This window comes from Bactrocera neohumeralis, chromosome 6 (assembly GCF_024586455.1).
Source record: "Bactrocera neohumeralis isolate Rockhampton chromosome 6, APGP_CSIRO_Bneo_wtdbg2-racon-allhic-juicebox.fasta_v2, whole genome shotgun sequence".
In the NCBI taxonomy this organism is placed as follows: domain Eukaryota; kingdom Metazoa; phylum Arthropoda; class Insecta; order Diptera; family Tephritidae; genus Bactrocera; species Bactrocera neohumeralis.
Window position 1 is genome coordinate 40,666,749 of NC_065923.1, and position 144,179 is coordinate 40,810,927.

At 38.4% G+C, this 144,179-nt stretch overlaps 13 protein-coding genes, 8 long non-coding RNA genes and 1 pseudogene across 21 annotated transcripts; 9 read left to right on the forward strand and 13 right to left on the reverse strand.

Moving 5' to 3' along the window:
* The first annotated feature begins 4,970 nt into the window (after window positions 1–4,970).
* LOC126762860 (uncharacterized) lies at window positions 4,971–6,194 on the forward strand. The gene is made up of 2 exons (XM_050479902.1): window positions 4,971–5,072; window positions 5,145–6,194. Exons 1-2 carry the CDS (start codon window positions 5,061–5,063, stop codon window positions 5,994–5,996), a joined length of 864 nt encoding a protein of 287 aa, XP_050335859.1. The 5' UTR covers window positions 4,971–5,060; the 3' UTR covers window positions 5,997–6,194.
* Window positions 6,195–7,698: 1,504 nt separating this feature from the next.
* On the reverse strand, window positions 7,699–15,501 carry LOC126762865 (uncharacterized). Its single transcript, XM_050479905.1, has 3 exons — window positions 15,436–15,501; window positions 8,313–8,890; window positions 7,699–8,250 (listed from the first exon to the last, which is right to left on the reverse strand). Exons 2-3 carry the CDS (start codon window positions 8,313–8,315, stop codon window positions 7,699–7,701), a joined length of 555 nt encoding a protein of 184 aa, XP_050335862.1. The 5' UTR covers window positions 8,316–8,890; window positions 15,436–15,501.
* A 53-nt stretch (window positions 15,502–15,554) lies between these two features.
* LOC126762898 (uncharacterized) lies at window positions 15,555–16,515 on the forward strand. The gene is made up of 2 exons (XM_050479944.1): window positions 15,555–15,768; window positions 15,872–16,515. Exons 1-2 carry the CDS (start codon window positions 15,760–15,762, stop codon window positions 16,157–16,159), a joined length of 297 nt encoding a protein of 98 aa, XP_050335901.1. The 5' UTR covers window positions 15,555–15,759; the 3' UTR covers window positions 16,160–16,515.
* A 9,388-nt stretch (window positions 16,516–25,903) lies between these two features.
* Window positions 25,904–26,377, reverse strand: LOC126762884 (uncharacterized). The gene is made up of 2 exons (XM_050479930.1): window positions 26,366–26,377; window positions 25,904–26,290 (listed from the first exon to the last, which is right to left on the reverse strand). Exons 1-2 carry the CDS (start codon window positions 26,375–26,377, stop codon window positions 25,904–25,906), a joined length of 399 nt encoding a protein of 132 aa, XP_050335887.1.
* Window positions 26,378–27,131: 754 nt separating this feature from the next.
* Window positions 27,132–27,711, forward strand: LOC126761928 (cuticle protein LPCP-23-like). Its single transcript, XM_050478361.1, has 2 exons — window positions 27,132–27,231; window positions 27,295–27,711. The coding sequence occupies exons 1-2, from the start codon at window positions 27,220–27,222 to the stop codon at window positions 27,709–27,711; spliced, it is 429 nt and encodes a 142-aa protein (XP_050334318.1). The 5' UTR covers window positions 27,132–27,219.
* Window positions 27,712–29,689: 1,978 nt separating this feature from the next.
* Window positions 29,690–30,323, reverse strand: LOC126762876 (A-kinase anchor protein 14-like). Its single transcript, XM_050479921.1, has 2 exons — window positions 30,213–30,323; window positions 29,690–30,151 (listed from the first exon to the last, which is right to left on the reverse strand). Exons 1-2 carry the CDS (start codon window positions 30,222–30,224, stop codon window positions 29,747–29,749), a joined length of 417 nt encoding a protein of 138 aa, XP_050335878.1. The 5' UTR covers window positions 30,225–30,323; the 3' UTR covers window positions 29,690–29,746.
* Window positions 30,324–31,549: 1,226 nt separating this feature from the next.
* LOC126762875 (A-kinase anchor protein 14-like) lies at window positions 31,550–32,052 on the forward strand. The gene is made up of 2 exons (XM_050479920.1): window positions 31,550–31,561; window positions 31,621–32,052. The coding sequence occupies exons 1-2, from the start codon at window positions 31,550–31,552 to the stop codon at window positions 32,050–32,052; spliced, it is 444 nt and encodes a 147-aa protein (XP_050335877.1).
* A 3,852-nt stretch (window positions 32,053–35,904) lies between these two features.
* Window positions 35,905–36,382, forward strand: LOC126762882 (A-kinase anchor protein 14-like; annotated as a pseudogene).
* A 2,598-nt stretch (window positions 36,383–38,980) lies between these two features.
* On the forward strand, window positions 38,981–39,580 carry LOC126762869 (A-kinase anchor protein 14-like). The gene is made up of 2 exons (XM_050479910.1): window positions 38,981–39,028; window positions 39,102–39,580. The coding sequence occupies exons 1-2, from the start codon at window positions 39,017–39,019 to the stop codon at window positions 39,543–39,545; spliced, it is 456 nt and encodes a 151-aa protein (XP_050335867.1). The 5' UTR covers window positions 38,981–39,016; the 3' UTR covers window positions 39,546–39,580.
* Window positions 39,581–43,341: 3,761 nt separating this feature from the next.
* Window positions 43,342–44,089, forward strand: LOC126762877 (A-kinase anchor protein 14-like). The gene is made up of 2 exons (XM_050479922.1): window positions 43,342–43,593; window positions 43,655–44,089. Exons 1-2 carry the CDS (start codon window positions 43,582–43,584, stop codon window positions 44,057–44,059), a joined length of 417 nt encoding a protein of 138 aa, XP_050335879.1. The 5' UTR covers window positions 43,342–43,581; the 3' UTR covers window positions 44,060–44,089.
* Window positions 44,090–46,006: 1,917 nt separating this feature from the next.
* Window positions 46,007–46,571, reverse strand: LOC126762868 (A-kinase anchor protein 14-like). Its single transcript, XM_050479909.1, has 2 exons — window positions 46,560–46,571; window positions 46,007–46,486 (listed from the first exon to the last, which is right to left on the reverse strand). The coding sequence occupies exons 1-2, from the start codon at window positions 46,569–46,571 to the stop codon at window positions 46,007–46,009; spliced, it is 492 nt and encodes a 163-aa protein (XP_050335866.1).
* A 12,026-nt stretch (window positions 46,572–58,597) lies between these two features.
* LOC126762878 (A-kinase anchor protein 14-like) lies at window positions 58,598–59,099 on the reverse strand. Its single transcript, XM_050479923.1, has 2 exons — window positions 59,088–59,099; window positions 58,598–59,020 (listed from the first exon to the last, which is right to left on the reverse strand). Exons 1-2 carry the CDS (start codon window positions 59,097–59,099, stop codon window positions 58,598–58,600), a joined length of 435 nt encoding a protein of 144 aa, XP_050335880.1.
* Window positions 59,100–59,734: 635 nt separating this feature from the next.
* Window positions 59,735–60,213, forward strand: LOC126762883 (A-kinase anchor protein 14-like). The gene is made up of 2 exons (XM_050479929.1): window positions 59,735–59,746; window positions 59,812–60,213. The coding sequence occupies exons 1-2, from the start codon at window positions 59,735–59,737 to the stop codon at window positions 60,211–60,213; spliced, it is 414 nt and encodes a 137-aa protein (XP_050335886.1).
* A 4,236-nt stretch (window positions 60,214–64,449) lies between these two features.
* Window positions 64,450–65,403, reverse strand: LOC126762906 (uncharacterized). Its single transcript, XR_007667519.1, has 2 exons — window positions 65,122–65,403; window positions 64,450–65,053 (listed from the first exon to the last, which is right to left on the reverse strand). It is a non-coding gene; the product is annotated as an uncharacterized LOC126762906 (long non-coding RNA).
* A 5,527-nt stretch (window positions 65,404–70,930) lies between these two features.
* Window positions 70,931–71,213, reverse strand: LOC126762913 (uncharacterized). Its single transcript, XR_007667526.1, has 2 exons — window positions 71,116–71,213; window positions 70,931–71,046 (listed from the first exon to the last, which is right to left on the reverse strand). It is a non-coding gene; the product is annotated as an uncharacterized LOC126762913 (long non-coding RNA).
* A 2,918-nt stretch (window positions 71,214–74,131) lies between these two features.
* Window positions 74,132–81,710, reverse strand: LOC126762910 (uncharacterized). The gene is made up of 2 exons (XR_007667523.1): window positions 81,612–81,710; window positions 74,132–74,559 (listed from the first exon to the last, which is right to left on the reverse strand). It is a non-coding gene; the product is annotated as an uncharacterized LOC126762910 (long non-coding RNA).
* LOC126762911 (uncharacterized) lies at window positions 77,360–77,941 on the forward strand. Its single transcript, XR_007667524.1, has 2 exons — window positions 77,360–77,458; window positions 77,530–77,941. It is a non-coding gene; the product is annotated as an uncharacterized LOC126762911 (long non-coding RNA).
* Window positions 81,711–88,882: 7,172 nt separating the features above from the next.
* LOC126762909 (uncharacterized) lies at window positions 88,883–89,651 on the reverse strand. Its single transcript, XR_007667522.1, has 2 exons — window positions 89,394–89,651; window positions 88,883–89,323 (listed from the first exon to the last, which is right to left on the reverse strand). It is a non-coding gene; the product is annotated as an uncharacterized LOC126762909 (long non-coding RNA).
* Window positions 89,652–93,234: 3,583 nt separating this feature from the next.
* LOC126762908 (uncharacterized) lies at window positions 93,235–93,840 on the reverse strand. Its single transcript, XR_007667521.1, has 2 exons — window positions 93,750–93,840; window positions 93,235–93,676 (listed from the first exon to the last, which is right to left on the reverse strand). It is a non-coding gene; the product is annotated as an uncharacterized LOC126762908 (long non-coding RNA).
* A 3,757-nt stretch (window positions 93,841–97,597) lies between these two features.
* Window positions 97,598–98,261, reverse strand: LOC126762912 (uncharacterized). Its single transcript, XR_007667525.1, has 2 exons — window positions 98,105–98,261; window positions 97,598–98,032 (listed from the first exon to the last, which is right to left on the reverse strand). It is a non-coding gene; the product is annotated as an uncharacterized LOC126762912 (long non-coding RNA).
* A 6,011-nt stretch (window positions 98,262–104,272) lies between these two features.
* Window positions 104,273–104,924, reverse strand: LOC126762907 (uncharacterized). Its single transcript, XR_007667520.1, has 2 exons — window positions 104,737–104,924; window positions 104,273–104,665 (listed from the first exon to the last, which is right to left on the reverse strand). It is a non-coding gene; the product is annotated as an uncharacterized LOC126762907 (long non-coding RNA).
* A 23,154-nt stretch (window positions 104,925–128,078) lies between these two features.
* LOC126762886 (protein naked cuticle homolog 2-like) lies at window positions 128,079–131,572 on the reverse strand. Its single transcript, XM_050479932.1, has 2 exons — window positions 131,378–131,572; window positions 128,079–128,760 (listed from the first exon to the last, which is right to left on the reverse strand). The coding sequence occupies exons 1-2, from the start codon at window positions 131,387–131,389 to the stop codon at window positions 128,422–128,424; spliced, it is 351 nt and encodes a 116-aa protein (XP_050335889.1). The 5' UTR covers window positions 131,390–131,572; the 3' UTR covers window positions 128,079–128,421.
* Between the last annotated feature and the right edge of the window lie 12,607 nt (window positions 131,573–144,179).

Sequence of the window (144,179 nt, forward strand, 5' to 3'; positions counted from 1 at the left end):
AAATATGCACAGGCTTTTAATTTCTATTCCCACCAGTTTGGTGGGATGCCTAAAAGTATGGGCTACCGAGTGTTTAAGCCTTGATGTCGGTAACTCTGGACAATCAAGTAAGAAATATTGAGATGTTTCTAGTCCAACTTCTTCTTCCATACAGCTTCTGCAGCTGGCGTCCGGTAAGATGACAATGATGCGGCAATCGACTGATACGAGGATATCTTACGATTGATCTTAGACCAAAAGGAGCTTGCATCAGCGCATGAAGCAATGGTAGCCCAGCGCTGACCAAGCTCACGCGAAGCCCAGCTAACCACGGGATGAAGGGAGCACCGACTCGATAACATTCTACTGATTACTGCTACATTACCTTTGCTTACAAACTCATCAGCTTTACAGTTACCTGCGATTTCGGTGTGACCTGGCACCCATACTAGTCTAACCACAAAGTGACTCGTTGCCAATGATAACAAGGTTAGGCATTCCTTTAACAGCATTGAACGTAAGGTGAATGAGAGTTTGGGCCTGAGAAGCGGCCTCCAAGACCCTGTGATTTAACATCGTTAGATAATTTTTCGGGAGTTTATGTGAAGTTTAATTTATTCTAAAAAGTGCAGAAAGTAGTTTGACACAAAAGAACTATGAACACCCCGGTGTTGGACCGACCAGGGTTATTTTTTTTTGAAGAATCGTAATCGTGCCCTAGTAGCGATCTTCTGACACAAAAAATTTATATTTTAATTAAAAATGCAGATGTTTTAAGGAAATATAAGAAGGTAGGAGTGCGGCCCACATGGGCTTAATTAGCGTTCAACTTTCAATTTTGATGCAGTATCGTCGGTTCTTTTACTTTTGCTTTCCTATTTCATCATTATGTTGTTTTTGTTGTAGTGGCAGAAATCTGCCGAGTTGGCAGTCCTCGGCTGGATAAGATTCCGTTCGGGTTACGTAGACCCGACCATCGTTGGAACGGTTCCATTGTTACGCTCAAACCACAATATCTGGTACTCTCAATAAAACTACTAACGTCCGCAATGCTTTCTGTTGACAACCATTTAAGGTGTAATGCCTATTTCCCATCGTTACGCTGTGTTCTATATTTGTTGCCATATAGTGGCTTTTGATCGAAATCTGCCGAGTTTGGCAGCTAAATAGTCCTCGGCTGGATAAAATTTCGTTCGATACCTTTGCATAACACTGACACATTTTTGACTATACACAGGTAAAACGTGAAATTTAGATATGCGTTTGAGAAAATTTAAGCCTTGAAGTGGGCGTATAGACATATTTACATGAACATATTTTCAACTTCATTTTGCTTTTAGCTTTATCATCTAACATAACAAATGTTTCGTAATATTTTTGTGCAACAAAAGGTAATGAAGAAATTCGGCGTGTGCACCTATGTTTGTATGAGGATGTGTGATATTTTTGTGGCACCTAAGTATGAACATCCTAAATTATGTCTAAAAGTATATAGCTTATGAGCCTTTCTAGAAGAGACATTGTGTTGCCTGTTACTGTGGGAGAAACAAAAAACAAAGGCGCAGACGGCTGTGACTATGGTTTTGAACATGACGACAGACTCAACAATGTGGATGTCGCGACATCAATAATAAATACAATAAAAGAGGTATTAAGTTTACATACCTCATCAATAGTTAATGAATGTGTTATGCTGAATTTCTTGTGCATAATTGTATGTAAATATGTTTGCCTTAAGTTTGTGGTTCATTGAATCCTTATTGGACCAAGTTTGGCTTGTAATACTGGGTGCACTTGTTTAGCACTTCATAGGTGATTGTCTAACCCAGAGGCCGGTGTTAATACAGGGTCCGACACTCGAAGTGTAACGAATTAAAAAAGCCATAAATTCGGTTTGGAAAATTATTTTTATTTATTTTAAAGTACAAAATGTGTGAAAATAATCATAAATTTAGGACCAATTCACTTTTGCTCGATATGACCACCTTTTGCCTTAACTATGGCCTTGAGACGGTCAAAAAACGAATCGCAAGCTGCACGAATGTGACTTGCCGGTATTTTGGCCCACTCACGGACAATGGCTTTCTTCAGCATCTCGAGACTGGTGTATTTTTTACTTCGGACCTTGCTCTCCAAAATGGCCCAGAGAGAATAATCCATTGGATTCGCATCTGGTGAATTCGAAAGCCATTGTGTGGTCGTAATGAAGTTCGGAACGTTGTTTTTCAGCCATTCTTGGTTCACTTGCGCTTTGTGAGATGGTCTTGTTGAAACATCCATGGTTTGCGACCGAAATGTTTGATTGCCCACGGCTTCAAAGCAGCCTCCAAAACTTGGAACTTGTAAGGTTTGACCTTAGGCTCATTTTCCAATATGCGTCGGATGCTGCGGTCGGATATTTTCAGTTCTTTAGCCATTTGATTGGCACTTCGTCGTGGATTTCACTGAAGTCGCTTCTTCACTTTCCGAACCATCTCACGTGACGTTGCAGTCTTTTGATGACCACCTCCATGGCGTTTTGCGATGCTACCAGTATCATTGTAACGAGTGATGGTGCGATAAACAAAAACGCTTTACTAGATATATAAGCATCGTTGATAGAGGCTATTAGGTCATAGGCTATTCCAAAAATCGAGTTAGAGAAGTGATTCGACGATTGAAATACATAAGTGCTTCTGCAAAATATCGAATAGTCCCGAAAGCGAAAAAAAAAATGTACACGAACGAATAAAAAAAAACAAAAAGAAGAGAAGAGCTAAGTTCGGGTTCAAACGAACATTTCATACTCTTACAACTTGCAAGTATTAAATGTACCTTCAGTTAGATAAAGCCTGTAAGTTTTATGGCGAGTTCTCACCCGATTTTATTCTTTCTATGGACAAATATGCCCTGTTATATGAAAATCACGGTCTCTCAATTTTATTAAGATATATTATATAATATTGGCCAATATGTACAGTATAAAGTTGAAGAAGTTCGAAAATATTTACTGTAGGTATGTGTTTGGACAAAACAATGCTCGACGATTGGAAGCGAAAACTACCGTGGGATAAGTCTCCTTAGCATCGCATCTAAAGTTCTATCGAATGTATTGTGTGAAAGATTAAAGTCCATCGTCAACAAACTGATTGGACCTTATCAGTGTGGCTTTAGGCCTGTAAAATCAACAACTTACCAGATATTCGCCATACGCCAAATCTTGGAAAAGACCCGTGAAAAGAGGATTGACACACACCACTTCTTCGTCGATTTAAAATATGCTTTTGATAGCACGAAAAGAAGCTGTTTCTATGTCGCTATGTCTTTCTGAAGTCTGAATTCGGCATCCTGGCAAAACTAATACGGTGTAACTGATGTTGATCAATACCAAAAGCTCCGTCCCGATCGGGAAGGACCTCTCCAAGATGTTCGATACCAAACGAGGTTTCTGACAAGGCGACTCTCTATCAAGCATTTCTTCAATATACCCCTGGAAAAATAATTCGAGCTGCAGAACTAAACAGAGAAGGGACAATCTGCTATAAAAGTGTACAGCTGCTAGGGTACGCCGATGATGTGGATATCATTGGCCTTAACAACCGCGCCATTAGTTCTGCTTTCTCCAGGCTGGATAAGGAAGACAAAATATCTCCTGTCATTAAAATAAACAGTCGTCGCACTTGCAACTCTCATGTCACGGTTGACCGTTATAACTTCGAAGTCGTAGATAATTTCGTCTCTTTTGGAACCAAATGCAGAATAATTTTTGCCAAGTCCTACTCTGGACTGAATAGGTAATTGAGTATCATTATTTTTTACCTGCTATATGGCACGGACGATCTAATGTGTCGACGTTACGAGTTTTCGAGAAGAAGGTTTTGCGCATATTTTATGGTCCTTTGCATTGAGATAACGGTTACGCTGGCTAGGTCATGTCGTCTGAATGAATGAAAACACTCCAGATATGAGAGTATTCGACGCAGAACCCGCCGTCGGAAGCAGAGGAAGACCTTCACCCCGTTGGAAAGACAAGGTGGAGAAGGAATGTCAGCCTGGAAATCCAAAGCAGGATTGCTCTTGCCAACAGGTGCTACTTCGGACTGAGTAGGCAATTGAAAAGTAAAGTCCTCTCTCGACGAACAAAAGCCAAACTCTATAAGTCGCTCATAATTCCCGTCCTGCTATATGTTGCAGAGGCTTGGACGATGAAAGCAACCGATGAGTCGACGTTACGAGTTTTCGAGAGAAAGGTTCTGCGAAAGATTTATGGTCCTTTGCGCGTTGGCCACGGCGAATATCGCATTCGATGGAACGATGACCTGTACGAGATATACGACGACATTGACATAGTTCAGCGAATAAAAAGACAGCGACTACGCTGGCTAGGTCATGTTGTCCACTCCAGCTCTGAAAGTATTCGACGCAGTACCCGCCGGGGGAAGCAGGTGTCTACGCTAATTAAGAAGAAGAAGAATACATTATTGCAGGATTTCTCAAACTATAGAAATGAAGGAAAAGTTTAAGGAATGGAAGTTGAGTACTTTAGTCCGACATCGGCGGTTCCGACTCTTAGACCGACATGTCAAAAACTGAGGTACTAGTTCGCGTATATACAGACAGTTGGAGTTGGACTAATGAACACACTGATAATCAAAACAAAATGGATTTAGAAGTAAAAAAGGACTTAGTTTCATGGTCAAAAAATAAATAAAAACTGTACCGGAATGACAAAATTTGCGAAAGCAACCATGTATGCAATACTGTGGAAGTTATGTTGTTGTAAAAATTATATCACACTTATTGTGTCAGTGGCATAATACACAAACAGGTTATAGATACGTAATTTCACCCACTATTGAAAGCTTCAATCATTTGCCCACTGAGGCGATGAAAATGTAGCATTATTCTATTTCACTTCCAGCGCATATATAAATTTATATGAAATCCAATACCAAGACGTTCTGTGCGAACGATTGACGTGGAATCATTCAGCTGCAACGGCATTTAATGAGTATAAAAGCTTCCTGAAAACAATGCTGGAGCATCAGTAAGACACTGGTATTTTCTAAAGCAAACATTTTGAAAGATTGTGCGACATAACAATGTTCAAATTGGTGAGCCTTAATTAAATAACTTAAGAGCTCTTGCTTATACACATATTCCAACTCATAAATCTCCATCCGCAGTTGCCACTACTACTAAGCACTTGCATTGTGTGCAGTGTTGCCTCACCAGAGCCGGACGGTCTGTACAACATCATCAGCAGCGGCATCGGCAGCGGCGCAGCCATTAAGCCCTCGCAGACAATATCCTTGACAGCCAAAAGCCAATATCCACAACAGCCGCAGCAACAACAGTTACAATCGAACGCCGTCACATCGGGTGAAGACGAGGAGACAAACGACGTGACGGGCCCCGCAACAGGAGAGCAACAGGAACCACTTGCGCCCGCATCAGTCACAGCAATAGCGAACTCTGCACCAGTATCAGGTACTAAAGCGCCGGCTCCATCCTCCCTAGCACGCCTAAAAGCTGTCGCTTCTGCTGGTTCGGCTTCTGCATCGGCATCGGCATCGCGTTCCTCCTTACGTGTATCGTCTTCAGTTAAATTACCGTCGGGCAGCAGCTCCACAGCATCCATTCAACATCAAATCTTGCCCGCGGAGACCCTCTCGCTGCCTATTACCATCTCGACACGGCCAGGCTTACGTACTGTTATCGCACCGGAAACAATAACCATTCACGAGCCGACTCTTGCCAAGGTGGGTGAAGTGGTGCAGAAAATACCAACCGCCGTGTCGCATCAGAGTCAGACGGTGGTGCACAAGCATGCGCGTGTGGTCACACCCATTGTGGCACCCGCAGTGCGTACAATCACGTCACAAGTATTGCGCGCCTATCACACCCCGCTCATCTTCGCACCTGAAACCACGGTCATCCGTACAGGTAATGCAAAGACGAGTGCAAGCGCCAGCGCTAGCGTCACCTCGAATGCAAACATCGCCAACAGCAGTGCCAACTACAAATACAAACAATGAGCCAATGGATGCTCTCATCGCTGATCTAGCTATTATTTACTTTAAAATCTTTTGAAACTGCTTACTGTGTTCCAGGCTGATAATATTATAAGAAATTTATTTAAAAATTGAAAATTCAAAATTATAGTTCGCACATGCTTTTCGGCTTCAACATTTTCGTTAAGTTCATATTTTTTGGAATAACAAAATTAAACTCTATTCAAATCGTTTTATTAATAACCCCTTTTCTCATGACAGTCTACGTTACCGGAATGGATTCGGATTTATCTTCGGGCACAGATGTTTTCGAAAAATTATTATGTCTCTACAACAACAATAGGAACTGATAGCTGTCAATAATTGATGTCCATAGTTCTAACTTATCCTAAAGTTGAAAAAGAAGAGTAAGCTTGTACGATTGATTGGAGATTGACGAAATGCTCTCTCTTCTATCATAAATATTAATAAGCTCTATCTTTTCAAGCTGGTTTAGAACACCAATATCACTAATCTTAGATGAACGCAATTCTTTTTCTTATAGTCTGAAGAGTCAAACCAGGCCGTTTTCTGGTTACTCATTTGTTTGATCAAATTTTTATTAAAATGCATCTCTGGTTACGAAAGTAAGGTTAGGTAAATTGACTGATCTCGTGAGGTCACGAAAAGTCTCACTTGGACAGCTAAAGACTCTTGTTTGTTGTGATGTCTAGAACTCCTAGGTATGGATGAATAACAAATTGCTACAAATTTATTGGGGTTTCTAATATCAACTTGAGCCAATTCGCCGAGTTCCTTAAAAGTATGATAACCGAAATGTTTTAACCTTAGCCTGGCGAAAGCTGGACGGTCTTTATTGCAACATTGACAAAAAGAGTGCTCCAAAATCAGTGTCCAGTTAGGACGTCTATCATTGCGGCGAAGTGAGCCTTGCTAAGAGCTAGCAGTACAATGGACCTTTTACGTTCCATTTTCGGCCACCAGGCTTTAGCAACGCCACAAGTGCTGGGTGTTGATCAACCGCCTGTAAGCACGAAGACAGAAGAACCCTGCTTGTTTCCGTTCTGATGGAATTTGTGTATGGGTGTATTTTTTTCTTAGCTCATCAGCTTTACAATTAACAATGATTCCGCTGTAGCCACGAACCCAGACAAGTTTAATATGGAATTAGCTGCATCCTACTGTTAGTAAGGTCATGTATCCTTGACTAGCTTTGAGCTCATACTCAGCGAACTCAAGGCCAGTATAGCAGCTCTGCTATCGGAGTGTACATCTACCTTGGTGGCTGCCATTTCCGCTTGAAAGACACTACAGTGGTCTGGCAGTCTGAAACAAGAGTTGAGAGCTCCGAACCTTCCCCTCTCCAACCTTCCCCTTAAACTTCGATACATAGAAAATGGAATAGGTTCCGCGACGTATTGGCTTTGTTACGGTTTCGGAAAGCCAAAGCACAACTTTTGGTGAGAGACCTCACCGCTTCCTAATATCTCCTTTACAACAATATAAAGCAATCAATGCCTTTCTCACCTAACCTAACCTAACCTAATCTGCGGTTACGAAACTATTCTTTTCAATAGATCACAGAATTCTGCTTTCAGTTGAAACTATGCATAGAGCATATGCGCTGCTCCAAATTCTTTCCAAACTAAAATAATTTATTATAAAGTTCTCCACCTTATTTGTATACGAATTTTATTTTATTTATAGCATAATTTTAATTCAGTTCTCAATGCTTATGGGTACCGTAGTATTGCTTATTCCTTGGACTAGGCACTGATTCCTCAAAACTAATTTTTCGCACCGGCTTTATTTCCGGAAGCGTCTGATACACCACGGGCCGTGCAGAGTAGGCCAAATGTGCCGGCGTATGTGTCAATGAGTTGATGATTGGCGTTCCACCGTTGCCCGCTGCGGCTGTAGCCGCAGCACTGTCTAGCAACGGAGCTTTTGGCAATTCATGCTTTATAATTGTCGTTGGGAAGACACTCAACTGTTGCGACGTGTAGACGGGTTGGCTGGCAACGGACGGCTTCGGCTGATGCACCTCCGTCGTTTGTGTGGCAGCTGTGCTGGCGAGTTGTGGCAGCGTGGTCTGGCTGCTGTCACGATGGTTATGCACACGTGTGAATGTGGTGTGCGAGACGGCCGAGGGTGCGTTATGCACAATGGTGGCGATTTTAATGTCACCCGCTTGCTGGAAATCTTCTGGTGACAAGGCCAATAGGCCAGCCCGACATGTAGCAAAGCTGGCGATGAGAACAAGTAAAAGTTGCTGTTGCTGCAGAGTAAGCAGATATAAATACAATATTTAGAGTTTTTGGTTGTAACTTTAGACATTACCATATTGATGTGGATTTTTTCTTCAGTGTACCTTCTTATTGTCTGGAGACAATGCGTTTGACGCGCTACGCAAAATGAGATTACCAGCTTTGTTGAGCGTGAATTGAATTTATACGTTGCAGTCGCAATGACATGCGCATTTGTAGGGACTGACTGTGTTGCCTGGCGCCTTGAACTGGAGTCCCGCGTGTGCAACAGCCGCAAATGTTCATGCGGTTTAGCGTTTCGAAAATGTTGAGTCACATTTTCAACGGCTTGTGCATATGCTTATTGAAGCACTAACGGCATCTGTCTTCACGGGAAAACACATTTCTGCACTATGTTTTTGTCAATGGTTAAGGTCAGTTGCACTCACAGCATCTCACCGAAACAAATGGAATATTAGTAAATAAAGTTTTTGGTGATTAATTAGTGGCGTAGTAGAGGCCTACAATAATTTGGTTGAAAATGCTGATGTGTTTCTTCAGACGTGTTTCTTTAATGCATAGAGAACGCCTTGTAGGAAACTTAAAAGATTTTTTTTTAGAAATCTTCTTTTAAGTTTGAAGTCAGAAAGATCCAGAGTAAGATCATACTATCTTATTGAAATTAAAAAGAAAATTCGTTAGGATTACAATAAATATGTGAGTGTTTCTTCAGGCGCGTTTCTTTCGTTTACAAGACCTGAAGGGCGGTATATATGTTCAAAAAGATCGCTTGCCTCCTAATACGGCTGTGTAAACTGACGTTGAGCAATACCGAAAGCTGCGTCAGGATCGGGAAGGACCTCTCCGAGCCGTTCGATACTAAACGAGGTTTCAGACAAGGCGGCTCCCTATCGTGCGACTTCTTCAATCTACTGCTGGAGAAAATAATTGGATCAGCAGAGCTGAATAGAGAAGGTACAATCTTCTGTAGGAGGGAGTATACAGTTGCTGGCGTACGTTACGATGATATTGGCCCCAACACCTGTGCCGTTAGTTCTACTTTCTTAAGACTAAAATATCTCCTGTCATCAAACAAACAGTCGTCGCACTCGAGACTTGGCCCCCACATCAATGTTGACAGTCATAACTTCGAAGTTGTAGATAACTTCGTCTAACTTGAAACCAGTATTAACACAAACAACAATGTCAGAATGTTAATGTCGAAATCCAAAGTTGAATAACTCTTGCCAACAGGTGCTACTTCTGGCTGAGTATGCAATTGAGAAGTAAAGTCCTCTCTCGACGAACAAAAACCAAATGAAACCGCACTTACTCATTATTCCCGTCCTGCTATATGGTGCAGAGACATGGACGACGACAACATCTGAAGAATCGACGTTATGAGTTTTCGAGAGAAAGGTTCTGTGGAAGTATATGGTCTTTTGTGGAACGATTAGCTGTACAAGCTATACAACGACATTGACATAGTTCAGCGAATTAAGAGGCAGCGGCTTCGCTGGCTAGGTCGTGTTATTCGAATGGATGAAAACACTTCAGCTCTGAAAGTATTCGACGCAGTACCCACCGGGTGAAGCAGAGGAAGTCCTCCACTTCGTTGGAAGAACCAGATGGAGAAGGACCTGGCAACACTTGGAATCAACAATTGGCGCCGAACTGTGACTAGAAAGAACGACTGACGCGCTGTTGTAAACTCGGCTATAACCTCGTATGCGGTGTCTTCGCCAATAAAGAAGCTTGCCTTCATACTAAATATGCACAAAGGCCTTTGGCCTAACAATGAAATAATGTTTTTTGCAAGAAATTATGGCTTTATTTTTCAATATGATCTCCATTTAGAACGATGAATTTTTTTGTAGTTGCCCACTTGAGTAAAACTATTTCCAGCGAGTCACTTTTTGATCTTGGAAACGAAGAAATCATTTGTGAGGCTCAAATTTAACGAAAACGGTGTGGGAACTAGTTCAAAGCGTTCTTTATTTTTATTGGTACTATCACAAGTTGCTTGAGCGTGAATTCGTGAATGATTTTATCTTCGGGTTTCTTTTCTTGATTTATACCCAGTTTGGTTTGGCATTTCATAGCGAATAGACTTACTCCGGTAACACGGTTTAATAGGATGGTGTCTGATCTGGCCGATTCCGACAAATGATCAATAGAATAAAAAAAAAAAATGGAAGAACCATATTTTTAAATTTCATTGGATTGGCCAAAAACTTACGAAGAAATTTTTATAATCCCCAAAAATTTAACTTGACCTAAACAATCGCCAGCTCAAAACCAGTTTTAGACATTCTCCGAGACAAAGTTGTTCAGAATGATCCCTAGAACACTTTCCGCATACACGACTTTTTGGCTCCCTGTATAGCTACCTGCTCATCTTCACAGACGTTGTCGTATGCTCTACAGCCATGACTAATGACTTTGCCTGAATTGAAGAATGCTGATGTGGACGACCTTTGGTTGGCGCTATTAACCATACAACCAACGAAATAACCAATTTATTGAAGGAAACTGTTTGGTGAGGGTGACCTTTAGTGCGACTTTCAAGATTGACTATTTTTTGTTTTAATGCTTGTGAACGCAGTTAAGCCCCAAACAATTGACGCCTTGGAAGATAGTATTCGGCGCTGACGTACGGCCCAATTGCTTCCAAAAGTGGTCCAAAATTGAAACTCTCAGATGGTATTCACAAGAGTCAGACCTTGACTTCCTCGAAATCATTCTACACTGAACAGGGTATATTAACTCTTTTACGAAGCTTTACCAGACTATCTTCCAAAAGTGGTCGAAAATTGAAACTCTCAGATGGTATTCACAAGAGTCAGACCTTGACTTTCTCGAAATCATTCTACACTGAACAGGGTATATTAACTCTTCTACGAAGCTTTAACACCCAGAAGGATTTGCGGGATACACGAAATTTGGAATGGATTATTGTCTAAGGTAAAAATGCAATTTTGGAAGCAATTTTTCAGATCGAATCACTATAGCATATAGCTGCCACACAAACTGAACTATCGGAGTAAACTTCTTCTAATATATAGTACTTCTTGTTTTTCCATGTGCCTCACTATCCTGTGTCGTCAGCTTTTCCTGCAGGGCACATTAAGGAGTGTGTTTCTTGCATTGCTCTGCGGTTACAATTGCCAACACTTTAACTGAGCTAATTTGAACGCAATTGCTTTTTGGCGGTTTTGAATGCTTTTACACATATACGTACATATATATATGTATATATTGTACACATAACATATAAAATATGTATTGTAGTTATGTATATTCATCTGTGCGCGCTTATGTTATATCTTAACAAGATGCTTTGCTCTTTTGCTGCAGGCCATTTAAGCATTTAATGTAGTTATTTAATATTTTTCGAACTTAATACTTTTGTATGTTTGTGTTATGGCGCTGCTGCTCATGCGCACAACAAATACCGTGTTCAATCAACCTTCAATAGCTTATTGGTTGTTTTTTTCAATTTCTTATGTTTTTTATCATCAAATTAGACAGCTTATTTTATTCCGTTTACTTCTTTCACGAAAGCCTCTTACGCAACCTAAGCGCCTGAGCTAGAGAAAAAGTCAACACTACAAGCGTTTTGCTGACACCTACAACGCCAACTATTTGAATAACTTTGCTTGTTAACTTTTTTTATTTATTGCCTTTTGATCGCTATTTTGTAGTTTACACTTGCAGTTGGTATTTGTCGGGGTTCTCCTACAATTTTTCTATACCCTATAATCATAATTTGAAATGGAAATAAGGTCGGGTTGAAAACAGTGTGTGGTCAAAGTATGCATACTCAAAGAAGTATTAAGAAGAAGAAAATTACTTTTGTTGAGATTTGGCCTAAGATCGGCTAGGTGTCAATAGATTTTGAAACTATTCAAATAGAAAACTACTGAAATTTTATTTCTCAATTAAATATATTTATATATATACGTATTCCTAAAGACAATGTAAAATTACGGACATCGCTGAAGTGACTATCGAATATGTCTTTAAATTAAAAACAAGTAAGGAAGGGCTAAGTTCGGGTGTCACCGAACATTTTATACTCTCGCATGATAAAGTGATAATCGAGATTTCATTATACGTCATTTACATACTTTTATCGTATTTGTGTATATATATCATTGGTTCCTAATGTACTATATATTATACAGAGAAGGCATCAGATGGAATTCAAAATAGTGTTATATTGGAAGAAGGCGTGGTTGTGAACCGATTTCACCTATATTTCGTACATGTCATCAGGGTGTTAAGAAAATATTATATACCGAATTTCATTGAAATCGGTCTAGTAGTTCCTGAGATATTCCTTCTGCAATTTCTTCCGTAAAATTTTGTGTTTCTGGCGTTTTTTGTTAGTCCGTTAACGTACTTTTAGTGATTTTCAACATAACCTTTGTATGGGAGGTGGGCGTGGTTATTATCCGATTTCTTCCATTTTTGAACTGTATATGGAAGTGCTTGAAGGAAACGACAAAAAACTTAGTAGTACAAAAAACTTAGTAGGCGGGGCCACGCCCACTTTTCCAAAAAAATTGCGTACAAATATGCCCCTCTCTAATGCGATCCTTTGTGCCAAATTTTACTTTAATATCTTTATTTATGGCTTAGTTATGACACTTTATAGGTTTTCGGTTTCCGCCATTTTGTGGGCGTGGCAGTTGGCCGATTTTGCCCATCTTCGAACGTAACCTTCTTATGGAGCCAAGAAATACGTGTACCAAGTTTCATCAAGATATTTCAATTTTTACTCAAGTTACAGCTTGCACGGACGGACGGACGGACAGACGGACGGGCAGACGGACGGACGGACAGACAGACAGACAGACATCCGGATTTCAACTCTACTCGTCACCCTGATCACTTTGATATATATAACCCTATATCTGACTCTTTTAGTTTTAGGACTTACAAACAACCGTTATGTGAACAAAACTATAATACTCTCCTTAGCAACTTTGTTGCGAGAGTATAAAAATCACTTGTTAAGTTAGTCCAGAGAGGAGTTCGAAAGACCATCTGACCGTAAGCGGTCGCACTTAGGTGACTGTTGGGGCTATTGTCTTCTGAACTGAGTGCCAATTAAACAACATTCATAAATAAACTATGAAACTTTTTCGTCCTTGCCATCCAATTCCTCTTAAATTGACTCCGTCTCAATCGGCTGAAAACTAGGCATTCGCAGAGGTAAGTACGGGTGCTGCCACTTTGGGCTCAATTAGCGCTGGGTGTGCCATTTTAAAACATTACATCACAGAAAAAGAGGAAAAAGGGCTTGCATCTGCGGCAAATATTGTTATTGGGAAGACCCGTAGGTTCTACAATAGGTCAGTGCTACATTTTTTCTTCTTTATTTTATATTATGGTTACAGCTGAGTGCTTGCTTTTCGATGTTTGGCGCCAATTGGAGATTTCAAGTGTATCCAGGTCCTTCTCCACCTGGTCTTTCTAACGGAATGGTAGAATTTATCTGCTTCCTCCGGCGGGTACTGCGTCGAATACTCTCAGAGCTGGAGTGTTTTCATTCATTCGGACGATATGACCTAATCAGCGAAGTCGCTGTCTCTTAATTCTCTGAACTATGTCAATGTCATCGTATATTTCGTACAGCTGATCGTTTCATCGACTGCGATATTCGCCGTTACCAATGCCCAAAGGGCCAAAATCTTCCGCAGCACCTTTCTCTCGAAAACTCGTAATGCCGACTCATCGGATGTTGTCATCGTTCATGCTTCTGCGCCATATAGCAGAACGGGATGATGAGTGACTTGTAGAGCTTAGTCTTTGTTTTTCGAGAGAGGACTTTACGTCTTAATACCTACTCTGTCCAAAGAAGCAGAAGAAGCTGTTGGCCAGAGTTATTCTGCATTGGATTTCGAGACTGAAGTTGTGGTTAGTTCTAATGCTGTTTCCAAGAGAGTTGAAATTTTCTACGACTTCGAAGTAATGAAGGGGCTATTAGCCCCGCCTCGGACGCTGCTAGCCGATCTAACTCGTCTGTTTTTTCGTTGCCGAAAATGTTCCTGTGGTCGCGAACTCAAATTATGGACAAGTAGAGTTGATCTGAGCTTAAAGCCTTTCTGCGATTGTTGGAATTAGTAAGTGGCATCGAGAAGGTCAGTAATGTTATCTGGCAATCCGAGTATATAGTTATTCAAAGATCAGCAGATGCCTTCTTTACCTAGTACTACCGTTAGGAAAATAGGATCTGAGTTTCGTAATCAGATAGGGGGAGCGAGATTTTGACATTATTCGAGTATACACCTGAGCATACTTCACAGCCCATTTTGGATCCGTCGGTATAGATAGAAGGTGTGTCATCTTCCCCTACTAAACCTCTTCTCCATGCATGTCTACAGGGTGTCTTTACCCGAAAGTGGCTATTGAAATCTAACTTTCGGAGGAAATAGTTGGATTTACTTAAGTTTTCTGGTTCAGGATTGCACTATGTCTATTATTTTTCCTGTTCCAACCTACTAATTCCTTTATTCCTACACTAGAACTTGTTGCTACTTTCCGAATAAAGACATCTACGAGCAGATGATGCAGGATTATATTGAACACTTCAGTCGGACATCACTTACTATCCCAGGTAATCCCTGCACAGGCTGCTCACTGTATTCCAACTAGTAAGGCGCTATTCATCATTATCAACTCAGAATTACCTTTTTGATGGTGTTCCAAGATCGAAGGAGTTTCTCTGGCATCCACCACTCCTAGCAACCTATGTATGGTCTCAATGGTATTGAGTAGTTTTGGGGTCTACGTTCTCGGTCGCACCAGAGCCGTCACGTCTGCTTATATCTTATATGACTCGGTGAGAAAAATGTCTTCCCATTTTTAAACTCGATGGAGATCTAGTCATTTGGTTGCCAGCTGAACTAAACTGCTTATGTAAAATGTTTACTGCAGCATGCACTGTGTACTGAAAGAGTGGGTGAAGGGTATGACAATGTCTGCCACTCCTCTAATGGCGCGAAAATTACGCATAGTGTGCGCGCCATTGACGTTTCTTATTTCTTGCCTCATTTTACACGCTTCCATTGCATTGTTAATGCTATTTTTTGTACTTTTGTTATTGACTATTCCAATAAAAGGCAAAGGTAAACACAAATACCCTAGAGCACTACTTATCTAGTCACATATATCCATATATTTACTATGTTATTTTTGTATTTACTAACGTACGTATGTTTGTCGGCATATGAAATCAAGTTTTTACCGCAACCGCAGCGATACTTTGCTCAGCGCATTCACTCGAGTACTGGAGCGTGTACCAATGCTTTATGGCAGCGTCGCCCGGCTCGCTAAGTACCCACTCACCGCGCTCATGCGCTCAGCCAAGTTAGTCAGTCTGTGAGCCAAGCGGCTGGCGAACCATCAACCCAGCGATCAGTCAGCCAGTCAGTCTGTCCGCGGCATTGCGCTTTCCTAGTCAACCGTCATTTCAGCAGTGCGCGCTAAGCATCGAGCGTTTTGAAGAATTGGAATTGTTCGAGCACGTAAACATGAAGCACGTAAGTACAACTGTATAACTGTAAACGGGGTTTAGCCAATCTGTTTTGCTGTTGCAATTGCCATTCACATTTTCACACACGCACACGAACATTTTTCTTGCAGTTTTCCACATTTGTCGCGCTTTTCCTCAGCTGCGTGGTTTTCCATTACCATTGCCTGGCTCAGCCGGTGGAGCGTGTTGCGGCGGCGGGTATTGTGATCGACGCGGCGCCTTCGGTGGTCTCCTATCAGGGTTCATCGCAAACGCATGCGCATCTCGTATTGGCGCCCATGGGCCGTTCGTTGGGCTATGTGGAACCGTTGGATGTGAATCGCACGTTGGCGCGAAACGAACGTTTGGACGAGCGGCACGAGGTGCTGGATATTAGTCCCGTCTATGTGCCTGAGTGAAGGGCGCATGCGCTGTATGTGGGTTGGAATATATGACTAATGCGAACTGGTGTATATAAACTATCTATATTTAAACGTATTTAAGTGTGCGCTTGTGCAATATGCATGAGCTGAGTTGTTCGCGAGAATTCGGCGTTTAACAATAGCTTGTTGTATTTCCTATTCTTGGTAGTTAGTTGTAAATATATATATATGAATTGTATTGTTGATATTATTAACTAAGTGTACTGAGTATTAGTGAATGTGGATTGCTTTAGTAGTTAGTAGAAGGAAGTTTACGAAACGAATATTATTGAATTATTTAAGCGGTAAAAATGTGTGAATACCTGGAATAAAGATTATTTATGCCCAAACAAGTTTTATTTCGAGAGAAACGAAAATAGTAAATAATAGGCAATCAAAGTGCTTACGGAAATATCAATTTCATCTTATTTTATTATAGGTGTTGTAGGTAAAAGTTAGAATATTGAACACGTTTTACTTGACTAATAGTAGAAGTGAGCTGTAGGAACTAATGAGTATGACAAAAGTTGACTAAGGTGAAGCCAATTTGATAGCTGTCACCATCTTAAAATTTTCTTTTTAAATGTAATATTGGCATATACAGCAGGGCCGATTTTGTGGGACTAACTAGCAGCGCCTGCGCTGATGACGTTCTAGCGAAAAATATTTTCGAAACGAGTATCGATGGTAAAAGACGTAGAGATATGTAGACCGTGTCTCTGCTGGAGTAACCAAGTAAAATAAGCAATGACAAAACTTAGTGTCCGTCCCTTTCAGAGGCTACTGAAGGCCATTATTACGTCAGGACAAGACCTTTAGTATTGATTAGTCTTATTAAAGAAAAAAAAAGATAAAGCAACAGACTTGTCAATTCCAATTTCATTGGTAGGATAAAGAAGTAAGGTTTTGGCTATGTTGAAACCATCATTGATATATCTTTGGACATCGTTATTATCTATTTTCGTAACGGACCATAAGTACTTTTTTCCTGTGGCAAATTACTTCCTCTTCTTTATTGGCGTAGAAACCGGTACTACAGGTAACCATATTTCGGGCTCCGGCGAAGTCGATCAGCCTCAACCAATTTGGGGATGTTTACTTGTGGAGCCTGAATTTATCGACCGTTGTGCCAGATATACCTTTTTTGCCCACCTTGACGTTAAAGTCGCCAAGCACGATTTTGACATCGTGGCGGAAACAGCTCTCATAGGCGCCCTCCAAGCGCTCATAGAAGACATCTATGGTCACATCGTCCTTTTCTTCCGTCGGGGTGTGTGCGCAAATCAGCGACATGTTGAAGATGTCGCTTTGATTTTGTGGCTAGACGTTCATCCACCGGAGAGAGTACTAGTACTCGGCGACGGAGTCTATCTCCCATCACGAATCCCATAACGAATTTGAGCTCTTTATATAGCCATTATAGTAAATGCCACATAGGACCTACTCGTCTCAGTCCTTTTCCCGTCCATCGCACTTCTTGGGCGGCGGTGATGTCAGGGTTACTCTAACGAGGACATTAAACAGCTGGTCAGCGACACCTTTTCAATTAGGAGACCTGATATTCCACGTGCATACCCTTAAATCGTAATAATTTGTACGTTTGAAGTGGTCGTTATCAAAGGGGTCTCTCATCCGAAGCTGTTTTGTTCTTTTCATTGGGTACATTTTTTATGTGGCGGGTCCCAAACACAGCGCACAACGCTTAGGAGGGATGGTCGCCCTCTCACTTTATCTCGCCTTCAAATGGATGTTCTTTGGCTACCCAGAGTATACTTGGTCTAAGACCGGAAGTCGTGAGCTGCTTGAGCCATATGTAAAAGAACGTCTTCTGGCTTCATACTAGATTATCAATTAAATGGTGCTCGGATAACGCTTTACCTCACTTGATAATATTTAAAGTTCGTAAAGGCTTTGTCATTGCCACATTTTTCAACAAGTTTGTCGAGTTATTAAATTTACAGGGAATTGTAAGGCTGATGACCTTGCTCGAACATGAACTTCAGTCACAATAACTGTGGTGTTGGAACGGGTAAGATCTCCGTTTGCTGTTTGTGGATCACAACTGGATTGTTGGGCCTGACACTAGCTTAACAAGCGTAGGTCAACTACAACCAGGTGTGCAGTTCAAGGTCTTTCTGGCCCAGGTTAAATCGTGGGAGGTCTAAAAAACAATTCGTCCCCAGCAAGGCAGCATTATAAGATTATAGGAGTTCTAACTGGGCACTGTCCAATCGGAATTCAAGAACTCTATCTAACATCACCATGCTGAGGGATCAGCCATCTAATCACGCCTATCATGTTCACTTCAATTGGATTTTGTTATGTTTTGTATCCTCAAATATGGTTTAACAAATTTTTATTTTGGGTTATGAAACACAGGTTTGCGTCAGAGCGTAATCTGGGGAGCAATTTTTTAAAAAAAACGAAGGTAAAATGTACTAAAATTCTTTAGCACTAACTTCCAGTTGTAAAACGCTTTATTTACAAACTTGAAAAACTGAGGAATTTCTGTAAATGCTAGAGTTTTATAAAAGCATGGCTTTATCCACACCAAAACTAAAATGAAACCAAATTAAATTAATCCGTGAGAAATATTTCATTTCAGAATTCAATTACGCGGAGAGTACTGTGTGGTACACTTGTACGTCGACCGCTGTGGGCATATGTAATATACATAAATGATCGCATGAGACATGTTCGCATTGAACTTGAATATCAAATGTTGCGTGTTGTCCAGCAACATTGTTGCTGTTGCTTTACTACTTCGGTTGTGCATACAAAAACCGCAATGTGTTTTGGTTAGCTTCAAGTTTCCCAAATTTAACGAAACACCAAAATAAACGTAACGAAATTGGCTTGTGAGCGGTTGGGGAATTCAAGTAGTAAATGTACTTAGCTCACTCACATTCATGTAGACAAAATATTTCATGTCTGAGTACTGAGTTCGCTTCGCTTTTTTGGTGTTGTGGATCTCGAAAAAGCACAGCTTACTTACGAGTATGCACATACACCCTGCAGCAAAACTACACATTATTTGAATGCGTTTATTTGGATGTAAAAGTCTATCAAAGGCTTATCTTTGCCGAAACTACTAAATTCGAGGATATTATATGTATAGAATATTAGGTTGTCAAATATTTCCCTTCGGTCTTTTTGTCTTTTGAATTTCGCGGCTCTGTATAAAGCGTTACAGAGCTCGTATCTGGCAATACTATATATCTTTGAAAGGTCTTGACATAACCTACAAAACGACGCTATGCATGATTAGTTTGGATATTGCATTCAACAGTTATATGTTAATTTGTAAACATGGATTTCACTAACACCAAAATTCTCGCTATTTTAAAGTTTTCCTTCGTTAAAGGCAAATCCGCTAGAGAAACATTCCGTGAGATTAATGGTGTTTTGGGGGATGGTACTCTATCACTTCAAAATGCGGAGGAATGGTTTCGACGATTCAGAGCGGATGAAAACGACACCATGGATAAGCCGGCCGGCGTAAGACCTGTGACGACGAATACCGATCCAATCACGGAAAACATCGAGTTATACCGGCTAGTGGCATCTTGTGACATCGCCCAAAAGATGGGAGTTAGTGATCAAACTTTTTTAAACTATCTGCAGAAGGCTGGATACATAAAAATGCTTGATGTTTGGGTGCCATATAATATGACGCAAAACAACCTTCTGGACGAATCAACGCCTGCGATATGTTGCTGAAACGGAACAAACTCGACCCATTTTTGAAGCGGATGGTGACTGGCGACGAAAAATGGATCACATACGACAATATCAAGCGAAAACGGTCGTGGTCGAAGGCCGGTGAATCGTCCCAAACAGTGGCCAAGCCGGTATTGACGGCCAGGAAGGTTTTGCTGTGTGTTTAGTGGGATTGGAAGGGAGTCATGTACTATGAGCTGCTCCCACATGGCCAGACGCTTAACTCTACCATCTACCGCGAACAACTGGACCGCTTGAAGTAGGCGATCGATCAGAAGCATCCAGATTTGGCCAACACGAAGGGACCAGACCACACACTTCGTTGATGACTTGACAGATATTATATAATAGATATTATGATAGCTATTATAAGCATATATATACATATAGGATGTGGTCATGTGTAGAAGTTCTCTGATCGCCATTCACTTGGGAGTGGCCAGAAACGATTCTTTTACATATGACTCAAGCAGCTCACGACTTCCGGTCTTTGGCCAAGTATCCTCTGGGTAGCCTGAGAACATCCGTTCGAAGGTGAGCTAAAGTGAGAAGGCGAAACATCCCCTGCATAGGGTTGTGCGCTGGGTTTGGGACCCGCCACGTAAAAAGCCTATCCCAATGAAAAGCGACAAACATGGCAAACGAAATAAGGATAACGATATCAGGGCATGCACCTGGAATGTCCGGTCCCTTAATTGGGAAGGTGCCGCTGCCCAGCTGGTTGATGTCCTCGTGAAAATAAAAGCTGACATCACCGCCGTCCAAGAAATGCGATGGACGGGACAAGGACACAGACGAGTAGGTCCTTGTGGCATTTACTAGTGGCCATATAAAAAGTTTGTGTGGGATTCGTGGTGGAGACTCCGTCGTTGAGTACTATCATTCACTCCGGTGAATGAACGTCTAGCCAGAATCCGCATCAAAGCGAGGTTCTTCAACATATCGCTGATCTGCGCCCACGTTCCGACGGATGAGAAGGACGATGTGACCAAAGATGCCTTTTATGAGTGCTTATGAGAGATGCCCCCGCTACGATGTCAAAATCGTGCTTGGCGACTTGAACGCCAGGGTGGGCAAAGAAGGTATCTTTGGCACTACGGTCGGTAAATTCAGCCTCCATGAGGAAACATCCCCAAATGGGTTGAGGGTGATCGACTTCGCCGGGGCCCGAAATATGGTTATCTGTAGTACTAGATTCCAGCACAAAAAATTCATCAAGCTACCTGGCTGTCTCCGGATCGAAAAACTACCAACCAGATCGATCATGTTGTGATAGACGGAAGACACGTCTCCAGTGTTTTAGATGTGCGTGCGCTCCGAGGTCGTAACATCGACTCGGACCACTATCTTGTTGCAGCCAAGATTCGCACCCGCCTCTGTGCAGCAAAAAACGCACGCCAACAAACACAAGGAAGGTTCGACGTCGAAAAGCTGCAATCACAACAGACTGCCAAACGTTTTTCTACTCGGCTTGCACTTGCTCTCTGAGAGCACTCATCAACAATTATTAACTGTGGGACGGCATTTCAAACTCCTTACGTACAGCTGCATCCGAAACCCTTGGTTTTCGGAAAGTGCAAAAGAACAACTGGTACGACGAGGAGTGCCGCGCCGCAGCGGGGAGAAAACAGGCTGCCTACCTCGCAACGTTACGATCGACCACAACACGTGCGGGATGGGATAGATACCGAGAATTGAAGAGGGAAGCGAGACGCATCTGCAGACAGAAAAAGAAAGAGGCCGAAATGCGTGAGTATGAAGAGCTTGATAAGCTGGCCGACAGGGGTAATGCTCGAAAATTCTACGAAAAAATGCGGCGGCTTACAGAAGGTTTCAAGACCGGAGCATACTCTTGTAGAACCCCCAAAGGTGATCTAGTGACCGATGCCCAGAGCATACTTAAATTATGGAGGGAACACTTCTCCAGCCTGCTGAATGGCAAGAATGCACAACGCCAGGAGAAGGCGAACCCGATTCCCCAATCGATGATGATGGAGCAGACGTCCCATTGCCCGACCATGAAGAAGTTCGAATAGCAATTACCCGCCTGAAGAACAACAAAGCGGCGGGGGCCGACGGACTACCGGCCGAGCTATTCAAACACGGCGGCGAAGAACTAATAGGGAGCATGCATCAGCTTCTTTGTAAAATATGGTCGGACAAAAGCATGCCCAACGATTGGAATTTAAGTGTGCTATGCCCAATCCATAAAAAAGGAGACCCCACAATCTGCGCCAACTACCGTGGGATTAGCCTCCTCAACATCGCATATAAGGTTCTATCGAGCGTATTGAGTGAAAGATTAAAGCCCACCGTCAACAAACTGATTGGACCTTATCAGTGTGGCTTTAGACCTGGAAAATCAACAACCGACCAGATATTCACCATGCGCCAAATCTTGGAAAAGATCCGTGAAAGGAGAATCGACACACACCACCTCTTCGTCGATTTCAAAGCTGCTTTCGACAGCACGAAAAGGAACTGCCTCTATGCCGCGATGTCTGAATTTGGTATCCCCGCAAAACTAATACGGCTGTGTAAACTGACGTTGAGCAACACGAAGAGCTCCGTCAGAATCGGGAAGGACCTCTCCGAGCCGTTCGATACCAAACGAGGTTTCAGACAAGGTGATTCCCTATCGTGCGATTTCTTCAACCTCCTTCTGGAGAAAATAGTTCGAGCTGCAGAACTTAGTAGAGAAGGTACCATCTTTTATAAGAGTGTACAGCTGCTGGCGTATGCTGATGATATTGATATCATCGGCCTTAACACCCGCGCCGTTAGTTCTGCTTTCTCCAGACTAGACAAGGAAGCAAAACAAACGGGTCTGGCAGTGAACAAGGGCAAGACGAAATATCTCCTGTCATCAAACAAACAGTCGTCGCACTCGCTACTTGGCACTCACGTCACTGTTGACAGTCATAACTTTGAAGTTGTAGATAATTTCGTCTATTTAGGAACCAGTATTAACACCACCAACAATGTCAGCCTGGAAATCCTACGCAGGATTGCTCTTGCCAACAGGTGCTACTTCGGACTGAGTAGGCAATTGAAAAGTAAAGTCCTCTCTCGACGAACAAAAGCCCAACTCTATAAGTCGCTCATAATTCCCGTCCTGCTATATGGTGCAGAGGCTTGGACGATGTCAACAACTGATGAGTCGACGTTGCGAGTTTTCGAGAGAAAAGTTCTGCGAAAGATTTATGGGCCTTTGCGCGTTGGCCACGGCGAATATCGCATTCGATGGAACGATGAGCTGTACGAGATATACGACGACATTGACATAGTTCAGCGAATTAAAAGACAGCGGCTACGCTGGCTAGGTCATGTTGTCCGAATGGACGAAAACACTCCAGCTCTGAAGCAGAGGAAGAGGAAGACCTCCACTCCGTTGGAAGGACCAAGTGGAGAAGGACCTGGCTTTGCTTGGAATATCCAATCGGCGCAACGTAGCGAAAAGAAGAAACGACTGGCGCGCTGTTGTTAACTCGGCTATAATTGCGTAAGCGGTGTCTACGCCAATTAAGAAGAAGAAGAAGATATACATATACAACTGATCAGAAGAGGCGAGTTGAATTCCACGTGACTAGTTGTCCGTCTGTTATTTGAAGCAGGGAATCTCAGTAGCGGGACATACTGGTATGTTAATTGTTTCTTCATTTGTATACTGGAAAGAGAAAAGTTTCAAATGGAATTTAAAAGTGTGTAATATGAGAAGTAGGTAAGACATTTTCACACTGTAACATAAAAATGTCAGGGGAATGTTACGAACCAAATTTGGGTGAACTCGGTCGCGCGGGTCTCGAATTATGCGATTTCACTTAATTACGACTCCAGCTCCTTTAATGCCTTCCCATACCTGGCAGTAGTCCGATTATGCCCATCTACGAATTTGTCCTTACTTTTTTGCTAAGAAACGCGCATATAAAGTTTTATTAAGATATCTCAATTTCTACTCAAGTTACAGTTTGCACGGACGAACAGACAGACAGTGACCCTGATTTCAACTTTTCTCGTCATACAGATCATTTATATGTGCATAACCCTATATCTATCTCGCTAAGGATTGGAGCCAGATACCAAATTTTTGACCCAGGCTTAAGTTGCTACCGAACATATCAGTTAATTTGTCGGCCTGGTACTGAAATTCGGGGAGAATGTTTTAGTGTTGTGAGCATGCCCTTGTGTCAAAAACTGGCAAAATCGTGTGGATGCTTCCCTTAGTCCCCTTATATGCAGTATATACTCGTACTATCCCCTTTGCGCAAAAGTCAGAAGATGATCAGAAGATGCTATAAATTTTGCAATTGACCTCTAATGTCAGTTCTGTTTTGACAATTGTGTAGTAAACACATGCGAAATACACGTAAATAAACAGTGGTACGCTACACTGCGTGCCACAACCGATATGCTGAAGGATGCATTTGCATGGGCACCTAATCTCCCTTTTTGGCGATTTGCACTGACCAGCAAGGTCGCCTGATTTGACCGCTCCAGACTTATTTTTGTGCGGCTTTTTGAAGTCGCGGGTTTATGTCAACAAGCCTCAGACTCTTGCAGCTCTTAAAGACAATATCCGTCAAGAATGTGAGGACCTATCGCCGGAAGTTCTGGCCAAAGTGATGGAAAATGCCATAAAAAGAGCTCAAATGACAATCAACCATTTACATGATATCATATTCACGACTTGATGTAAAAATATTTAAAATACCAAATAAAAATAATCCACAAGCAGAATCAAAGTTTTTCATTTTTTAAAAAAGTTTTTCATTTTCCAAAAAACATCGGAAAGTAATTTTTGCGCCACCTGTTACATATCTAATATACTATATGTATGTAAATATTTCCGAACTTTTAGTTGACTTTATAAGAATCTTAACGCAATTCATTAGTAAACGCTTTCGAATAACAGTGTGTAATCAAGTGTTAAAAAGATAAAATCCCCTAGTCCATATTTTCTTATTAAACGGATTTTTCAACATCCGCTTGACTTTATACCACATAGATGGGTCAATCTGTGAGTCTTCTTGATAAAATTAAGGGAGCCTTTATTACTACTAATGACATGTCGTAATACCAAAAATGGAATCGGGTTGAAATATCCTTAGATCTCTTATATTTTATATAAAGTCGTTGATATGAATTAGATAAGAGTTGCAAACATCCGGTTGGCTTTATACCAATATATCTTTGAATATGTAAAATTGTGAGATATCTTTGATCATAATATTAATATTATATTCCGGTCAAGCATGATTTAGTAATGATATTAAATAAATCTAATGCCGGTATTCTGCTTGTCACGATTGTCTCATGTCTCTAATTGTCACAATCGTAATTTAGTGACTCTGTTAGTCAGGAGTCTCATTTTGCTATTCTGGCAGACACAGTATACTACTATACCATAAGACTCATACTATACATAAGTTAATAAAATATAATTTTGATTGTAATCCATTCGCAATTTCGTCGAACAATGAATTTAGAATTCTTTCGCAACAGTTTAGGAAATACCTGAAGCATTTCTATGGCTTTGATCCTTGCAAATTGCGAGAGTACAAAATGTTCGGATTCATGCCACATTAGACCTCGCTACTGTTAAAAATAGGCGATTAACTAATGTCATGATCTAAATAACGCTTACGTTTTTGCTTATAATAGCGATAACAATGCGTTTTTGTTTCATTCATGAAGTAATCTTTTAAATAAATTATACTGAAACTACTGACTCAAAGTTACTTTGTAGTATCCTGAGTGATATTTTAACATCCCTTGTTTCAGCAATCTTTGAAGGGGCTGACTGGTCCAAGGAAGCGATGAGACTAGTCGGGTTACATTAAACAACTGTACAATTTCGCAAATATCCTTAAATATTTTCCAATTATTTACTTAAAAAAGTATTTTCAGCAAGTTACCAGAAACTTAGAAATAAAATGCCCATTTGTGACGCCAAAGACACGGAAATTCAAAAATAATATTTTTCGATTCAGACTTTTTTATTTAAATTGTCAATAAAATTTTTTAATGATGAACTATGTGTGCAACTGGAGCAGCTAAAACTGATTTAACAACTGGAACGTGATGTACCAGAGGAGCGGAGTATGTCTTGATAACTGGAACCACAGGAGCCGAGTAGGTCTTCACTACTGGGACCACTGGTGCCACAGGCTTCACAACTGGAACCACAGGAGCTGAGTAGGTCTTCACAACTGGAGCAACATGAACCACAGGCGCCACGGCTTTCACAACAGGTGTAACAATATGCGCATTATTGTGCACTTGGGTGATGCTCTGGTGTGAGGTGGCAGATGGAACGGTGTGTACAACGGCACCTACTTTGGCCACAACGGGTTGAGCGATGAAACCTGGAGCGGCGGTGGCGATGGCGAAGAGTGCGACAAAAGTGATCTATTTTAAAGAGTATAATTTCAGTTTGAATGTACATTTATTGAGCATGGTGTAGCTACAATGTAATAAACTTACGTATTTGAACATGTTGCTAGGTTTGCAGTTCTGTTGATGCTGTTGTGAACTCTAAAGTCTGATTGATGCTAATTTAACAGTTTGAGCAAAATTTATAGTTTAATGCACGATTTGCCAGGAGTAACATTTGCGAAGTGCAAATAATTATGAGTGTATTTCGACCATAGAAAAAGTGGTGCGATTTTCTTATTAGAGGTATCAACAATGAGAAGTAACCCAAGTATTGTTGTAATTCTTATTGCAAGTACTTGCATGAAATAAATAATTTAGGAAACTTGTTTGCTACTAACATATCAACAGCAATATTGTGTCCTTGTCAGTAAATTCAATTGGAAGTCAAGAAAACTTGCCATGTCATTAGCGATGCCGAATTTCAAACCGACTATGCGTACTTAATTAACGGTGTTATTGCATTAAGCCATCGTGGAGTAGTGCTTGATGTCAGGCTGTTGAATGGATATTTGGTGGCGCTAATTAAATAACCTGTTGCCTTTCAGGCAAATAAAAATCACTTATATTCAATTCAAACGCATATTCAATTATAACTCCTGAAAAGATAATTCAATATAAAATTAAATTGACCTTTATATTGACTTTATATTTGACTTTGGTGCTACTGAAAAAATAGTTAATTTTTTATTTCGGGAGTGATGATATTCTTTATATGTTGTTTGGGTCTCTTGTGCAAAATCTAAGTTCAAGTGCAATGCGAATACCTAATTCTGCTACTCAACTGTGTTCGATCTTTATTATCTCGTAATATAAATTTCGCACAAATTCATTAGAAACTTATCAGTTAGCTTCCACATTTCAAACTGTAAAGCACCACAAGCATTACCCAAAACAGCAGCATCATGTTCAAATACGTAAGCCCAATAACTGGTCTTGCTAAAAAAAAGTTGTACAATAATGTTACAATTCCATTTCAGATCACATTCGCCGCTCTCTTCGCCATCGCCACCGCTGCTCCCGGTTTCATCGCTCAACCCGTTGTGGCCAAAGTAGGTGCCGTTGTACACACCGTTCCATCTGCCACCTCCCACCAGAGCATCACCCAAGTGCACAATAATGCGCACATTGTTACACCTGTTGTGAAAGCTGTGGCTCCAGTGGTTCATGTTGCTCCGGTTGTGAAGACCTACTCCGCTCCTGTCGTTCCAGTAGTGAAGACGGTTGCTCCAGTAGTCCCTGTAGTTCATGCTGCTCCCGTAGTTCCAGTTGTGAAGACCTACTCCGCCCCGGTGGTTCATCATGTTCCAGTTGTGAAGTCGGTTGTTGCTCCCGTGGTGCCAGTGGTTCATGCAGCTCCAGTTGTAAAATCAGTTGTCTCAAACCTTTGGGGTTAGATATAAGCTTGTTATATTATAATAATAAATATGACGACTCTAGGCAATATCTTGATTTAGAATTTATGTATCATATTGAACTTAGGTAAAAACGCATAGACACTGTGAGGTTAGCAAATGGTAAAATATTTATTGGTTTTATGCCCTCAATAAGGCATTGTTCAAAAATCATGAAATATTACAATCCCGCCGTCGATTCAGCTACGAAGCTCATTTTTTATAAGAGACCCTACTAACTACTACCCTGTATATTCATCAATATTTTTTTTTTGTCGCCATCAAAGTAATCCCCATCAGATAAAATTCACTAATGCCAACGATTTTTCCAGTACTCGAAGCACACGGAGCCAAATTTTGTGAATATGGAAGTTGATTGTTAGTATTCAATGCCCTTTTGGCTTTAGATTCGGTCACAATCGTGGCTCGATGCAAGGTGTATTATGATCGTGTAAAATCCATGAATTGTTTTTCCACATTTTCGTCCCTGACGGATGTTCTCGCGCAAACGCCTCAATACGTCCAAATAGAACTCTTTATTGACCGACTGTCTCTCCGGAACAAGTTCATGATGTACCAAACCACGAATATCGAAAAAAACAATGGCATCATATTGATTTTTGAGCGGCATATCAAACTCATAAACTCATGCCTCATTGGCATGTTTCCTATGAATTTGGAATTGGTATTCGCACGATGAAGGGTGTCCAAAGAGACCTGTTTACGGAACTCTTTATGAAAAAAAAAAAATCAGCTTTATCGAGTCGATGGAGCAAGAACGGACTCGCGAGCGATGTCATTTGCCTGCCTATTTTCAAGCACCATATGCTTCACTTTTTTAATATTTTAGTCAGTTGAAGAGGTCGAAGGTCGTCCAGACCGAAGCATGTCTTTTTTATAATCTTACAATTTAGCATAGAATATACTAAACGGTAGGAACTATTTGAATTCAACATATACTTATGGGAAATGTAATCATTTTCGGGTCAAACCTACAGCACGCCCAATATAATTTGTTTTCTTAATATCGTACGATATCTATATGACCGATATATACGATGGAAATCACGTTGAAGTGCGATACAAGCACTTAACAAACCAGATCAGGCGAGACTTGTTAGTATGATGGCAGTGGTTCCTGACCAAATTTTCAAAATTTTCCGAGTTTGCCCCTATTCATGGTGTTAAAGTATTAGATTTAGTTGAATTAGATGAAGTAGTATGTTTTATGTACAAATATAAAATGTAATTTTTACACCAACACACATGCAAATCTACCGTAACATCCTTACTGTGAAACTAATTTTAAAGACAATTTTGAAGTGACGTTTTTCGACTACGTTTGGTGGATACGGCTTTATGGGTTTGTGAGATATATTCATTAAACTTAACCTACGCCTACTTTTCGCCTAATATATTACCTTCCTATTATGATCCGTTATATCAAATTTCAGCTTAATTTTTGGACCGTATTTAGTGAGCATGTCAATAGTTCGATTTCGCACATTCCTCCAGTCTTCTCAGAGCCAAAGACTCGTTTACCAAGATCGAGACATTTCAAAAAGTTCATGGTATTTATAAAAAAAACAAAGTAGTAGATATTTACATTGAGGTTTGGTAAGTTTTTTAACATTTGAAAATTTATTGGAATGCCTCGTTCGAACTGTTTGGTCAAGATGTCAGTTATTTAATACTTGGCTCCTGATTGCCAATTTCAAAGATTTGGGTGCGGATCTTGCTGTGGTGCGCTAGGACCGAGAAAACGCTGGTATTAAATTTACTAAGCGTAACGGAGTTATTTGCTCAAATTATTTCCGATATATTTTTCTAATATATCAATTCCTATTTGTTATATTTGACAGTTTAATTTCTAATTGGAATTGAATGACACCCTCAGGAACTACTCATTCTTCTCTGTTAAAAGATCAGGCAGATATGAATTTTTACCATATTATAGATAAGAAATAAGTTTTCTTATGGGTTTCTAAAATTACAATAACATTTATTCAGACATTTTTTTATCGGGTATGCAGTTGTATTAATGGTGAACAATGTGGGCGACTGGAGCAGCATGAACCACTGGTACGACGGGCGCAACAACAGACTTCACAACCGGAACATGATGAACCACCGGGGCGGAGTAAGTCTTCACTACTGGAACTACGGGAGCAGCATTAACCACGGGGACGACTGGAGCAACAGTCTTGACTACTGGAACCACAGGAGCAGAGTAGGTCTTCACAACCGGAGCAACATGAACCACTGGAGCTACAGCTTTCACAACAGGTGTAACAATATGCGCATTATTGTGCACTTGAGTGATGCTCTGGTGGGAGGTGGCAGATGGAACGGTGTGTACAACGGCACCGACTTTGGCCACAACAGGTTGAGCGATGAAACCAGGAGCAGCGGTGGCGATGGCGAAGAGAGCGGCGAAGGTAATCTGGAATGATTTTGAACATAATTTTATATTTTATCCTAACTTAATCACTTCGTGGTCTTACGTATTTGAACATGTTGCTGCTGTTGTATAGTTTGAGATATGGAATCTAACTGATAATTTACCATTGAATTCGTGCGAAATTTATAGTGTGCAAATCAGTATGAAATCCAAGAGAATAATAATTGGCAATGTGACATTGATTTGACACTACAATAATTCACCAACCTGTTTAGGTCACTAACATTTCTATTGCGACTAAGGGGCACTCATGCTAAAAATGCTTGGTCAGTGCATACAAATATAAACACTTCATTAGTAATTTTTACACTTTCATATACCATATAATTAAAAGCAATAATTTGCACAGAAAATGTTGTCGGAAAATGTATCTGAATAGCTTCTCTTTAATGTTAGTTACACTGCGCTGCCAAGGGAGCTTAAAATTCCATAGCTCAACCCCGAAACGCTGAGTATCTTCATAAATAATTTTCCCTTTCTAGAGCCACATTTCGACAGTTACCTAACAACCAAACTGGAAACAGTAGCTGTTTGCGACTTGTCAAGCTTTAGAGAGCAGTGAATCCAACAAATCAGTTCTTCAAACAAACAAATTTAAGTGACCTCTTGATTTGTATTAAACTTGATGCTTTAATACAATCCATAAACGAATGAAAGAAGTGGCCAAAGACCCGAGAATTTATTTTTGGAACTGCCTGTAATTGCAATGAACTTTATTGATTTTCCTCAACTGATATATTGATGCTATTTTTATAAACCGAATACTATTTTTATTTCGATAACAACGAACTTGTTTTTAACACACAATTAACCTTGTATTTCTCAAAAAGTTTGGCATAAAAATATCTCGAATTGTGGGCGCCTAAGGTTCGTCTAGAGCATGTTCTGCTTGATAATCCATCACTGTCAATAAGTGTTTTCTTATTCTATGCTCCGATATTCACATCTCTTTTTTGTTTACTCTTTTTACATATGGGCACTGCTGAGGCCGCGACTTGCTGCTAATAGGCTTTGAAAAGGGTGTAGCGTCTGACGCGCATGCGCTGCCAATCACGTTGGATTATTGCTCAGAATAATGTTGCACAAAACAGCACAACGCAAAAACTGGTTGTTTGTGGTTGCTTAATGTTTGTCTAGTAAAAATTTTCAAGTTCAATGCCGGCCATGCAAGCATTGATATTTGCAACAAACTTAAGCAAATATACCGTTGAAAATAATCAAAAAAGAAATGAATATAATATTTAGTAAGCTGCTTACTAAATTTTTCATATTTTGTAGTTGCGAAATATTTCTTATAAATATGCTGCGAGAAACATTGAAAGATATCAGTTTCCGCAGAGTTGCCTTGCTGTAAACAGTTACAAACACCAAACGAGCAAAATGTTCAAATATGTAAGTTATAATTATTTGTGGACTAAGAAATGTGATTATAATCAATCTTTCAAACATAGATTACCTTAGCCGCTCTCTTCGCATTCGCCACCGCTGCTCCCGGTTTCATCGCTCAACCCGTTGTAGCCAAAGTAGGTGCCGTTGTACACACCGTTCCATCTGCCACTTCCCACCAGAGCATCACCCAAGTGCACAATAATGCGCATATTGTTACACCTGTTGTGAAAGCTGTGGCTCCAGTGGTGCATGTTGCTCCAGTTGTGAAGACCTACTCTGCTCCTGTGGTTCCAGTAGTCAAAACTGTTGCTCCAGTCGTCCCCGTGGTTCATGCTGCTCCCGTAGTTCCAGTAGTGAAGACTTACTCCGCCCCGGTGGTTCATCATGTTCCGGTTGTGAAGTCAGTTGTTGCCCCCGTGGTGCCAGTAGTTCATGCTGCTCCTGTTGTGAAGACAGTTCTTGCAGCCCCTGTCGCTCACTTTGTTCATCACTAATTATACTGTGATCTTAAAGTTGTTGCATAAATATATAAGATTTTAATCTATGAAATCCCTTCGTCTTTTATAATTTTTTCAGAATTATAAAATATTGACTTAACTTGGAGTAATACATATATTATTAGATATCCTGAGTTTAAAGGAAATTAAAAAACCTTCACTCGCCTATATACTGTTTGAAAACTATGAAGTACTTAATTAAACAAATGGAATCCTGCAGGTTATCATCCTGAGTGACAAACAAGGAACGTTAGACAAACAAGTGTTGGAACATAATAAGAACTAAAAATAAAAGACTTTGTTCAAAATTCTTACCCATTTGGTAGTTTTCATATCAATATAAGCCCTCTTGCATCAAACATTCAAAAATGTAATTAAATTTCGGTTAATTGTATTTCAATAAATATCTTGCTAAGTGTGATTTCTACGCCAAATATGACTGTGATCTGTCAACCAGTTTGTTTGCAGCAGCTGCTTAAGTCCGTACACCTCAGAAGTGCGTTGCGATTTTTACAAGCGACAAAAATATCGAACCAAAAATTTGTCTCAAATTTTATATTTCTAATCAATTTTTGAGTCCGAAAAAGTTGCGAATTTTGGAAAAGGCTTATGATAAGCCAGCTTTATCAAAAACACAAGCCTACGAGTGGTACAAAGTCTTTAAAAACGGTCGAGATGTTGTGGATGACATGCCTTGTTTTGGACAACTTTGGACCTCTTCAACTGATGAAAATAATTACTTTTATTAAAAAAGTGAAGGATATAGCGCTTAAAAATCGCCACGCAAGTGTTAGAGAGATGGCAAAAGAGCTCGACATCTCTCGCGAGTCCATTGGAATGGTTTTGGTCGATATTTTAGGTATGAAACGCGTTCTTGCATGACTCGTCTCGAAAAGGCTGATGTTTGTTTTAAAGATTAACGTAAAAAGGTCCCTTTGGATTGGTCGTGCGAATTCCGATCCCACATTCATGGAGAGCATGGATTTGTAAGTTTTACATGCAGACAAGTCTACAGTCATATTGAAGCGTTTGCGTGAGAACAACCGTTGAAAACGGCTGGAATTGTGGAAGAACAATTCATGGATTTTACACGATGATAATGAACCATCATATCCAGCCACGATTGTGACCGAATTTAAAACCAAAAACGCAGTGAATACGATATCGATCAACCACCGTATTCACAAGATTTGGAGCCATGTGATTTTTTCTTGTTTCCCAAACTGAAAGTGTTGCTCCGCGGAATCCGTTTTCAGTCGATCGAAGAGATAAAACAAAATTCGCTGAAGGAGCTGAAGGCTATACCAAAAAGTGCTTTTGAAAAGTGTTTCGAGGACTAGAAAAGTCGTTGGCATAAGTGTATTAGATCTGGTGAGGATTATTTTGAAGGCGTCGCAATAAATATTTATGAATATTTAAATATCTTGCTTTCTATTTACATTTCCCGGCTACTTTTTTATTACAATGTATATCGGCATTATATACCTCAACATACTGTCATAACCCCAAGCATATTTCTGATATGAAAACAACTAATATTATAATTGTTGGAACCCGCCATTTATCGAATAATATCAAGAGCGGAGAAGATCGGCAATCAACTTGCCAGGGTACAAGCTCCAAATTTAGTTACTATAGCATATCTGAATTATTATTCTTTTGTTATATCCTTCTTCTTTACTATCGTAGAAACCGCTTACGCGCTTATAGCCGAGTTAACAACAGATTTTCGCAAGGTGGCGCCAATTGGAGATTCGAACCAAATCCAGGTCCTTCTCCACCTGGTCCTTACAACGCAGTGGAGGTCTTCTTCTTCCTCTGCTTCCCCCGGCGGGTACTGCGTCGAATACTTTCAGAGCTGGAGTGTTTTCGTCTACTCGGACGACATGACCTAACCAGCGTAGCCGCTGTCAATACAATGTCAATGTCGTCGCATATCTCATAGAGCTCCATCGTTCCATCGAATGCGATATTTGCCGTGGCCAACGCGCAAAGGGCCATAATCTTTCGTAGAACTTTTCTCTCGAAAACTTGCAAAGACGACTCATCAGTTGTTGTCATTGTCCATGCCTCTGCACCATATAGCAGGACGGGAATAATGAGTGACTTTTGTTTTTCTTCGTCGAGAGAGGACTTTACTTCTCAATTGCCTACTTAGTCCGAAGTAGCTCCTGTTGGTAAGAGATATACTGGGTTGGATTTCGAGGCTGACGTTGTTGTTGGTGTTGATGCTGGTTTCAATATAGACGAAATTATCTACGACTTCGAAGTTGTGACTGTCAACAGTGACGTGGGTGCCTAGTCGCGAGTGCGACGACTGCTTGTTTGATGACAGGAGATATTTTGTCTTCCAGAAGAAGGTTGAAGAAGTCACACGAAAGAGAGTCGCCTTGTCAGAAACCTTGTTTGGTATCGAACGGCTCGGAGCGGTCCTTCCCGATCCTAACGGAGCTTTTGGTATTGCTCAACGTCAGCTTACACAGCGGTATTAGTTTTGCGGGGATACAAAATTCAGACATCGCGGCATAAAGGCAGCACCTTTTCGTGCTGTCAAAGGCAGCTTTGAAATCGACGAAGAGATGGTGTTTGTCGATTCTCTTTTCACGGGTTTTTTCCAAAATTTTGCGCATTGTGAATATCTGGTCAGTTGTTGATTTGCCAGGTCTAAAGCCACACTGATATGATCCAATCAGTTTTTTGACGGTGGGCTTTAATTTTTCACACAATACGTTCGATAGGACCTTATACGCGATATTGAGGGGGCTTATCCAGTTTGCGTTGGTGGTGAGGTCTCCCTTCTTGTGGATTGGGCAGACCACACTTAAATTTCAATAGTTGGGCTTACTCTCTTCCGGCCATATTTTACAAAGAAGCTGATGCATGCTCCTTATCAGTTCTTCGCCGCCGTGTTTGAATAGCTCGACCGGCAATCCATCGGCCCTGCCGCTTTGTTGTTCTTCAGATGGCTGATTGCTATTCGAACTTCTTCATGGTCGGGCAATGCAACGTCTGCTCCATCGTTATCATTTGGGGAACTTTCACGAAGACATCGACCAGCTGGGCAGCGGCACCTTCCCAATTAAGGGACCGGATATTTCAGGTGCATGCCGTCAAAATGTAGTCCTTAATTCGTTTGCCATGGTCGTCATCAAAAGGGAGGTCTCTCATCCGAGGCTTGTTATTCTTTTCCATTGGGTGCGTTTTTTACGTGGCGGGTCCCAAACCCAGCGCACAATCCTATGTAGGGTATATCACTAAATATTGAAGTAATACAACTCAATGTTAGAAAACTTTATTTGGACTGCAGTAAATTGTTAACGTAAAATAATTAATAGGATCTATCAAACTGGTGCTGCTATACTATAAGAGAGTAATTATGCTCAGTATTCAAATGACGTTAGAGTTTTAAAATTTGGTCAAGTCATTATTTCAAAAGGCTTTCTGCACTGTGATTATATTAAAAATCATTAACCAGAAGTTTCAATTTATAAATCTGAAACGAGTACAGCTTTGTTAATTATTGAATGAAAATTCAATATACCCGTATTCAATCAATTCAATTCAAACATAAAACTTACAAGAAGTGAACCAGTTTTGTATTTAACGCTGGTCTCTTCATTAGTCTGCATTTGCTGACATTTAAGTAATTGCATATTGTTGATTTTCAAATTTGTTTTGCAAATTTAAAGTTCAAGTTCATTGCTCCAGTCAACGCAATTGAATAATCTAAAACGCAACTCCGATTACTTTTCGGTACTATAAATAGCACAAACATTTATTGAGATATCACCAATCCGTTTTCACACTTTAAACAGTAGCAACCGGCACCACAACATTACCGACAGCAACATGTTCAAATACGTAAGACCACCAATTTATTGAATAGAAATATATTGTACAATAATACTCCCTTTTTATTTCAGATTACCTTCGCCACCTCTTCGCCATCGCCACCGCTGCTCCCGGTTTCATCGCTCAACCCGTTGTGGCCAAAGTGGGTGCCGTAGTTCACACTGTTCCATCTGCCACCTCCCACCAGAGCATCACCCAAGTGCACAATAATGCGCATATTGTTACACCTGTTGTGAAAGCTGTGGCTCCAGTGGTTCATGTTGCTCCAGTTGTGAAGACTTACTCCGCTCCTGTAGTTCCGGTAGTTAAGACCGTTGCTCCAGTCGTTCCAGTTGTGAAGACTTACTCCGCCCCCGTGGTTCATCATGTTCCAGTCGTGAAGTCTGTAGTTGCTCCCGTGGTGCCTGTGGTTCATGCTACTTCAGTTGTAAAATCGGTTTTTGCTGCTCCTGTTGCCCACTTCGTCCACCATTAATTGTATAAAAATGAAATGAGTAAAAAAGTAGCGAATAAAAGTTATTGAAATTTTTGAAGAATCAAAAGAGAATTATTTCTAAACTTTTTAATTTCTTAAGGTCCACCAGGATTTAGAATTTATTAGATGGCTAGTGAATCCTGGTTATTCAAGCATTAACTCAAGATCAAATATGAATCGTACTGGTCCATTTAAGTTGCACGAGTAAAGTGAATCGATAAATATGTATGTTTTCCTCGATTGCTAAACCCTTAAAAATTCATCTCAGTTGTCTATCCATCTCAGTTAATGACGATAACATCGAAAATGCTAAAAAAGCAGTGCTTGAAAATCATTGAGCTAGCATCAAAGAGGTTGCAAAGCATCTCAGCATATCTTATGGAGCTACTCAGCACATTTTTGTCAATATTCATATCTAAAATACCGTGTCAGTGTTAAGACTCGCCTCATATGTCCTGAATGCGTCGTCACCATTTAGCATGATTTTGACTGATTACGAAAAGAGGGCCATCGAACAGTCAGATTTAGCTTCCTGTAACGTTTTTCTGTTTGCGAAACTGACAAATCCTCTTTGAGAAACGCGCCATGGGTCCATTGGCTCAATATAAAAAAATCACAACTTAATTTATATATAATCAAAGATCAAATTTCATCTTCTTCTTTATTGGCGTAGTTTGTCCCCAATGGAAGTCTTCCTCTGCTTCCACTGCCGGGTACTGAATCAAAACCTTCAAAGGTGAAGTGTTCTTTTCTATCCGGATAAAATGTCCCAGCCAGCGCAGCTGCTGTCTCTTAATTCGCTGACTAGTATATCAAAGTCCTCGTATATAACGTATAGCTCATCCTTCCATCGGCTGCGGTATTCGCCGCTGTCAATGCGTAAAGGATCATAAATCTTCTGCAGAACTTTTCTCTAGAAAACTCGTAGCGTCGACTCATCAGATGTTGTCAGCGTCCATACCTCTGAACCATATAGCAGCACGGGAATAATGAGTGACTTGTAGAGTTTGGTCTTTGTTCGTCGAGAGAGAACTTTACTTCTCAATTGTAGCACCTGTAAGCAAGATTTATTCCGCGTTGAATTTCGAGGCTGGCATTATTGTTGCTGGTTTCAAGATAGACGAAATTATCTACGACTTCGAAGTTATGACTCTTAGCAGTGACGTGGAAACCATCATTCTTCTAGCTGCACGGTTGTTATGGCTAATATATACGTAAGCCAGTAGCTGACCACTCTTGTATGTAAAAAATGTTATTTTTCCAGGATTAGACTGAAGTAGCCGCATGATAGGGAGTTGCCTGGTTTGAAACCTCGTTTGGTATCGAACAGCTCGGAAAGGTCCTTCTTGATCCTGACGCAGGTTTTGCTATTACTCAACGTCAGTTTATACAGCCCTCTCTTTTCATGACTTGAGTTCTTATGTCATTCCTTTTGAATCTTAAGTGTCTGTATATCCAGGAATATGACTCGATTATGTGGTTTGGTTTCATCCGGGTCCTTGTCCATCTTGCTCTGTACTAAGGTCGTAAGAGAGATAATATCACCTCTCTACGCGTCGGTGACACCCTGTTATCCCCACTAGCGGGTGTTCTTTCCCAGGTCGGAAGTACAGACCTCTCAAGCATTAGGTGATAGAAGTTCGAGTACGCCTTTGGCCTGGTTATGTCTGAGTAGTCCCCAGGTATTGATGGCTTGAGCGGAGAGATGAGCAAAAGCTTGTGGAAGTTCATTCTGGAATACCTGGAGGCCATTTATAATAAGTGTCTCTGGGAGGAATACTTTCCACGCGAGTGAAAAAGAGCTAGGGCTGTTGTCTCTTGATGGACTCTCTGCTTGGGCAGCTCAAGCCACTCTGTAAGTATTGAGCATATGCGATGACCTTCTTCTTCTGGCCAAGGATCACTCGCGGTCTGAGAGAGCGGGGGGACAATTTCATTCATTTAGAAACCACTTTTTTATCTTACGAGTATAAAAAAATTAAAAATTCAGACCAAATATGAGTCGATGGTGTATTGTTGACTATCTAAGCGGGAAAATTACTACAAATACTCTGGGGATAATAATAAGGAGATTTAACTTCAAACTTCTTGTATACTCATAAAATCATTCCCCCAAAAACCCTCAAAGACTTTGCGCTTATTAAGCAGCCCTCAGGAATACCGCTGTGCATGTAGGAATTGGAGGTGATTACACTTGAAATAGCCATTCTCTCACCTAGGTTATTTGAGATAATGCAAATTGTGTTGCTTCTGAATCGGTTGAGAGCAGTAAGACACAACACATATATGACATGAACTTATAATAACGAAAGATCCAAAGCCAACATGTATAGACGTAGGTCAGTTAGATTTCCATCCGCTGTCCATTCATTCAAAGTGTGCGTATAAAAATAAAGTCCGAAATGTAGAAACCGGTTGCTCTTTAATTCACAAAAACTCCACACAATTGAATTTGCTTTTAATCGTGCACTTTTCTTCTCTCATTACCAACAACAAAAAAGCTATGATAATCAATTTGATTGATGTTGGGCTTGGTGCTAAGCGCCAAATGGTTTTGTATAAAAAGGCTAAGCGAATCCAACAAAATCATCAGTTCCCATTTAACTGTCAACCAAGCACCAATAAAAACTCAAAATGTTCAAATACGTAAGTTGACTGCAGCTCATCTAATTTATATAATCAAAATCTGTTGACTATCATAATCTCTATAAAAATTAAGGTCGCATTCTTTGCCCTCCTCGCTGTTGCTGCCGCCAAGCCCGGTCTGCTCGCTGAGACACACACAATCGTCCAACCAGCTGTTGTTGCTAAAACTGCCTATGTCGATACAAGCGCATCCTCGGCCATAACTCACCAGAGCCATGTGAACCTCGTCAGGAAGGTGCCAGTTGTACCAGTCGTCCACGCCGCACCCGTCGTACATGCAGCCCCCCTCTTGAAGACCATCTCCGCTCCAGTTGTGCATGCAGCCCCTGTGGTTCACTCCGCTCCAGTTGTGCATGCCGCCCCCGTAGTTCATTCAGCTCCAGTCGTCCATGCTGCTCCCGTTGTTCACTCCGCTCCCGTTGTTCATGCTGCTCCAGTCGTCCACTCCGTGGTCCACTCAGCTCCTCTAGTCAAAACTATTGTCTCATCTCCATTGGCCTACAGCATCCACCATTAGAAAAATATGTAAATTAAGGATGGTATGAGAAATAAAATAGCACGAAATTGTTAACAAAATATTAATATAATAAAAAGACGCTTTTATAAAGATATTTATGAAATTTCCATATTCCGAATAAACATATACAATATATTGATATAAACCTCTTACCTTTGGTAATCCACTCCTTCAGAAGGCTTGTTTTATATTGACGAATCTATAAAAAATAATACTCTAATTCCATGTCGTATGTGTGCTGATTATGCGATCATAATAATACAGGATTTGTCCGGAAAGTAATAGGATTGTACTTCGAAGCATGCGCACACCGACTGTATTCTGTAGAGGGCATTCATAGCTAACGAACGACCGGCTGGTCAGTTCTTTCCAAGCACCTGGAGAGTCAGGATAAACGTTTTCGCGTGACGTGTGAGTGGAGCAAGCCGATAATTCAGCGTTCGTTGGAACAGAGGTACATGATTAAATTCTGTGTAAAAGTTTTACGTGGAAGTCCTCAAGAGACTCAAACAAAGGGTCAATCGGGTCCGACAAGACATCACAGTCGATTGGGAGTTGCACCACGACAGCGCCCCGACTCTTACCCCGCCTTTCTGGTGAACAGCTCTCTAACAAAGGCCCGCATCCTAAGGCTTCCGCAGCAGCAGATTTTTTATTGTTTCTTTGCCTGAAAAGGCCGATGAAAGAGGATCCAAGCAGCATACACCTCGGGTCTCAAGGCTATTCCGGAGGATGTCTTCCGTGCCGCTTTCAATGCTTGGGAATTGCGCTGGCATCACTGCATTGACGCAGAAGGATACTACTTTGAAAGTTTTTAAAGTACTATTGGAACGATTGGTTTAATAAATATTTTTAAATCGACTCATTCCTATTACTTTCCGGACAAACTCTGTATGTGATGTGATCATAAATGAGTATAGATCACTTTCTGAAAACGATAATTTCCTCAATGTTTTAAAACAAAATTCTAAAATTTATTGAGTTTTGAATAAAAAAAAAAGAAATATATATTGCGAAAAAACCGATCTATGTTTTGGTCGGTTGTATTAGCCGCACGATTCCTTTCAAGTTGGCGTTTGGGAAGCATTTGCGATACTATCTATTTATCTATTTTTATATGTTTTCTGTACATAACATTGTATATATTGCAATTTGAGGGATTAAAAGATTGTCTGAAAATCTAGAGAGGCTTAGAATTCAGTTTATAAGACTAGAGCTCAGTGTATACGTAATTTTTATTTTTATTGATTATTTTTTTTAGTAGGTGATGTTAGGTAGTCTGTATTGTCTGAGGCGTCGTCTTCACGCTTTCAGTCCTACCGGTTGGAATTGCTCCGCACTCCGTTTATTATCGGATTGGATATTTCCGCCCTTACGCACCTTCGAGGCAGGGGAAGCACTGTTGCCTCTAAGCCTGTTCCTCAATCTTATTTCGGCTTCCTCAAAAGTTCCTTCTCCTGGAGGTGCCTTAAAAACCATTTTCAACTAGCACCACTCATTCCCCTTCTACCAGGGTCATCAAGACCACCCGGACGACATATTCGTGGTAGAGGAGGCAGTCTTATCCTGCGTCTCTTCTTCCTTTTGCTAGGCCCTTCATGCGGCGCAAGTCCGTTGCGACTCCCCTCAGTTCGGAATCGGTACCGCTGTTGTTGCTATTGCCGTTGTCCTTTGTCACTTGAGTTGGTCTTTGCCTGGTCATAGTTGTTGGTTTGGTTTACGTTTTGTCATTGTTCATCTTGTTCTTACGACCTTCGGCTCAACGAAGTGAGCGGCCGGGTCTACGCAAATATAGCGAACTGAAAGGTCCGCCACGACAGAGCCCATGACGCGGTAAGGCCACCGTTACTTCCCAATTCGGCATGGCGCTGGGAAGGCTTTGCTAGAATATAGCCGAATTTAACTCCTGGGTGTGAATCATCTAATGGGCACGGGAGTCACATAACACTCTGGATTAGAAGGTGGTCGCTCTTGGTTGTCGCAAGCGTGCGGCATCCGACAACATGCCTGAGCAGTGCAAAGCAACACCGCTCACACCGGTTGGGGGCTGCCAAGTATGTCTTACGACCTAAGTCTACCATGCGTGCCTACCATTCGCTGTGGCTTTCCTTATATTACTCTTAGTTATGTAAGTATTTAACATTTCTAGAAAATTATAAAAGTCGAAGTGGTTTTATAGATTAAAATCTTATATATTTATTCAACAACTTTAAGATCACAGTATAATTAGTGATGAACAAAGTGAGCGACAGGGGCTGCAAGAACTGTCTTCACAACTGGAGCGGCATGAACTACTGGCACCACGGGGGCAACAACTGACTTCACAACCGGAACATGATGAACCACCGGGGCGGAGTAAGTCTTCACTACTGGAACTACGGGTGCAGCATGAACCACGGGGACGACTGGAGCAACAGTTTTGACTACTGGAACCACAGGAGCGGAGTAGGTCTTCACAACCGGAGCAACATGAACCACTGGAGCTACAGCTTTCACAACAGGTGTAACAATATGCGCATTATTGTGCACTTGGGTGATGCTCTGGTGGGAGGTGGCAGATGGAACGGTGTGTACAACGGCACCTACTTTGGCTACAACGGGTTGAGCGATGAAACCGGGAGCAGCGGTGGCGAATGCGAAGAGAGCGGCGAAGGTAATCTGTGTTGGAAAGATTGATTATTATCACATTTCTTAGTCCACAAATAATATAACTTACATATTTGAACATTTTGCTCGTTTGGTGTTTGTGACTGTTTACAGCAAGACAACTCTGCGGAAACTGATATCTTTCAATGTTTCTCGCAGCATATTTATAAGAAACTTTTCGCATCTACAAAATATGAAAAATTTAGTAAGCAGCTTACTAAATATTATATTCATTTCTTTTTTGATTATTTTCAACGGTATATTTGCTTAAGTTTGTTGCAAATATCAATGCTTGCATGGCCGGCATTGAACTTGAAAATTTTTACTAGACAAACATTAAGCAACCACAAACAACCAGTTTTTGCGTTGTGCTGTTTTGTGCAACATTATTCTGAGCAATAATCCAACGTGATTGGCAGCGCATGCGCGTCAGACGCTACACCCTTTTCAAAGCCTATTAGCAACAAGTCGTGGCCTCAGCAGTGCCCATATGTAAAAAGAGTAAACAAACAAGAGATGTGAATATCGGAGCATAGAATAAGAAAATACTTATTGACAGTGATGGATTATCAAGCAGAACATGCTCTAGACGAACCTTAGACGCCCACAATTCGAGAAATTTTTATGCCAAACTTTTTGAGAAATACAAGGTTAATTGTGTGTTAAAAACAAGTTCGTTGTTATCGAAATAAAAATAGTATTCGGTTTATAAAAATAGCATCAATATATCAGTTGAGGAAAATCAATAAAGTTCATTGCGATTACACTTAGTTCCAAAAACATGTTTCGGGTCTTTGGCCACTTCTTTTCATTCGTTTATGGATTGTATTAAAGCATCAAGTTTAATACAAATCAAGAGGTCAATTAAATTTGTTTGTTTGAAGAACTGATTTGTTCGATTCTCTGCTCTCTAAAGTTTGACAAGTTGCAAACAGCTACTGTTTCTAGTTTGGTTGTTAGGTAACTGTCGAAATGTGGCTCGAGAAAGGGAAAATTATTTATGAAGATACTCAGCGATTCGGTGGTTGAGCTATGGAACGTTAAGCTCCCTTGGCAGCGCATTAACTAGCGCTATTATACATTTTCGACAACATTTTCGTGCACATTATTGCTTTTAATTATATGGTATATGAAAGTGTAAAAATTACTAATGAAGTGTTTATATTTGTATGCACTGACCAAGCATTTTTAGCATGAGTGCCCCTTAGTCACAATAGAAATGTTAGTGACCAAAACAGGTTGCCGAATTATTGTACTGTCAAATCAATGTCGCATTGCCAATTATTATTCTCTTGGATTTCATACTGATTTGCACACTATAAATTTCGCACGAATTCAATAGTAAATTATCAGTTAGATTCCATATCTCAAACTATACAACAGCAGCAACATGTTCAAATACGTAAAACCACGAAGTGATTAAGTTAGGATAAAATATAAAATTATATTCAAAATCATTCCAGATTACCTTCGCCGCCCTCTTCGCCATCGCCACCGCTGCTCCTGGTTTCATCGCTCAGCCTGTTGTGGCCAAAGTCGGTGCCGTAGTTCACACCGTTCCATCTGCCACCTCCCACCAGAGCATCACCCAAGTGCACAATAATGCACACATTGTTACACCTGTTGTGAAAGCCGTGGCTCCTGTGGTTCATGTTGCTCCAGTTGTGAAGACCTACTCCGCTCCTGTCGTTCCAGTAGTCAAAACTGTAGCTCCAGTCGTCCCCGTGGTTCATGCTGCTCCTGTAGTTCCAGTAGTGAAGACCTACTCCGCGCCGTTGGTTCATCATGTTTCAGTTGTGAAGTCTGTTGTTGCCCCCTTGGCGCCTGTGGTTCATGCTGCTCCTGTTGCCCACGTTGTTCACCACTAAATTTATTAACTGCATTTTATTGCGGTAAACCTTGTGATTGTTAAAATAAATATAAAATCGAATATTAAATTTTATGTCCATGGTGTTTGTATCTGCGCTGCATTCTAGTTCCTTAAGATTGATGGTCTAATGACACATTTGTATGTATGTCTGATGACAAATAAAAAACGGACTTGCTTGCCGAAGCTTGGAATTGTAAGTTTTAGGTTCTTATACTCTTTTGTTCAGAAAACTGATCTATTATTTTTTTTCTTCAGCTTCTCTTTCGATAACGGCATAAGTGTAATGTAATTTTTTGTTAATGAAATTTTCAAAAAGAAACAGAAACCTTGCTTTACGCGTCAAGATTGTTGATTAATTTTAAATTTGCGATAATAATAATAAATAAATTTTTTGTGTGTTAACCGCGGCTAAAAAACTGCATTTTGAAACTTTGAGATCGGAAAGAATACTTACTAACAAAGTCCGGTTCTCAATTTCATAAAATTCCATATTTTCTACCAAAACGGAATGTATATTTTTTGCCCATATCAATGTGTTTTACAATATTCTTCTCGTAATTGTGTTGTGCGTTAAGTAAATTTAACTTTAGACGAATTCTTCGTATTAATTCTATAAATCCTTTTGGGCAGGCTGCGAGGCGGATTCAGACGATTTTAAAACCGCTGGCACAAAAATACTGTTGAAGAGTAATTTCGTTTGCCAACGAAAATATAACCAATTTTAGTTTTGAAGCTTCGAAAACTCTCATTTTAAGAAGCGATAAATTTGAGCTTTCTTTAGCATCGGATTTCAAAACAGGCTTCCCTTGAGCCAGTGCAAGCTTGCTAACTCTGAATTCAATTTTCCATACAGTTGTCATAAACCTCGGCAGGGTCAAAGCCTTCAGCAAATGGCTTAAATGTACTCATGGCGCGTTCCGTGAAGCGGGTCTTTCAGTTTCGAAAACAGAAAAATGTCAGAGGAAGCCAAGTCTGGCAAATACGGTGACTGAACGATTGCGCTCATAAAATCAGTCACAGTCATTGTAGAATGTGACGCAGCTTTATCATGCTAAAAAATTCAAGTATTTTCTGCTCACTAATCTAGTCGGCGAATTGACCGAGTAGATAGCTAAAATCGGTCAAATAGTATTGCTTATCCACCGTTTGACCTTCTGGAATGAATTGACAGTAAATCATGCCACGGAATTCAAAAAAAGTATAGGCATCACCTTGATTTTTGACAGCCCTTGACGTGTTTTGTTCGGTGTCGTTGACGTCATATTTAAGACCTACGCCTTGTCATGAGCAATGATGTATGATGAATGTAAGGCTCTCAGTTACGTTGTCAAGCATCTCTTTTTTTAGGTCTTCTGGTACGGGTTTAGCATTGACATGTTTCATACCCTAAGAAGTAACCAAAAATCTGTTGAGTCAATCCATAAGATATGTTGAGATTCTCTACTATCTTTCTGATACTAATACCTCGATTTCCAAGTACTGTTTCTTTGACTTTTTCGATGTTATCGTAATTAAGAGAAGTACATGGACTACTCGCATTAACCCTTTGTGCCACTCAAATACTTGTATTTGTGATAAGGTGGACGATTCTATTGGAAAAAAAAATCTTGGAAAAAATAATAAGCGGCTGGAGCGTAAAAGGAAAGATCCGAGTCAAATTTGATCAGAAGGTATATGATAATTACAAGATTACATCTGTATATCCCAAATATGATAAATTCAACAGCCTGAAACATGACTCTGTAATGCGTAATGTAAGTAACTAAAGTACATATTTTGTTGAATTATCTTGATTTTTTACGATTGAAGGCAATAAGTCTTATGGAAATCCACATTTTTAGACAAATATCATTGCTATATTTCTAAATTCATATTTAAATTATTTTAACAACTTTTTAACAATTCCAAACCGTTCGATTTTTTAAATCACATTCAGGTTATTTTATTAATGGTGGATGCTGTAGGTCAAAGGAGATGAGACTACAGTTTTGACAAGAGGGGCTGTGTGGACGACGGAGTGTACAACTGGGGCAGCATGTACTATTGGAGCGGCGTGAACAACAGGAGCAGCATGGACGACTGGAGCTGAATGAACTACGGGGGCGGCATGCACAACTGGAGCTGAGTGAACTACGGGCGCAGCATGTACGACTGGAGCTGAGTGAACTACGGGCGCAGCATGCACCACTGGAGCGGAGATGGTCTTCAAGACGGGGGCTGCATGTACGACTGGTGCGGCGTGGACGACTGGTACAACTGGTACCTTCCGGACGAGGTTCACATGGCTCTGGTGAGTTATGGCCGAGGATGCGCTAGTATCGACATAGGCAGTTTTAGCAACTACAGCTGGTTGGACGATGGTGTGTGTCTCAGCGAGCAGACCGGGCTTGGCAGCAGCAACAGCGAGGAGGGCGAAGAATGCGATCTATATTTTTATAGACATAACGACAGTTAATAGATTTTGATTATATGAAATAGATGAGCTGCAGTCAACTTACGTATTTGAACATTTTGAGTTTTGATTGGTTGCTTGGTTGACAGTTAAATGGGAACTGATGATTTTGTCCGTTCTGCTCAGCCTTTTTATACACCATTTACCATTTACCGCTTAGCACCAAGCTCAACATCAATCAAATTGGTTATCACAGCTCGTTTTTTGTTGGTAATGAGAGACAAAAACTGCGTCCATAAGAAAACTAATGAATACGATGGAGTAGAAACGTTAAATCTATGCTTATCACTCAACTGTGTGTTTTGTCGGTTGGTAAAGTACAGGTGGGTTAAAAATTAACCGGTTTCCGTACTTTACACTTTATGCGTACTGATACAAATTGACCTAGGTCTATGTGTGTTGGGGCATTAGATCATTTGCTCTCACAGCTATCAATGCGATGGTAAATATGATTCAATTCAGGTGCTTGATTAATTGAATGCATTTAAGGGAAGTAAACATTTTAATGTTTGGCTTTTTTGTTTGTTTATTGGCAATCTAACTTTGTTATATGGATAATAAAAATTCGCTTATGAGTTAAACTAAATTAAAATTCATAATGGGTTGTCAAAAAAGTCTTTTTTTTATTGAAATTGAAATGAATTTGAATCTTTCGACCAATTCAGCGATTTTATCGCAATTTTCGACGACAGGCCTTCCGGAGCGTGGCGCATCTTCGACCACCTCTACACCAGAACGAAAACGTTGAAACCATCGTTGTGCGGTGGAAATGGAAACTGTATCGGGTGCATAAACTGCACAAATTTTATTGGCGGCTTGAGATGCATTTTTGCCTTTATAGTAGTAGTACTGTAAAATATGCCGTATTTTCTCTTTATTTTGCTCCATGTTTGCGACGCTATAACTCACGAACGACTTAAAAGAAACGACAATCAATCAAACACGTGTTTGCGCGTGAAATGAGCTTTCCAAAAGGTATAGCATGACCCGATGCGACGAATAAAGCTAGAACTACGCGCTTTCAGCGTCAATTAGCGAAAATACCGCAAGATTTTTTTGACAACCTATATATGATAACAAATAGTAATGAAGAAAATAATATTAATAGACTGGGTGATAATAGGAATCCATGTCATTAACGTGACAATTGTGGTATGGTCCACAAAAAGTTCACAGTAATCAAAAATTAATTATTAAAATTATTGTACACATCTTTTGTTCCTTCTATCTTGGAGTATGCTGCGTTTATCTGGATATATTGCCTATCCTCAATAAATCGAATTGAACGCGTTCAAAAGATTTTTCTTAAATTTGCCCTTCGCTCATTAGAGCTTGATAACCCCATACCATCGTATGTACAAGGTGCGTTCCAAAGGAAACAGGACAAAATACTCTTTTTCTGCTTCAATACAGCTTTTTGCACGGTCCAAAAGCATGTCAAACGAGTGTTTTAGCTCGTTGGCCGGTATGGCCGCTAGTGTGCCGGTGCAAGCCATTTGAATGGCCTCTACGTCTGCATAACGCTTTCCTTTCATGGGCAAATGCATTTTTCCGAAAAGGAAGAAGTCGCACGGTGCCATATCAGGTGAATACGGGGAGTGGTTAATGGTTAAAATGTGAGTTTTGGTCAAATACTCGTAATCGTCCTTCGAATGTTGGATTCTGAGCAATTTTTGGTCGTCAGTCAATTTGTGCGGAACAAACCGTGCACACACCTTTCGTAAGGCAAAATGTTCGGTCTAAATGCGATAACATGATGTTTTGGAGATGTTCAATTTCATTTCCATGAATTTCAATGATGATTTCAGCTGTTTTTTGATGAATTCCCGCACAGTTTCGATGGAATTTCCGGTGATCACGGCTTTTGATTGGTCCATATGTTGATCGTCATTTATGTCCTCACGACCACTTTGAAAACGTTGAAACCACTCGGCACTCTGCTACGGGATAGGCAATCATCGCCATAACCTTGTTTCATCAATTGAAACGTTTCGGTAAAAGTTTTACCAATTTTAAAACAAAATTTAATGTTGGTCTTTGTTCGAAGCTCATTTTTGCACCGATAACACAAACATACTGACACTTAAAGCGCAATAATTTCACTTCCAATAAATGAAATGTCACGAAATTCCCAATGGACAATCGATAAAGATAGCAGACAACAACGCAGCAGTCAACTTAAAGATAGCGGCAACAGGAGGCGCTAGATTCAAAAAGTTTACTTTGAAGAGCACCTTGTATCTCGTTTATTGCTATTACACCTTAAATGACTTGAAAATTGACTGTCAATTCTCTGCCTTTCATTTGTTTTCAATGCACTAAAGGGAAGTATTGATTGTCCTTATTTGATAGGGAAAATTAATTTCAATATTCCTCAGCGTTGCCTCAGATCTATTTCCCCATTTTATTGTAAAATTTAGAAAACTAAATTTGTAAATTATGCCCCTCTCAAGCGTACTGTGCGTGAGTTTAACTCGATTTCCCAGAATGTTCTACTTGATTTTTCTAACTCTAGGGCTAACTTCATTACCACCTTAATTCGGTTTTTTAGCTAAGTTACCTATTTGTTTAATTGTAATTTTTTTTATATTAATCTAATTTTAATCATAATTTTCAAGTAGTCAAGTAAGAATTAATGTTCATACACTTAAGTAACTAAATAAATAAAAATAAAATAAAATAAATAACTCTTATTCGTATAAAGTTTAAATTTTTTATTTTTACCTACTTATCTATACCCATTTATATTCTTAGTGAGCAAATAAAACTAAATAGTTACAAATCAAGCTCATCCGGGCTATAGGGCGACTGCGGATGCGTTGGGATGCCGGCCTGGGTTAGATAACTGTTCACAAGAAAGGCGATGTGAGCCGGTGCGTTGTCGTGATGAAACCTCTTATCGGCTGCGATGTCTTGTCGGACCCGATTAAACCTTCGTTTGAGTTTCTTCAGGACTTCCACGTAAAACTCGGCGTTGACGGTTTGTCCAGGAGGAACAAATTCATGGTGGACATTGTCGGAGTCTTCATCAGCATTTTGGGCTTACAACACTTACAGAAACACGTCGCGCGTAAATGTTTGTCCTGACTCTTCAGGTTCTCGAAGACAATTGACGTCCTATTACTTTCCGGACAAACTTTGTACATTTTCATGGAGCTTTTACAAATTAGAATAGGAAATTATTTTTTGGTGCCGGTCTGTTGTATCTAAAACTTCTAGAACTCAAATAATTACTTTGAGTCTATCACAAAGTTATTAAACGCGGGTAAAAACAGTTTCGTTGCGACCAGGGCATGGTTACAGGGATATTTCAACTTCAGTCTTGTAAATGCTGGACAATGGAGATGAAAATTCCTGGGTGTTTCCTACTCACTTTCTGACAATTTGTGGCAGTCAAGTCTTTTATCCTTACGGCATGAATGCCTATTGGGCAATGTCCAGTAATAATTACTACGATTGCGGGCGGAAGGAATTCGCAGTCCCACCGAAGCAGGTCGTGCGATCAACGAACTCTTACAGGTCCAGTGCTAGAACGCAAGATGACATCGGAGATACAACTTGTTCCCACTTTGATTTGAGCGGTTAACTGGGTAAGGTCTTCTTTCTTGTTGATCGATTTTACAGTTTCAAGCGATGCCGCTGTGACGAGGCACTCAAACGATTATGATAATGAAGTTGCTTGATGGTATTGCTATTGTGAGCAGACTTTTCTTGACTAAGTTTGAGCGCACAGTTAGTGAGCTAAAAGCAATTACATATTGCAACTCTGCTGGCGCAGTAATCTTTTGCTATAACTGGAACTGGCGGCATAACAAACAAATATTGATTAAAAATACCTATTCGAATTATTTAATCATTTAATTATGGGACATCATTGAGAAAATCACTTTTTTTTTTTTTTAAACATGAAGTTAATTTCATATTATTTAAATATACTGTGTACTATGGCTCCACAATAAGACTCTGTCATTTATTTCGGCTTGGTGCGAGCTTCTTAATTTGATTCCAATTATTTTTGACTGTAGGTATTTCGATATCAAAATTCCTTCTCCAAGTTAGAACGGGTCGGCCTTTCAGTTAATAGTGTTTTGTGTGATCTTAAATTAAAAGCAAGCGGCTCGACTTTCCCAAGCGACATCGCTTCGCTCTATAGGCTCTTGAAAAGTTCCAAGAACATCCAACGTTTTCGAGCCAAATTTTGTTTAGCGATGAGGACCATTTCTGGTTCAATGGGTTTGTAAACAAGTAAAATTGCCGCATTTCATACCTGAAAAAGATTCATTTCATCCATAAAAACATTATCGGTCCATACTCTTCAAAATGATGACGGTGAGAATGTAACCGTCAATCGCGAACGTTATCGCGCCACGATAACCGACTATTTGATGCAACGAATTGAAGCTCGAAATCTCGGCGACATTTGACTTCAATAATTCGGCGCCTCATCCCAAACATCGCACCAATTGATGGATTTATTGAGAGACCACTTCGGTGACCAGATAATTTCACGTTCTGTGCGGGTCGATTGGCTACCAAGATCGTGTGATATCACACAATTAAAATTTTCCCTGTGGGTATATGTAGAGTCTAAAGTCTATGCGGACAATCTTGCTTCAATTCAAGCCTTGGAGTAAAACGTCATGTATGTATTCGCCAGTTACCAGTCGAAATGCTCGAACGAGTCATCGAAAATTGGACTCAGCGGATGGACCATCCGAGGAATAGCTCCACACCCAACATTTGAATGAGATAATATTCAAAAAATAAATGCCAAAGAATGTTCTTTCGAATGTTAATAAACATACTCTATTAAATTTGTAGTTTCTGTGTTTTTTCTTTAAAAAAGTAAGGAACCTCGAAATGGATCACTCTTTATAAGTACCTGCTCTAAACTTACAATTATTGCTGCTCCGACAAATTTAGCTGTTTTTGCAAACACAACTACCATGGTCTTGGGCGGTGGAGGAAGAGTAAGACACATTCGCATATACAAATATCCATATATCATACAGTTTAAAGATGTACGAGTATATACGCATGAACGTTTTGGCAAACAAAGTTAATTGCTTACATAATCAGGTCATCGGAATTAACTTAATGCCAGCAACAACAAAAGGCCAAAACTAAAGAAAATAAAACTCCTTTAAATGCGAAATTAATGCAATAAAATTAATGCAATAAAAGAAACAGTAAAATAAACAGAGAACAGCAGCACTAAAGAGAGATTAATATCGCTTTTGTTACCGTTTGATGTTGCATGTTGCAGAGGTGATGCTGGCGTCGGTTGCAGTTGTCAAAATTATAGGTTAAGTGCTTTAGGGCAACCTTGACATAGGGACATACATATACACATACTTATAACACTAAGCCGTCAAAAACATCTCCAGTCTGTGAGTTGTGTAAACATGTCTGGGTATTTGTCTTGGATGCTGCGGTTAGTTGGTGGGCCGGTTCTACATACTTCAATTTGAAGTGAGCTCAATTGTCTTGCTTTTATTTAAATGTATTTTTCATTTGTACTTTAAATGTTGACCGTGAATCATTCAATTGGATTTGGCTGCAAGTTTTGCGGTGCAACATTTAATTGTTTATTATGATCTTTTTTCTTTCTTTTCTGCTTGTTTTTTTGCTTCTACACGCACTTAAGTGCAGTCAGATCGTGACTGAAGGGCATGGAACTTAAGCAGTTTACCAAAATGCAGCTTAAAACTGATAAAATATGCTTATGCATGTAATATGAGTTATAAATAAACCCAGTAGAAAGTTACTTCGATGCAGAACGGATACTTTTTGTATTTCACTTTCCTCTGGGAGGTCTACAGGTATGTCGTAAAAGAGCTAAGTGAAACCTACCCAAGCAATGCAGTTACTGTACCAAAGTATATATGTAGTTATTCAGACCTGGGTATGTGGACCGCGCCAAGTTCAGCAAATCTTCGTAAGTAGAGCTAGATTCTGTACACGCTAAGTACTGTAGACGATGAACTAATCGGATGCTCATATAGCATCCACTTATTCATCCACCTAAAAGATTAAGCCTTCTTATTTTTTCTCTCTTCAGGCGTGTAATAGCTATTTGAACCTCATCATCATCGGGCAATGGTACATCTATTCCATCGTGATTGATTCGGGAATCAGATACACTCTCTGCAGGTATTATGTTTTCGCTGCTCTGGGCGTAAGTCACTAGATCACCTCTGAGGGTTCCACAAGAGCATGTTCCGGTCTTGAAACCTTCTGTTGGTCGCCGCATCTTTTCGTAGAATTTTCGAGCTTTAACCCTTCTCAAGCTCTTCCTAATCACGCATTTTGGTCTCTCTCTTATGTTGTCTGCATGTGCGTCTCGCTTCCCTCTGTAATTCTATGTATCTATCCTACCGGCCAAACGAAAACGGTTTTGTATCGAATTGTGACTGGAGTTAAAAAAAGGATTCATTACGACAACTCTAAATGCGAAAAATCATATATGAAACCTGGTCAACTAACCAAATTCCCGGCAAACCCGAATGTCCATGACATGGCGTGCTGTATTAAGATCTTCTGAAAAAGTGTGAAACTATATCAAGAACTATTGTTGCAAGACCGTTTGAAAACTATCTGGAAAACAGCGGCTGGGGAGTGTTCCCCGCGCGCCTTATATCTCAGACCTTTGATTTACTGATTACTTATGTTTCCAGTCGATGCAGAATGGCCTCTTTGGAACACGATTCACATCAGATTAGAATCATAAATGGGTTGGAATTGAAATAACCCTATAATTACTCTCGACGGTGCAATCGAGTAAGCGTCAAAATGCGGCAAGTTAGAGAATACATACTTCAGGATATGGACGTCTATTTTAAGAAAAAGTGTAAACCTGCAGTGTATATTATAAAGGGTGTTCCGTTTCGAGGTTCCCTACTTAAAAAAAAATAAAACAAATTTAATAAGGATTGTCAATCGAAAGAACATTATTTCGCTTCTTTTTTTTTGAAGATCATCTACATATTTCAAATATTGGCCGCGGCTAGGTCTCTGATAGTCCATCCATATTTTCCATAGATACCATTTTTCGATAAGTCGCTGAACCATTTCGTCTGTTAACGGGCGAATGACATGCGTGATGGTTTGCTCCAAGGTCTGAATCCAAGCCGGATTGCTCACATAGACTGCAGACTTTACATATTTCCACAGGAAATAGTCTAGCGGTGTGATAACAGACAATCTTTGTGGCCAATCGACCGGCCCAAAGCGTGAAACTAACTGCTCACCGAAGTGTTCTCTCAATAAATTCATTGATTGGTGTGATATGTGGGAAGTGGCGCCGTCTTGTTGAAACCAAATATCGCCGAGATCACGAGCCTCAATTTCAGAAATCAAATAGTCGGTTATTATGGCTCAATAACGGTTGTCGTTGACGGTTACGTTGTCACCGGCATTATTTTTAATGAAATTCTTCACTGCGTGTTGGACATGGTCTATTCGGTCGAATATTATCCCATAAAGAATGCTGGGTCTCAAGATGGTTGGTGATGGTTTATGTTACCCATAAGTTGAAAAAAGCGCGCGAAACACTTTCTTTACCGAACGTAAGTTTTCGTAAAAAAGTTTTAAACGTTGTTCAAGCCAAAGTCTTTCCATGGTGAAATCCCAAACAATACTGAACAAAAAAAACATGACAGCTTGACACAACGCACGCGTGATCTGTCAAAAAAGACTGTTGAAAAAAGTACTTCTACTTGGATCACCCGTTATTTGTATACATATAGTGATCCTTTAACCAGTAGCATTCTTTGATTAAGTAAAAATGTATATTGCGGGTCAATTACTACTAGGCTAATTTGCTTTATTGAGTTCACTTCCCTGAAGAAAAAACGTTTGTTCATTTGCTTTTAAGTTTTTCTGAGGACTAGTTGGGAACTAATTACTCGGGGTAAGTTATATTTTATACATGCACAGATATATACATACATATTACATATGTACAAACTGGTAGACGAATTACGCATTACATTTATGTTGAAATGCGTAAGTTTCTTCATATTGATAATTTGTTTTAATCTCACAGAATTAATTCGCCTACAAATTGCAATAATTCAAACTTTTTTTGTTTATATTTTGTGTATGGTTGTATTGAAGGGCTAACCACTTAGGGCTTACACAAAGGTAATACGATTACAATAACAGCCGTGTGATTACTTGATGGAGCATGAAAAATTGCTGGCTCATATTAGGGTGTTACCAACAGACATACTTACATGAGTACGTAAATATACACCCACAAATATATCTGTGTGTGTATTCAAGTAAAGTACAATACCATGTACCAAGTAAATTGTTAAAAAGTTTTCAATTTTGTCCAACTAGCTCGTTGTTCTTCAATTGCGCTGAGCATTAGTCGCCCAAGGTCTAAGCGGTGTTAGACGCCAGTAAAACTTGTTAGCATTAGTTGGCGTTTTTGAGTGCTTTAGCCGTTTATTCTCTTGCTCGTTAGATTCATATTGTCATTTGTTGGAAAAATATAAAATTGATTACTTCAATAAAATAATTTCATTTTGATTTCCGTTTATTTACTTCCGCCTGATTCGTTTCGACCATTGTCTATGCTTGTGCGCTTAAAACGTTCATTTAATTGACTGTTCATAATTGAACCCTAACGCATTATACTATTTAGCAAGGTAAACTAGAAATCGATGTATGTCTACCATATAAATCCCCTATTTTGGTACTGGAGTATACGTAGGCTGCAAAATTTGTATAATTTCTTTGAGATAGTGCTACATGTGAATCTATTTGTTTTGTAATTACAACAGTCCTTTAAAAATGGTTTATAAACTATGCAATTGTTAGACAATCCGCGCTAGATTGCAAATGTTCAAAAGAATGTTGGACAGAAAAAAGTTTGGAGACAAACCCCTGATACTGGGCAAATTTTCAAATAAAATATATTTTTTCAAAATTCGTATAATAAATGTAACGGTATTAGAAAAATTATCTAAACCAAGAAATAATATTAACTTCGCTGGACCAAAGCTATAATACCATACACAAATAAAAAAGTTTCTAAACAAGAAAAGAGCGATATCTCAAAAACTGAGGGACTAGCTCGCGTACTTATATACGTACATGGCAAAATCAACTCACCTTTTCGAGCTCTTTAATTATACCGGGTCTTCCGGGATCATATGATTTCTAAGCGTCGTTTTGGCCACTTTTAATATCGGAAGACCTGTAATTTTTTTTTACCTCAATTGCCAGTTTGTTGTGGTTTTTGGTCTGGTAGAATCAACGGTCTGTACTTCTTTCGAAATGAAGCTCTTAACAGCGTTACTGTTAATGGAGACCGGTATAGATCAATAATAACTAACTTTTTATGTGCGCAATTGGGAGAAGTTGAGCTTGACAGCACCTGGTACGAACAAAACTGGGCTTCGTACCACACAGCACGTCCAGCAACTGAATTATTGCGAGAAAAGTTTGGAGATTCGATTATTTCAAGAAATTGTGATTAAACACCATTAGACTACTTATTGTGGGGTTATTTGAAGTATTAGTCTTTAACAATAAAACAGACTCCCTTCAAGTTTAAAAGTAAGTCTTTAGCAATTCAGCCAGACTCTCTTCAATCTTTAAAAGCAAATATTGAACGTGCTATTCATGACATACGACTTCATTTATTGGAAAAAATTCTTGAATACTCGGTTCATCGGATTTGTTCCTGCAAAGGAAGTCGTGGCAGCTAATTGTATAATGTTATATTCAGAACTTAATTGTATCGATTGTACTACACTTTCAATAAAGAAGATTTGAATTTCCTTAACAACGAATGTATTTTGTTTTTAAGAAATCACTTATATCACTCTTATTGGAAAACCCTGTATATGTATATATGTATTTATACTGTAGGGTCTCCGAAGTTTCTTTCTGGACAAGTCAGATTTCTTGACAAACTTGATATACCCTGTTCAGTTTATTAACATCATAACCATAGAAAGAAAGTTATCATAAAGCCTGTGGAAGGAATAGGAAAGAAAGGGCAGAATTCGGATGTAACCGAACATTTTATACTCTCGTAAAACGCAAATTAAAAAACATCGCAGGTTGACCTATGTCCGAGGGCTGCTATATATATTCTGGCCTAGGGCAACACTAAGTGTTGCCAGGTGCACTCTGACATTTCCATTGGAAAGTTTGACATTTTTTAGCATAACATCACTCAGAACGTTTTGTCATTTAATCGTGAATTGTTTTATTTACAGGGGATTAAAAAATTCATCTCGGCCAAAAAATGGAATTAACTCGTGAACATTTTCGTGCGATCATTTTTCACAACTTTCGACGCGGATTATCACGACAAGAGTGCATCGATGAACTATGCAAGACCGTCATGTAATATACCTTCAGATAGAGGCATGCCTATGCATTTCTCCCATCAGCATACATTCGATATTGCATGAACACCTGGCCGTAAAAAAGGTTTGTTCTCGTTGGGTCCCGCACAATTTGACAATCGCTCAAAAAAAGGCTCGTGTGGATTGGTGTAAAGAAATGCTGAAAAAATACGATCGCGGTGCTTTAAAAGACGTTTATAAGATCGTCACACGAATCATGGATCTATGCGTATGAGCCCGAAACAAAACAGCAATCGAAAAAAAAAAAAAAAAAAAAAAAAACATTTTCGTTGATAAATATGCCTATTTACATTATTAGGCCAGAAATATATATAGCAACCTACGTATAAGGTTAAAGTCAAACAGATATTTGAAATTTCGAATAATAGATATAAGCGGAAGTATTGCCCTGACTTCATGCAGTTTAGGTAAGAGGATTGACTGTCATAAGAAATATAGCCCCTTAAATTTCTTAAATGAAAGTCAACCAGAAGTTCGAAAAAATTTATATTAGATATACTGTATGTATGGAGCTGTGGTCATCATTAAAAGCGGTGACTTTCATCCAAGGCTGTTGTTGCTTTTTCATTGGAAGTGGTTTCTATCTGGCGGATCCCAAACCCAGCGCACAAGTCCTTAGGGTTCTCATTTGTTGATATACTATCACGATTGGTAGATATTAGTTTTATGTCATACAAACAATCGTTAGCTGAACAAAACTATTATATTTTTTGTTGCAACATGTTGCGAGAGTACAATAAAAGATAACATATAAGGCAGCCTTCATAAGTGGAATATTCCTTCAAATAATTTACATCTAGAAAGTCGCTGAGGATATCTTCATCGGACGGACTGTCTCAGGATTTCACACCATTATCAACATTGGCTGCTATGACCATAACAGAATTTTCCCCATCCAGTTGAACTAGTTTGTTTTAAATAACTTATTTAACTTTTTTGTTAAGTGGAAGGAAGAATTCCAAAATGAACTCTTATTTTGTCTTCCTTTCTTTAACTTTTTAATAATCCACAATAACTTTTTTCAAGTGAAATGCTGTTTTGGTGTGTTAATTTAACTTCAATCACTGAACACATACCCAAGAGCTGAAGTCTCAAATTTAATTTTGGGAATATTGGGATAATTTTTTTTATAATTTCTGGGAACACGCAGTTACATATAACTAAATTTAACAAAAAACATATTTCAAAAAATTCACTATACGGAGACTAAAACTTCATTATATAGAAAAATACATCGAAAGTAGATTGAAAAAGTAGAAGTTTCGAAATTAATTCATTACAAGGAGGTGTTCAATATAAGGAAGTTCTACTGCATAACATTTTTTTGGTTTTCTGGGTAAACCCGATCCTTTGTTATTGGAGGAGAATGTGCGGTTGAGTAAGCAATTGATACCATTTGAAACTTCGGACTTAAATTTACCGATCGCACAGAGAACTTCAGTATTATTTTTATATCCACATAAAACCAGATGTTTTTTTGAAGTAATTGGAAAAATGATGAATCTGTAAGATTAGCTTTTAAAATTTGTGAGCCCAAATGTTATTGACATCATCGTCTCCAAGAGTTAGTTTCGAAATGTAGTAGTAATTTTAAGTTTCAAAATAAATAAGCAAATTTAAATTTATATCACAACTTTATTTTATTTTCGTTTTCGCAAAATATTCGACAATTAGTGTACCAGTCCGAAATATTCTAATGATGGAGAGTGTAAGCAAGTGGAGCCGAAACAATGCTCTTGACGACAGGAGCAGAATGAACCACAGGCAGGGAGTGGACGACTGGAACGCTGTGTACGCTGTGTACAACAGGAGCGGCATGAACAACAGGAGCGGCATGAACTACGGGAGCGGCATGAACTACGGGTGCGGCATGTACAACTGGAACGACGGGTGCGGAGTGTACGGTTGTCTTGACAGCGTGGGCGAGTACTGGACTCACGACAGCTTTGCTATGGACCTGAGTGATGCTCTGGTGCGAAACGGCCGAAGGAGCACTGTGGACAACCGAGCCGACCTTAGCCAAGACTGGCTCATGTACTACATGGTGGGTCTCGAGCAGTCCAGCGCTAACGGATGTAGCAACGGCGAAAAGGCAGACAGCAGCGAGAATGGCGTTCTGTGCAGGAAAGTGTTATAAATTAATAAAATTTAATAAAAAAGTATAAAGAAGTATATTAACTTACGAGCTTGAACATTTTTGTTGAGTTTTGGGAGTTGTTTGTTTGTAAGTGTCCGAAATACTTCTGATGCTGATTGTGCATCACTGCCCTGCTTTTATACGATGCGTGTTACGGCAATAAGCAAAGTAGTTGAAGTATTTCACTGATGATCGCTTATAGCCAAGGGAGGCTCAGTCAACTAAAGTCCATTACTTCATTATGTTTTTCGTACTTCTTTGGTTGGAGGAATTTACGCGTCAACTAGAAGTTGGTTAATGCAAAACAAAATATTTTCAACACACACACACACGCGCATAGAAATCATCACTACAAGCGGCAGCAACAGAAAGACATTCGGCTGGTAGCTTACGCTTAGCGGCAGTAATGTTTTTAATGCTTAAATGGGTTAACGCCTTTGATGAATGAGTTTTTGAACTCAGTATCAGCTGTTGCGCCGCGTCATTGTGTTGAGAACAGATACACACACACACGCACACTGACCCAACCGAAGCAGTTATAATGATGTTTTCTCATTACTCCATTTACTTGTTCTTCTTTCTGCCCATTTCCTAACTTTTTGGTATAAAAGTTAACACCAAAACGGCATCCAACATCAGTCACACACCACTATTTCCGAGCTCAACTAATCAGCCAATCTCAAAAACTCCAAAATGTTCAAATACGTAAGCAGAATAATAAATACGAAAAATTAAAATATTTTTAAAAAACTTCTTAAACCCTTCTATAGTTCGCCCTCGTTTGCGTATTTGCTGTGGCCACCGTCAGCGCTGGACTCATCGAGACCCACCATGTAGTTCATGAGCCCGTGTTGGCTAAGGTAGGCTCAGTGGTCCACAGTGCTCCTTCAGCCGTTTCGCACCAGAGCATCACCCAGGTCCATAGCAAAGCTGTCGTGAGTCCAGTACTTGCCCACGCTGTCAAGACAACCGTACACTCCGCACCCGTCGTTCCAGTTGTACATGCCGCACCCGTAGTTCATGCCGCTCCCGTAGTCCATGCTGCTCCCGTAGTTCACGCCGCTCCTGTTGTACACAGCGTTCCATTGGTCCACTCCGTGCCTGTGGTTCATTCTGCTCCTGTCGTCAAGAGCATTGTTTCGGCTCCACTTGCTTACACTCTCCATCATTAGAACATTTCGGACTGGCACACTAATTGTCGAATATTTTACGAAAATGAAAATAAAAATAAATTGTGATATAAACTAAAACAGTTTTCATAAAATTTTAGGCTCAGTTACTATTCTCTAAGTATACATTTTTAGATCCTGTCGTGGAATAGAAACAGTTCAATTCATAACAACAGTTTCTTACTCGGACTTTTCTATATTGCTTCTACATATATATTTCATTTGAGAACTTCTTTCTTCCCTTCATTTGGACTCACGAAACCATTACTGGGAAGCTTAAGGTACATTTTCTCTCCCTTCATACTTTTTAGAAATCGATTTATTTGTTGAAAATCAAGTTATTTTAGGACTATACTGGTTTGGGTGCCTGGTCACAGCGATATAGCGGGAAACTGTAAGGATAATGGTCTTGCTACGACAGGTACCCCAGTCTTTATAACTGCAGAAAGACAACGGGTAGGAGCTCCGTTAGCTTCCAGTTGTTTGCTACTGGACCGTTGGCTCTCAGACCAGATCAGCAAATGCTGGTTAACTGCCACGAGCTGTGTGTGTAAGATCCTTCTGGCCTGGTGTAAGTCGAAAGAGGTCTAAGAAGCTCGTCGCTTTTAAAATAATTCAATGCTTATATGAGTTTTAACTGAACACTGCCCCATCGAGATTCGTGCAATGAGATTGAACATATTACCGGATGCCAGCTGCATCAGCTTCTAGGAAGAAGATGAGATAGAATCATCTCAACACTTTCGTCTCGAATGTTCCGCTGTTATCAGAAGTAGGCAGAAACACCTCGGATCTTATACACTTCGACATCCAGGGGATTTAAAAATAGTCACAAAACACCTTGACCGATTTGTAATAGGTTCAGGGCGCTTTGCCGATATCGAATATCTAGCCACGAGAGTTTTTTCATTTGGCTTCACTAAGGTCTGAATTAACAGTCTAAGTGTGATTCCTCCGCCACGCTGAGGGTTCAGCCATTTAACCTAACCTAACATAACATCGTAACTGGTTTTGACTTAAATATCTTTGCCCCAGCATAAATCAAACTGTTAAATAGCTGCTGCTACGTATATCACTTGTTAGAAATATGATCTAAGAAAAAGGGTGCGGTCGATTCAGTACAATGTTGTGTTTTCTGGTTGGTAATAACATAGAAACTGTATATTAAAGTGGTATATTTATGATTTGCATATAAGAGAAAGCCTTGACCACTTTGCATTAGAAGGTGATTGGAACAAGAATGTGTGTCGGGCTATAATATTATATAAGGTCATTTAAGGGCGCATTACAGCAATAATAGATATAAGTGGACAGACCCAAACGGCTGGTTCATGAAATGGGCTACTAAAGCCTGGTGGCTCTTGTTTGTTCAAAATCCTTGAATGAAAAAAAATAAATACGTAAGTTAAGGTGTCTTTAAGGCGACTTTTGTATAATTTTGTTATAATAACCAGATATTTTTTGGTAATATTCCCTTTTGTCCTAATATATATATTAAGCTCTTTATAGGATCAAGCCCGTGATGTCTTGTTTCAAGTTCTGAATCGAAGCATGATGCTCCGTGTAGACTTTTTAGACTTTACATATCCCCACAAAAAAAGTCTAACGGTGTGATATCACACAATCTTGGTGCTCAATCGACCGGCTCTAACCGGGAAATTATCTGCTCACCGAAGGGTTCTCTCAATATAAATCCATTGCTTGATACGCTGTGTCTGAAGTAGTGCCGTCTTGTTGAAACAAAATGTCGCCGAGATCATGAGCCTCAATTTCAGGCATGAAACAGTCGGTTATCATGGTGCGATAATGGTCGCCATTGCCGGTTACGTTCTCACCGCTATCAGTTTTAACGGAATATGGACCGATGATTGCACTGACCCACAAACCACACAAAACAGTTGATTTTCTTCGTAAATTTTGCTTGTTTACGTACCCATTGAGCCAGAAATGATCTGCATCGCTGAGCAAAATTTGGCTTGAGAGCTTTGGATATCTTTGGAACTTTTGAAGAACCCATAGGGGGAAACGATGTCGCTTAAGAAGGTCGAGCGACTGCAGTTCTTGACCAAGCTGTATTTTGTACGCCTTCGTAAAAGGCGCCAAGTCCCTCCATACGTCAGCTCTCCACGGTCTTCGTGCACTCTCTCAGTTACGGCTGCTTTATTTTCTTCACTGCGTGCTCCGCGTGATCTATTTGGTCGAATATTCTCCAATAACACAGTACAACAGCTAATCTGGGGGTGAGAAATTCCAAGACAGGGTGATGGTACCAGGTCAGTATAGTAAAACCCTTAAAGGGTTTGGCATTCGTATGTGTCAGTTTTTTTTTATGACCTTTTAAATTTTTTCTTATGTTATAGTGAACGAAAATTGGGTACCAAATATAGTGTGTAAAAGCTGCTACAACCGTCTAATGGATTGGAAAAATAGATAAAAGTGGTTCGCCGGTTATGTTAAACTACGTTTTTGCCAAAATGTTACAACTAAGCGAAAAAACATCTAGATAAGGAAAAAATTTAAAAAGTCATAAAAAAAAACTGACACGAACGCCAAACGTGGAACGTGAGTAATATTTTGCTTGAAATGTTGGCCATGAGAAAATTAGCTGAAAATTGTTTTTTTTTTTATTTATGACTCTGCACCGGCTTACGGTTTAGCCATTATCGAGGAGGAGACCTACTGGTCCTTAGTAAGGCCAGATGGAGGTTATGTAGTATTCGTCATATACGATGTCAACGCTTTTAGCGAAGTTTAGAAGCGACTTGATATCTAAAATTGATATACATATCGTCTAGTGCTTGACAGAGGCATTGGCCGTGTTCCAGCGTCTCTCTCATCTTTACTTCTCTGCACTTTCTATCTGTGCGGTCGTTACTTATGCCGACGTTACTTATGTTCTAACCTATCAGCTCTTTCGGAAATTGTTTTGCTTATCATTTTCAGTGACTTCCATATTTCCTCAGCTTGTCGGTATCTAGACAGATGGAAATTTTGGCAATAATAATAAAAGAATGTTGAGAAATAATTCGCAATTTTTTAAAAAATTCTATTTTATTTTGTGATTGATCCAAGGACAGGTATTCTTTCAATAGTCTGACAGATCACGCGTGAGTCGTGTCAAGCTGTCATGTTATCTTTGTTCACTATGGTTTCGCTTTTCGTTATGGATAGACTTATGTACTTCAAAACAACGTTTATAAATCGTTCAATTTAATTACGATAGTTCACATTCGGCAAAGAATGTGTTTCGAGCGCTTCGCTCAACTAATGGTCAACCTAATCGGCCTACTGAGCGTGTTATTTGCTTCACCATTACCCATCTGTGGACCCAGCCTTCATTATTGGATAATATCGACCGAATAGACCACGTCTAGCACGTATTGAAGAAAATATAGTAGCCATAGCTGAGAGCGCACAGGATGACCGTGAAGAGTCAATAGTGTGATATCACACCGTGTGTTCCTTCTGTGGGGATATATGAAGTCCAAAGTCTATGTGAACAATTCCATTTAAATTCAGACATTGCAGCAAAATATTAGCAAGTGTCATTCGCCAGTTACCAGTCGAAATGTTCGAACGACTCTTTGAAATATAGGTCTTTTAAATGATAATGAACATTCCAAATTAAATTTGAAGTTTCTGTATTTTCTTAAAATAAGTAGGAGACCTTGAAATAGACCCTTTACTTATCAAACCGTCATTGTTTGTTAACGGTAATATATTGTAAAATCAGTTTGCTACCCTTTTTTATTAATCACTGCCAGCATTGACAATCCAAACACAGACGGTTTTATTTTTCCTTCAGATACGTTTGTGTAATAAAATCTGATCCATTAATTCACATGATCGGTAGATCGGTGTGCATACTTTTAGGCTTTAGGAATCAAGATCGCTATAATAATATTGCTGAAAGTATGTTAAGCAGAAACTACAACTGATCACTACAAGTTGTTGAGTTTATGATCATTAATTATTTGACTATCATTATTATGATTGGTATTAAGTATAGCTGACTTTCGGTTCTGATCATAAATCATACGATCGAGCTTTAATAAATTGACGATAAAAATATGAAGAACGATTTAGCAATGTATAAAGAGGGGCCAGAAGAGTTATTCTTCTATCTATGAAGTCACAACGTTTTAATAGTCTATCCCCGCACAAGTAAAGGATGACTCTTCTAAACTCAGCTGAAAGAATCTCGAAAAACGCTAGACAAAACTAACAAAATAAAAAAACTTCTTAATATTTTTAATTGCTTTGGGTTTTATTGAAAAGGTATATAGGTCTAAATTGTAACTAAGTGTCTGTTGATTGCAATAGAACTCAAAAAAACTAAGAAAATAAAAAATGTTCACAAAGAAATGCACTGCAACGCAACGAGCGCAAGATCGAAAGAAAGCAAATCGGCGCGTTTCAAACAACAAACACACATAAATATGTATGTGTACTTAGTTCTATGAATATGACTGTACTTATGTGTGGCTAAGAAAGTGCTACTGTGGCTGTGTGTGAAAATAGGTGCTGATCACGTGTGGCATTGTGGTGCTGAGTATTCACTTTGTAGAGTAGTCCATACGCAGTCGCAAAATGGCGGTCAACGTTAACTGTTGTTTGTCATTACAACAACATTTTAACCAATAACAATATGCTCAGGATGATGGAGGATGGGAGTTACAATTGGATGCACCGCGGTGACGATTGGTGTGGCGACGAGTACCGGGTGAGTGGCATGCACCTGAGTGACACTCTGATGCGAGATGGAGGATGGCGAGACCAGGATGGGCCCCAAAATGCTTGGCCTTGCGGCAGTGAGGCTCAGCAGCGCAGCGAATACCACAAACTGTGAAAAGTATAAGACGAGAATATTTAATTAAGTCTATTGCAAATAGTTTTAAGCGTTATCCTTACCAATTTGTAGAAGTTGAACATGTTTGCGCTTAAATCGTTGCGTTGTACTTGCAGTGAACACGAAAAGTGAGACTTTGATGATACTGTTCCCAACCGATGGCACTTTTATAGCGCTACAATTGAAGCGTTGTTCTTGCCGATTCAGCGCTCTCGTTTAATCATATGAATTACAATGTTGACTTTTCGCTCGCAAATAATTATCAGCAACAACAATTGATGAGCTTGCTATTGTATCTACGATTGAGCATAGCAAATCCAGCCGATGCGGAAGATAATATTGTCGCGAGGTGCAAACAGCAGCAGCATAACTCGAGCATATTGTATTGCATTTGAAGTTCAATGCCGGTTCAGTGGTTGGTTTGGCACGGTGGGTTTCATTTCACTACAGTTTTTTTGAAATCTATGTATACATATTCATCGCGTTCCTACTAATTTTGAAGTATTTCTATTAAAAAAAAAAAAATACTTTGTAAGGTCTTCAAAAAGCAATGCTAGTCTTATCGTATCAGCATGAAATGATCCCATTGTTGGAGGTTGATACTTACATAAAGCTAAAATTTGATCTGCTATTTCATAACAGCTAAACTTTGATGATGATTAAATCTGACATATTTGATGGATTTTATTCTCAGGAAAGAAAGAATTGACTAATGTGATAAGGGTCAGCTTTACTCTTGAAATTTCACTTGATAGTACAATGGGTTCACAAGGAAATTACTGTTGACATAGTGTTCAAACGTTCTCCTCGATGTTGTATATCTATCCTCTTTATTTGGCATTTTTTTACGGTATATGTAGGTCGCCACCTTTCATTAATTTATAACTGTGTAACATAAGTAATATAGGATGCAATGATGATTCTTTGTTTCTTCTGCTAACGAAATTATTATTTTGTGGCACTGCCACAGTATCAGGGCTATTGAATTCGTGTTTATCAGCCATTTTTGACGTAAAACAGCAATCACCGCTGTGTGCGAAACACCGTAAGTGTTTTTTTTTTTATTAGAAACTATCAGCCATTCATTGAGCTGAAAGTTCGGATTCTCGAAAGAAAGTAGGAACACATTAATATTTTTTTTTTATATTTTTTTGTTTATTACATTGCAACTAGTTATAGTTCAACGAAAGACTTAAACATATAATGACAAAATCACAAAACTATTATGAGAGTATTGCCTAATTTAAAAGATCGCTGGGCTTGAGGCGATAGCTACTTCTTCGTTACAATGCCGTAGTAATTTTGCTGCTGCAATTTTTAATATCTCTGCGCTGACCGAGTTTGCGCCTAGATGACGCTCTATACCAGACATCTACAATGCCAAGGCGCTTTGACAATTAGTCTTAGTACTTTGTTATGGAAATTTCGGATGACTTTCTTATTATTTGCGTTATTACATCCCCAGAGTTGAGCACCATAGCTCCATATCGGTCGGAGTACTTCTTTGTTATCGATGTATACTACTGATTTGTTACCAATTAACAAATTAATATTTTTGAGTCGCAGATCAAGCTCCTTCCGTTTGTTTTTTTTTTCATGAACTTTCCACTGTAGCTTAGAGTCAAGCATCATTCCTAAGTATGTATTTAGCGGAGTTAAAGCATGATATTCGTGCACCGTCTATGAAAATTGGTAAGTGTTGTATCTTGTTGTATGTGAAAACAATGTGTACATACTTAGCTTCATTGAGTTTTATCTGCCATTTCTTTGCCCATTCTAGGACTTTATTTACAGATTTTTGAAGATAATTATATAATAATATGGTTTCTCGTTCAATGATTTTATTGAGACGTTCTTCTCAAAAAGCTTCGAGATTATCGGTAGAAATGATATGAGCCTGTAAGAAGATACATGATGTAACCTGGTTTTCATTTGAATCATGATAACTTCAGCAATTTTCTAATAAGTTTACACGTATTTATGACAAAAACGCGTTAATAATGTTGTTGATTTTTATTATACTCATTGGAGGAAGCTGTTTTAGAATCGCGGCAGTAATCATTTTGGAATTCCTCACTCAGCTCATTGCTTGTGCAACTTGAGGTTTCTTCGCTTTCTTGAGTGGAAATGGTATAATAATCTGCGTCTTATCTACGGGCAACATTAAAACAGTTTAATTTTTTATAACAATTTATTGCTCTTTAATATTTACTACACTTTCACTATTTTTAAAACACTGTGCGTTGCATTCTGATTATGTTAACATATCATATTAAGATCATTACCATATAATCGTATAAATCCATTTGATATTTAATTAAATATAATATCATTTTAAAACTGGTTTAGTTTGTATTAAGTTATTCTTGTTATATGTTCACAGTTTTCTATGTAATATAAATTTTGAATATGCAATAATGTATGTTTTACTTACGTATGTATATTTGCTGTTAAGGGGTCAGTAGGGTAATCTGGCCTGTTTTTTTGACATCTTTTTTTCATAGAAATTTATATTCTACAATAGAACTTTTTCACATATCATGAGGTATGTATATCGTGGAGTGTATAAACAATTTTTTTCGGAATTTTTTGATGACATCTGTCGGAGAAAAGGCTGGGTGAATGAGATGCGTTTTTTCACTGGCGGACACGATTTCTCATGTTTGGATCATCTGAAACACAAAAACCCAATTTATTTTTAAAAATTACGTGAAGGGTTATCGTCCCTACTAGAATCAGGAAAAAATTGTGATAAATAAAAAAGTAATTAACGTTTTTTTTTTTTTTTCCCCATGTTTTTTACATAAATTTTGTCATAACATTGTCAATAAATTATAAAAAATATAGGGACGATAGCCAGGCGTTTTGTGAACATTTAAAAAAAAAGTTAAGCAAATCGGTTGAGTAGTTCGACCGGAATCATGTCCGCCAGTTTAAAAAAGTGTGTTTTGAGAAAAAAGCGTTTAAAGTTTGAGGTGTGCACTCCGAGCGCCTCCGGGCCTTTTTCGTAACCTTCCAATGGTAAAGTGGGTTTCTACATTAATTCTAAGGGTATAAGGGAACAAAAAATGCAAAAAAATAATTTTTTTGAAAAAAGATTACCCCACCGACCCCTTAATAAGTACATATGTAAGTCTTCTTCTAATCAAATAAAATGTGTCTGTGGGAAAAGTGTGATACAGGGTACAGGATCAAAGCAATGATATGGATGGTATCTTCGATTAAATCCCATCACTAGATAAATTAATTGCAGTCCTTTTGATGGATTTTATCATTTTATCAAATATTCATGAATGAGCGATGAAATCCGTCTATATTTGCACGAATCACTAATTAATTTTACTTGTAATTGGAGATGTTAAAGAGATTTGTAACTAAATTTTGTGCGGCAATATTTTCAGCTAGTGGAGACATTTTTAAGACCTAATGTGCTCTGTGATCAAATTGAAAGGTAAATTTTGTCCATTTCATCACCTTCAAAGTAATCCCTCCCGCTGCAATACACTTATGCCAACGAATTTTCCAGTCATCATAGCACTTGGATAAATCCTCCGTCGTGATGGCCATCGGAGCCTTCTTCGATTCAGCTTTTATATCCTCAATTGAATCAAAACGGTGTCCTCGGAGTGGTCATGTAAAGTTGCTGAATAGCCAGAAGTTACACGGTGGTTTCAGCACGATATTAGTTGAAAATGTGGCGAAATGATCTCGAACCACCAATGCAGTATTAGATGGTGCATTCTCGCACTTCTTTGTTCAATAAATTCAGACATAGTAAAAGTCGAAGAATTCACTTTTAGAGCTCACAAAATGACGCGTATCTCAAATACTAAAGAATATTTTGACGTGAAATTTAGAATAGATGTCGCTAAAGGTACTACCAACCTACAGAAAAAAATTTACTTATTCGAAAAACACGCGATGTATAAATTAAAAATGTACCTTTGAATTTGATCACAGTATATGAATTCAACGTTTTTTATTATAGACCCTAATCATATATAAAGGGTTATTCATTTTTGTTCCCTACTTCTTTGAAGAAAAACCACAGAAACTTCAAATTTAATAGAAAATATTAATTATCATTCCAAAGAACATTCTTCGACATTTATTTTTTGAAGATTATCTCTTTAAAATTTGTCGGCGGTTACCTCTCAGATGTTCCATCCGTTTAGTTCAATTTTCGATGACTCGTTTGAGCATTTCGACTGGTAACTGGCGAATGACATGCGTGATGTTTTGCTCCAAGACCTGAATCGAAACGGGATTGTCCGCATAGACTTTAGACTTTACATATCCCTACAGGAAAAAGTCTAACGGTGTGATATCACACTATCTTGGTGGCCGAAGTGTTCTCTCAATAAATCCATTGATAGATGCAATGTGTGGTGTACACGCTCAGCTACGGCAGCTATGTTTTCTTCACTGTGTGCTGAACGTGGTCTATTCGTTGGAATATTATCAAATAATGATTGCTGGGTCTCAAGATGGGGGATGGCGTTGCGAAAACACATTCCTTGAACGATTTGTAAATGTTGTTCAAGCATAAGTTTTTCCGCGATGAAATACTGAACAAAAATAACATGGCAGCTTGACATGACAGACGCGTGATCTTTCGAAAAAGGCTATTGAAAGTACGTGTCCTTGAATCAGCCGTTTGTATCATATTCATTCACTGTGGTTTATAACTAATTTAGTTGAAAGTTTTTTTTTTTATTTTGAACGTTTATTTGTGTAAAACACGACCAGTAGTATTATTCAAAGCCCTAGCTGTTGTTTTCCAAATAGTTTTTAGTCGTTCTTTTGTAATGAGGTCGAGTCCTGTCAAATTGTGGAAAATTATTGTCTCGGGTTTAGTCACAAATTCAGGTAATTTCTGCAATCGTTCGGTTCAATTTGATAAGTTTTTGACGATACCGCTTTTACCTTAATGGTTTGATGCTTTTTCATATATACAGAGCATTTTCGTGGCGTAACACATATTCGGCTTTGCCGTTGATTTTGTGGTTGGCCAGGTTTCATATATGATTTCTGGCATTTAGGGCTGTCGTAAAAAACATTTTTCATCAACAGAACGACAGTAGTTGACATTGGTCGATATATCCATTTTCTTTCACATAATTGTCTGCGAATGCGTTCATAATCAGTTTTTATGGCTGAATTGGTTTGTGCCACGCGTGGACTACCATGTCTCTTTCTATTATTAACTATAGCCGTTTGGGAAAACAACTAATAGTGCGGTAAACAAATATTCCCGACTATTGCAATATTATTATATGTACATATGTTATTACTATTAATATTAATATTACTATGAAGTGTTCTGAGAATTTCACTGATGTATAGCAATACGACCTTCTTTAGCTCCCCACTCCATTGCTCATTAGCGAAAGCAAGCACTGAACTGATTGTAATAAATGAGTATACACTGCATACAAATTATAAAAAAATGATTAGGGAAATATTACTTCGAATTGGTCCTCGCTGTATGCACTGTAAACTTTGTAACAGAATGTATGGCAACCTTATCCCTGATATCACATGAAACATTTAACATTTTCTATTGGTTTAGTGCATATTTATTCAAATCAAATTAATATAAAAATACATTTTTACAAAAACCTATTAATAGTTGATAAAGGAGTACGCAACAATGCAACGAACGAGACACAAAGATATACTAAAGTTGCGAAATTCCTAAAATTAGTGGTTCCATAAGTGATGTGGGGTGAGAAAAACTAATGATGAGTGCAAAGTGATTTGTCAAGTGGGGACTGTTGGCAGTCCAATTCGTGTAGTTTAGAAGTAGTTATTTAACCATGTAAATGTGGGTGACCAACAACACCACCATGACCCACACCTACAATTGGGCCGACTGGTCCGACTGGTCCCACAACTACTGCTGAGCCAAGACCGTGGACGAGGCCGGGTCCCACGATGCTGGGGTTGGCAGCAGCGATGCACACCAAGGCGGCGATGACAATGAGCTGTAGAAAAATATAATTAGTAGATATCCTTTAAGTCAAATAGGTTCCTTGCAAGGCTCGCATCCTTACCACTTTGAAAAGGTTGAACATTTTTGCGTTTGAGTTTGTTGCGTTAGCGAACACTTGTAATTGAATACGAAAGTAAAGACTGTTTGATAACTTTTCCAAAGGGCGCTCGAGTTTTTATACAAAATTTTTGTCACCACAATCTTATTTGAATATCAAATCAGTGTGTGCATTTTAAATTTTTACCACTCAGCTGCAAGTTAACTGCATTAACTGGGCGTTGCCGAAAGCCACTTGCACAGGATGTGTGTGTGAATGTGTATTGGTCACACTGCTTTCTTAAGGTAAAAGGTTGTGGTCTCTAGTTGTTCGTATTCTCCAAGAATTGAAGTTCAATGTTGTCAACTCGACTGCGCGGTTGCCGCTTGTTGTTGGCATGTTATTTGCCAACATTGTCATGAGTCTACAAATCTTGTGGGCTGTCAATATTTTGCATGCTACACTGCACTCCTTTAAGTAGAGCAGACAGAGAGAATGTTGGTGGGGGAGAAATTGGAAAAACCTGAGGGGTTACTCTGTAAGTTGTTGCGCAAATAAAATGTTCCTTATCGCGAAAATGCAACTCTGTAAGGCGATAAGCGCAACTTTCCAAATAATATCAAAATTGCGGTTGACCCGAAAAATTCCGCATATAATTTATGGAAACAATTGGTATGCGACCTCCATCACGCGAAGTTAACGGCTGGAAAAAGGTAAAAAAGATAAATTTAAAAGTGATATTTCAATCAGTCATGGGTTAATTATGTAAAGGTTTGGTGGTTTTCCCTGCACTCATTGCACTCTATCACCGTTTGAGGAGCAGCTTCGTGAGTTTCTGGCAATGGAGGTGCGCGTAATTGGAATTAGTGGCACCTTAGAGTTCGGTGCAGCACGACTAACTCCACCAGAGGTGTCAGACATCACAACTTATGAAATCGGGCAGAATGACCAACAACCGGTGGAAGAAATGCTAGTCGCTAGAGAAACTGAGTTTCACTCGCTATTGAAAGTGGGCATTTGTAGTTCATGAAAGAGTAACTTGATGAGCCCATTAACCATGGTGTGTAAATCTGATTGTGCATGAAGGCCGTGGATTTAAAAAGGTCTGTAGCCAAATTTACATAAGTGAACAAGACATTAGTAAAACAGAAACTGCGAACATTACAATTTTACGCTTATAACCTTTGGTGTACGGAGCGAAGTACAAGCCTTCCAAAAGCTTAATAATGATGTTATTAGTGGTTTAAACCTCGGGTTTGTTTATCTCGATGATGTATACATAGTTGCCATTTCAGAAGAAGATCATTAAAACCCCGTACGGCGAATAATCCAACGACTTAATGAAAATTGATTATCTGGGACCACTTCTGAAGCCTCTACACATAATTTTAAACAGCAATAATCGTCAAGACATTGAAACGTGTTCTAACGATGCTTAATTTCTATCGCCGATTCATATCATATGCAGTGAAGAAACTAAACCTCTCCTCTCGGTACTATATCGCTTCCTTGGTCTGCGGAAGCAATCTACAGGTCCATGCCTATTAGTATCAACTAGCAATGAGATCTAACGCTGCATGACTCAATAAGTTTTAAGTTAAGTTTGTCATTATTGGAGCGACACCTCCCAGTAGCGTTGCACACATCCTCCGGATCAGAGCTGGCATTGAGTCTTACCCGGACCCGTAAGAATTTTTCAGCTGTGTTTTTACCAAAAGTCTCCATTCAAACTCCAGGCCTGTTTGATGCAATGCAATGAACGGATACAACTTAAGATCTGCTCGGAGCTTGAGACAAGAAATCTAAGCTAAGAAGAAAATGAACAGAAACAGAGTGGTTTCTTCTCCACGGCACTGTTTAACGTCAGTATTTCGAGACTAGAATTGATGGAATATGTACCAAAGTAAAGAGCTATCTCACCGATTTTTTCCTTATTCTCCGTAAAGAGCCTAACACCCTAATCCCACTAAAACCACATCGTAAGCCGCTGTTCACGCATTCACCTTAAGTGCCAGTGCCCAGGGATACGTTTTTGCGGTCAACTCACAATTTGTCACGCTCAGGTAGTAAAGCGACCACATGATTGGTAACACAAGGATTTGTCTAGCGAGATACCAAAAATGTTTGATCGTTGCTGTTTGCACCGTCAGCGGAGCAAAATTATTCAACACAACCGAAGCTTGTTATGTATTATATATCAGAAATGTACGATAATTCGTTGTGCTCGTACTATTCACATCGACCTAGTTGGATCATTACCACCACCTAAAAGAAATCGCTATTGCTTCACTTTCGTCGAAGAACCGTTGGGTATGTCAAATACAATAGCATCAACTGTCGACGGTTTAAAAACAGATATTCTACTATTATAACATTAGCCGCTAGACTTCGAATTTGCCATTCATTTTATTGGGTGAACGATCTGCATACACAAACGGCTCGGCGCAGCTCTAGCCGATCTAGTTTAGCGCCAGATTCTGCGCTGCGTATATGGTCAAACAACTACGCCCATGTATAAGAGACCTGCAACAGTTGACATGGTATATAGACGGGTTAAAAACCAGTGAATAAGTTTTTATTCTAAGCGATGTAATGCGACCATCGTTATCGCCTCCTTACCATATTAAACGTTTTCCTAAATACCGTTCAAAAGAAGTGAACAATAGTGCTATCAGTGTTTGAGTTGATCGTTTGAAACCTGTCTTCATCTCACCATACATATATCAAGGAATAAGACAAGATGGCGAATGGGCGGTTAACTCGTCTCATTATTCTGACCATTTCGGTATAGATACATTTAATCTACCTTAATTATTTTTAGTCGTGTCCAACGAGTTGCAAGAGAACAAAAATGAAAGAAACTTTCCCAAAGTGTCCAGTGCCGAATTAACTTTCCTTTCTTGTTACCACGGCTCTAATGAACGTGTTTTGGGGGAAGCTAAAAATGTTAGAAGGAAGGAGTCTTATAAAGTAGACAGTACATATACTCCTTCCAATCTTTTCCTCTGTTATTGGTCGATTTCGCATGAAACATTTAACATTTGCTGTCAGTTTATTATATATTTATTCAAATCAAACTAAAATAAAAATACATTTTTACAAAAAATTTGATAAAAAAGTACGCAACAATGCAACGAACGAGACACAAAGATATACTAAAGTTGCGAAATTCCTAACATTCGTGGTTCCATAAGTGATGTGGGGTGCGAAAAAAAACGATGAGTAAGTCTGCAATGGGAGTCGTCCAGTGGGGAATGTTGGCAGTCCAATTAGTGTAGTTTAGAAGTAGTAATTTTACCAAGGGTGGCCATGAACGCCACCATGACCCAGACCATGACCTACACCTACAATTGGGCCGACTGGTCCGATTGGTCCCACAGCTACAGCTCCAAGACCGTGGACGAGGCCGGGTCCCACGATGCTTGGATTGGCAGCAGCGATGCACACCAAAGCGGCGATCACGACGAGCTGCAGAAAAATATAATTATTGATATCCTTTAAGTCAAAACGGGCTGCTTGCAAGGCTCGCATCCTTACCACTTTGAAAAGGTTGAACATTTTTGCGTTTGGGTTTGTTGTACAAAAGTAGAAACTGTTTGATAACTTTTCCAAAGTGCGCTCGAGTTTTTATACAAAATCTGAGCCACCTAAATGCAAAGCCACAATCTTATTTGAATATTGAATCGGTGTATCCACTTTCAATTTTTACCTCTCAGCTGCAAGCCAACTGCATTATGCAACTTATGTGTGTGTGAATGTGTATTGTTCACACTGTTTTTTTAAGGTGAAAGGTGGTGGTCTAGAATTATTGTTGGAATTCGGTTAGAATTGAAGTTCAATGTTGTCAACTCGCCTGCCGCGTTCGCCGCTTGTTGTTGGCATTTGTTCGTAAGCGTTACCATGGGTCAACAAATGTTGTTTTTGTTGTGGACTGTTTACATACAATATTTTGCACATTAGAGAATTGCAAGAAGAGTCGACAGAGGGTAATGAGAACCGTCTTTTGGAGTGCTGGTGGGGTATGTTTTAAAATATCTGAGCGGTTAATCTTCGTTATAGCGAAAATGCAACTCTGTAAGGCAGTAAGCGCAACTCTCCAAGGGTTTAGATGTCCCTTGACCCGAAAAATACTGCATATAATTTGTGGAAACATTTAAATTTATTCTTCCAGGCGACGTTGCCTAATTCCTTCCTGGAGACAGAAGAGGTTCTTTGTTGTTGACTCGATTTGAATAGCGAAACGGTGCGTGGACTAGGAACAATTTGCACAGCCGTAGAGACTGTGTCTCAAGCCCCGGGCAGATCTTAAGGTGAATCCGTTCACTACATTACACCTAACAAAATTTTAGGTTGAATGGAAACTTTTAGTTTAAATGCAGCACAAAAATTCGGGCCCGGCTAAGACTCAATGCCAGCACCGATCAGTAGGATGTGAGCAATCCTGCTGGGGTGTTACTCCAATTCTGACAAACTTAACTTAAAACTTATCCATCCAAGCAGCGTTAGATCGAGGAATTAAGATTTTTGGACGTGTAAATTCTTGGTTAATTCCAGTATCGTAGACCTATTTGTTGTGGGAATTACTCTCACTGCTAGTTAATCCTTACAGACGTGAAGTTGATCATTGCTTCCGAAAATCTATTACCACGAACCATTTCGAGAGAGAGCCTTGTGTCTTCAGTTTAACAAACACGAATTTTATGACAAGGATAATTACATTAATGAGACTTTGGAAAGTTAGTGCAATGGGTTAACTAAAGGTTATATGTGTAAGCTCGTCGGAGTCCGAAGAGTCCGAAATTGCACTTTTACTAGTAGACATTAGTACTTATTGGCATTTGGTGGAAAGCCTTTTTAAATACATTTCTGAAAACATGTACTTTCCAGCAAGAATGTTAGAGCAAAATCGTGCAAAAATCTTTATTGTTATTGGTAATGTAGAGACGTCTGCACCGGTATCGATAAAAAAGAACTGACGTATATGCGTAGACGATATGTTTTGGCATTTTTAGAGTAGTTGCTTAATGTGAAAACTTGGCCAACCGAGCGGGCTTGTCGATATTTTCCAACTTCGGGATAACTTTATACCTCATACAAGTATATCGGCCGAGCGTGTTTTACTCATAACAGTGTATTGGTTGAAAACTTGACCTAGCCCCTATATGGCTGATATACGAGTTTTCGAACATTTAGCTGAATTTACTACATGTGATTGGTGATTGTATGTGAGGTGCCTTAATGAAGCCCAATTATTTAGTATGTGGAATGTTAATAGTTTGGACTATTGGAATAAATAGATATAATCGGGTCAATACTACCCCCAATTCCCATATTTTCCTGTAGAAATTTCTCAAACTTTGATTCTTGTAAGTAAAAAGAGTATAAATTGTTCGATTACAACCAAACTTATCCCTTCCTTACTTGTTTTTCTTCACTTTATATTAATTTATCTTAAATTTCTAAATTATCTTTAGATTTTCATTAATTTCAGACAACCCCTTTAAAGGCACTCTTCTTGATCATTCTGTCCGATTCTATCTGCTGTGATGTCTGACACTTTGGGTGAAGTTAGTTATGCTGCACCAAATTCTAAGATGCCACTTATCGACACTTCCATTGCCAGAAGCTCACTACTGCTCCTCAAACGGTAATAAAGTCCAATGACTGGAAGGACTTTTAAATAATTAACAAACAAGTGATTGAAATTTAATTTAAAAATTTATCCACAAATTATATGCAGTGTTTTTCGGGTCAACATTTTTTAGATGTCCTTTGGAAAGTTGCGCTTATCGCCAAACAGATTTGTATTTTCGCGATAACGAACATTTTCATTTGCTCAACGACTTACAGAGTAACCCCCAGGTCTATTCAATGATCTCCCGCCAGCACTCCAAAATGCGTACCACATTATTCTCTGTCCACTCTTCTTGCATTTGGCTATGTAGATCAAACAGCTCACAACACCAACAGCATTTGTAGACATATGCAAATGTTTGCAAATAATACACCAACAACAAGCGGCAACCGCGGCAGGCGAGTTGACAACATTGAACTTCAATTCTGAAAGAATACCAACAACAAATTCAGACCTTTTACCTTAAGAAAGCAGTGTGACCAATACACATTCACACACACACACACCATGTGCAATTGGCTTTCGGCGAAGCCAAGTTGTGTAATGCAGTTGACTTGCAGCTGAGTGATAAAAATTGAAAGTACACACACCGATTTAATATTCAAATAAGATTGTGGCTTGGATGATAAAGATTTTGTATAAAAACTCGAGCGCCCTTTGGAAAAAGCATCAAACAGTCTTTACTTTTGTGCAACAAACTCAACCGCAAAAATGTTCAACCTTTTCAAAGTGGTAAGGATGCGAGCCTTGCAAGCAGCCCTTTTTTGACTTAAAGGTTATTTAATAATTATATTCTTCTGCAGCTCGTCGTGATCGCCGCTTTGGTGTGCATCGCTGCTGCCAATCCAAGCATCGTGGGACCCGGCCTCGTCCACGGTCTTGGAGCTGTAGCTGTGGGACCAGTCGGCCCCATTGTAGGTGTAGGTCTGGGTCATGGTGGCGTTCATGGTCATTTACATGGTTAAATAACTACTTCTAAACTACACTAATTGGACTGCCAACATTCCCCACTGGACAACTCCCTTTGCAGACTTACTCATTATTATTTTTTCGCACCCCACATCATTTATGGAACCACGAATGTTAGGAATTTCGCAACTTTAGTATATCTTTGTGTCTCGTTCGTTGCCTTGTTGCGTACTCCTTCATCAATATTTTGTTGTAAATATGTATTTTTTATTTTAATTTGATTTGAATAAATATGCAAAAAACTAATAGATAATTTTAAATTTTCATGCGAAATCTGCCAACAATAGGGGACCAGTTTAGAAGGAGCATGGCTAAGGCTCTTTCCTTCAACCTTAGGTTCTCCAATATATGTACATACATTAGAGCCGTGGTAATAAGAATGGAAAATGAATTCGGCTAAGCCGATGAAATCGGACAGAATGACCAACGACTAACACCGGCGGAAGAATGTCCAACAGAAGAGTCCTTCCGCGAAAGCAAGAGAGCCTTTTAAATAAGCAGGTGGATAACCAAATTGGTTATCATAAAAGTTCTTTAAAGTTGTTGTCTGAAATCAATGAAAAGCTAAAGCCAGTTTCATAATTTAACAAAATTGCGACTTGCAAGAATCTAAGCCCGAGAAATTCCTTCAGTAAAATATGGAATTTTGGGTTATTATTGACACGATCTATTTTTGACAGTAATATTGAAAAAATTGTTAATATGCCACATACTAAAAGAGTATTACCAGGGTTTTGTTAAGGCACCTGACATACAATCTCCAATCATATGGAGGAAATCAAGCCAGATATTCGAAAATTCTTATATCAGTTATCACGGGATTTTCAAAAAAGAACAAAAACGGTTATTTATTCCTGTGAATGCACATTCGATGCCATTATGTATGAAACTCGATTTCTCTTGCGTAGTCACCACGGGGACGCTTGCAGAAGTCCATACGCTGAACCCAATTTTCGACGGTTTTCAAGGATCATTCAGTTTATTAATCGTCGCTGGCTTGTTGGCATAAATCATAGACTTAAAGTAGCGCCACAGGAAATATTCTAACGACGTCAAATTGCACGACCGAGGCGGCTAACGGACTGGGCCTTTCTTGAGACCCACACGTTCACCAAACTTGGTTTTCAATAAATCGACTGTTACATTTGCTGTATGGCCATTTCATCACCTTCGGCACAAAAATATTCCTTTATCATTGAGGGATAGCGATTCCCATTCACCGTAACGCGCCGGTCTTGATCATCACGGTAGAAGTACGGCCCAATGACGTCACCGGCCCGTAAACCGCACCAAAACGTAATTTTTTCGGGGTACGTACGAATGTACTTTCACAGGAATAACGAATTTTATTGATATTCCAAACCGTTTTCGTTTTATTTAAAAAAACTTTTGTAGCACCTTATTGAAAAACCCACTCTTAAAGTTGAGGCTACTGACTCTGAGTTTCGGTAGTAAATTTTAATAATTTCGACTCGTTGTTGGATTGGATCTCTTTCCATGATGAATCCTTACTGAAGAGAAATGTCAAAAAAGCGGAAAATAATGTGGCGTCGGTTGCTGGTCGGACTACTTTTGTAGCGTCCCTATTTTGAAAAATCCGTTATAGGAACTAGCTTAAGTTTTTGCCCAATTTTATCTATTTAAGCACACGATTAGTGACGGTTTGTGGGCGTGGTAGTAGTTCCATCTACGAACTCCCCCTTAGTTTCGGCCAAGGAACATGTGTACCAAGTTTCATGAAGATATGTTCATTTTTACTCAAGTTTACACTCGTGACCACGCAAACCTTACCACTCAAATTTTTCAAATGTTTTGCATATTTGACTACACTTTATAACGGTACTTTTTGCGGTATAGAAATTTTTTATTTAGAAATTAAGTTAATGACATGTTATTTATCAAAAATATTAAAAATTAAAAACAAAGCACATTCAGCTATAAACAAAATCAATTGAAAGTTAGTGAGCTTTACAAAATGAGCGCGAAATGTAAGAGACTGACTTGCGATGAAAAAATTATATTTTTTTATTATTTTAAATTAATTTCATTTACACTATATTTGAAATTAATGTTTTAAATTTTTAATGATTGATTTATTTCAACAAAATGCGAATATTTACGAAAATACCTTTGAACGCGAATACTACCTTTCAAATATTTTCGAAGAGTAGAGTAATATCACCAGAAAAGATCCGAAAAGTTAGTCGCTACATAAACTGAGTCTGACTCGCTGCTGAAAGTGGGCATTTGTAGCCCCTGAAGTAGTAACTTAGTGAGTGCCTTAGACATGGTGTGTAAATCTAATTGTAGTACATGAAGGCCATGCGGAGATTATCGAGCACTAAATGCAGTAATTGTTCATCGTCGGTACCCGTAGTCATTTTGCACGTAAGAGTTTTTCTACTGCGTCTATGCCAAAAGTATCCATTCTAACTCCACATGTGTTAGGTGTAATGCAATGAATTGACCGGCTCGTGGCTTGAGGCAATTAAAAAGTGAACCACATATTATATAGACCCTTGCTGTCAACCGCACAAGTGCGACAATAGTCTCTGGAGGAATAAATCAAAAACTACCCTGCTGGGGAAGATCAGAAGGATCAAACATTATCTGATGGAGAGGCGATCATCCGTACTACTTCGAGATTCGAACTCTAAGCTTAGAAGAAAATAAAAAAGAGTCAGTGTCCAGGGATACATCATTGCGGCTAACTCACAATTTGTTTGGTAGTAAAGGGACCACACTATTGATAACAGAGGGCAGCTGTAGCCGATGTAATTTTTCGCGAGACTCTGCGACTATATTAAGAATATTTTCTAGATTGCAAACAGACAAACAGTGCTGCGGATACGGTTAAACAACTACGTCCATGTATGAGGGGCCTGCGACTTGTTGACATGGTATACAGAAAGTATTTGTTCACTTCGGGTTAAAAAACAGTGAACTAGTTTTTATTCTGGGCGTTGTAATGCGACCATCGTTAATGCCTCCACTCCATATTCAACGATTTTCTAAATAACTTTCAGTGGCAGTGAACAACAGCGCTATGAAAGCTTCAGTTGATCGTTTGAAACCTGTGTTTTTGGTACCATGCATCAAGGAATAAGACAAGATGGTGAATGGAAGGCTAACTCGTCTCGTCATTCTGACCGTTTTGGTATAGATACATTTAATCTACCTTAATTATTTTTAGCTGTGTCCAACAAGTTGCAAGAGTATATGAATGAAAGAAACTTTTCCAAAGTATTCAGTGCCGAATTAACTTTCCTTTCTTATTACTGCAGCTCTAATGATCGTGTATTGGGAGATGCTAAAAATTTTAGAAGGAAACAGTCTTATAAAGTAGACACTACATATAATCCTGCCAAACTTTTCCTCTGTTATTGGTCGAATTCGTATGAAAACTTAACATTGTTTATTGGTTTATTGGATATTTATTCAAATCAAATTAAGATACAAAAAATATATATTTCAAAAAACTATTGATAGTTGGTAAGGAGAACGCAACAATGCAACGAACGAGACACAAAGATATACTAAAGTTACGAAATTCCTAACAATCGTGGTTCCATAAGAGATGTGGGGTGTGAAAAAATAATAATGAGTAAGTCTGCAAAGGGAGTTGTCCAGTGGGGAATGTTGGCAGTCCAATTAGTGTAGTTTAGAAGTAGTTATTTAACCATGTAAATGACCATGAACGCCACCATGACCCAGACCTACACCTACAATTGGGCCGACTGGTCCGATTGGTCCCACAGCTACAGCTCCAAGACCGTGCACGAGGCCGGGTCCCACGATGCTTGGATTGGCAGCAGCGATGCACACCAAGGCGGCAATCACGACGAGCTGCAGAAAAATATAATTAGTTGATATCCTTTAAGTCAAAGCGCGTTGCTTGCAAGGCTCGCATCCTTACCACTTTGAAAAGGTTGAACATTTTTGCGGTTGAGTTTGTTGCACAAAAGTAAAAACTGTTTGATGCTTTTTCCAAAGTGCGCTCGAGCTTTTATACAAAATCTGTTTCACCTAAATGCAAAGCCACAATCTTATTTGAATATTGAATCGGTGTGTCCACTTTCAATTTTTACCTCTCAGCTGCAAGTCAACTGCATTATGCAACTTTTGTGTGTGTGAATGTGTATTGGTCACACCGCTTTCTTAAGGTAAAAGGTAGTAGTCTAAAGTTGTTGTTCGTATTCTTTTACAATTCAAGTTCAATGTTTCAACTCGCCTGTCGCGGTTGCCGCCTGTTGTTGGTATATTATTTGCAAACATTGGCATGGGTCTACAAATGTTGTTTTTGTTGTTGGCTGTTTCAGCAATATTTTGCACAGGGTAGTAGACACTTTCAAGTAGAGCGGAGCGGGGGTAATGTGATACCCATTTTGGAGTGCTGGCGGGGGATAATTGAAACGACCTGCAGGGTTACCTTGTATGTTGTGGCGCAAATGAAAATTTTCGTTATCGTGAAAATGAAAACTGTTAACCCGAAAACTTCTGCATTTAATTTGTGGATACATTTTAAAATTATAGTTCAATCACTTGTTTGTTAATTATTTAAAATTCCTTCCGGTCATTGTACTTTATCACTTTTTAAGGAACAGGTTTGTCAACTACTGGCAATGGAGGTGCGCGTAAGTGGAATTAGTGGCACCTTAGAATTCTGTGCAGCACAACCCACACAATGAAGTGTGTCAGACATCAAAACAGATGAAATCGAACAGAATGACCACACAAGAGTGCCTCTGCGAAAGCAAGAGAGCCTTTTAAATAAGCAGGTGGATAACCAAATCGATTCTCTCTGAGTTTCTATTATAATGTATGTATATCCCATAAATTGACTGATATTTTCAGTCCAATATCAGCTATAGAATCTGGGTCCACATTTTCGGAGGATTTTTTTTTAATTTGGACAATTTTTGGTCAAGGTGGCATACTTTTAAAGAATTACTGGTGATTGATTTTATCCCGTTATATTAATTACTTCCTGGTTTGTGTACTGGAAAGTGAAAGAATGAAATGGAATTTAAAATTGTGTTATACGGGAAGTAGGCGTGGTTGCAGACTGATTTCGTTATTTTTTATACTGTGTTATAGGAATATGAGCGGAATATCAGGCACTAAATTTAGTCGAAATCGGTCGGTCTGGCCCCGAGATATGTGGCTTCACAAAGTGGGCAGTGCCAGGCCGAACGTGCAATTTTCACACCTGCTGCCATAAAGCCGTCTCATAAAATCTCGGGCGTAAAATTTTAAATCTCTGGCGTGTTTAGTTTAACAGTACCGTTATATGGGGAGTGCACGGAGTTGGTTTCCGTTTTCAACCATTTTTTCAGTGTCGATAGAAGTGCTAAAGGGATTTGTCGTGAGCGAATTTAGTTTTTGTAGTTTTAGTGATTTAGGATATCTGTACATTAAGGGGTTAGGGGTAGTCAGAATTTTCAAAAAAATATTTTTTTTTGAACTGGTGACAACTGTAACTTGAAAACCGCTCAGTAGATTTTAATGAAATTTATACAGCTTTAAGAATACATAATAAACTCGGGCCTGATCGAAGAACTTTTTTTTTCAAAAATTTCTATTTTTTAAGCCCAATGATTTTTTCCCAAAAATTTAGACAAAAATTTCCTGAGGCCGCCATTTTGTTAATTTTGAAAAAAAAAAAAATCCTTCGATCAGGCCCGAGTTTATCTATTTATAAAACTAATTTTTTTTGTCCGATTGATTTTAGATGAATCTCCAAGGACCAACACAAACAACTATATTTTTGGAAATAAATTTTTTTTTTTGAAATTTTCGTCTCTTCAAGTCAACACATTCTATAATAATGCCATATTACTACTTTTGTAAAATAACACGATTTAAGAGCAAAAAAAAAATACTGAAAATTCTAATTTTTTCATGCCTTTGACTACTCCTAACCCTTTAAACCAAATAGCGGACGGGGCCAAGCCCACTTTCCCACTTTTTCGCAATTTGTAGTCCTCAGGTGATCATTGCTACTGCAATCTATTTAAAAATTTAGTGCTTAGATCAATAGCGTTTTTGTGGGCGTCGCAGTGGTCCGATTACGCCCATCTACAAACTCCGCTTTAATTGTTTGCCAAGAAACATGTGTACCGAGTTTCATCAAGATATTTAAATTTTTGCACAAGTTACAGCTGCCACGGACGGACGGACGGACAAACAGACGGTCACTTGGATTTCATCTCGGCTCTTTATCCTGTTCATTTATATATATAATCCTATATCTATCTCGAGCCTTCAGATTTTAAGCTAAAAAGATCTTATTTTCTAGCGCCATCGGAGATCGGGTGTAGCTCGAACAAAAAATTGTTGTCTTCAAAAATTGAGCGTGCTTTTTTGAAAGCATGCACTTTATTTCTACAAGTAATGTCGCAACGAATTAGCAATAAATCTTTTCTGTTATTAGATGGCAAACAGAACGCATTATGTAGTACACACTGCTGACCCGTCAGGTTAATTAAGAACATTAATCTATAACAAATGGCCGAGGACAAGAGTTTTGTTAGTATTCTAGTCAATTCTGCGCGCACGCAATTTAATGTCCTGTAATTTTGAATCATCGAAGAAATCTCTATTGGCCCGCTCGGTCCCCAGCTTTTCGAATTATCGTTTACGCATAAAGGATACGCCAATTTCTTTTATTGATACCTGGGCGAACGTCTCTACCATACCAATAACAATAATGATTTTTGCTGTAACATTTTTGGTGGAACACACATGTTTTCAGAAATGGATTTGAAAACGCCATCCACCAAATACCAACAGTAAAATAGACATTAGTAAAACGGCAATGTCGGACTCATTTCGGACTTATTGGTTGGTTTCGCATAAAACATTTAACATTTCTTATCGGTTTCTTGTATATTTATTCAAATCAAATTAAGATACAAAAAATATATATTTACAAAAAAATCATAGATAGTTAATAAAGGAGTACACAACAATGCAACGAACGAAACACTAAGTTATACTAAAGTTGCGAAATTCCAAACATTCGTGGTTCCATAAGTGATGTGGGGTGTGAAAAAATAACGATGAGTAAATCTGCAAATAGAGCTGTCCAGTGGGGAATGTTGGCAGTCCAATTAGTATAGTTTACAAGTAGTTAATTAACCAAGTAAATGACCATGAACGCCACCATGACCCACACCTACAATTGGGCCGACTGGTCCGACTGCTCCCACTACAAGACCTGCGCCAAGACCAGGGACGATGCCTGGTCCAACGATGCCGGGACCTATGATGCTTGGGTAGGCAGCAGCGATGCACACCAAGGCGGCGAACACAATGAGCTAGACAAAAATATAATTAGTAGATAGCCTTTAAGTGAGCGAAGGCTGCTTTCAACACCCGCATCCTTACCACTTTGTGAAGGTTGAACATTTTTGCGTTTGAGTTTGTTGCGTTAAAGACTGACAATTTTTCCAACGATTGCTCGAGTTTATATACAAAATCTTTGTATTCACAATCTTATTTGAATATCGAATCGGTGTGTGCACTTTCAATTTTTACTACTCAGCTGCAAGTCAATTGCATTAACTGGGTGTCGCCGAGTGTGTTTGGGTGTGCATTGGTCACACTGCTTTCTTAAGGTAAAAGGTAGTGGTTTAAAATCGTTGTTGGTACTCTTTTAGAATTGAAGTTCAATGTTGTCTACTCGCTTGCCGCTATTGCCGCGATTGTTGGTTGTTGTTAGTATATGATTTGCAATGTGTATACAAATGTTGTTATTATTGTGGGCTGTTTGATCGACATTTTGCACGCTACACTAGACACTTGCAAGTAGAGTGGACCGAGGGTAATGTGATACGCGTTCTAAAGTGCTGCTTGAGGATGATTGAGAAGACCTGTATACATTAGGCAACTTAGTTAATGAGATTATTAGAAGTTTAAATTTTTTATTTTCAGTTTCAGTTTCAAGTGGTGGTGCAATGTATATCAAGATTCATATAAAGGTTAATTAATGGGCACATCTAGTGCGAAATATCCTACATAAAGGTTATACGCCTCAAAATAATATGTTAAAATTTTAAATATATACCTACACTTGATTTTGAATTACAGCCTTACAAATTGTTCCCACTGGGTACAAACACTTAAATCGATCTATCTTTAAAATGTTTTTCTCGACACAGCATTTTCTAATATTCTTGGATAATTATTCGGAGGCATGATATCCGATTACTATCAAATTTTTTCTGCGTGTTCTGTATATAATTCTTGGTGTAATCGCATGTTAGTAGTTTCCTGGTCTAATCAAAATTAAAATTTTTGGGAAATATTCACCCTCTTTTTCAAACACTCCATTTTGTCAATAGTTTTTTCTTTTTTCGACCGGGAGTCGTTGTACGGACAATATATTTTTTAATTTTCGTCATTGGAGAAAACTGAACTCACTGCAGTTATTTACGACTTTTTCTTCTAAAGCCTACGGAGATAGCGTTCAAGTTTCATATTCAGAAACTTGTCTGAGTATTTCGTATTGGTAATATTGGTAATATACCTGAGCAAAGCCATCTTTTCGTTCTTTTTATGCCCCAAAACACGCCATATAATGATTTCCGTTTTTTTACTTGACTATAAATAAAATTAAAATGGAAAAGTTTTCATAAAAATTGTGATTTTAAAAATAGGTGTCTACCCGATGGTAAAACCGAATTACAAACTTTAACCCTTCTTTCATGTTAATAGAAAAGGTGCACTTGTGTTGTTAAAATCATGGAATGACCTAGACAAAGTTTTGTAAAAGTATCTTATAAAAAAATTATGAGGCAATAAGATGTAGAAACTGTTACCGTTGTGCGATGTTGAGGGATTATCGAGAAAAAAATACGCTTCATAATATTCGAGAATACAGATACGAGCCAACGCTCATTTTGTCTCTTACACGTACATATATGTTTCTACTACTTGGTCAATTGTGTCTACTACAGATTTTTTAGAATTATAAAAATCGATTATATCCGTTAGCTTCTTATGATGTTTTTCAATAATGTTTTTGTGATGATGCAAAGTGCTCAATACAAGTATAGTAACCGTTTTATACTTTTTAGGAATGTATTGAACAATGGTGACTTATCCATCAAAGAAGAAACAACTGCTTAGTACTGGTAATCATTTTAACTGCTGGTTAGCGCCACAAACCGGCAAAAAGCGTTTATTACTTCTCACAGTGTCCACCAATGTCTTATTGTTATTCACTAAATGTAATGCCAAATCTCGTGTTGTAAAAAAGTTATCTGTCGATATATTCCATCCTTTATACCATCTTAGTAGATCCAACACTACCTCCTTGATTTCGCTCCGGTTATGCAACTGCTGAATCTTTTCCTAAATATACTTAAAATTTAGAAATAATTTTGTACGCATATCCGCAGCTGCTTTTATCCCATATTTACTTCGCTTACTTGGCATATAAACTAAGATTGGACATCTGCGTCTAAAAGGAATTAAACGCTCATTGACAGTTGCGTTTTCACACGGAAATAACAGTATCGGTAAGTTAACTGCCCATTTATCGTATGACATTCCTAAATATGGAAATAAGTTTATCGATAAACACTCTTTGAGCATCTTGCATGTTTGTACCTCTGTTATCGATACCTCTTCAAACGAACTAAAATATTTTTTTATTTCCAAAACCATCAAATGACTTTTATACATCGCATAAGGTTGCGGAATTATATTTTCTCCATGGTTCGACGAATGTCGTTATCGATAAACGCCAGTAATTTTATACATCTATGTAATTTCTAAATAATATATTTAACAAGTACATTGTACCCCGGGTTGTCGTCGAATTATATTTTCTGTTCTGCTATTGGTTACAATCGGTTCTTTTGACCTCTCGAATGTCGTTATCCATTGAAAAGTACACGGAAATATTACTTAAATCAGCGTTAGCAATACTATCTAGCATTTGTACTCTTCAGAAGTTTAATTTCCATCGTTGTTTTATACCATACACACTGAAGACACAAGGCTATCTTTTTTATATGGTTCCTGCCAAAAGACGTAGGCATTTTACTTTTACCGATGAGGATATTGATGTATGTCATCAGCAAATTGAAATTGTGTAAGTCCTTTGTCCGGTTCTCGATTTGCTTTTGATAACTTTTCATATACACTGATGTGTGAAAAATCATCGCTAAAGCAATGCTGGTTTGGTGGTTCATCACATCCTACTGAGAGCATCCTATTTGAAAACAACAGCCCATTTAGGAACTCGTCATTTATTGTCGGGTAATAGCATTTCAATCAAACGGACTTGCGTTAATCCGGATTTACTGAATTAAAAGCTGGATTAATTCATGAGTTGGTGAAGATAACTTCGTTGCTAACTCCCACTTAATCCTCAAAATTATAGAGCGGAATTATAGAGAGGAGAAAATTAAGTGTTTTATGTTACGATGAAACAGTTTTTAAACATAACAGTTGATATGGATTAAAAATCTGTGTACAAATTTTTATTCGAGACGATATAGTATGACTATCGCTCGCCTCCGCACAAAGGACTATCTATCACTAAAGTTATCAATAATTTGCCAAATATTTTTCAATCAAAAAATGCTAACTTTGTGAAAAATTAGGCAACCGCAATGTGTATTTTCTCTCCAGCGCTGGACTACCAACGGTACATGCGCTGACGCAAAAAAATTTTGGTAAAAGATCGATCGCAAGAGATCTAGTGATCTCTTTGTCCTCAGTAAGGCTAGCCTCTCCCTAGTTGTGGGGCTTTTATCAGACAAATGTCCTCTTGGCGAACATGCTGTAAGGCTGGGAATCTTACCAGACGCCATCTGTATGGAATAAAACGAAGTGGAAACAGCTCAACACTTCCTTCTTGATTGTCTCGCGTTTGGCAGGTCAAGTCTTAAATACTTGGCAGCGCATACCTTCAGATATCCCACCCCAACTAAACGCCTTTGCAAACCTGTATTGGCTACTAAGCGTTTTGCTAATTTATAAGTTCGAACATAGAAGTTCTTTATATCTACGGCTTCACATCTCTCTAGATAAGCCATCTAACCTAATATAACTTAAGCTAAAAATGTTGTAAGGAAAAAGAGAGGAAAGAGTCTTTCTGAAGTAGAAGTAAACACTGCATTTTCTGTCAATTTTATCTCCTATACTTGGCTAATGAAATATTTAACATTTGTGTTTTTCTTTATTGCATATTTATTCAAAACAAATTCAAATAAAAAATACAATTTGAAAAAAAAAAAAAAAAATATTGATGGTTGATAAAGGAGTACATAACAATGCAGCGAACGAGACGCAACGATATACTAAAGTTGCGAAATTCCTAACATTCGTTAATCCATAAGTGATGTGCGGTGTGACAAAATAACGATGAGCAGGAGTGTAAAGGGAGTTGTCCAGTGGGGAATGTTGGCAGTTCAATTAGTATTGTTTAGAAGTAGTTATTTAACCAATTACACGAGGGTGACCAACAAGGCCACCATGACCCAGACCTACGATTGGGCCGATTGGTCCGACTGCTCCTACAACAACACCAGTTCCAATAGCGGGAACGATGGCTGGTCCTATGATGCTTGGGTAGGCAGCAGCGATGCACACCAAGGCGGCGAACACGATGAGCTAGACAAAAATATAATTAGCGGATATCCTTTAATTCAACGAAGGCTGCTTTCAACACCCGTATACTTACCACTTTGTGAAGGTTGAACATTTTTGCGTTTGAGTTTGTTGCGCTAGCGAACACTTGTAATTGAATACGAAAGTAAAGACTGTTTGATAACTTTTCCAAAGGGCGCTCGAGTTTTTATACACAATCTTTGTCATACAAATACAAAGCCACATCTTGATTTGAATATATAAACAGTGTGTGCATTTTAAATTTTTACCACTCAGCTGCAAGTCAACTGCATAAAATGGGCGTCACCGAAAGCCGCTTGATCATTATGCATGGGTGTGTATTGGTCACACTGCTTTCTTAAGGTAAAAGGTAGTTGTCTAAAATTGTTGTTGCTATTCGTTTAGAATTGAAGTTCAATGTTGTCAACTCGACTGGTGCGAATGCTGCTTGTTGTTGGTGTATAATTTGCAATGTGTCTACAAATGTTGTTATTATTGTGGGCTGTTTGATCGATATTTTGCACGCTACACTAGACACTTGCAAGTCGAGTGGACCGAGGGTACCGCGATAGGTAACGCTAGGTAACTTAAGTAATGAGATTATAAGAAAACTGAATTTGTAATTTTCAATTCTAGTTTCTGATGAAGGTGCGATTTATATCAAGATTGAGATAAAAATTAATTAAGCAGCACATCAAGTGTAAAATATGAAACAATTATTGATCGTTTTTCATATATCGATAGACTATATATTTGAAGGAAGCATTACGTAGGTTGGTTTTTATTTTTTGGGATTTGACAATTCTAGCAAACTAGAAACTCACAATTTTATCATAGAGTTTGACGTTATTAGTGGTAGAACTTGATAACTGGAATTTTTTGATATATGGACGCTATTTGTGTTTTTACAGTAACTTAAAATATTCTTCTTAACCAAAAAATTAAACTAAATCGCATACATTTTTGCGTGAATATATTTTAAAACTTTCGACGTGGATTAACTCAGCAACAATGCATCGATGAATTTAGTAAAATTTTACAATTTTTCGTATTGAAGCTGTATCAAAAACCAGTGTTTATCGATGGTATGCTGAATTCAATCCAGGTCGTAGATCACTTCAAAACAAATTCCGGGAAGGTCATCCAAAATCAGTTGTTGTTCCGGAAACTATTGATGCTGTGCGCAAGCTGATATTGTAAGTTCGTCATGTGACCTATCGTGAGATTGGGACAGCAATAGATATTAGTGAAACCATCCATCATTTAATATTGCATGAGCACTTAAATGTAAAAACAAATTGTTAATAATGGATCCCACACAATTTATCAATCGCTAAAATAGACTAGTGTGGATTAATCAAGTGAATGGTTGAAAAAAGACAACGCGTAGCACTTAAGAGATCGATTTGATGAGTAATCCACTGTAAAATCTTGATTCGGATGACTTCTTTTCCGTACATAAAGATAAGCTAGTAGGTCAATGTTTGCCAACACTTGAAGAGACGGCTGATGTGTTCAAAAGGCATGTTTTGAAGATACCTCAATCAGAGTGGTAAAATTTTAACTCCTTTTGATTTTTTCACTTTCCACTGCACAAATCAGGAAGAAATTGATATAACGGACTAAAACTTAGCACTAATAATTCCTTTAAAGTATGCATTATGACCAAAATTGCTCACTTCTAACCAAAACTCTTCAAGCCCTTAGGTACCTAATATGTGGACCCCAATATCTACAGTTCTTGCCAACAGGTGCTACTTCGGATTGAGTAGGCAATTGAGAAGTAAAGTCCTCTCTCGACGTACAAAAGCTAAGCTCTATAAGTCACTTATTATTTCCATCCTGCTATATGGTACAGAGGCATGGACGATGACAACAACTGATGAGCCGACGTTACAAGTTTTTGAGAGAAAGGTTCTGCGAAGGATTTATGGTCCTTTGCGCGTTGGCCACGGCAAATATCGCATTCGATGGAACGATGAGCTGTATGAGATAGTTGAGCGAATTAAAAGACATCGGCTACCCTGGCTAGGTCATGTTGTCCGAATGGACGAAAACACTTCAGCTCTGAAAGTATTTGACGCAGTACCCGCCCGGGGAAGCAGAGGAAGAGGAAGACCTCCACTCCGTTGGAAAGACCAAGTGAAGAAGTACCTGGTTTCGCTTGGAATCTCCAATTGGCGCCACGTAGCGAAAAGCAGAAACGACTGGCGCGCTGCTGTTAACTCGGCAATAATCGATTAAGCGGTGTCTACGCCAGTAAAGAAGAAGAGGAAAGTATCTACAGTTGACCGAAAATATCGGTCAATGTGTGAGTTATACAATTGAAATCTAGACTGAAATCATTCATGACAATAGTATTTCTGTGTATCAAAAATGTGTTGAATTGGATCCAAAATTCTCTGAGGTCCCATATACCTGACCAAGCAGTCAATGAGATTTTTCATTTCTTTGGTTTTCAAAGCACATACTTTTTCTGGAAGCAGGAAACTCAGTTGAAATCCATTCAATACTTCTCTAGAAAAGCGTTGGTTTGGTCTTGGTCTTGGTTTTTCTTCGTCAACTTTCAGTTCTGCCGCCATTTTTTCGTGTCTGAATAAATGGATCGAAAATGATCCTCAGCTTTTTGTCTTCGATTTCGGAACGTTATGCGTTTGCCAGATCGATCGATTCTTTCTGAAGAATTACGCACAGTAAATGATTTAAAGGTAGAATACTAGTTATAATTTCTCGGGCATTCTACCACCAAATATAGGTATACGGCTACTATTAGAACGCGTTGGGGCATTACAGATTTTTAAAGAATCAATTATCGTCAATTAATTAGAGGGTTTTCTAGCGATGCTTAATCGTCGCTGCATACAGAAAACACTGAAGACAGAAAGTTGCCTTTTCGATATAGCAATAGTCATTCCCACAACTGTTGGATCTACATTACTGGAATTGCCTCGGATTTTATGCGGCCAAGGCTGTTACTCTGACGACTTAACTCTGTTTGTAGCGGATCACTCGGTAAGTGATCTCATACTACCAACACACAATTTGGACTCTAGTGTAGTGCGCTATTCATGTTGACCAACAAAGAACCTCTACGGACTCAAGACGCTCAACCAGGCAGCATTTTTTATCCTGGCTGGAATAATCGAGAACTTGAACCCCAATTTCCCTACCGAAGCAACAGTTTTAGCAAAAGAGCGTGACATCTTCCACTAAGTTGATCCGTCTGATCCTCACGCAAGTTCTGTAACTTGTGTAAGGAAGCTCAGAAATCCGAAGAGACATGATGATCGGTTTGAAATTCAATTCGATAGTTAACACTACACTCTTTAATTGACAAGTTCAAAGGACTTTGATTCGGCCACACAAACTGCCAAAAGACTGCCAGACGAAATAAACATGTTGAAACTGAAGCATCTAAACTTGAAGGGAGTAAAATATCTAACCAAGTTCCTCAATATGTCACTTGCCTCTCTTCATATACCCGATATGTGGGAAGCTGGAATGAGTGGTTTCACTACTGGCACCTTAGAAACTTTTGGGGACAACTAATTTGAGTCTAGTCATATAACCGCAAGAAAAACAACAACTAGCCAACCATTAGGATATTTTTTGTGCAGATTTACTGGTGCTGAAAAAAGGTACAGCACCTACATACACAACGCATCAGAAAGACCAGTAATCTATGAACCTACTATGAACAAGTCTTTATTCGAGGCGACACAAAAGAATGCTGATCGATGAGAATGAGACACTTACATAGAATCGTTATTAAGATAACTCTGATGGACTTGCTATTTCATTACATATATTAGAGAAGCAAAACAAGGTTTAAAATGCAGTTAGAAAGAAAGAGTTCAAACCTCTCTTTCAATGCTATCCCTGTACTTGGCTTCCTTCACATGATAACTTACACATTTCCTTTTGGTTTATTGCATATTTATTCAAATTGATTTAAAACAAAAAATACATATTTACAAAAAAATTATAGACAGTTAATAAAGGAGTACGCAACAATACAACGAACGAGACACAAAGATATACTAAAGTTGCGAAATTCCTAACATTCGTGGTTCCATAAGAGATGTAGAGTGAGAAAAACTAACGATGAGCAGGAGTGCAAAGAGGTTTTCCAGTTGGGAATGTTGGCAGTACAATTAATTTTGCTCAGAAGTAGTTATTTTACCAAGGGTGTCCAATAACGCCACCATGACCCAGACCATGACCCAAACCTACGATTGGTCCGACAGGTCCGACTGGTCCCACCACAACAGTTGAGGCAAGACCGGGGACGATGGCTGGTCCTATGATGCTTGGGTAGGCAGCAGCGATGCACACCAAGGCGGCGAACACGATGAGCTAGAGAAAAATATTATTAGTAGAAATCCTTTAAAGTAATGTGGGATGCCAGCAAGGCTTGTGGTCTCCTTACCACTTTGTGAAGGTTGAACATTTTTGCGTTTTGGTTTGTTGCGTTAGCGAACTGAAAGACTGTTTGATAACTTTTTCAAAGAGCGCTTGAGTTTTTATACAAAATCTGCAATCGAATACAAAGCCACAATCTTAATTTGAATATCAAATCGGTGTGTGCATTTTGAATTTTTACTACTTTGTTGCAAATCAATTGCCTTATGCAACTGGGCGTCGCCGAAAGCCAGTTGCACATGGTGTCTGTGTGTTTGTATTAAGGTAGTGGTTTAAAATTGTTGTTGGTTTTCTTTCAGAATTGAAGTTCAATGTTGTCAACCCGCCTGCCGCGGTTACCGCTTGTTGTTGGCATGTTATTGGCAAGCATTAGCATGGATCAACAAATATCATTTATGTATGTATGTGGGTAATTTGATTGACATTTGCACGCTACACAAGGCACTTCTAAGTATTAGTACCGGACTGAAGTAATAGGATATGCGTTGCAAAGTGCTGGTTGATAATTGAGAAGACCTGCATACATCTTGGACTATTTAAATATTGAGAAAGTTGAAAAATTAAATTATTAATTTTCAATTCCAGTTTTTGTTTGCTGTGCGATGCATATCTCAGTGCAGATAAACTTTTATTAAATAACACACTCAAGTCTTGATTATATACCGCAGTCTTCTAAAATGTTATCGCTCAGTTCAGTGACCTTAATGAGTTTATTCCTGAACGCGGCTGCCGCGTCTATCGATCATTTTCGGAATCCGAGAGCTACTTTGTTCGGTGACGAAACTCTACCTACGCTCCCAAAACGAGTAGTAGATTCAACCATGAAGAGACCCGCGAGTATGAATACATAATTAACACGCAAGACCCCTCTTAAGAAAATAACCGGGCAAGTGAAAGTGCTTAAGATGACCAGTACAATCAAAAGGAATGAAGGCAACCTTCCTAAAAGAGAAAAGAAATTTGAGGAGAAAGAAAATGGATAAACGCAGATCTAAAAGTTGCAGAAGAAGGCAGCTTATGTGCCACTCCCGAGACCGATCCGTGACTTAGACGAATAACTATCGATGTTATTCCCAAAAACATTAACGAGGTAGTCGGAAACAAATTAAAGTGCTAAGCTCCTTCAGAGAAAGTGCGATCAAAAGCATCAGATGGACACAAGTGGGCACGTGGACGGCAATGATCAGCATTCCAGCGTCGCAAAATGACTGCTTGACACACAAAAGATACAGATTAGATGGTGATCGTGAAAATGGCACTTTGTAAAAGTATGTGACAAAAGGCCATTCATGCTTGCTAAAACAACAAAGAAACCAATGTACGCCAAATCACACAAGACTGCCTGAATGCTTAGAGAAAAAACGTAAGAACTTAAGATTTATGTGAGAAGGCGGATGAGAATCCGTGGGTTGACGCGCATATGATATCACCATGACCAAAAGATTAATGGTCATGTACCCACTTGTCTTACACTTCTCGAAGATGTGATGAGTTTTCGAACGAAAGAGACACAATTAAGCCGAAGGATGCCGGCACTTGTGGAAGCTTTAAAAATCACCTAGAATGTAGTGTCTGAAGTGGCGGAGAGATTCGGAAAACGCAAAGGACTTGCTGGTTTCTCGAACAAGGCACTTAAAATTAGTATCAAACAATGCAAGGGGCTCTTCGCGGAACTTTATTATCGGCAGTTTTCCCAAAGGTATGGTAGAAATAACGCCATGACGTGTATTGTGGCCAAAGCTATAGAGCGCATCAGATGGATGTACAGCGAGAAAGAATACTGTGCAGTTATTACCATTGAAACATTAAAATGTTCTTAATTTTGCGAACTACGGAGAGTTTCTCTCTTCAAAAAGTTGAAAATTTACTGTGGAGCCGCCCTTGAGTATGTGGGAGTTGGGATCCCGACCCGAATTTATCTATTAGCTATTATCATGCTGCATATTAAAAAAGATGTGCCCTGGTCAGCCGGATGTTCAAAAATCCTGATAATAATTACATGGGGGCTAGCTCAAATTTCACCAAATTGTTTCTATTTTAGGCACAAAGACAAACTGCTATAGAGCAGAACATATTCTGTAATTTTCATCGAAATAACTCAAACATTGTCCGACATATGCAGACCGGTGTTTTCTGTCAAAAGTGAAATATAAATACGGGGGTCCACATATTCGGTACCTAGTGGTTTGAAAAATTTTAGTTGGATTTGGGCACTTTTTGGTCATAATATGGCATATTTGAAAGGTATTATTAGTGCAAAAGTTTTTCCCTTTATATTAATGGCTTCATTATTTGAATACTGAAAAGTTAATGTATCAAATGGAATTTAAAATTGTGCTGTATGGGAGATAGACGTGGTTATAGTCCGATTTCGTCCATTTTCACAGTGTGAAATAAGAATGTAAGAACGATGTCACCTACTAAATTTTGTTGAAATCGGTCTGTCAAGTCCCGAGATATGGGATTTCACCAAAAAGTGGGCGGTGCCACGGCCATCGTCCAATTTTCACAAGGTTTCTAAGGCCCTTTCATATCATCGCGGAGGTAAAATTTAATGTTTCTCGCGTATTTAGTTTTTGATTTATTACGCTTGTAGTTTTTAGCGGTATCGTTATATGGGAGTGAGCGGGGTTATCTTCCGATTTCATCCCTTTTCACAATGTAGGTAGGAGTTGTTATAATATTTGTGCTGTGCATATTTGGTTATTTTAGCTTTATATGATATATACATTAAACTTCTTTGAGGGCGGGTTCACGCCCATTTTTTCAAAATATTTTGCCAAAGGGACTCCTTGCCAACTCGATCAGCTGGACCAAATTAGTCTTAATTTAGCGCTTAGTTATGGCACTTTATATGTTTTCCATTAGTAGGGTTTTGTGGGCGTGAGAGTGGTCCGATTTTGCCCATTTACAAACTGGTAATTTTCGTTTAACTCAGGAACGCGCATAGCAAGTTTTCAAAAGATATCTTAATTTTTATTCAAGTTACAGCTTCCACGGACGGACGGATAGACAGACTGTCATCCGGATTTCAATCGTCACCCCGATCATTTATCTATATATAACCCTATATTTATAATCTCGATTAGTTTTAGGTGCTTTATACATCCGCAAGGTGAATAAAACTATTATAGTCTGTAGCAACATGTTGCAAACGAGAGAGAACCATATTAAGCAATGGTACGGAATATTGGCCAGTAAGCCGTACATTAACATCTAGAGAGACGAAGTCTCGCGATAAGAATAGCTATAAAAGCCGTCCACAGTCGTAAAAAGAAAAGATGGGACCAAGAGAATACCAATATGGCATCAAATATTGAAGGGAATCATTTGCAACAAGTTTAGTTGATATAGTTTAAGCAGCTTATGAGATATGAACCAGGGAGCAATACAAGGTGGCGAATAGACCGCATAATCGTCTCTCGAGTTCAGGGTATATTAATTTTGTGACAAAGTTTGTAACACTCAGAAGGAAGCGTCGGCAACCCTATAAAGTATATACATATATAAATGATAGTATGTATTATATATTTTTTCTGTCTGTATATTATATCGGATGTGTGAGTGAGTGTATATGAAAATTCCACTCTAAAAAATGAGTCCCGTTTGTTGTCCAATCTTTTGGTTGATCGATGGAGAATCTTAAGGTTTTTTGATTAAGATATTAAGAATCCTTATTATGAAGACTCCAAAGAACTCATACCCTTATCACATATGTTAGGATTACTTATTACAGGAGGCTAATAAAGCAGAAGGCAGTTAGAAGGAAAGAGTCTTTATAAAGTGTAGTGTTTTCTACTTTCAATCGTCTACCATCGCATCGTTAACCAAGAACTTCACATGAAACAATTAACATTTAATTGGTTTATTGCATATTTATTCAAATCAAATTAAGAAAATATATATTTACAAAAAATTACTTATTGATAGTTGGTAAGGAGTGCGCAACAATGCAACGAACGAAACACAAAAATGTACTAAATTTGCGAAATTCCTAACATTCGTGGAAATGATGTTGGGTGAGAAATAGTAACGGTGAGTAGGTGTGCAAAGGGAGTTGTCCATTGGGAAATGTTGGCAGTCCAATTAGTATAGCTTAGAAGTAGTTATTTAACCAAGTAAATGAGGGTTGCCAAGAATGGCGCCATGACCCAGACCGGGCACCACAACGGGTCCGATAGGTCCGACTGGTCCCACAACAACAGTTGAGGCAAGACCGGGGACGATGGCTGGTCCTATGATGCTTGGGTAGGCAGCAGCGATGCACACCAAAGCGGCGAAGACGATGAGCTAGAAAAAAATATATAATTATTAAATATCCTTAAAGGCAACGAAAAATGCTTGCAAGGCTCGCATCCTTACCACTTTGTAGAGATTGAACATTTTACGTTTTGGTTTGTTGCGCAAGCGAACACTTGTAATTGAATACGAAAGTAAAGACTGTTTGATAACTTTTCCAAAGTGTGCTTGAGTTTTTATAGTAAATCTTTGCACCGAAATACAAAGCCACAACCTTTAATTGAATATCAAATCGGTGTGTGCACTTTGAATTATTACCACTCAGCTGCAAGTCCACTGCATTTAGCAATTGGATGCCGCCTCAAGCCAGTTGCAAATTGTGCTTGTGTGTTAGGGTGGGTAAAAATAGGAATTTAAGAGACCTATTTGTGTTGGGAATTCCCTACAAAACTCAGGAATTTCCAATTTTTAATATTTTTTCTCTATTGAGTTATAAAAAGGAAAGCAAAAAATGTTGCCTAGAGATAATCAAACTTCAACCCTCAATATCTTTTAACCGGTCAGGTTTACGAAAAAATCGAAAGAGCGCTTTTTTTGTAGAGTATTAAATATCCTTGAAAATCCATGGAACGGATATAATATATTTTCAAGAATTTGGACGCGAGTTTTGAATTTTTCTATTTAAGTATGAATACTCGTAAATAGAAAACTGTAAGACGGAGGAGATTCTTTTGACAATTAAGAGCTCAAACTGAGAGAAACTTCTTAACAGGTGTCTAAAAATCAAAAAATTTTCAGAATACTAAGCGAAGAAAAAATATTCGCTTCTATGATACACCCTAGTCTGGGTGTGTTTCGGTCATACTGTTTACTTCAGTTAAATGGCAGCGGTCTAAATAGTTGTTGGTGTTGGCTTAGAATTGAAGTTCAATGTTGTCAACTTGACTGCCGCATATTGTTGGTTCACGATTCGCAAACATTGGCTTTGTTGTTACAGTTGTGGGCTGTTGGATCGACATTTTGCACGCTACACTGGATATTTCGAAATGAGCTGGCACGGTAATGTGATACACATTATGAAGTGCTTTCTTAGAATAACTAAGAAGTCCTGCATATATTGTTGGCTAGGTTACTTAGATAATGAGATTAATGGAAACTGATTTTATTAAACTTTTTTAAGTTTCAATTTTTTCATTTGTTCTTCATTAATATCAGACTCAGATAAAGGATAGTGATGTTAGATTTAGAATTTCATTATGTCACATCGGCAATTAATGCTTTCCATTAATGTGGGATCGGAATTCGCACGTTCAAGAGTGTCCAAAGTGATCTGTTTACGGTACCACCAAAATTATTCGAATGGACTCGAGAGAAATGTCGAGCTCTCTTGCCATCACTCTAACACCTGGCTGGCAAGGCATGCTAGAACAAGGCATGTCTTTCATTGAACTTTAAAGAAAACAAAACTAAGGGAGAAAGAAAGGTGAGCTAAGTTCGATGTGTTATTGTGCTAATATAATAATTAGGAGTATCTGTGAGTGAAGAAATTAATTTTGAACACTATATGACATGAATGAGTAAAATAATGAAAATTTCACTTAAAGTTAATTATTATTAAAAATGAAATTAAAATTATTTGCATTCTACTTGAAAAACAATTAAATGATTTTTGTTCTTAAAGGTCTTAAAGGTTCAAGAAACCAAAAACAAGAAAAAACGCTTGAACAGAAGCTACAATAACCTACATAAATACGAAAGACTCCTCGGTCAGTTTGTAATCAGCTGTAGTCTGCAATAACCCATGTCAAATATCATGAAGATATCTCATCAAATGAAAAAATTCTTTACTCCGTTCGTTTAGTTTGTGTGACAGCTATATACCATAGAATATGGTGTTCCGATATCTGCGCTTCCACAAAATGCTTCTTGGGGAAAAAGTGACATCTACAAAATCAGATCAATATCTCAAAAATTGAGAGTGTACGAGTGGTTTCAACATTTTTAAAGTGGTCGTGAGGACATAAATGACGATCAACATGTGGGCCAATGATCACCGGAAATTCCGTCGAAACTGTGCGTGAATTCATCAAAAATCAGCCGAAATCATAATTAAAATTCATGGAAATGGTATTGAACATCTCCAAAACATCGATTTACCGTATTTTGATCTAACATTTGGGCTTACGAAAGGTGTGTGCACGGTTTGTTCCGCACAAATTAACTGACGACCAAAAATTGCTCAGAATCCAACATTCGAAGGACATCATTAAAGAGGTCAAAAAGAACAAAAAATTCCTTTACAATATTATGACTGGTGACGAAACGTGGTGTTTCCAATATGATCCTGAAACGACACGCCAGAGTGCTGAATGGAAGGCACCGGACGAGCCGAAACCCAAAAAAATTGCGCATAGAGAAGTCAACAGTGAAGCCAATGCTCATTTGTTTTTATGATTCCAAGGGTATTGTCCACAAAGAATTTGTTTCACCCGGCCAAAACGTTAATGCGGTATTCTACCTTGGAGTTTTGAAGCGTTTGGTGCGCCGTATTCGACGTGTTCGGTCCGAATATCGCGAAGATGGAAGTCGGCGTTTCGACTCAGTTCTTCACGCTGATCATTTATGGTATTTAGCTTTTTTAATAGAGTCTCCATCGCTTCCTTCTGAGTGTTGTAAACTTCGTGTCAACTTAATAAACCCTGTATGGGATATAAAAACGAAAAACGAGTACCAACGACAACTTGTTGACATTCATTGCCGGTTGTACCGCATGAGAAACCAGAACAGCATTTTATTAATGCTTACAAAATAAAATTAATAAAATAAATACAAAATATGTAATCTTAGATCATGATCAGCCTCCGCTGCTATAATAAAAGGCGGAAAATGCTGTTAAACGACTTTGGCTGAGATAAAAGTGCAATAAGAATTGGCTAAAAAGCAGTGAAAAAAAAAGGTAAGGATTTGTTATGTTATGGTGGAGCTGTTAGCAAAATACGTCCTATCAATTTTATTAAAATAGGTCATACATTTGCCGATATATGTGATATAGAGGCAACTGGAAGTTCGAAAATATTTATGTTAGTTATAAGGGAGCTGAAGAAATTATTGATCCGTTTCAACCCATTTTTGGAAATAGGCATACAATTATTAGCACTTTTATACTATATCTCACAGATTGACCGATATTTTCGATAAAAAGTACGCAATTAGAACTGTGATCCACATATTCGGTATCTGGGGGCTTAAATAGATTTGGTTAATTTTTGGTCATGGGTTGCCTACTGTAGTCGCACTATTCGTTCGAAGTTTTGTTTCGACATATTCATTGGTGCTTGACTTGCATGTGGGAAAGTGATAGAATCAGATAATTGTAGTCCGATTTCGCCCATTTCCCTTTGGAATGTTAGAATGTTAAGATAATAATATTTTTCGAATTTAATCGATATCGGTCAGGTAGGTCCTGAGATATGACAGTTAAACGAAATGAGTGCGGTGCCATGCTAATCGTTCTATTTTGACCCGGCTACAATAAAGTTCTCTTCTAACAATCTAGGAGTAAAGTTTTACGTCTCAGGGGTATTTATTTATTAATTTATCGCGCTCTCAGTAGTTTTTAACGGAACCGTTATATAAGGAGTAGGCGGGGGTTATCACTGTGTCAGTTGAGGTGCATAAGGGATAAGCCCTGAGCAAATTTGGCTATTACCTTCAGTAATTTAGGAGATATACTATATATTAAACATCATAGACGGCAGGGTCACGTCCATTTTCAAAATTTTTTTGCTCATTAGGGTTTTTCATGATATTGCAATACCCTGTTTCAACCTACTGTTTTATATCTTAATTTAGTACTTAGTTATGTCTTCTTCTTTATTGGCGTAGAAATCGCTTACGTGGTTATAGCCGAGTTTACAACAGCGCACCAGTCGTTTCTTCTTTTCGCTATTTGGCGCCATTGGATATTCCAAGCGAAACCAGGTACTTCTTCACTTGGTCCTTCCAGCGGTCGTTGTATAAATCATCGTCCAATCGAATGCGAGAGTCGCCGTTGCGAATGCTTAAAGGACTATAAATCTTTCACAGAACTTTCCTCTTGAAAGCTCGTAACGTCGACTCATCAGATGTTATCATCATCCATGACTCTACACCATATAGCAGGACGGGAATATGAGTGACTTATATAGATTGGTCTTTGTTCGTCGGGAGAGGACCTTACTTCTCAATCGCCTACTCAGTGCGAAGTAGCACCTGTTGAGAAAAAATATTATCTGCGACTTCGAAGTTATGACTGTCAACATTGACGTGAGAGCCAAGTCGCGAGTGCGACGACTGTGTGTTTGATGACATGAGATATTTCGACTTGCCCTCGTTCACTACCAGGTCTATTTGCTTCGCTTCCTTATCCAGTCTGGAAAAAGCAGAAAAAGCTTAGTTACGTCACTCTATATATTTTTGTTGATCTTCCCGCAATTGCATATTATTTCATAAATAGTAATGACAATGCTGCGGCATCTGAATAAATGTGAAAGGTTAATACCTTATATATATATGGTTTTGTTGTGAGAGAAGTTAAAGTTTTTCGTTTTTTTTACTAAATTATCACAAATTTAATTTGTTTCTATAAAAAGAGGACATCGTATGCCGTGTGCCACTTTATTGATACCGCAGTTTAGGAGCTGACAACCTCACGATCCTCAATAGATATTCACATATATGGTAGAGCGGTGGAAATATTCTTTAAGATTTCTCCTATATTCATAGTTCGTAAGATACCTGCGAGTATGTATGTTTAAGAAAATATATGCACACAGTTTCGTTAAACTACCTTATGATATAAAAATTTTCCATGTCATAATATAGCATTGAAATAATTCCCACCTTTTTTTTAAGAATTTAAGCAATTCCATGGGTAAAAACAGCATTTTCTCAACATTTTTTTTCTCATATATAACATAAAATATTTTATTAGAATTTTTTATTCTTACAAACATACATTACTATTGTTGTTACTTAGTGTTTTAGTTAAAATCTTAACTTAGAACTTGGACAAAAAAACAAAACAAAAAAAAAATAGAATGTTTGGTAGGTATTTAAAAAAAAATTAAAATTTCGATGAAAATTTTGCGCCTTTGGTTTTTTATAAATAGTTGTAATCGAAAAAAATCCTTCATACAATTTTTAAAGTATCTCAAAGATCTGTCTAAAATTTCATAAAGATCGGTTCTGGATAAATATTGCCAACCGACTTCAAAAGCACAGTTTCGAGAAAAACGCTTAGCCTAGCTAGTCTCGAGGGCACAGGTTCTGAAGTCTGTATCTCCGAATTTGTTTTTCGGAAAAACTTGAAAATTTAGAACAATAACCCCTTAATCCAAATCAATTTAAACTAAAAATATTTCGCTTAATATCCATATTTAACTTTAAAAAATTTAAACTTTCTCTATTTACTTAATGATATTAATAAATGTAGAATAGTTAACAAATTTTATTGACTTTTTACTACAGAAGACTCAAAACATAATTTTAGTTTTCAGATTAACGTTAAAGATAAACATTGCTCCAGCGTTTATGAATAGATGGTCAAAAGAATTAAATTGATTGCGTTCGTTTAACTGAAATTTTAACTTACACCTTACATGTATACTTATGATTACTCTTCGCTTGAATGATATTACTATTTATACTTGCTAGGAGGAGAAGGAATGCTGGGAGTTGTATTGTGATGACAGGTCCAGTTTCAGACCCTTCTGCTTTTCTGAAGTTCTATTTAATGATTGACACATTTATTGCCTATCCTTGAAAACTTGTTAAACTAATTTTGAATTATTTGAAACACTTCAATTTTTATGACAGTATTTTAACTCTTATTATAGAACCATTAATGTCTCTCTACATTCAGGAAACAACAATATGTGTCCTCAACGATTTATGATTAAGATTACATGGCTCTTGCCAAAATTAAAAATAAATGGGACACCGGACTGCGCATTTTGCACGGAGGAAGTAACAATCGATATACATGTGTAACTACATTGATACTACGTGTCAAAATTATCACACAGGAGAAAATGTCTACGTTCAAATCATCTCTTCAGTACAATTGACTGGATCATAACGCTGATATGGCTAAAGTCATTACTAAGCTGATTTGAGTAAACTTTGAAGCTTTGAAGTTGAGTAAACATCTTCAATATTACTACTCTACGGACTAATATATTTATGTTTCTTATTATCATATGTACATAGTATATACAAGTAACTAAATTATATACAAAAAAAAGTTGTTCATTGATTTTGGTTTATTGCATATTTATTCAAATTAAGCAAACTAAAAGAAAAATATACGATTTACAAAAAATTATTTATTGTTGATAGAGGAAAGCGCAGCAATGCAACGAACACTTGTGGATGAGTTGGGTGAAAAAAATAACGGTAAGCGGGTGTAGATTGTGCAACTGTTCAGTGGAGAATATTGGCAGTCCAACTAATAGTTATGGTTTAACCAAGAACTACACCACCATGACCAAGAAGACCACCATGACCCAAACCGGGCACCAAAACTGGGCCGACAGCTCCGACTGGTCCGACAACGACTCTTGGGCCAAGGGCGGGGATGATGGCTGGTCCTATGATGCTTGGGTAGGCAGCAGCAATGCACACCAAAGCGGCGAACACGACGAGCTAGAGAAATATTTAATTAGTATAGCATGCTTCAAGTCAAAGCAGGCTGCCTGCAAGGCTCGCATCCTTACCACTTTGTAGAGGTTGAACATTTTTGCGTTTGAGTTTGTTGCGCAAGCGAACACTTGTAATTTATTATGAAAGTAAAGACTGTTTGATAACTTTTCCAAAGTGCGCATGAGTTTTTATAGTAAATCATTGTCACCGAAATACAAAGCCACAACCTTTAATTGAATATCACATCGGTGTGTGCACTTTGAATTATTGCCACTCAGCTGCAAGTCAACTGCATTATGCAACTAGGTGTCGCCGAAAGCCAGTTGCACATGATTTATTATGTATGTGGGTGTGTATTGGTCACATTGTTTACAATAAAATTGTTGTTGGTGTTAGCTTAGAATTGAAGTTCAATGTTGTCAACTCGCTTGCATGCTGCGACTGCCGCTTGTTGTTGGCATGTTACTTGCAAACATTGGCATGTGTCTACCAATCTTGTTATTATTGTGGGCTGTGTGATCGACATCATGCACGCTACACTGGACATTTCTCAGTACAGCGGACAGAGGGTAATGTGATACGCCTTATGAAGTGCTGGCGGAGGATAATTGAAAAGCGCTGCACACATTGTTGAGTTACTCTTTATGTAATGAGATTGTTAGGAGAAAAAATTTGTTTTTTGTTTTTTGTTTTTAGGATACGCATCCTTCCTGTTCGCATAATTTAAGGCCTTCGGTGATAATTTTTTGCCGTGAGCAAGAGATTTTTATTGGTGGTCGATAACGAGTTGACGACGAACCACGTCCATGACGGTCATTAACATCAACTGATGATCAACACTTCAGTGAAATAAAGAAATTGGTGTTTGAAAATCAATGATTAACAGTCAGAGATCTTACCGGCATCGTTGGAATATTGTAAGGATTAGTGCAGACCATTTGGGCCTAAGCAAAAGAAAAAAGTTTAAAAGCAGCGTCGCGTTAATGTCTAATGTCCGAAGAGCAAGATATTATAAAACGTATTATTACTGGCAACGAGTCCTGGGCCTATGCTTACGACCCGACAGCCGACAACGAATCAGCTGAATGTTGGGGCAAACGTGAGTCGAAGCCGAAAAAACCACGTTAAAGCAGGTTGAAAATAAAGTTTATGTTGACAGTTTTCTTCGATTATCGAGGTGTGGTACACTCTGAATTCTTCCCGACCGGCCAAACTGACAAAAAGAAATACTATTTGGGCGTTATTCGTAAGAAAAGGCCGGAATTATGAGCCGACAACTCTTAGTTTGTGCACCACGATAATGCACCGTCGTATACTCCATGGATTCTTCGTGAGTTTTTCGCAACATTTTAAACCAATATCGTGTCTCAAACTCCGTAGTCAGCTGATTTAGCTCTATGTGACTTCTGGCTATTCAGAAAACTAAAATGACCGCTTCGAGAAAATTTTTTTGAGTCAATTGTTGGTATTAAATGTGAAACGCTACGCTGTCCCGGAAATTGACTTTAACAGCTGTTTCGAGAATTGGATAAAAGCGTTGGAACAAGGATTTGAAGAGTGAATTAAGAATTTAAAAATTATGAACAAAGTATTACTATGTTTTGTAAACAAAATGTTAGTAAGAAGAATGTGTCACCAAAGAAGCAGTGCCGTTGAGTTCGATATCAATTTGTAGTTCTAAGGTGTCTGCGAGTTAATAAATTGTGAAAACAAGTTCCAAGACTTATCTTTATGTATGTGTACTTAGTCTTTTTAATTAATTATATCCTCGAATTCATATTCTTAAGCAATATAAGTAAAACACGGCGTATACGTAACTTATGTTATAAACTTTGTTTAGTAGAAAAATGATGTAAAGAGTACAGTTAATTTAGTATTTTGTGGCTTTGTAGGAAGAAATTATAGGAAGAAATACTAGTTACAATATAAGTGTTAAGATGCTGTTATGGTTGAAGAAATATAGGGGTAAGGCCAGTCTAAAATCCTTAAAAAGGCTCAACCAATTTTTGGAACAAGGAAAAAGTAATCCAATTTCTTTCAGTGACCCTAAATTAATTGTGCTAGGTTATGTAAGATCGTAGTTGATTCAAAATCGGTGAATCTTACTTGGACAGATATTGGTCCTTCGTATTACTCACAAACTCCTAAAGATGGTCCACCAGATCCTTATACATAGGTCGATGAAGTGTTTCGACCTTACCACAAATTTATTAAGCTGGCAATATAAATCCCAGAAACATCGCTAGGTTCGAAAAAGTTGTGTTTACCGAGTTTTTCAATCTCAGTATGGCAAAAGCGAATATAGGAAGAAAGTGATACCATGACTCTTTCTTGACGCCTTCCCCATAAAGTCTCGAAAAAAGCTTTCAACATAATATCTAGTCGTACTACATGTGAACCTATTGGGTAGCGTCCAGTCGGAGTTCCTATAATTGTGGAAGGCCAGTAGGCCGAGGACCTTTCACGGCTCACTCTGGGCCAGAAGGATCTCACAATCGCACAAGTTCTAGCTGTTGATCAGTGCTTCCTGAGCTCACTAGAGGTCCCAATGTCCAACGCCAGACAACAAGAAGACATCGGAAAACCGACTAGCTTCGAATCGATGAATTTCAGAAAAGGATGCTTTAGAAACCATTTTTGATGGAGAGCTCCTAACAGAACATTCAACCATCTTAACTACGATCCATCCTGCACTTCTTCTTCAAAAGCTTCGCTTTGCCCCACACATACCTCGAAGTTATATGATCTGAGAAGGAACCGCCTGGAGAATATTCTGCAGTGCAGCGATCTAGATTGAAAAAAATGCAATCGAAGCAGTGAATAATTTCAGTATGTTCCTACCTGCGGTCTCCATATACTCAGATTCTCTGAATATAATAGCTGTTTTCACCTCCAAGCACCTACCAGCGATGTCTGCGGGTGAAACGTTTAGAATGGCAATGAGTTTTAAGTACGCTTCTGGTGCTTAGCTAGAGTGATTTATCCGAACTACCCAACAAAACATGATTGGTTTATCTACGGTTTCATAGAGTCAGAACACAACTTCTTATGAGGGTTCCTACTTTTCCCAATTGCACCTCTGCAACAGTATAAGGCAACTGTTTCCTTTCTCACTCTCCTCGATCCATGGTAGGGTTCCATGAGAGTTTCCCAGAAAGTACTTAACCCTGTCCTCAGGTTAAATAATAGCGATTCCCAACGAAGTGAGAGTCATATCAGTCAGCGATTCTGTATTTCCCTGTAAATAAAACTATCAAAGCTTTATTCGGATTTATGGCTAATCCATGTGGTAACTCTATTTAGATACTCTTGAGTTAGATCGTTAAATGGTGTTCGGGAATATTTACTAAAAGATCTAGTTCTTTCACTACTAGGATCCAAAGCAAAGGGAAACGAAACTACATTGCTGGGTTCTCTTATTTATATTCCGAAGCGCCCGTACATTCCCTACTTTGCCAGAATCGGTATGTCGGAAAGAAGACTATAGATGATGTCGTTTTCGATCTCAATAAAGGTACCCACAGCATAGTCTTTATGTATAAAGATTCCTTTCAGCCATGACTCTATCGAGGGCAGGACAGTTTCGACAGACTAAACAAATTTTACCCCGCACAACCAGAACGGATTCCTTACAAGAAAATTTCGGGAATATATCTCGAGGTCAAGATTTTGCTCGATCAGTTTGTAACGATATCTCACAAACTGCAAGTCTCTCTGTCTTCGCGTATAAACAGACAAACATCAAATCTCCTTGTCATGCTGATCATTTACTTATGATACATATATTAGGTTGTCAAATATCTCCCTTCCGCCTTTTTGTATTTTGAATTTCGCGGCTCTGTATAAAGCGCTACAGAGCTCGTATCTGGCAATACTATATATCTTTGAAAGGTTCTGACATAACCTACAAAACGACGCTATGCATGATTTAGTTTGGATATTGCGTTCAACAGTTATAGACGTGTAAACATGGATTTCACAAACGCCAAAATTCGCGCTTTTTTTAAGTTTTCCTTCGTTAAAGGCAAATCCGATAGAGAAACGTTCCGTGATTAATGGTGTTTTGGGGGATGGTACTCTATCACTTCAAACTGCGAAGGAATGGTTTCGACGATTCAGAGCGGATGAAAACGATAAGCCGGCCGGCGTAAGACCTGTGACGGCGAATACTGATCAAATCATGGAAAACATCGAGTTAGACCGGCATGTGGCGTCTCGTGACATCGCCAGAAGAAGGGAGTTTTACTCACCAAACCATTTTAAACCATCTGCAGAAGGCTGGATACACAAAAAAGCTTCATGTTTGGGTGCCGCATGATTTGACGCAAAAAAAAAACTTAATTGTACCATCTACTGCGAACAACTGGATCGCTTAAAGCAGGCGATCGACCAGAAGCGTCCAGAATTGGCCAACAGGAAGGGTGTAGTGTTCCACCAGGATAACGCCAGATCACATTTTCGTTATTGACTCGTCAGAAGCTACGGGAGCTCGGATGGGAGGTTTTATCGCATCCACCATATAGCCCGGACATAGCGCCAAATGATTACCACCTGTTCCTGTCCATGGCGAACGCCCTTGTTGGTGTAAAGTTGAACTCAAAAGAGGCTTGTGAAAAGTGGCTGTCCGAGTTCTTCGCAAATAGGGAGGGGGGCTTCTTAAGTTGCCGTCTAAATGGAAACAGATTAACGAACGAAACGGCGCATATTTGAACTAAGTCCGACTACTGTAACACAGATATTTGACCATCTTATACTCGTATATTGTATGGGGTGTCAGACGCAACCTTCAGGTTGGCAAACTGAATATACCCCGATCAGGTTATAAAAAAGCAGAGAATTCGAATTGAACAAATAAATTACTTCTCAATCGGACTTTTTCAATGATATAAAGTTAATATAAAGGTTCGGCTTGTTTAGACTATTTATATACTTATTTCCAAAATAAAGAGGAGATTCTTTTCTAAAGTTCCGAGTTTCTAAAATTATGAAATTTTAGCATGAACAGCACTAAAGTTGCTGCATTTGCCAATTGTACCGCATAAGAGACCACAATTTTTATATACGAAATAGTTTAGGAATTAGCAAAATACAAAAAATGTGCAGAAAAAAGACGTGAAAAATGCTGCCAGTTGAATAAAGCTTAAAAAATTAGTTTAATCAGCAATAATAAAAATGAAAAAAGTTGAAATTATCTGGAGCAAGTGTGAACAAAATCCATAAATAAAGAAATTTGTAAAGTGTTCACGTCCTACATCTAACATACGTATACGTATACTATTTAAATATGGATATGTATTAGCATATTGCTGGTGGTAGTGATAAAATTGTCTGCTGCAATAATGTTGTACGATTGCGTCTACCAGCGACAACATTGCTTAATCGCTGCACAGTGATTAGAGGTTTGCAAATCTTATGCAAAATTGTATTTAATCACTCAATTTTGGTCAAGGTCATTAAATTCTCTAAAGCAGAGTTACTTTCTGGATACGGAATAAATAAAGAGGCACTTCAAATTATTTTAAGGAATCATAATTTTTTGCCAAATCTCGAAAGTATTATTTAACATAGGCGCGATCGAGGTACAATACAACAATTAAAGGGCGATCCATTTCGAGGTTCTCACTTTTTTTTAAAGAAAAACACAGAAACATCATATTTAATGAGCAATGTTTATTATCACTCGAAAGAACATGTTTTGGTAATTATTTTTTGAATAATCTTTCAAATATTGGCCGCGACTACGTCTCAGATGGTCCATCCGTTGAGTCTAATTTTCGATGACTCGTTTGAGCATTTCGACTGGTAACTGCCAATTGACACGCGTGATGTTTAGCTCCCAGGCCTGAATCAAAGCGGGATTGTCCGCATAGACTGTAAACTTTACATATCCCTACATCAAAAAGTCTAACGTTGTGATATCACACGATCTTGGTGGCCAATTGACCGACACAAAACGTGAAATTATCTGCTAACCGAAGTGTTCTCTCCATAAATCCATTGATTGATGCGATTTGTGGAAGTGGCGTCGTCTTGTTGAAACCAAATGCCGGCGGGATTACGAGCTGCGAAATGGTCAGTTATACGTCTGTTATCACGGGTTGCCATTTTTGTTAATGTTCTCATCGGCATCACATTTGAAGAAATATGGACCGATGATTTTACCGCTTCTGGATGAAGCAGCTTTTGCATATTTTCAGGTTGCTCTTAGCAGTTTTACTCGTTTACGTACCTATTGAGCCAGAAATAGGCCAAGTCGTTCCATACGTCAGCCTGAGTTGCTGCGAACGGTGCCGTATCGACACTCTACGGTCTTTGTGTACTTCGTGAACGATTTATAGACGTTGTTAAGACGTAAGCCTTTTCATGATGAAATGCCAAAGAATACTGAAAAAAAACAACTAACATGATAGATTGACACGAATCGCGCATGATCTGTAACAAAAAGGTTATTAAAAAAGTATCTCTACTTGGATCACCCGTTTTGGCAATATTTCTATATATTTATTGTGTTATTTGTGAAGTACGATTGTTTTTCATTCGCAAAAAAAATGTACAAAAAATATGTGCACTTGTATTTCCAATCACACCATTCCATTTACTTTCAGTGATCATTTTCAAAACGTCTGAGGGGAATAAAATTATTGACGGATCTGCAGAATTTTGCCATTGGAATAATTAATTTAAGGTACGGTGGATGTAGGCTGCATTGTGTCCAAATATTCTTGGCAGACGTTCCTAACACATACCTTTGAAAATTTACCACGAAGTTTGTAACACCCAGAAGCAAGCATTGGAGACCCTATAAAATTTATTTATGGATGATCAGCGTAACAGGATGGGTTGATTTAGGCATGCAATAGAACTAATTTTCTTCCGCCATGACTGTACTTTGAAGTTCCTAGCAAACGAACGAGCGGCTGGTTAGTTGTCTCCAATCACCTGAAGAGTCAGGACAAACATTTTCGCGCGACGTGTTTCTATGAGTGGTGTAAGCCGAAAATACAGAGGTACGTGATTAAATTCTGTGTGAAACTCGGTAAATATGCGACAGAGACGTTTGAGCTTATGTTGCTTTAGCAAGAAGTGGTGTGTTTCGGTGGCACCAGGCTTTTTTGGAGGGCCCAGAAGAGGTCACTGATGAATGAGCCAATCCAGAGTGAAAACGATGCTCACTGTCTTTTTTGACATCAAAGGCATCGTCCCCCATGAATATGTTCCTCCGCCAACGCCAAGTTTTACGTGTTTGTCCTCAAGAGACTTAAGCGAAGGTTCAATCGGGTCCGACAAGACATCGCATCCTAACTAAGGCCGGCATCTCAAGGCTTCCGCAGCCGCTCTACAGCCCAGACATTTTCGCGAGTAATTTTTTTGCAAATTTCTGGGTGGATTAACACAACAACAATGCATCGATGAACTTTTTTAAAATTTTGGCCAGGAAGGTCCATTAATGACCAGTGGTATGGTGAATTCAGTCGACGTCGTCACTCCATTTCACTCCATTATGAATTTCGTGAAGCTCGTCCAAAAACAGTTGTTTTTATATAAACTGTTGATGCTGTGCGCAAACTGACAGCAAAATTGTGACCTGTCGTGGGATTGAGATAAACATAGGTAATTGTGCGAACAGCACATATATATATTTAGTATTGTAAAAAAATATTTGATCACGTTGAAACCCACACAGTTTGTCATTCGCTCAAAAAAGTGCTAGTGGTCGTGAAAAATTAAAAAAAGAAAACGATGGCAGTGCTTCGAAACACGTCTATGATTCACCAATCACCACTGTAATGCCAGCTCTCACAAATTAATTGGAAGAACTCCATTTTTGAGCACTCAAAACATTGATTTTATGAGTCATTTTATGTGCATTGGAGACCTTTATTTTATTCCCGTACCTAGAAAATAAACCGAGAGTACCTTTTCTGGAACCTGAAGTAATGGTTAAAGCCTTCAGAACGTATGGTTTGGAGATGCCTCAATCAGAGTGGCAAAATTGCTTCGACAATTGGTTCAAACGCATGTATATAGTGTGTATAGTCTTAATGGAGAATATTTTGAAAAATCATAAAGCGGTTTTTGTTGATTAATATTTGCTTTCGTTCTCTAATCGCAAGATACAAAGGCAGCCCTCATATCATTAGCCTTCTTTCATAAAAGATAATGCTTCATAAATACTCACAAAATCGACTTCTATCAAGTTCTATCAACATATGTTTGAGAACGCGAAAGAACTGGAACTTCAGTTCTGAATTGTTTGCTTTGACGAGCGAACAACTTTGGAACTGATTTCACTAGGAACAACCGATGAGAAATTTGATGTATTGTATAACTGCGAACTCGAACGGGTACATACTACCAAACTTATCTCTGAATAAGTGACTACATATGCAATGAACTGAGCACCTAAAATTTCGCGGAATATGGGTTCCATGTCAATATTCGTTTTCAGCATGATTTATAAAACATGATCGACTGAATTAAAAACCCCAACCTCGTCGATATGTTGACTTGAGAGATGTGCTCCACTGTGCAATCGCAGGCGCTCGTGCTTTTTGGTTGCTGTGCGGCTGTCGTCAGTGGTGGTCAAGCGTTGATTTGTGGGCTGATGGGTTGGGCGCTTAATGATCTTATGTTCTTGTTTTTTAAACACCTTCGTAGGCTGCTCCATTTCGCGACGGTAAAAAACTTAACTATTAATTTTATTGTTACACTTTGTTTTGTTGCAATCAGTTTTGCGCTGTTGTTGTTGCCAGTATTTTATATTTGCATACAATTTGCATTGTTGATGTTTTATTATGATTAATAACAGTTTTATAGCTGATTTCAAACAAAGCCATTAATTCAGTTATTGCGGCCATTTAGTTAGTGCTGTGATCGACAGCCACTGGAGGTGACACCACACACGCCCATTGCAACCGTGACGCTGTGTCGATGTCGATTTCATACGCCGCCTTTAGGTGACGCTCGCGCTTAGAGCATCGATAGAGGCGGAAGGGGAAGAGGAGTACTGTTTAAACTCCACATCGCGTATAATTAGTGCGTCTTAATCGCAGCAAATACGGATAATAACCAGTGATTTTATAGAAAATTATGAAAAAATTGCTAAATCTCTTGGGCGCTACATTTTGTTCGACGAGTTAATGGCTTCGCTATTCGCGAATATCAATTGGTCGTTGAACTCTCGCTGCGAAACATGAATATAGACATGTGGCGCTTGCATACTAGCTATTACTCGTATTGCGTACACGCACGTCTCACTGAATGCTCACATGAGTTGGTGTATGCTCAGTTGTGGCATATTGATTGTTTATTTTCATATTTCCTTTTTGTTTTTTGCTTTGAAAATTAATAATGTGCTGCCGGCTTTTTGTTAATATCTATGAAGCTATGTGTTTGCTCACATTTTCGGGGCATTGCTTGAAAATAAGCGTCAAAGGTCAAACTTAAATATCACAGCTGGAACTTGTATTCATTGTCAAAGCAAAACAAAAAACAAAACTAAAGACTTTAGAAAAATTGGAAAATAATTGAAAAAATTTCATGGTGAAGGTCAAATTCGTTAGGCAAAAATAAAAGCAAAATAGCTGATATGGTTTATATGTATATCTTCCTGTGTACGAATCAATTATACGTGAAAATATGCACACAAAATAAGTTGTAAAAAATATAATAAACAGGTGTTGATTGAGGTAGTCAATGCAGAAGGAAGAAATTAAAATCCATTAGAGCGGACACAGAGACAATTTGCAGTGCAAACGGCAAGTGAATGGATCAGCCTGATTACAGATGACTATATCTCAATTTCAACTTCTAAAGTTGGAAGCTTGAAGCGTTGTAGATATACGTTATAGGTCTGCTGGTTAAAATAAAATACTGTCGATTCTCTGACCTTGCCGCGGAGGCACTAGATGACTCACTTTCATCAGCACAGGTACGCTATTAAGACCCTTAAAGTGAATGGGTTTGTTAAGGAGTTACATGGGTTTAAGGGTTTCAAAAAATCGAATATTATTAAATTCTATAACACCTAAATTTTCAAATTGATCCGAGTAGTAGTTGTGTAGGTACAGCCTGGAGGACTTGTGCGCTTGAGGCTAGCTAGGCTAAGTGCGCCATCTTTAAACGAGTTTTTTCTCGAAGCAGTCTTTTTGAAGTCGGTTGGAAAGATTTTTCGAGAACTACTCAACTGATCTTCATGAAATTTTACACAGGCCTTTGAGCTACAATTCTTAAGACATGGATGAATAATTTTTTTTTCGATTACAACTATTTGAAAAAAAAGTCGCGAAATTTTCACTGAAATTTTAATTTTTTGTAAAAATGTCTGCCAAAAATCCAGTTTTTTCCTTCGTCCAAGTTCTAAGTTAAGGTTTTAACTAAACACGTATTTTTCACTTTAGATGATTCTGTAAGGAGTTATCCAGCCAACGCGGGCACATCCTTCTTCCGAGGGGTCACCGGAAATGACGTCGCAATGACCGAGTTTCAAATATATTTTTTTTTTTCAAAAATTTCGGAATTTCTTTGTTAATAGGTTTTTTTGTAACAGAAAACTAATAAAAATTTCATTATTTATTTGAGGAAAAAATTTTTGAAAAAATACTGTTTATTCTTATATATTTGAAGACCCATGTAATTTTTTTATTATTATACATTGAAATATCAATAGCATTGCGTTTTGATTGAAAATTATTCCTTTACTAATCTTGCACTCATAGTTAGTAAGTTCCAAGTTCTGCTATCACATTAAATGGTAAAATGAAAAGCACTGCAATGATTCATGATCATCAAACTTGATTTCATGACGTTTTTCTGATAACATACTCTTCAATCAATCTTTTCTGTAAGCTTCTAAAAACTCAGCTTCTCTCAGTAAGCCGTTGATTGAAATATCTCAGTATTCTCTAGAGTGTAGTCGCTTCCAGCTTAATCCACAAAAACCCCATAATCTTAACTAATGACTCGGACAATTATTTTAGTGATGTGTCTCATGATAGTTCCTCTATAGCCATATAAAACCAATGCCTTCTCCTTTATTTAAATGATTTCAAAAAGGATTTATGTCAGACCTACTCCTGTAACGTATTTTGAATGTAACACTCCATATATATTTGAGTTAATCAGTGTCCCTATTCGAACGCTTTAAATTCAAAGTTCAAGTAAAATCAGCAAAAAAATATAATAAAACGTATGTTGCACTGCAGCTATAACACCCTTCACAAACATAAAATATACCTTACAAAAACGTGATTTTGATTGTTTAGTGTGTGGATATGCTATATGCTATAGTGGTTCAATATCGGCAGTTCCGACATATATGCACCTTTTTGGGGAGGAAAAGATGTGTGCAAAATTTGAGATCGACATTTCAAAAACTATCGGTTTCTATAACATGGCTCACTATGTCACGCTATGAATCAAACTATTCAGTTTTTGCAACCTACATTACCTGTACATGTACGATATCAAAAAGAGTTATTGGCTAGAGCTTAAATCAAACATTTGTATCCAAATCTTTCATCTGCCGAAATGCCCGAAAAATGATCTAAAACAATTCTTGAGTTTTCATTTTCGAATTATTTCGGAAAAGGGAATCGTAGTCATTTGCGAATCGATTGTTTGTAATACAATAAAATATTCGAGATAAAAATTGAGTTATATTTATAAGCTGGATTAAAAGTTTATCTCTGTTACACCTCATTTTAACAAATCCTAGATATCGGGCTTCCCATATTCTTTGTTACTCTTGGCACTCTTTTTCACTCAAGAATAAAGCTTTACATCCTAAACTTTTCTTACCATTTTTCCATTGGAACAACATGACCTAGCTAGCATATGCGTTGTCTCTTGATTCGCTAAACTATGCCAATGTCGCTGTCTATTTCTTACAGCTCATCGTTTCACTCTTAAGGCCGATTGATCAGATGATGTCATTGTCCATTCCATATAGCAAGACAGTTTTCCACGTAGAGAGAGGACTTTACTTTGCAATTGCCTACTCAGTCCAAAGTAGCACCTGTTGGCAAGAGTGATTCTGTTTTGGATTTCATGGCTGATATTGTTGTTGGTCTTGATGCTGATTCCACAAAAAATGAAATTATTTACGAGTTCATAGTTATGACTGTCAACAGTGACATGTCCCTCGTTCACAATCATACCCAAGCAGATCTAACGTCGCGGTTGTTATGTCCAATGATATCGATGTCATCGGCGTTATACCTTCTCTATTTATCTTTGCTGATCGAATTAATTTCTTCAGCAATAGATTGAAGAGGTCATATGATAGAGAGCCTTCTTATCTAAAACATCGTTTGGTAACCAACCATTGATTTTTCTTTCATGGGTTATTTCCAAGGTTTGGCCCAAGGTGCAAATATAGTCGATAGTAGGTTTTACAGGTAAGTTTTCATTGGGAACGTTTTGTTACTTGGCGGGTCCAAACTCAGCGCATAACGAAAAACTCTTGTCATCAAACAAACAGTCGTCGCACTCGCGACTCACACACTATTGACAGCCATAACTTCGAAGTTGCAGATAATTTCGTCTATCTTGGAACCAGCATTACCACCAACAACAACATCAGACTCAAAGTTCAACGCAGAATATCTCTTGAGCCAAAGGTGTTTCTGACTAAGTAGGCAATTGAGAAGTAAAGTCCTCTCTCGACGAACAAAAACCAAACCCCCATGATCAAGTCGTGGGATTCCCTCCTCAACATCGGTGCAAAGGCTTGGACGATAACAAAATCTGATGAGATGGCGTTGCGTGTTTTCGAATATCGCATTCGATAGAACGGTGAGCTGTACGAGACGACGACATTGGGTAGCGGCTACGCTGCCTACATGTTGTCCGAATAGACGAAAACACTCCAGCTCTGAAAATATTCGACGCAGTAGCCAAATCTTGGAAAAGACCCCTCCACTCCGTTGGAAGGACCGTGGAGAAGAACGCTCAGCCACGCCCTTCATCGATTTCAAAGCTGCCTTTGACAGCACGAAAAAGAGCTGCCTTTATGCCGCGATGTCTGAATTTGGTATCCCCGCAAAACTAATACGGTTGTGTAAGCTGACGTTGAGCAACATCAAAAGCTCCGTCATGATCGGGAAGGACCTCTTCGAGCCGTTCGATACCAAACGAGGTTTCCGACAAGGCGATTCTCTTTCGTGTGACTTCTTCAACCGACTTCTGGAGAAAATAATTCGAGCTGCAGAACTAAACCGAGAAGGCACAATCTTCTGTAAGCAGTTGGTTTATGCTGATGATATTGATATCATTGGCCTTAACAACCGCGCAGTTAGTTCTGCTTTCTCCAGAATGGATAAGGCAGCGACGCAAATGGGTCTTGCAGTGAACGAGGGCAACACGAAATATCTTCTGTCATCAAACAAACAGTCGTCGCACTCTCGACTAGGCACCCACGCTACTGTTGACAACTGTCAATGTGTTTAACGTGGGTATCTGCCTAAGGAGGCTCAAATCCACGGTTTTTTCTATAACAACAGAAAAAACATAGATCAAAACAATGCCTAGGAAGTGTGTGCACCCACACTACTCTGGAAAAACCAAGGTATGATCCTGCCACACACACATACACTTTGGTTCCAATCGGTTCGGAAGAGACACTCTAGCCATCTTGGTTGGGTTCGAGCCCATCTAAAACCTCTGCCGTACTCTGGGTCCGGCACCCGGCCGCAAGAGTGCGACTCCACATTGGAAAGTCCTTTGCATTTGGTTTCAGAAAACCACAGCCACCACGAATCTCCCCAAAGGGCCAAGACCCCATGAGCAGCCTGAAGCGAACTTCAGGGTCGACTGCTCCCCGTTGTACCATGTTTTAGTCTTTGGTGTGACCTGTAGCCCAAGCTTGCGCTTAAGCTACTGCCAGTCGAGCCCCCAAGAATTCCAAGGAATTCCTAAGAACCCGACTGTATGATGTGTTATCCGTCAAATCTATTTAGTGTTTGTTATATAATCGCAAACCCATTCAAAGAATATGATAGTATTTCAATATTGCACTTTTCTGACATCTCTGACCATGCCGACATTCAATAAACCAGACATGTGAATGTCGGACATAGTGCATTTGGATTTTAGTCGCCTCATACGACAGGCATGCCTTACCGCGGGAATATTCTTATCTCCCTCCCCGCAGGGAGACTGTTGACAGTCATAACTTCGAAGTTGCAGATAATTTCGTCTATCTTGGAACCAGCATCAACACCAACAACAACATCAGCCTCGAAGTCCAACGCAGGATATTTCTTACCAACAGGTGCTACTTCGGACTAAGTAGGCAATTGAGAAGTAAAGTTCTCTCTCGACGAACAAAAACCAAACTCTATAAGTCACTCTTTATTCCCGTCCTGCTATATGGTGCAGTGGCTTGGACGATGACAAAATCTGATGAGTCGACCTTGCGTGTTTTCGAATATCGCATTCGATAGAACGATGAGCTGTATGAGTTATATGGCGACATTGGAGAGGGAATTACAAAAACAGCGGCTACGCTGGCTAGGTCATGTTGCCCGAACTTACGTTTAAATTGTTCGAGGTGGCGTCGCTCGTTCAATCGCGGCCATAACATGCAAAATCCAAAATAATATACTAAATTTCTTACTAGAATAACATATTCAATTTCGTACTGATTTTGAAACCTCGATATAAATTTTATTTTAATTTGCTATGTAAATTATTTATGGAAATGTCTAACATGTCGATAATCGATTCAAAATCTGTTTTAACTATTTTATTATTTATGACTTCCTCACGAAGGAAACGCATTAATTATTCGCTTGTCAAAACGATTGACATAAGTCGCCAATGGCCACAAAACTCAACAGGTAAACTGGAAAGTGAAAGGTATACTTCTGCATGTCAGTGAACACTTAATTTAAGCTGCTAATGTGGCAAACTCGTTCAAGATAAAATACAGCGATTAGTTGCAGTAATCGATTTTAGTACGGAGCTGTCAACGGCTTAACAAGAATGTATTTTCCTTAATTTAATGTTTGCAGAAACTCCACGCACACTATGGTTTTCGAAGACTCAAGAAGCATTTTTCTAAGTACAATTTTATGTACACTTTCAAATAATAATACCTGTAGCTACAATATATTAATTTTCTGGATTTTTATCTCTACGATCACTGGAAATGGGATATGGGTGGATACATTTAGGCGCCATAAACAACCGATTCTTTGGAGATGCATAATACGTGATAAATATGTGAAGATATCTTGTCAAATAATCTTGTTAAATAAAAAAAGTCCTTGGGCTTGCTCTTAAGGGGTTACAAGGGTTTCCTCGGGTAAAAGGTAGCAATTTTTCAACAATTTTTTTCCCATATAAAAAATGAAATATTTTATTGAAATGAAATGAAAATGAAATTTTTGAAAAAAAAAAAAAAAATTTTAAACTCCGCTATTGCGACGCCATTTCCGGTGACCGGTGAAAAAAGGTCCGCCCACGTTGGCAAGATAACTCCTTACAGGGTCATCTAAAGTAAAAAAATGCTTGTGTTTCGCAATTTTTATTCAAATAGTTGTAATAAGAAAAATCTTTTGTCCAAGTCTTTAAGAATTGTATCTCAAAGACCTGTGTAAAATTTCATGAAGATCGGTTGAGTAGTTCTCGAGAAATCTTGGCAACCGACTTCAAAACCGAGTTTCGAGAAAAACGCGTTTAAAAACGGCGTACTTAGCTTAGCAAGCTTCGAGCGCACAAGTTTTCAAGGCTGTATCTTCAAAACTATCACTCGAATCAACTTGAAAATGTATGACAATATTCCAAACGTGTTGTAGAATTTAATAAGATAATAAAAAAATCGATTTTTTGAAACCCGCAAACCCATGTAACCCCTTAATGTCTTCAATTGACTTAAAACGGTTTCCCCGGAGCGGTCGTTTGAGTTTGCTGAATAACCAAAAGTCACATGGAACTAAATCAGCTAAATATGATGGCTGCCGCACGATTTGGAGAAAACTCACGAATAGTCAACGTAGTATGCGACGCTGCATTATCGGGGTGTAAAACCACGAGTTGCCGGCCCATAATTTCGGGCGCAAACGACGCATAATACACAAATAGTATTTCTTGTTAACAGTTAGGCCGGTCGGAAGGAATTCTGAGTGCACCACCACCTTCGGCTCACCCTTGCCACGATATTCAACCGACTGAACGTCTATTTCCGGCTCGTGAGCATAGATTCAAAACTCATTTACTACCGGCGATGAGTTTTGAAACGTTTCATGACATCTTGATAGTTGGAAAGAATTGTTTCACAGACGTTATTCTGAGTTATTTTGACACCGAATGATATTTCAAAATGGTTTTCATTGATCTTTCCGATATTCCAACGGTGCCAGTAAGATCTCTGACTGTTAATCGTCAATTCTCAAGCACGAATTTCTTTATTTCGTGGCAAACCTAATATAAAAATGTTGCAAGTGAGTTCTAAAGATCCCTCATTGATGTCTGATTTGTCTACTGAAGGAATCACATACAATTTAACGGCGAACGTGATATAAAGGAAGTAAGCATGCTTGTTTTCACACCGTGACATAGGGATTATATAGATTTCGTGGTTTATGAGATACATATGTATGTACATTTAATCCACCGACTTTTGAAAAGTGTTAACCTTATGAACCTGTATAAATGTGGCAGTATTCCGATTGTAGAAAATTTTTACTTAATTTAAAGCTTACATGAATAGTCAGGTGAACATCCGCAACTCAACTCTTCGTTATCCTCAAAAACGTCTCGCCGTCCTCCGCATTTCGTATAACTCTTTATCTAAATTGAAGAGTTTTATATATACAAATAGTCGTCAAGCCTTGGAAAAGACCCGTGAAAGGAGAATCGACACACACCACCTCTTCGTCGATTTCAAAGCTGCTTTCGACAGCACGAAAAGGAGCTTCAATAATTCCGGCCTTTATGCCGCGATGTCTGAATTTGGTATCCCCGCAAAACTAATACGGCTGTGTAAACTGACGTTGAGTAACACGAAAAGCTCCGTCAGGATCGGGAAGGACCTCTCCGAGCCGTTCGATACCAAACAAGGTTTCAGACAAGGCGATTCCCTATCGTGCGACCTTTTCAACCTGCTTCTGGAGAAAATAGTTCGAGCCGCAGAACTAAATAGAGAAGGTACCATCTTCTATAAGAGTGTACAGCTGTTGGCGTACGCCGATGATATTGATATCATCAGCCTCAACACCCGCGCCGTTATTTCTGCTTTCTCCTAGCTGGACAAGGAAGCAAAAGAAATGGGTCTGGCAGTGAACGAGGGCAAGACGAAATATCTCCTGTCATCAAACAAACAGTCGTCGCACTCGCGACTTGGCACTCACGTCACTGTTGACAGTCATAACTTTGAAGTTGTAGATAATTTCGTCTATCTTGGAACCAGCGTAAACACCACCAACAATGTCAGCCTGGAAATCCAACGCAGGATTGCTCTTGCCAACAGGTGTTACTTCGGACTGAGTAGGCAATTGAAAAGTAAAGTCCTCTCTCGACGAACAAAAGCTAAACTCTATAAGTCACTCATAATTCCCGTCCTACTATATGGTGCAGAGTCTTGGACGATGTCAACAACGGATGAGTCAACGTTGCGAGTTTTCGAGAGAAAAGTTCTGCGAAAGATTTATGGTCCTTTGCGCGTTAGCCACGGCGAATACCGCATTCGATGGAACGATGAGCTGTACGAGATATACGACGACATCGACATAGTTCAGCGAATTAAAAGACAGCGGCTACGCTGGCTAGGTCATGTTGTCTGAATGGACGAAAACACTCCAGCTCTGAAAGTATTCGACGCAGTACCCGCCGAGGGAAGCAGAGGAAGAGGAAGACCTCCACTCCGTTGGAAGGACCAAGTGGAGAAGGACCTGGCTTCGCTTGGAATATCCAATTGGCGCCGCGTAGCGAAAAGAAGAAACGACTGGCGCGTTGTTGTTAACTCGGCTATAATCGCGTAAGCGGTGTCTACGCCAATTAAGAAGAAGAAGAAGTCGTCAAGTCAAAAACACTTTTGCAGTATATTGCTAGAGTGTAAAAATCATGTTGTTCAAAGGTTAGGACATATGTTTCCTGCGATTTAAGAACTTGCATGAAAAAAGGTCAATAAGATCAACAAATATGAAATAATAACATATACAATATACGAATAAATATCTTGCAAAATATAAATTATAACGATATGAGGTCATTATGGTAATTTGCACGATTAGCAAGCTGTTCTTTCGTATATGGTGCTCGTGTGTCTGTTCATTGGTCAATACATAGTTTTCTAATTTCTTATGCAATATATTGTAGTTATTGCGAATACTTTTTGTAATTTTGATATAAATATAAATTATAATGTGTCTTGTTAGCAACGGCTTAGTTGATATTCAAGCCGGGTAGGTGGAACACAACATTGTCGTGTCTTGTTAGCAAAACCAGTCTTAGACTGGTCGTTTGTCAGTATCAATGAAATGATATTTTCTAAGGATTTTAGGATTTTTTTAGGTAGCTAAATAGGACTGTCGATAGGAAATGATTTAGATATGGACTCTAAATAGCACTAAGTTAGAAACGAAATACCTAATTTTATTTTAAGGAAGAATTTGTCTACTTTTATCAAATATTGGTCTTGGAAAATATTTGTAAGTTGAACTGGGTATATTAAATTTGCCAAGAAGTTTGTAACGCCCTGAAGGTAATGTCGAAAACCTTATGAAATATACATACATATATGGTATGTAAGTGATCAGCATGACGAGCTAAATCGATTTAGTTCTTTAGGCTTATGTCATCGATCTGTCATTTTGCACACATCTTTTCTACTCGAGAAAAACTCAAAATTCATAGCTCCTATACAAATTGTCCGATAAAAATCTAAATCTTGTATGGAACCGAGCGGGTTTCTTTGTTTTCAAATGAAATTTTATAAGTCAATTGAAAAGTGCGCGGCCTATCAAAGGAAAACACATTTTTTTGATAAATTTCGTTTTTTATTCAATATAACTCGATTCACGGGTGATGCTCTGATTATAGCGACTCTTCAACTTTTTGGTACCATATTTATGGTACGATTTGTCCTTTGATACAAAATAGGCCTCAGTTTTGGCGAACACCTCTTCATTCAACAGTCGCTCGAGGCTAGACCTGTAGCATCGAAGCCCAATTCAAGGATTTTGGCGTTTTCATAGCATTGTGCACGAGGCATTGTAGTATTGGAACAGCACAATCTTTTACTTGAAATTTTATCCTCCAGATGATTCAATAACGTTATGTAATAGTCTCTGTTGATGGACTTTTCTTTTCCAAGATAGTCAATACGAATTATTCTAAAATACAGAAGCCATAATCTTGTCAACCGACCGTTGCGTTTTTCCACACTTTAGAGCGGGTGCTCCGAATACTGCTCCCAATTATCAGGCCGTCATTTGTTTTTGTCAAAAGTGAGCTCGCGTGCTTTTTCATACCCAAATATTCATGAATGATATGATGTATAAGGTTCGTTCCAAAGTAAACAGGACTTTCTGACTGTAGCGCCCCCTAGTTGCGCCATCTATACGTCGACTGGTGCGTTAGAATCTGCTGTCTTTATCGATTGTCCAGTTGATATACTATTTGAAATATAGCAGGCAAGTAACTTCACTTTGCCGTCATCCAAGATTATTTTGTGACCTTTTTGATGTTTTCGTCCGTAACAACCTCTTTTGAGCGTCCAATACGTTTACCGTCTTCGGTGCTAATTTCACCAACTCTAAACTTAGCATACCAATACTTGATGGTTGATTTTCTCGTGGCAGTGTCCGGAAACTTGTCATCAAGGCAAGTTTTTGTTTCAGTTAATTTTATTTTCTTCAAAAAGCAATATTTTATCGACACGAGAAATTCCTTTTTACTCAAGTGGCCTGCATGTGAAATCAATAGAATATATGTATATCTATTTCAATTCAATGAAAGAGTATATGCGTGTATCTCTTTAAAGTGGTATAACCGCTTGTTTCTTATTTATTTATGTTTGTCCATACAAGTCTCTACGATTTATACCAAATATTTGTTCGATTAGCTAACCTTAAAGGCGTGATGAATCGAATAGCTTCTCTACCTTTAAGTTTTCATCTATTCTAAAACTAATTTATGTAAAAGCAACGAAATAATTTTATCTTTGTACAAGGTATAAAATAATATGCGAATAGTTCCTTTAACTGGTTTAATCGCTTATTAATTTTTCTCTCTTTGACTATTACTGTCAATGTTAACTATGTAATAGCTTTAATTAATTAAAATAAATTATTATCTGATGCATTTGTAATGAGAGTAAAATTCTGAACCGAATGTTATCGGGAGATTACGGTACCTTCAACTCTGCTAATTTCATAGAATCAAGCTACATATAATAATAATACCATATTATTAAAGTGAAGGCTTCGGAATAAAGATTTGCATAAAGAAAATGTAATTATTTAAATAAATGTCAATAATTTATAGTTCAATGTTTGTATTGTTGTTGTCAACATATCAATTCTAAAAATATCTCTTCCGGAGCAATCGGCAGTTCACTAGTTCGTCGTTGCCTTACGAAAAAACGATCAACTATTTTCTGTTAGTAGTTACTAAGAAGTCTTGTCTGCTTCAGGAAAAAATTCCAATCATTGTTTGAATTAAAATTCTTACTGCTTTTGATGCAATTAACTATGGCATGATAGTCACTGATTACTACAGTCATGAATATCAGTCTCCGTTTTCATTCCTATATATTTATGTATGTACATATTATGTTTCTAAGCTTAGATTGATATGTAACGAACTCTGTTGATATACTATATATGTAGTATGTATGATTTTTGTATTAATAAATTGATCAGGGGAGGGAAATGATGCAAGAAAATATGCAAAACACAACTAGTGCACCAACATGTGACATTTATATAGTGACAATCAAACTGGCATTGTTGAATTCACAATACAGCCATCAGCCATAAAATTAAGACCGGTGGTATTTAAAAATGTGAAATTAATGAAAAAAACATTTCACGTTTCATGTTATATAAACATATTTAGTGTTTATGTATCCTCTTAAATATCGCTTAAAATCGATATTTCAAATAGTTTTTGAGTTACAGTCTGCAATAGCCTAACCGCTTAGTTTAGAAACCACATTTTTCTAATTTCCTTGAATGTTTACTCAAAGTCGCATGAGCCCAAAAATCATTTCTTTTTTATGTGTTGTGCATAAAGTTCTCCATACAATGACCTACTAGTTTGATCAAAAAACTAAATTGCCCGAAAATTACATCACTTGAACCTAAAGAAAAATCTCGCCCTTCTGTCAATGCTTGTTTGTTTTCAGCGCGGTCGAAGATTTCGTGTAACACAAAATATATTAATTTTTTTTCTTCGAAAATTGTATCGCTTTTTAAGCTGACACTGTTTGTGCCTCTTAAGAATGAAAATTTCAAATTAGCTGTGTTTAAAGAGAGAGAGAGAGAGAGAGAGAGAGTAGGAAGTCGGATTAGTCATAAAAAACTAACTAATAACTAACTAACTAGTTCCTTAGTTCCTTAGTTTCAGTCCGGAATGGATCGAATTAGGTTTCTAATTTCTTCTATCCATCGTATCTCCAATATAATTATTTTCTCTCGGTTGATATTATGATGCATATATATATATCGGCCGGTATATAAAAAATTTTATATTTGAAATTAAATTGGAAAGCGCTCTGGGAATATGTGTTTGGCTTACTTTACTCTTAATATAATCTCAATAAAATAAATAAAATCTTAGTATAATTTTTTTCAATTAAGTATTTTCGATGTTTATTTTTGTTGTTTTGAATATCAATTTCCGAAAGACGTTCTTCAACAAAAAGAAGACGGAGGCAAAACGACGTGAATGCGAAGAGTTTGAAATGTTGACCGGTTGGACTTCGGTTCGAAAATTTTATCAGAATTTAAGGCAGCAAACAAATGGTTTTTAACCCCGGCCGGCTTCTGTAAAGACACAAATGGAAAGCTGATAACAGACGCCCAGAGTATACTGGAAATTTGGAGGGAATATTTTTTGATGCTGCTAAATGACGAAAGCAGTACTGCGACGGTTGAAGAAGGATCCGTACTAACAGTCTACTGTAATAACAATATCGTCCTGCCATTCGACCAAGACGTGGTGAGAACAGCTTAAAGGCGGCTTAAGAATAACAAAACCTCAGGGCCGATGGATTAACGGCTGAGCTATTTGAAAACGGCGGCGAGGAAAGGCGCATGTTTCAGCTACTAAGCGTGATTTGGTCGGATGAACACATGCCTAATGATCGGAATTTGAGTCTCCTCTATCAACAAACAATTAGATCGCCCAGTGCGTGCAAATATTCGCGGGATTAGCCTTCTAAATATTGCATACGACGTTTTTCGAGAATATTGTGTGAAGATTTAAACCCATTATAAATAAACCTTTTTAGTGTTGTTTTAGACTTCGAAAATCTTTTTAAATCCTGAAGTAGACACTCGACAAACAGATGGACACCCATCACCTTTTTACTGATTTCAAAGCCGCTTTCAGCGGCACTGACAGGAGCTGCCTATTCGACGCTTTGTCTAAATTTGGAATCCCTGCGAACTCATATGGCTATGGAGCAAAACATCATCCATTAAAATCGAGAAGGACCTCTCGGAGCCGTTTGATATCAGACGAAGTTTTACAGAGGGTGTTTCTCCCTGGCGCGTCTTATTCAATAGAATGCTGGAAAAAGTGACACACTCCGCTAATCCGAATCGCAATGGCATTGTATTGTCAACAGATGCTACTTTGTGATCGGTCTCTCAACTTTCTCGTGGTATTTATGGCGTAGACACATATACGGTGACGAACGCAGTTGAGAAATACCTAAGAGTACTCGAGAGAACTGTTCTCCCCAAGGTCTTTGGAGCCGTCTGAGTGCGCGTTGAATATCGAAGTGGTAGGAACCACATATTTTAAGCATTTGTTTGTCTTCTATTAACCCATTAAACATAGCACAATGTACAGATACTGTACTTACCAATGCTTTATAGATTTCCGAGTGAAAAGATATAATAGTATCTATTTTCAGCATTTATGCGCCTTCGGGCTACAAACTGGCCATGCAACGGCTGAATAACGCAATCAGTTACGTGCCATGAGCCATTAATAGTTGGTGTCACATTTGCACAAAGAATTCGAGCGAAATGGGGTCGCACGTTACGATGCATCGTGGTAATAGATTCCTGATTGATTAGAGAATTAAGCAAAGAAAAGGCACGGATATTTAAAAAAAACGAAATTTACTTTGTAAAGTCCTATCTTTCCTTTTTTAAATATTAAAGGATCAATGAAAACAGGATATGTTTTTGTTGTTTTAATTAACAATTAAGCTATTTATTTATAACGAACATCATCTTCTCCCCTCCTCACGGATTTGTGCTCTTTGTACAGGATATTGTTATTTCATAAAATATTATAGAAATCATCAGAAGTGGTCATGTGACATGATATATTAGTGATTATAGTATAAAATAGACGCATACGAGTATTATATAAAAAAGAATAATGGCCCTTATAAAATTTTGTTAATTGTTATTGGAAATTTACTAGCCTCTCCAAACATGTTGCGGGTAATTGTGCGCGATTTCCAGCAAATTTTAGACATACATATGTATGTACATATATTCATCGTCATCTCAGTCATCCCCTTCACTTTTCAAAGAAGCTGCTTCGGTTGTCATAAGCATTATTTACAGGGCTTAATGGTAATGATGAAAGTCATGATGATCGTAGTGATGATGGTATGGATCCAAAGCGAATGGGTGATAAGCCTTGATTATGGGCGCCGGATGATATGTTTTGACAATCGGATGCACGACGGTCTTCAGCACCGGCACCACAACTGGCTTAATGATTGGCGCGCTGTGAATAACTGTTGAGCTCTGATGTGAAATGGCAGCCGGTATGTGCACCAGTTTAGTCAAATGTAACGGTTCATGATGGTGAGGCAGCAATGGGTAGTCAATGTGTGGGTAATGGCCATGCAGGTAGCCAGGACGTGCGTTGGCCAAGGCGACGAGTGTGAAGAGAATAAAAGACTAAAATGAGAATAGAGAATATGAGACTAGAGAATTAGGTGAAAAAAATAAAAATTATATAACTACGCGAACTAGCTAGCTAGAGAACCAGTGAAATTACTACATTAAGAGATTACTAATTTAGTAGTAAATATTAAAGCTACTTTAATTATTTTTTTGATGAAAAATAAAAACTATTTATTCCTTGAAAATTTAGGGAAAAGAGAGTGCTTTTTGTTAGCCAATATCGTCCACGAGCTTTATAAGCGGGATATGTCCTCATTTTGGAATATGTCAAAATTCACCTTTCAATTTGATCACAGCAGTATATTGCGCTACCAGAACTAAATCCATATGTAATTAACCCTAGCTTTCAAAATGCGCGTGTATTAATTTGACAGCTATGGGATGATTAATTTTAGAATTTTAGTAACACAACTTTTGTTATTGTGAAAAAAAGGATGCAGAAGAGTTTCTTGAGTTGAAAAAATATTGTTTTTTGAAGAGAAAAATACATCTTAGGCAAAACTTTGGCTTGATGACGAGTTTCCGGACACTGCCCCGGGAAAATCGACTATCAGGGATTGGTATGCTAACTTCAGAAATGGCGAAATGACGTCCGAAGACGCTGAACGCAGTGGACGCCCAAACGAGTTTGTTACCGACTAAATCTTAAAAAAAGTTTACAAAATAATTTTGAATGACCGTAAAGTGAAGTTTTTCGAGAAAGTAGGCACTCTCAAGAAGTCAACTGATTGTGTACATCATATCATTCACAAATATTTCGGTAAGAGAAAGCTCGGTGCAAAGCAGTTGCCGCGTAAGCCCCCTTTTGACCAAAACTAACGACCAGTTGATAATTCAGAGCAGTGTTTGGAGATGTTCAAGTGTAATAAATCCGAGATTTTGCGTCGATATGTGGCAATTGCTGAAACAAGGCTCCATTATTTTACTCGAAAATCCAATCGATAGTCATCCGAGTGAACTGCACAGGATGAACCTGCTTCAAAGAGTAGAAAAAAGCACCAGTCAGCTGGCAAGGTTATGGCGTCTGTATTTTGGGATGCGCATGGAAAAGTTTTTATTGACTACCTTGAGAAAGGAAGAACAATAACATTACATAGCGTTGTTGGACCGTCTGAAGTACGAAATCGACGAAAAACGTCCGCATTTGAAGAAAACGAAATTTCTGTTTCACTAAGGCAATGCACGCTGTCACAAGTCAATGAAAACGATGGCAAAAATCTATGAATTGGTCTTCGAATTGCTACCGCATTCAACGTATTTTTCTGCTCTAACCCCAGCAACTATTTTCTATTCTCAAAAGAATGCTCACTGGGAAGAAGTTTTCGTCGAATGATGAGGTGATCGCCGAAAGTGATGCCTATTTTGAAGCACAGGACAAGTACTCGTAATACTACAATAATGCTACTGAAACGTTGAAGAGTCGCTATAATCAGTGTATCACCCGTAAATGGAACTACAAGGTCTGTCGCAAAAGAAACAGAACTTTTTAAATATAACTGTTTCTGGTGGCGTCACCTATTGGTGGGTAAATGAAATAAAAAGTTTGATCTTTTGTTGACTTTCCGTAAGACAAGTGGATAACTACAATCTATGTTGTCGATCAAAAAGTGCCAGCAGCTTTTGGTCATCGGTCGTAAAATGCAAAGACCAAATATTAAATTTTGTTTTAAACTTGGGAAAACGTTTACTGAAACATTTCAAATGATGAAAAAAGTTTATGGTGATCAGTGCCTATTCCGTAGTAATGTGCATGAGTGCTTTAAGCGATTCCAAGAAGGTCGTGAGGACCTCTGTGATGATCAGAAGTCGGTTGTCTTCAGAAGTCAAAAATAAAGACAATGCTGATGTGTTTTTACGATTCCGAAAAATTACCTTAAACACTCATTTGAAATGCTAATTGACCGGGCTAAACGCTGTATCGAAGCACAAGGAAACTACTTTGAATAAAGAAATATAACTTTTGAAAAATACTAATTTTTTGTTGTTTTTTTTTAACAGTCCTGTTTCTTTTGCGACAGACCTTGTATGTTGAATAAAAATATTTTGCCAGAAAATTGTATTTTACTATGGTTGGCCGCGGACTTTTCAATTGACGTATTAAAAACTGATGTTTTGGAAACGAGAGAAAGGATAATGGAAATAAGTGTACCATATTTCTGAGATGCAATATCTTCTGACAACCATTAAGTGCTGCGTTAATTAGACAATTTTTGAGTGTTGGAAGATCCTCCGCCCATTAATATTACACAGAGGTTAAAGCACTTTCCGAGTATGTTTAAAAAACCGATATTCCTTTCCGTTGTTTATAAATGTTTTCTCGTTGTTCCTAAATTGGGAACATATATAGTCTTCGCTTTAATGGAATGTTGAAACGCTATTGTTTAAATGTTAATCAGAACCGCTATTATATCACTCCTTTTTAATCTTTGACTGCCGATTCTGTGTTGTATTTGATTTATTTTGAAAGAAAAGTCGTCTTGTTGTTGGAGTAGTGGTTCCCTGGGCTTTCCATAATTATTGAATACTTTGCATTTGTTTAGCAAAAATTAATTTGATGCACTCGCAAGCACTTTTCCTTGCCAATTTCCATTTTCCTTCGAACTCTACTTACCAATTTAAACATTTTTGCTGGGGTTTATTCGTATATATCCTGCCGCCCGAGTATAATTCTGTGAGTGTCCTTAATTCCGAATAGCAAAGACACCGATTGCTTTGTCTTGTTATGAGCGTTGTTTTTTTTTTTTTTTGAAATTTTCGTTTTCGAGTTAGTTTTTATTTCCTTCGCTTTGTGTTACGTTGCAATTTGAATAAGAACACCGACTGATGCCACCGACTTGCAGTTCACACTCTTTTATATTTTACCTTTTAATACCAGAAAAGTGAATCTTTGTTGCAAATGAAGACGTTAGTTTAGTCTTTTTGCAACAACCTCAGACATTGCATTAGCAACAATAGTGAATATGCAATAGTGAGAACAAAAACAACAATAGCTGAAAACCAAACTGTTAGTGCAACAATAATTGGCCCCCAACAATTACCGCTGCTGGTGCCACTTTGTTGCTGCTGTGGATGCGGCAGCTGTTTCACTGTCAACACACATACATACCAACAGACTTGTTTACTTTTTGAAGACACCAATTGCCATTTCCCCTTTGTACGAACTCTTAATACACATAGTTATGTGTTTTTGTTGTAATCAGTTTTGAGATCTATACTTGTATACTGTATGTGTGTATAAATATATGCGTAGTTACTTAGCCATCAGCCATCGGCGTCTGCCTCAGCCAAAATGGCTGCAGAAGACGTTCTATCAGCAGCGGCGTTCACGCGCTCGTTCGTTTATTCATTCGTGAGCTCAGGCATTTACACATCCCCGTCCATTGATGTTCTCCAAATGATATTTCAAAGACACTTTGCATCCGTTGCCTCAAGAAGACGAAAATGCAAGCAAAATCATAGATTAAAATGTGCATTTAACTTGTGTACCACATACACACACACACAGGGTGATCCATTTCGAGGTTCCCTACGCAGAAAGGGAAAATTTAGTGGGGAATGTTTATTATCACTCGAAATAACAATCTTTGCATTTAATGTTTGGATATTATATATTTCAACTTTTGGCTGCGGCTACGTCTCAGTTGGTCCATCCGTTGAGCCCACTTTTCAATTACTCGTTCCAGCATTTTGACTGGTAACTGGCGAATAACATGCGTGATATTTTGCTCCAAGGCCTGAATTTTAACGGGATTGTCCGCAAAGGCTTTAGACTTTACATATCCCCACAGGAAAAAGTCTAACGGTGTGATATCACAAGATCTTGGTAGCCAATTGACCGGCCCAAAACGTGAAATTATCTGCTCACCGAAGTGTTCCCTAATAAATCCATTGATTGGTGCGATGTATGGGAAGTGACGCCGTCTTATTGAAACCAAATGCCGCCGTGATTACGAGCTTTAATTTCATTCATCAAATAGCCTGTTATCATGACGCGATGATAGTCGCCATTGATGGTTCAGTTTTCACCGACATCAAATTTGCAGAAATATTGATAGTTGATTTCACCGACCCACAAACCTCTCCAAATCGTCGTTTTTTCTGGATGAAATGGCAGTTCTTGACTCTCTTCCGATTGCTCTTCGTCCCAAATGTGACAATATTACTTATTTACATATCCATTGAGCCAGAAATGGGCCTAAGAGTTGAACAAAATTAGGCTCGAAAACGTTAGATGTCCTTGAAACTTTTCAAGAGCAAGCTGTAATTTGTACGCTTTCAATTTAAGATCTCGACATAAAATACGTGAAGTCGTTACATACGTCAGTCCCGAGTTGCTGCGATCGGCGCCGAATCGACTCTTCACGGTCTTCGTGTACACTTTCAGCTACGCTTCTACATATATATTCTTCACTGTGTGTTGGACGTGATCTATTCGGTCAAATATTATCTAATAATGAATGATAGGTCTCAAGTACATACCCGATTATGTTGACCATAAGTTGAACGAAGCGCGCGAAACACATTCTTTACAGAACGTGAATTTTCGTAATAAAGTTGAACGATTTGTAAACGTTGCTCAGGCGTAAGTCTTTCCATGATGAAATGCCAAACAATACTAAACAAAAACAAAACTATAATACTCTCCTTAGCAACTTTGTTGCGAGAGTATAATGATATGACAGCTTGATAACACAACTTACGTATGATCTGTCTAGAAAGAGGCTATAGAAAAATTTACCTCTACTTGGACCACCCATTACATACTTACATGAACGGTTGTGGTACGTGTCTGCTCGTAGCGTTACAGTTTGCGTTCTTTGCCAGCAGCTGGCGATCTCCATTGTTTGGCGTAATGTCTCTGAGGCACTTCCATTGCCGACAGCGAAGAGCCGACAGCCGATTGCAGTGTCCCAATTATGTGTTACACTTGAATGTTTGTATTCATTACAATTTGAACAAGTGTATGCAAGTAAATGTTGCAGATTTAATTCTGTGTAAAGTTTTCGTAAGAACAAATATGTAAATATACATATGTATATTAGAAATCGGAGATCAGAGACAAGTTAGTAGTGACTGATCGTGCATAGTGGTTATCACTTAAAGTTCACTAAATGTGATCAACATTAGTATCAAACGTTATTAAGTTTACCAAGAAGTTTGTAATACCCAGAAGGAATCTTCATATAGTTATATAAAATACTTATATATACATACATATAAAAACCCCGCATGACTTTTCTGAGGTATCGCTTTGAAATTTTGCAACGTCCAAGAAATGCTCATTTGTGTGAACCGCCGATATCAGAACATGAGAGCACATACTTAGCTGCCATACAAAGTGAACGATCAAAAGCTAGGTCTTGTATGGAAACTTTTTTAATTGTGAAGGGTATTATATATGTAGTTCCGGTGCAACCGAAGTTAACATTTTTTTGCTTATTTATTGTAATTTTTATATGTTGCTGTGACAAGCGACCTTCATCTATAACACTAGTGGCACTGCTGCCGGCAACAGTGGCAATTTGCTATCAGTTTTTTTGCACTTCTTATCTCGACTCATTTGGTGTTCTAGCTACGCTGTTTACAAACTTGCTATCGAGTTGTCTTGCTTCACTGCTGTGCTCACAGTTGATGTTGAGAATGTCCCAAATGCGCAACGGAAGTTCTCACTTGCGTAATTTTCGGTGAGAAGTATGTGACAATATATCTTTCTGCTTATTTGTTCAATTTGTAATGGTTGAAAACCCGAGAAAATTTTTTTTTGTATAATATTTAGTTTTATGTAGAATCTGTCTTATTATTAAAATGACAAAGGAGAGGGAAGTCAATGTTTTTCAACACCTGAATAGGCGGTTGATGCGTTCAGAACGCCTGTTTTGGAGATACCTCAATCAGAGTGGCAAAAGTGCTTCGACAACTGGTTCAAACGCATGCAAAAGTGTATAGATATTAAAAGAGAATATTTTGAATCGCGAAATATAAAAGACAACCTAGGTACCTACATATATACTACATGTATAAGTCGTGTATAAGTATCAGTTATTGCATAATTTTCGCAAATTAACCCATGTGGAACGAATGATTGTACACGTCCACGTTCATGTTCACGTTCACGTTCGTTTTGTAAACATTTGCCGAAGCGTGATGAGCTTCTATATATGTACATATGTCTGTCTGTACGTGCGTTGCTAAATTAAAGTTCAATTGTTGCAACTTCCAAAGAATTTAGTTCAATAACAACAAAAAAATCTAATATCGCCAATAACAATTTGCATTGGATGTGTTACAGTTTCTATGGTAATAGCGGTTTTATTTGCTTAGCGATGCTATTCATCTAGATTGTGTGAATGTGTCTGCGAATTGAACTGCAAAGCTGTAATGGCCGTGACCTAGTTGTTCCAAATATTAAAAGAAGCCATAGATATCGATGTTGGCACCGTGGTTTATCAACCCACAACCTTTTTAAAATGACCACTTTGAGCTTACATTAACACAATGTCACATATGTAAAATACATACATACATATATACATACACTGAGTTGTGCGAGATGAACTTTACTGCAACGATAGTGACAAGCAGTTGAAGGATATCTAGTGTTATTTCATCTAGAAAAAATACAATTTTAGTGACATAATTTGAGTTCAGTTGAATATCCATACTTGTGCAGTTGTGAAACTGGCTTAAAGTACTTTTTGATTTTTTTTTTTAATAAATGGCATTTAGTTAAAACATTGTCAAAAAGCTTTCTTTCGTTGGAGCGGATATTAGAAACTTTACTATACATTGAATAGTTTAACGAGCCATTTAGGTATATAAGCGACCTATTCTGCTTTGCATAAAGCTTTATTGGCAGCCTGCTTTTTAAAAATCAATAAAAATCCAACTGAGCCACCTCTATATGTGATCTGGTCTACGGAAAGGGGGCTTAGGTGTCAAAAAATCAATTTTTACTTTTTAGTTGTTTCCCAGAAAACTAATTTTCGCACGTTAGCTCCCTTTTCGTAGACCAGGTCACATATAACAATCATGTATAATAATTCAAATTTTTATTATCGACTTCAAAATTAGTTCCTTTTCAGCTAATACTAGCTTGCCAATGCTTAAACCAATTCTCCACACATTTTTTAAGCCTCGGCTGGGATGGTCTTCAGCGAATTTTTCGGTTTAGGTTCACTTGCGTATTCGCAAACTGACAAGGCGTCATTCGCTAGATTGTTGGCCAGTGTCGACGCCATATTCATAAACCCACGTCTCGTCACCAGTAATGGCAGTAAAATTTCGCTTTCATTTATGAAACTGTGAATGACGTTTTCATATGCGTTTCTATTTTAGTTGTGCCCATATTTGCAAAAAAAGTCATTATATAATAAAACAAAAATGTAAGTGACCATTTTAGTTAAGTTACTTACCCTTTCAAACCAAATATAATAGTTTCTCTACTTCCATTTCTTTCCATTCAAGCTTAATTTCATTAACTTTGATAAGGTTAAGTCTCCTTACTTATGTACATGTTTAATGAAAAAACTGGGATTTCCAATAAGAGTGATATAATTTATTTTCAAAAAAGAAAAACACATTAATTGTTAAGGAATCGATACATTTAAATTCTGAATATAACATCATTCAAATGACCTCGACTACTTTTTTTGCGGGAACGAATTCGATGAACCCAATATTCGAGTAGTTTTTCCACTAAATCTGTAATCATGAATAGCACGTTCAACGACTTAAATTAAACCCCACAAGAAGTAGTCTTATGGTGTTAAATCACAACTTCTTGGAGGCCATTCATTGTCACAATTTCTTGAAAAAATTTAATCTCCAAGCTTTTCCCAAAATAATTCGGTTGTTGCACGTGTCGTGTGGCACATAGCACCGTCTTGTTGGAACCAATTGCGGCTATAAAAAGGTGGTTATCATCGATCTATTTACAAGGTGCGTTCCAAAGTAAACAAGATTTTTTGGCAAAATCTATTTATTTTATTCAAAATAGTCTCGCTCTGCTTCAATACAGCTTTTTGCGCGGTCCAAAAGCATGTCAAACGAGTGTTTTAGCTCGTTGGCTGGTATGGCCGACAGTATGCCGGTGCAAGCCGTTTGAATGGCCTCTACGTCTGCATAACCTTTCATGGGCAAATGCATTTTTCCGAAAAGGAAGAAGTTGCACGGTGCCAAATCAGGTGAATACGGGGAGTGGTTAATGGTTAAAATGTGATTTTTGGTCAAATAATCGGTCACAAGCCTCGATCGATGAGTATGATTCTGAGCAATTTTTGGTTGTCAGTCAATTTGTGCGGAACAAACCGTGCACACACCTTTCGTAAGCCCAAATGTTTGGTCAAAATGCGATAAATCGATGTTTTGGAGATGTTCAATTTCATTTCCATGAATTTCAATCATGATTTCGGCTGATTTTTGATGAATTCACGCCCAGTTTCGATGGAATTTCCGGTGATCACGGATTTTGATTGGTCTATCGTCATTTCATCATTTATGTCCTCACGACCACTTTGGAAACATAGAAACCACTCGTGCACTCTGCTACTGGATAGGCAATCATCGCCATAAACTTGTTTCATCAATTGAAACGTTTTCGTAAAAGTTTTACCAATTTGAAAACAATATTTAATGTTGGCTCTTTGTTCGAAGCTCATTTTCGCACCCATAACACAAACATACTGGCACTTAAAACGCAATAACTGCACACCCAATCCATGAAATGTCATGAAATTCTCACTGGACAATCTATAAAAATAGCAGATTCTAACGCACCAGACATATAGATGGCACCATGCGCTATATTCTTGTTTAATTTGGTACGCACCTTGTATACCGCTCTCAATTGACAGTGACGGTGTCACCAGCTTCATTTGGATTCCAATGATTCCACCAGACCAAAACCCACTCCAAACTGTCAATTTAGGTGAATGTAATGGTTGTTCATGAATAATTTGTCGATTTTCTTCGCACTAGAATCGATAGCTCTGTGTTTTTACCGCGCACTCAGATGAAAGTGAGTCTCATAGGAGAAGAAGATTTCGTTAAAAAAATCGTTATCGTTTTTAAGTTGTTCCAACGCAAAATCAGCAAATTCACGACGTTTACCGTGCTCCAATGGCTTTAGTTCTTGAGTGAGAACAATTTTTGATTTGGGCATGCATATTCTTTCTCAAAATCCGCCGGGTTGTGATTTGAGACAGTTAAAATTCTTGAGAATCGATAAATTGCAATCTTCAGGAATAATTTGTAATTCAAACTTACAAATCAATCATCCTTATTAGCAAACCCGCTAATAGCAAATAATAAGTGTGAATATTATATATCTAATTTTTCTTTTCACTCAGTTCGACTATCAATGCGTGAAAGCATTTTTTAAGCAGAGGGCGTTTCGGAGAGATAGTCGTTGACCGCTAATGGAAAGGGGACTGAAAAAGTACAAGTTGAACAATTGCGATTTATTAAGGAAGTATCGTCTAGAAATTCTATAGGGAAGTATCTCTTTGACTTTGAACTCTCTATTCTCTATTTTTCGTAGATCAGTGCATATATATTGGGTAATCGAAAAAATCTTTTCGTATTTCTAATCAAACTTCAACTTATTTTTTTTATATTTATACTAATAAATAAATAAAGAAATATGTATCATTTTGGTCGATTTCTTTTTGCCATTTTCCGCTAGAGACATTATTCCATCAGTGTAAATCGAAATTTTGAAATTTCCAGAACAGAAGCGAGCGAACCATTGTTGTGCTACACGAACTGATACAGCATCGTCTCCGTAAACTTCACAAATTTTATTGGTACCTTGCGGGACATTTTCTCAGTTTTATACAAAAATTTCAAAATATAGCGAATTTATTCAATATTTTCATTCATTTTTGAACAGCTGTAACTTTTTTCTCTAATCTCGTACAAATTGATCACCTTGCATTCATTAAGGGAGTGTCATCTAAACATTTTATTGGGAAATATCTCTTTGATCTTTGAATTCTCTATTCTCTATTTGTTTGTAGATCAGTTTATATATTATATTTTACAGAGGACTGAGAAGCTAAAACAGTATGCATACTAAAGAGTATGTTTTAGCTATAATTAATGGTTAAGTCCTAATATCGTCCGTAGTTTCGCATAGACATGAAGTACGTGTGCTAAATTAGCATTTGGCTTTGCGCTTGTTCGGTCATTCATTAGTTGCCCAATGCTCAACTTTTCTTGGCGGATTTGTATCTAACTGTTATAATGCGTTATACTCTCTGACTCTTTCTGATTTGATCATCGAATTGATAAGCGGCGGAGCCGACTTTCGAATAAAGCTTTTAACTAAGAGTTTACAGGAGATGACATTTTGTCTTACTTTAGAGATTTGCATGGTGGCATACAAACATTTTACTTGGCAACAAAACCGGAAACTGAAAAAAGTCTCAAACTTGCGAATGTCCGAACAAACAATGCATTTATACTCTGAACAAGGTAGATTAAGTAGGTCATGAAGTTTGTAACCCCCAAAAAGAAATGTCGGAGACTATATAACATATATATAGGAGTAAACATGTCGTTTTTCCGCCTGTCCGCCCGTCTGTCAGTATATACGCGAATTAGCACCTCAGTTTTTGAGATATCAATTTGAAATTTTGCCAACGTCCTTTTCCTTTCAATAAGCTTCTCATGCAAAAACTGAACGACTTTGTCTTGTCCATGTATGAAAAACTTTTTATATGACGAGATATGCTCATGAAATCTGGCATGGCTTATTATCCGAAATAACAATGCAATCTCCAAAGAAATCGCTTTGATCGCACCACTATAGTATATAGCTGTCATTCAAACTGATCGTTCAAAATCTTGATAAAGATTTTATTCTTTATACTCTTTTATTCTATAAATACAGGCAAAAGAACTGATGTTCGGATTTAACGAGATCATGGATCGAGTTAACGTTTTCGATATTTTTTTAATCGAAGGAGTGTATCTCGTAGGATCGTTGTGTTGAATTAGGTTTCTCTTATGGCGGGAGAATCCTTTTTGTTCTTTAGTAGTGTGGAGTGTCATCGTGTGAAATCTTGCTGAGAGTGATGGTGTTCTCAGCTGTTATTTGAAGTAATAGGGTATGCCAGTTTTTAGCGAAGAGAGAGGTGTGGGGAGTAAGCTTCCTCATTTAAATAAGGATAGAGGTATATTTAGTAAAGACTAAGAAGGTCAAGTAAATCGGTTAAGTAGATCTTTTGAAAACTCTAGCTTAGAGAAAGCGTGTTTAAAGTTTGGGGACGCCAAGTTGCAACCGTCACTAAAATAGCTATATCTCCGGAAGTAAAACATCCTCCTAAGGAAGTATTCTTGAAAGGAATTTTCACATATTTCCACAGCATGTGAAAAATTCTACTTCAGACCCGCCTTAAGCTACCACCTTAAGAATTTCGAGAGTCAACTATTTTTATATTGCTCAGACAACGTAATAAAAAATTAGTTAATAATCACACACGCATACATATGTAAATTCAAAATCAGCCATTAGCAACGGTAAAACACGCCCACCCCTGCTTCGAATTAGTCACTTTAAGCAGTAAAAAGCGCTGAATACATAAAATTATAAAATTGCATGCTGGCAGCACTAGTCATGTGCAACAACGATATCCAAACAACAACAACGCAGGCATTTTAACCACCTCAAGTCAATTCAATTAATTCCAAAGCGTTTATCTGCTCCAGGAAATGAGCGATCAGTTAACAAAACTCAGCGTTGCTGCAAAGAGCAATCGAATATTTTCAAAGCAACAAAATCGCAACAAAATGTGTGCAAACATGCAACATGCAACAAATAACTGCGATGTGCAACGAATGCGCAGAATGAGGTGGCAGCTTTTTGTGCTTTACCGGTTGCCGGCTGATTTTCGACTGATTTTTATTTTCCTTACTTTAATTTTATTTTAATGGTAGCAGAAATATGTAAACAATTGGACCCAAGTGAGTAACGCTCTGAAAGTGGCACATAAAGCACTAGGACGGCAATTTGTATGCCGAAAATGAACAAAAAACGCGGACTAACTGCGGCCGGTTAGTGGGTTACTGGGTTCAAATGCTTTAGCCGTTGACTGCACTGGCGGCTAAATTGTTGATTCGCAACAGACAGTTGGAGTCTACCGTTGCCGTGTGGCAGTTCAAATTGCTGCCACCTGGATTGCGGTGCACAGCAGCCGAATGTGCGAATGTTGCAAGAAACAATGAAGTTAATACTTCGGAGTAGTTTTTGAATGAATTCTCTACAAACGACTAAGTGGTGACGAAGGGGAGTTACTTTGTGTTGTATAGAGTCATGAGTATTCTGGTTGTGAATTACAAACACCTTTTTTGTTGCATATCTTAAGCTGCAATGGCTTTTTGCATATGTTGCAGGTAATTATAGTTGTTCTTTACAAGTATGTTTGGTTACCACGAGTACTTACATATGCGTGCCACTAATTACAAGTTCCAAAACTTTTATTAACTATTGCATGAGACATTTAATACAAATATTTACTTGCTTATAAAAGTACAAGTCCAGCTAGTTGAGAAACGGTCACTGAATGACAGTTATTTTCGTTCGCCAACAAGTTTTCAACATTCAAAAATAGCTCCATTTGGTTTGATACACACTATGAGCAAAAAATAGTAAGACTTTTTTATAACTTTAAAATTCTTAATTTATTCTTCAAAATCTATGTATATCGTTCCTCAAAGTAATCAGCGTTGGCCCCAATAAACATGTGAAATCGTTTTTCCAATTCTCGAAACAGTTGTTAAAGTCAATATTTCGGAAGAGCCTTCAATGCGCGGAGCGATTCACATTTAATGGCTTGACTCAAACCGGTTTCCCCAGAACGGTCGTTTAAATTGGCTAAATCAGACGAATACGGTGGTTGCGGCACAATCTTGATTTTGGCCTGTTTTGACGTGGTTTTTTCGGCTTTGACTTATCCGACCGACTGATTGTCTGCTTCCGGGTCTTTAGTATAGATCCAAGATTCATCGCCTGTATAAATATGTACGTTTCAAGACATCATTGTAGTCGCTTTTTACTAATCCTACCGATATTTCAACGATGCCAATAAGATTTCTGACTATTAATCGTCGATTCTCATTCGCTTATTGACGTGCTAATCATCAGTTCATGTCGATGGACGTCTTGGACGTGGTTCGTAGTCAACTTCTTTATTGAATAATTCACTCATCGTAACGAATGCACTTTATATACTTGAGAAAAACAACCGTATTCTAAACACTAATGTCATTTGGTAAAGATATCACTGGCAGTCATACTAACCTAGACAAAAACAGAATAAAGGACTAATAATTACTGGAATAATTCGTAAACGATTTGGGTTTTAACCACAACGAATCTCCACAAAGGGCCAAACCCAATGAGCAGACTGGAGAACTCTACTGCTCCCCGTTCAGTTAAAGTCTTTGGTATTGACTATGTAGCCGTAAGCTTCCATACAGCCCTGGACTGGTCGCCAAGATCTTAGGCTTCTGCATGCCTTTCTAAACAGCAGGTATGTATATTAACCTTTTGACGAATGATACGTGCGAAAGTGTAAAAGTTCTAATTAATGCTATTGCTGTAGATTTGCTATAAAAACTTAAAGGAGATAAATAGCATCGCATCACAAACTAAAGATTCTTAGCTTTCAAAGGAAACTCAGTAAAAAGCCAAATTTATTACCTCTGCGCAATTTTACCGTCCATATAAACATATGGTGCGTTTATATATGGCAAGACGAAAAGCGCTGAAGGAAACCGCAAGAATAGGTGCAGCGAGTTTTAGCGGCAATGAAAGCAATCTCAAACCTTTCAGATTCTTCAACGCTTATTCATATTTAAGTAAACATGCATTGCTTGAAGTTGGTTCAAAATGTCGAGGAAAACCATCAGCATTATTTTCTGCTTCCTGAAATCAAGCTAAATGCGACTGAGAAAAGAGGATCCACTGAGAATTAAATACAGCGTTTTCATTACTTAATACAGAATAAAGGACTAATAATTACTAGAATAATTAGTAAACTACAATTCAGTCTTTCAGGTCCTATGTACGTAAAGAAGTCGCCAAGTAGGCTTCTGTTCTAAACAGCAGGTATATTAAACTTCTACTAGATTGTAGCAATTAATGCTATCGGTAGGGTCAACATAACAAGGAGACAATAACCAGATTCTTAGTGTGAAACTCGGTAAAAATTATCTGGTTACCCTGTTATACAGGAGACGAAAAGGAGGGTGAGTTGGCCCGTTTAGCGGCAGCCAGGACCATTCAGATCCTTCAACGCTTGCTTGAAGCAATGAACTTGTTCCTCGAGAGTCTTCGAACACTAACAACACAAAAGTACTTTTGGATATTGTTTATGATGGACAGGCTAAATAGCTTCTACTTTTAGCAGAAGGGAAAAAGTAACATTGCATAGAATCGGAGGATCATAGGAAGCTAGAGCATTACTTTTGTAAATTCCCGGCCTTAAGCTGCTTGAGACGGGATATCCTCCACGCCTCCCAACATACCAACTTAAATCTGGTGTGGATATTTTATGAAATTCATTGATTTTCTGCATTATTCTTAAATGGTTAGCATTTAAGAGTCATAATCATGGCCTAAGTGCGGTCGCCTGCGTTTTGGCGCTCCTTCCCTCCGTTTTCAGCCAAAGAAGCAACTCAAATAGTTGTAAGCTTTTTTGTATGAATTATACCTTTTAGTAGGAGAAGATGTAAATTAGTATCTATAATATTAGTATCCCGGTATATTTGACTCCATATCGGCATATTTTCAAAATATCCAGCAGGATTTTTATATCCTGAACAGAGTATAATAAAATTGCCACGATGTTTGTAGCTGAGTTAATTTAGATTTATTTGTCTATCTATCTGTATACACAACTACTGTCCGAATTTTTGAGATATCACCCTGAAATTTTACATGTGACCTTTTCTCTTCATGAAGCTGCCACAATACAATCAATTTCTTGTATAGAAAACTTTCTTTTTAACAAGATATTTTTACAAAAACGGGCATGAATTATTACCCAAAGCAAACAATGATATTGCACAGATCGGACCACTATTGAATATATGTAGGTTAGTTTAGCTTTATGGTAGGTTAATGAGTCAAACTTAGACCAGTTTTGGAACTTTGCACTAACAGTGCTTTATGATGCCTGCGCTTGACGAGAATTTCAACAGACACTGTGGCCTAATTAACGACAACTCTTCCGGTGTCTCATACCCTTGCCATTGCGGAACAAGTGCACAAGAGATGCTCCTAAGTTTCCTTGGAGCCTTGCCTTTACATTTATTGTAGTTTCCTCTATATGTGAAGCCCATTCTGCAGTCCTTTCAATCGAGTCCAAGCAGAAATATTTTGTATATCCGATCTACCATTTTACATATGA